Source organism: Fusarium poae, chromosome 2 (genome assembly GCF_019609905.1).
Source record: "Fusarium poae strain DAOMC 252244 chromosome 2, whole genome shotgun sequence".
Taxonomy (NCBI): domain Eukaryota; kingdom Fungi; phylum Ascomycota; class Sordariomycetes; order Hypocreales; family Nectriaceae; genus Fusarium; species Fusarium poae.
In genome coordinates this window covers 3,828,052-3,965,189 of record NC_058400.1, presented here as the reverse complement: position 1 = coordinate 3,965,189, position 137,138 = coordinate 3,828,052, and the positions used below count along the sequence as shown (strand labels likewise).

Below are 137,138 nucleotides of genomic sequence, written 5' to 3'. Positions count from 1 at the left end.
AAAAGTAATTTTATTTAAAATATTATACTTTTTAATATATTAAGGCTATATTTTTTTTAAATTTTATAAAAAGCTTTTAAAGCTTTTTTTTTTATATATAATAAAAATTTAAATTTTAATTTATTAATTTAATAATTAATTATATAGCTAAAGGCCTTATAATTAAAAAAAATAAAAATAATAATTTAATAATTATATATATTAATAATATTTTAATTTTAAATATTAATAAAAATAATATATTAAAGATTATAAAAAGTATTAAATTTTTTTAATTAATTTTTTTTTTTAAAAATAAAATTAATTATAAAGATTAAGCTTTTATAAATAATTCTTTAATGTGACGGTTGTGATTCCCAAGGGATAAACTAGTCCGTACTAGGTTTATGTTGGCAGATGCGTAGGGCGTTGTCACTGAGCGGTAGCGAAGTGTCACGTCTCTTAATAATGAATAGTGCGGGTAAGGCGTATTCAGGTAAAGAAGTTTTGTTGATAGCTAGTGAGCTAAGTTCTATCTAGTGCTAAGAGAATGTATATATACTTGGAGGTATGCAAATCGAACGAGGTCGGTTCGACAATATGCAAGTCGAATGGCGTGCATTCGACTTCTACAGGGTAGGTAGTTGATGATTGGAGCGAAAAGTGGGGTGCTTATTCCGCGTGCATAAGGACCTGTTGGTCGTAACATTTAATTTAATAAATAATTAAAATTAATAAAGACTTTAAAGTTTATTATTTTATATAATAATTATATAATTATATAATTTTATTAATATTAATATTAATAAAGAAATATTTAATAATTAATTTTTAAAAAAAATAAAAGCTTTTATAATAATTATTATAATTTTAATTTTATAAGTTATAATATATATCTTTAAATTAAATTTATATTAATATTTAAATTTAAAAATTATATTTTTTTATAAATTAATTTTATATATATACTTTAGGACTTATACCTTAAAAATCACCTAATAAAAAAGTTACATACATATCTTAAGACCCATTGCAACCGATATATCATAGTACTGAGTAGTGACCTTATCTTATGTCCAATATCTCCTCTTGAAGGGCCCCCTGCCCTATCATCTTCGTCAACTTGCCATCCATGTATCCTTCTATGTGCGACTCCCCTATAAATGACCACAAAGGGCCATTGTTGCGAAGAGCGTACGGGACATCACTACCCAGGATAACAGCAGCACAATCACCGACCCGGGCATCCGATGGACCGATCCCAATATTTCCTGTAGACATGATCATGAAACACCTATCAAAGCAATAGGTGTAGGCTAGAGTAATGTAGTCCTTGGCATTTCCTCCGACCGACAACTGTCGTAGCAGCTCCATGTTCCTTTCCCTGTCGCTCTCACCACAAGGCAAACTCATATCTATTCCTTCGATATCCAATTGTTGAACGAGATACGCCATGCCGTCTCGTATTGTCTGTTCGTATGACCGTCCGATAAGGTCGTAGCGCTCGGCAGTAGTAGCCTTGATGAAGCTAGTTGCCCAAGAAGACAAATCACCTGTATTCAGTACTGAAAGAGACATGTTCCATGCTGTTCGAAGGTCGTTGTCAATTGTGTCTTTGAAATCTTCTTTCGATACCTCGTTCTCACTAAAGTAGTAACAATGGGTCACTGTAGCCAATCTCGCAACACTGACACGTAGAACAGACATGTCGTTGACTTCATGTAATTTTAGCTCGAGCCCAGACGATGCGGCAAATGACTCGGCAAAACCCAACATGGGTGGCTTCTCTAGGTCAGAGAAGTGAACACGAGCAAGACTTGTCCGTATACCCTTATTAAATACTCTAAAGTCGCTCCAGTCTGGAGTCCAAGAGGGCAAGTCTGCAAGGTTGTGTACTCGTTGTTTTCTCATTGAGCAGCCATCTGCACCGTGTGCCCTGGTGAGTATGGCAAGTGAACTACCATTCTCTAGTAGGAAACGAGCCACTTTCAAATACGTCTCTGTCGAATCGACGCTGTAGTCTGGGCGTAAAGCGGGTGGAATTTGCGACGGGTCTTGACACTCTGCGGCTATACCGAGAAGACCAAATATCTTATCTCTTTGGTCTGTAGCATGGAATTTCGTCATTGTGAACGACAATAAGGCGTCAAGTGGCCACTTCGCCCTGCAGTATCGTAGATTACCCATGTTGCTCACGTTGAGTAGCTTTTCTGGAATTTGCGGTAGTCTCATATATCCCGTTCGACGTAACCACGAACTTGCCCATTGGAGTCTGTGCCATGGGTATAAATGACTTCCGCAGATGATGATGGGATCTTTGGGGGATAGAACGACTTCTTGTACAACCCAGATCCTAGAGAACCAGTCAAGGTGCATCATTTCTCTCAGATGTCCCCAACTCTCATCATCCCACGGGGGTAGGCCGGTGAGTTGATGCAATGAATCTGAGTATGTGCTGACAGGAATGTTGTTCTCACGCTGTGCCTCGGGGCAGGCAGACTTAAAGACGTGATATATCTGATCCAGTAGCCTCCATGCTGACGTGACCCAAGGCCGTTCAGGTCCGAGCCATACCAAAGTGGTCACTGATGTCGAATAAATTTGTCGCATAAGAGCCACTTGGGTTGAACGGTCTGAGATGCTTTGTTGGTTGACGCAGATACTATCGATCCATATATATCTTAGTGGAGGGTCGAAGTTGGAACCTGTGATGGCTATGTGTTGTAACACACGGAGTCCAGATGCCAGGTCCGATGTTAGGTTTAGTGGGTATCCATCGATTTGAACAATAGTGTCGTGAGCTCGAGTGCCCCAGCAATGACTGATGGCGTAGAATGGTGGTGCGTCGTCCAGTGATACTATCTCAAGAAAACCTGCATCCAAAATTGATGTATCCGTATTGAGTCGGAGAAGGCGAATGTGATTTTCTGATAGTTCAGCATGGTAGATGGACTCTGTATGTGACATTTTGACGGAGTTGTTTGATCAAACATGTTTTATTCAAGGTTGACAGTCTTGTTGAAATTAAGCGTTGCTGAGAAAATATGCCTTGCCTTTATGCAAATCAAAGCGGGGACATATTAATGGCTAGTTTATGCAAGCATAGCCCACATTGTTGGATTGATTCTTCTTACAGGGTAGATTCATTCTCTTAGCCAAGTCAGCTTCTCCATCAATATCATGCCACTTATTTACCTCTTACACGTGAGAGCCAGCTCAACTTGGATGGTCAGACGTTTTTTACTCATTGAAAGTACCAGAGTTGCTCTGTTAAGTCTGCCCAACATGTAATACCGGGGGCAACAGATATGAATCTTGTTGTGTTGTACAAGACATATCTCACACTATTTACAACTCATTATGCTGTGTGAAGCCAATCGGAAATGATTGCCCAAGTGAAATAACATGATCTCTAAAGCTGTTGTTTAATGAGCTTCACAGTATTATTGACGCCTATCCAATCCTGAGATACCGTTCCTCTAGTCATGTTGAAGAATAACCTCCATCCACAAAGATTGTCTGCCCTGTAACGGCAGCGCTTGCATCACTCGCTAGATACACAGCAACCCCCGCAAAATCTCTTGGCAGACCATTCCTTCCTATCATGGTCCTTGCTGCATGAGCCTCAGCCTTTGCAGGGTCATTGAAGGCAACGCGAGTCATGGGTGTATCGACGACACCTGGTGCGATGGCATTACAGAGAACACCATGACGAGACCATGCTTCTGCTTGAGATCGCGTTAGACCCAATAGACCAGCTTTGGAGGCACCGTATGCACCGCTATTGCCGTATGATCGGAATGCCTGTTGGCTAATGATGTTGATGATACGACCCCAGCCATTTTCTGCCATCTTTGGTCCAAATGCCTGGCCAAGAGTGAAGGGCGCAGTAACGTTGACGGCAATTGTTTCATCCCAGGCTCCTTGGGAGAGATCATTCATATGAGGTCTATAATTGACAGCTGCTGCGTTGACGAGGATATCAGGTGATCCAACAGTCGCTTTAATAGCTTGAATGGCATCTCTTACAGAAGCCTGGTCGCCAAGATCAGCGACAATAGCTTCGGCAGTAACGTGCAGATCAGCAAGATGATCGATGGTGTCTTGCAGCGGTTTGGGCCTTCGCGCAATGAGAACGATCCGACATCCAGAGCGACCCAACGCTATTGCCATCTCTCTTCCTATTCCGGAACTTCCTCCAGTGACGACAGCGACTTTACCAGCGAGGCTGAAGAGGCTGGAAAGATAGCTTGAGACGGCTTGTGAGCTTGGAGCCATGGCGTTTTGAGATGAGCCTAGCTCTGAGTAGAGTTTGCGCTATCGAAAGAATTGAGGAAGTAATCTTAGATATAGACAGATAAATAAAGTCAGGGAATAGTGGCATGTGCTGGTTGACTCAGCTTTTTTTTCGCGTCTTGTGAGCGAAATCGGCTGACGCGAGTTTAGTTCACGAGGTGTCGTTTTTGGCAGCACATGCGGGGTAAATAATCGTGACCCAATGGAATTTCATCAACAAAGGACTTTAACGAGATACAAAAAAATCTATCTAAATTGTTAAAAGGACTAAAAAAGCAAAGGGAATCATTAAATCATGACGCTGCTTCGATTTGAACCACAGTCAACCACCATGTCTCTGTTCCAATATCAACAACACCAGGTCCCTTCACCTCAAGATGAGCGATATGCTCACTCAAAGCACTCATAGGCCCCAAAGGCCCAGCGTTCTTATTTCCTTCGGCTGATGCTTCCAACAAGGCCTTGACAGAGACCCCAACCACCTCTGAAAGCTGTTCAGTGTTGACCAGAGTAGCATGAAGACCTCTCTTGTTCAACCAGTCATGGTTCGCAACAGCGACATAAGCGACAGCTCTTTCAGCGGGTGTCTTGGGCTTCTTTACAGCCGCTGCAATTGTTCGTCCAGGTAGTCCAACAATAGTCCCTACCGCACCAAAGGCGGCGCCCACAGGGATAGATATAGCACCACCGACAACTCCAAATGCTGCGCCAATGATGTTTCCCTTCTTTGCATTTGCAGCGATATTCTTTCCAACGCTTTTGGCATGGTTTCCGACTCCTTTCACATACGACACAGGTTGTTGACCCATAGTCTTGGCCACATCTCCAGCATGATTAATAGCCTTTTCACCGACTTTGGCAGTCATGAAAGCCGAGATGGTATCCAGAAATGATGACCATGCTTCTTGAGTAATACCATGACCAAGTAGCGCGGGCGCATAAGCTTTGAGAAATGGGGATGTTTGAGAAGGTGTTTCTTGTGGGATGGCGATGGGAGCTTCCTTGCTTGTTGAAACTTCGGAATATGTGGGAAGAGAAGGTTCAGGAAAGTCGAAGGGGTTCTCTGCAGTGGGAACTTTGTCGTTTGATTGAGGGCCAGCTTGTGATGAGGGACCAGCTTCGCTGTATGCAGGAGCTGGAGGTTGTTGAGGCTGAGCCTGGTTAACGGCATGCTCTGCTTCTTTGCTGGAAGACATTATGAATAGAATAAAGAAATGAGTTATTGATGAAAATAGTAATGGGCTGCTGAGAAAAGATTGAATGAACTGATGATCCCAAGTTGAGAGCAGAACTGTCATCTTATTATATATCAATCTCCAAAGGCCATTTAACTTCCGCTTCGATCGGCCACTTCGTCATCGGGTAGAGCGGCATTTGCACGGTAACGTCTCAGCCTTAGGAATGTCCGTATACAACCAATAGGAGGCCCCGATTATAGTTCCGAGTGGTTCTCAACTTCGAATGGGTTAACGAAAACAGTTAGAGCGTCTATAAGCGAGAGCGAGATGGATCCCAACGCCGACATCCTTGTATAACATAGGTCAACTGAGAGAGGCAGTGCTTGATACATGTTCCTTTTCTATTGATAGCCGCATGTTGAAACTTTATATCATATCAAATTACTATTGAATAAGAAAACAGCTATTCAATTCATCATGGTAATCCAGCATGAGCAAGCAAACGCATGCGAAATGTAGTTGGGTTGAGTATTTTTGCAATATTTCCCTCTTGTCTAAGTCATTATCTCATCTTCATCACTTTCCATTTGGACACCAAAACATATCCATGAAGATATAATCTCAAGCAAAGCACTCGACCTGTCTCTATGCCAGTGCATGTACGCGGACATACCCGTTCGCCCGAGATGCCGTCCTCCATTCTGTATGGTCTTCGAATCTTTTGTGTCCTTTGATCCGTACTCACTATTCTCCCAGATCTTCTGAGCATGCTCGCAAAACTCAAAGTGCTTCAGGAAACCGATGGTAGAAAATGATATATCGCGGCCGACGTAACTCGAGGGGATGTCAGGGATTGTCCAGCCCTGGCCATTAGCCTCGAAACGATTCGTGACGAATGCTTTCTCGCACCCCTTGCAACTTACTCCACGCTCGACTGTCATTGTGTATCGGTCCAGAGTAGGGTACATAATGCATGCTGCCGAACGATAGTGCAGCCAGCCTCGATGAAGGGCGGTTCCGAAATTTCCTTGGATAGAGCCAAGAAATCGAATCGCTTGGCATATGTCTACAGCCGGTATACCTATAGTCTTGTCCAGCATCATCGTGGGTTGAGCCCAGTTTTGGATTTTCAGATAGCGACAACCCGATGTGCTGAACATTTTTGCCCCAAGTATACCGAGCTGATAAACGTCATCGCCCCCCACAACAGCTAGCTCTGGCTTTTCACGAAGGCAACTGTAGCAGCAGCGAGTACAGGTCGGGAGGAATAAGAGGCCTCCGAACTCTCCACACATTGCGCACTCTCCATTAATTAGAGCATTGTGGAGGTCTTTGTACGTGATATCATCACTCAGACCTGTTCGGGCAAGTGCCTTGATGCCTTCGGCGCCGTACTGTACGACTTGTCGATATTGAGGGATCGCAGTCAACATGGTACGTGTTTGGCAGTTGGCATTGCGAAAAGAATGAAACGACTTGACGTCGAGCAGCATTGAGATCCTGGAAATAATCTCTGGGGGCAACTTGCAAATTGCTCCCGGATTGTTCGAATCTGCCCGGGCTAAAGACGATGTGGTTAACAAGCACTCGAACAATGTATCAGGAGCCTTGCTGGGGTTTGTTGTGAGTAGCGGGAAATAATATCGGCTTCGATGGTAAGAACAAGTTCGGAGAATGGTCTCCTGGGTATGTGATGTTGTGCACATGTTGACTGATCAGAGAGGTGTGCAACAGAGGAAGATTGTGAAGGTCAGAGTACAGTATTGGATGGGAAGAAGAAATAAATGTGACAGGATGTGAGAAGTATTGGTTTTTATATACCTAAGGAAGTAAAATTATGTCAACCTCTCTATACCTTGGAAATTCTAAACATAAATAAGTTCATATGCGCAGATATTAATTGTAGGTTCATGAAATTGCCCTCATGTTGATACATGGCGGTCATAAAATCAGGTAAGAAAGTCAATATATACAAAACTATATACATTAAACTTTCCTTTTTCATGAGTCTCAACGAGGCACCTTGAACTTTGGCTGCCTATAACCTTACTTCACACACAAACGGACAATCTCAAAGTTTGACTCATCAAACTTTCATATGATACATAACTTTATTAAAAGAAGTTTCCTCCAGAGTAGTTGCCCAAGAGAATGACAAGCACAGTCCAATCTTGGGTTCTACTCTATCCTCTTTTACTGGCTAGTTCTGATTGCTTCACACGCGCTACAAACACCTGGCCATTGACATACTCGTATTCAAGTTCCGTCCGGGTACCTCTATTTTCTTGAAACGAGAGTCGAATGATCCGTGTAACTACTCTCAAGATATCCGCTTGATCTGGAAACTTCTGCTTAACATCGAGGGTAACAATCTTGATATCGCTGTTAGTTTCAAGAGCACGGCGGGCAAAACATTGTACCACTCCCATGTCGCGAGGCTCAGCATCATCTGTCTTCATGCTGATCCATAAGATATTCTTGCCCTTGACGAGCTTTTCGTACTCCGTTAGAAAAGCAGAACCATCATCGATAACAGTGTATATAAAATGAGGCGAGATGTCATTAGGGAAAATTGGTGAGATGGTCGATGCTGTGTTGTTTTCTGCAAGAGCGGTTGATAGCTGGTTGGCGAAGCTGAAACTGCCACTATGAGCACAAGGTAGAATGTTGACCATTAAATTATGAATAGAAGCCAGAGCTGTTGAAACCAAACAGTAGGATGACTGCCCTATAAAATCAAATGTTTTTGTTGCCGGTTCGAGTGTGCTGAAATTGTTGTTCTGCAAAACCTTATTCCACTCGTTTACAGAAGGGCATTCCAATGGCTCAAATCGTTCGTCTGCAGTGCTGTTAGTGAATATTTCATTGAGATACCAAACGGGTACACATACCTGACCACATGTTCTCGTTCATACCAAATATCAGATTATAGGCTGGTGACATACTTGAAAATCCCGCAAGAATAAGGACGCCGCCAGGGGTGATAAGTCTGCGTAGATTCATGAGAGTCCCCACCAAAGAATTGGCTGTATATAAAATGTTGTTGACGATGACCAAGTCAAAAGACCCTGGGCTGAATCCTTGTTCAACTGGATCCTGGTTGATGTCGAGAGCTTTGAGCTTGAACGAACCCTTTAGTGAGGCTCTCATCTGCTCCAGGATTGGGAGCGATCGGTCTGTGAGGGTATAGGAAATTCTTTTCTCGCCAGACAAGGCACCTAAGAGAGTTCCCGTTACGTTGCTCGTGCTGGCTCCGACTTCGAGAACATTTTGAACAGATTTGTTCGTTGCAAAATGTGATAGATATTCTCCAAGGTGCGACTTCATTTTCAACGCCAGCTCCATACCGTCCTGCATGTGGTGTATCTTGTCGCCTTGAACCATTAATTCGATGGGATCAACCTTTCCCTGGAGAATACCACCTATATTGGGACCAATCTTATCAAGAATCTCGCCCTCGGCACCCAGTTTTGTCAATGAGGAAAGGATCTCAATCATGACGGTCATGGTAACATCGCTCAACACCAATTTCCCCGCTTGGGAACTGTTATAGGCTCTCATCCATCGATACAAGCTCTTTCTCGGGCCTGTAAGTGTAGTAGGATCAAAGTCCGGGATATCAATTGGGATGTTGTTGAGAGATGCGCGGATTATGAGCGCTGCAGCGCGTGCGATGATGATTTGATGGTCTGCTGTTGCTTTGTAAAGGGGCGATCTGGGTCTTGTGTTACTTCCCGTGAAGAAATTGGCGTCGATTTCCCATTCGATATGGTGTACTGTGTCCCAGACGTCATCATCTTGGAGGTATAGGTCGTCTCTAATGATGGGTTGCACAATGGACATGATTGAGGTGATTCAGAGAGTCAAGATAAGAAAGACAAAGATAGGATAGGATATGGAAAATTGGTTGTAATTGTGGTGAGAAAGAGTCCAAAGCTACGAGTGCCAAGGGAGTAGGTATTTATTTATATGCCTCGATAATCTCACCATTTCTGAATTTGGGGTTGACGTTTTGGGTAGTTCATGTCTCGGAGCCGCAAGCTAACTTGTCTTGTACAGTATAAATAAGCATGTGAGTGACGTTAACCAACCCCACGGGGCAAATCAAATCTCCAAGCCGAGCTTCCGATACGTGCCCGCGTTTTCTAAGAGTCAACAGTCACACCACATTTCCAGTCCCTTTTGACTTGTGACAATATGTCTCCTGATGATACAGATGCACCTTTACCGAATTGGAAGCGAAATTGTACTTACAAATAACATCTCTCATTTATACTAATATCCCGAAACACCGAGGTTTGCCGGCTACAACACTCCAGTTTTATAGAGGCGTATTCGAAGCAGGCTAAGTTAGGTATATCAATCCAACAATTTTAATTACACTTTTGTATACTGATACTATCATCATCTATGATATCTAAACTTTGAGTCTTTTTATCCGCCCGGCGTCCAGCCATTGGTGGTCCAACTCTCTGGACTTATATCAGGCCAATACAATCCTTGCGCACCATCATGGTACATCGATGCATCAATGAACTGCAAGTCTAGCACCGGTTGCGACAAGAGCTCTTGCAACGAAGGCTCCGACAGCGCCATCCCGGCCGTCGGATTGGAAAACCCTCCTACATCAATCCCTTCAAACTGTTGCATCACAGCGTCCGGCGCGAACTGTCCCTGTCGCGTCGCCATGCAAACCTTCATAGCGTCAATATGTCTACAAAATTCCTCTGCTGCAAAATTTCCGTTCTCTTTGAGTTGGGCAAGGAATTGTGCGGCTGACTCGAATTGCTCCTTGTCGCTACGTGACTCTTTACCATCGATGAGACTCGATATCGCAAGGACTGTTGCTGCTGCAAAGAGATATTGCGTGTAGAAATAGTCAAAGGTTGCAAAGGAACCATCGATCCAGCATTCGATTAGTAGCCGGCATGAGTGTCGTGCGCAGCGAACGCAGGCTTCCGAGAGCGTCATTGCCGAGATTGGAATTTGAGGTTCAGTACGTGGTTGCGTGTTCCATGCCGCTACGTGAGTTCGGAGGACATGAAGAAGAATAGGTCGAGTAGCTGTGATGGCAACCTGAATTGGTCAGCTATGTTCAGTCTTTTGGTGAATCACTAACTAACTTGGTTAAAGTATAGATGCAATGACAGAGGCTTGGGACTTGGTTCAGGAGCATCAGTAGGTTCAATGTGAAGATGTGCCGGTAAGTCTTCTACAAAAGCCCTTAAATCCTTCAACGCTTCTTGTACCCTTTGCGAAAGGCTCTTCTGCTGTGGTCTTCTAGTGTAGATCGAATTAATAACCTTGGCAGCTAGACTGGCAAGCCGAATACTGGCGATGAAATATGACGAGTCTGTAAAATCATCTGAACATATCTCAAGAACCGGATCGGTCGGCAAGTCAACTTCTATTTCATCCTCGCGTATAGCTACTGGATGGCCAAGTCTGGATGCCCACATGCGATCGAAGCTATAAGCTGTCCACCATACGCGATTCCTGTGTTCTCGGGCGCCAGCATCGCGGAGCTGTGATTCTGGCACGTTCAAATTTAGACCCATCACCACACTGAGTCGAACCGATGAGCCTGCCAGGGCGTAGGCCGTGTAACGGCGATTCAGAGCGAGCGAGTAAAATGACTGAATTGTCAGCTGAATCATTTCCGTACTTGTTGTCAAAACTTACCAGAAGCAAGCGAACTTCGATGGCATCAATTCGTGGCCTTTCACTAATGATTCGAAGAATCCTTGTAGCCCTGGCAAAATACGCCATACCAGGAAAGTTTTTATCTTTTGCCGCTGTTCTTGTCGAGTACATTTCTCCAATGGCAAACAGAACCCACAATTTGCTCTTTAGGAGTGAATCTGTAGAGTGGGGATTCATAATTGTCTGTTCAAGTCCTTCCAATATTTGACTCTTGCGTACAATGTAATAGCTCCTGCTAACGTACTTTAACGCTACATTTACGAGAAGTCGTGCCCGGGATGGTATGGGCCAGGGACAATCTTCGTCTGAAAGGGTAAGCAGTGTCTCGTCTGGCGCGTAGTTGACTCTCGGAATGTGACTAAGTCCCGGCTCGGAGATGGCTTGCCGAAAGCGAGTTGCAAAGGCAGCATCGGAAGCTTCGCCGATAAGCACAGGGGTATGAAGAACATTCATGTCAAAGAACCACGGCCTTTCTTCTAACAAGGTGCCTTGCAATGTTGAGGGTGCTTCTATTTGGTTGGTGGAAGGTATAGCCACGTCTGAGCTAGTGGTCTCGGGACGAGGTTTGGGGTCTGCATTTTGATTGCGAAGGCGTTCATTCTCGGCAACGAGATCATCAATATACCTATGCCGATTGATGAGAATCATGGAAGATTGAGAAGCGGGAAACAAAAACATACTGCTGGCTGACTTTTATCAGTCTGTTCTTGCGTGGATAAGAACACTCAGTGCCTTTACTTGCCTGTCGACAATTCTGACAGGGTTGGCCACCAGAGCATTTAACTTTACGAGCATGACACCTTCGACATCTGCAGTCGAGTTAGTCAACAGTACCGGGTCAGGAAGTATCTCACTTACGCCGTAGATTTTGTCTTTCTCTGACGTTTCTCCGTCGTACTCAAAGGTGTAAGGTTCGAAGAGCCGAGATCATCTCTACTTTCAAGCTCCGAATCGCGAGGACTCTCGTCGTTGGAAGTCATGGTGTAACCCGAAATTGTCAAGGTCAATAAAGTCGAAAGATCGGGCTTCGGTAACACGGGACCGCGACGGATCTTAACCAATCTGATGACTCAATTTGTTCCCCGCTAAGATCTGCAAACTTCCGTTTACAATCAGTGGTTGACTTGCTTTTGTTCAACGGTTGCTCGCGTGACGTGCTATAGAAAGATGGGAATAACGGTGCAAGAAGCCGATATTTTGCGGCGAGAAAATTGAATTTGGCCGTGATGAGTCAGCAATTTCATACTAACCTCGGGTTCATCGGCGGATCTGAGCTTCAGGCCGAAGAGATCATGGGAATTGAACGGGTTTTAGATGAACATGATGATGATCATACTTGAAGGACCCGACACCGCTTCATGAAGTCTTGGAAGATCCACATGTCGCCATTGAAATGAGTAAGAGGTCTCTTCTTAAAAAAGAAGGTGTGCTTTATGAAAACTCTTTTCAAATTCTTTTGGACATTAGGCTCAGCAACTAGAGTAGGATCCGACACTCTTTGGTATATATGGCATCATTCCTTGAAACTAATTTTTGCTGCTTTTTTTTGTTAATATTTATTATAAATTTCCCATACATATGCACTCCTGTCTCTTTATCATTTAAAGATATACGCTATGAGCGAACCCAAGACGGAAACGTTAGCAGCCCCCGAGGCATCACCTCAGACAGAAGCCAGCGCAATTGACGATGACGTTGCCTCGATACCCTCTTGGCGAAGATGGGTCATCCTCTTTGTCGTCTGCTGGATGCCTTTGCCTATGACATTCTGGAGCACGGCCATCATGCCTGCCACCATCGAAGTGGCCTCGGACCTGAACATAGCCGTGACTACCATCACAACAGTCAACGCTGGAGTCTTTGTTGCACAAGCTCTATCAGGACTGATCTGGTTGCCGATCAGCACCATTATCGGTCGGAAATCTGCATATCTTGCTGCCAATGCTGTGCTTTGTCTCTGTGCAATTGGATGCGCTGTGGTCCCGAATCCAGCTGGATTTGCATCCCTTTGGATTCTTGGTGGGACAGCAGGACCCTTCTTTTTGGTAGCGGGACAAACTATCCTTGCTGACATTTTTGATCCTGTAAGTAATAGGACATTTGCAGAAGGCCATACTAACCGTCAACAGACGGTCCGCGGAACAGCTGTGGGTTTCTTTCTAGGAAGTTGTGTTTCTGCCAACACAATTGGTCAGTCAACCCAGCATCACACTCAATGCTCCGACTAATCTCTTCAAGCGCCGCTCCTTGGTAGTGTCATTGCTACATATACTAGCTGGAGGGTCATATACGGCGTGGAGGCCGGCATGTCTCTCTTTGGTCTCATTCTTTCCTTGCTGTTCATCCCTCGAGCAAGTGAAGTTGAGAATCCAAAACTCGCCGAGCCACGTCCTAGGACAAGGAGAGAAATTGTCCAAACTTTCAACCCTATGCATGTCTTTTGTCAATACTCGTACCCCAAGGTTATCATCGCAGTGAGTAAGATACGATTTTCCCATGAAAACTAGCTGACATGGATAGAATATCGCATGCGGTCTCTTGGGTTTTAACCAATATGGTCTTCTAAGTTCTGTTCGACGCATCATCAACCCTCGCTTTAAGCTCGACTCTCCTCTTTCCAGCGGTTTGTTCTATCTTGCCCCAGGTGCAGGTTTCCTTGTTGGAAGCACAGTGGGGGGCAAGATCTCTGATGTTGTGGTCAAGAGATATATACGCAAGCGAAACGGAGAAAGGTGTCCTGAAGATCGACTGAACAGCAGTTTGCCCAGCATTCTGATCATTTTGCCTCTGGGTACTCTGCTTTACGGATGGAGTGTTCATAACAGAATAGGCGGAATGGCTTTACCGATTGTCAGTTCTTTCATTGAAGGGTTTGGACTCATGGCATCGTTCAGTGGATTGAATACATATGCTGCTGGTAAGTTGAGGCTTCTGTGCCTTGTTGTTCTCGCTGACACTATTACAGAAGTACGACCTGCACATAGAACTGCTGTTATCACGGGCAAATATGTCATTCAGTATGGCTTTGGTGCCATAAGTGTTGGTGGAGTAGTTCCCATGATTGATGGCGTCGGAGTAGGATGGGCGTTCACTGTCAGTAAGTAAACCCATTTCACCAAAACGTCGATACACTGCTAACTATGAAAAGCCACAAGTCTATCCCTTGTGGCGGGCGTTTTTGTCTTATTAATTGCGAAATTCAGCACAAGGTGGAAGCAGTAACGTATGTATTGTCATTTGAGACAATTAAGATTAAGGTCAACAGGATGAACAGAGGGGATGGCGTTTTGAACTAGAGGCGTAAAAGGTATTAAAGATGCAGATGTTGAATGGTTTACCATAGAAGGAATAGACAAAAGTTAGTCTTTGCCTAATGTCGGCTCCAACGCAAGATCCTAACGACAACGCCACGACAATTTTCATCTAGTAAACATGTCCTGTCTATGACTGAACGGTCAGGCTCATTTTCGAAGGTCCTAGAACCCGAAGTTATTCGGGTATACGGCATCATTCCTCTGCCAAGACATAACAACTGCATCTACAGCAAAACTTCAAGCCGTGGCTTTTCTCGCATTCGTTACGCCTCCAGATTCATCGCTACTACGGAGGCTAAATTAGGCATTGAGGCGGCTTACCCCAGATCCTCGCTATTCTCGTTGGCTGGATCTCGCCATTGAGTTTCGTGGAGTTTGTTAGTGGGAAAGTCTCGTTCAACCCCGCCGGCATCAGAGTACCGCTGGCTGGATTGATGGCAAAGGAGGCAATTCGCTGGTATGCTTCTCACGTGGGATGGTTACGGCTCAAGATATTAAACCCAGGGTGCCTACGACTACATGCCAAACCTTGCCCAGAGTCTCTCAGTCATAAACCGTTGAGATTCTGACCAAACCCACGCCTACAAGTCCCAAGATGCATCTCTCTTTGTCGCAACATTTATTCCTTCTTTCTGCATACTCTACATTTGTATTAGCTCAGGGGGGCGCTGAGGCTGACCCTTATGCCCCTGTCTATACACAATGCCCAAGAAACTTGGAGATTCGCGCTGCCAAAGATGTAGGCGTCAAGGAACTTGTCATATGACACATCCTAACCATCCCAGGGCCTGTCTGATGAAGAAAGTGCATGGAGAGAACTTCGAGGAAAGACAATGATGTCTAACTTGGAGGACTACTTGAAGCTAGCCAAAATCAACGATTTCGACATCAACGAGTACATGGACAAACTCAAAGAAGAGGACGTCCCGATTGTTGGTCTTTCTGTCTCCGGTGGTGGTACTCAGTCTGGTCTAGGCGGCCTTGGTGTCTGGAAAGCCTTTGATTCTCGTTCTGATGCAGCCATTTCTGCTCGCACTGGAGGCCTAGCTCAACTTTTGTCCTACATCACTGGTCTATCAGGCGGTGGTGCTGTCACTGTCGGCCTCCTGTAAGTTCATATTCCGATATTAGTATCCGCCATACTTACCATTTAGCGCGGCAAACAATTTCACTACAACAGACAACATCCAAAAGGCCACCAACTTCTCAACCTCTTACGCTGAAGGTCCCGACGGCAACCAGACAGAATTTCTGAACACCATCTTCGAAAACACTGGCGCCAAAGATGAAGCCGGCTTCCCGGTGTCTGTTGGTGATACCTTTGGCCAGTTCTGGGGAACATGGCTCCCTGAGGACCAACTCTTTAGTAACTACTCAGATATTGCCAGCAATGGTACAGCTTTTGCTATGGGCGATGCTCCCATGCCCATCATGTGCTTTGCAGAGGTCGTACCTGGCAAATCACCTGAGATCGGAAAGCTCATGTTTCCAACCCGCAACACTTCCAACCTCTTCAACTTGACCGCCTATGAAGTCACGCCTTATGAGTTTGGGTCTTGGGCCGGTGGCCGCGTACAAGCATTCATACCCACCAAGTATCTCGGCACATCCATGTCTGACGGCAAACCACAGAACAGGAGCGAGTGTGTAGAGGGCTTCGATAAACTTACTTTCATGCAAGGAACAACTACCAACGCTTTCACTGCATGGTTCATCGACTCCTTCTATGGAGTTCCGATATTTGCAAAGCGTTCATTGGATAAAAGACAACAGGTGAACCCGGATATCAACGACGTGCCTATCCCAAATGATGAGTACAATAATCCGTTGGTGCAACTGGTCAACCAGACGGCTTTATACTTTGACTTGACTTTCAACCAGTCACTTTGGGCGACTTATCCCAACCCTTTCGAGGGCTACAACGAGGACATGAAGGATGTTTCGGAGCTTCTACTCGTAGGTTCTAACCAATTCATGCAAAGAACTTCACTGACTTGTTTAGGTCGATGGCAGTCTTTCCCTAGACACGAATCCTCTCCGCCCTTTGATCATTCCTGAACGAAAACTCGATTTGATAATTGTGTATGAAGCAACATCTGACGCGCCAAACGGATGGGTCAATGGAACAAACCTGAGACGTATGTCGCCCAAACTTTTGGAAGATTGACACTAACAACATCATAGACACGGCCATCGCCGCTTCTCAAGGCAACATTCCGTTCCCTGAAATTCCCGATGTGAACACAATCGTTGCTCAGAACCTCTCTTTTCAGCCCACATTCTTCGGATGCAATGCCAGCAAAGAGACACCTCTTCTTCTCTGGCTTCCTAATGCACCGTGGACGGGCTACACCAACTACTCTTATATGCAAGCAGAGTTCACCACGAACCAACTGGACATTGCTTTCGATAACGCTTTCCAGGTTGCCACATACGGTAACGGAAGTGTAGATGAGAATTGGCCCGCATGTCTGGCATGTGCTGCTATCAAGGGTTCCTTGCGAAGGGTTGATATTGACCTGCCCAAGCAATGTGATGAGTGTTTCAATAAGCATTGCTGGAACGGAACCACAAGTTCACGAAAGGCTACCGCTGCTGACTTTGATTTGAAGCCGAGACTTGATCCTGGACTGACATTTGAGAAGTGGAATGAAAGTGATTGGTCTTCTGAGTCGAGGACTGGCGGTAGCGGGAATGGCAAGGAAGACGATTCTGCCGGAGTGAAGATTGGAAACAACGTTGTTGGCCTTGTTCTATCTGTGGCTGCGATGATTTATATGCTGTAGTTATTTGAGTCGGTTACTGTTTACCTCTTAGCTGAGCGAGATCTAGTATTTTGAGTCTAGTCAATTTATGTTATTATTCATTTTAATGCCTTGTCCGACACGGAAGGTCAATTGATTATGAGCTGTGCTAATCGCACACAAAAGGCCCACTGTTCACTTACATAATCGCACACGTGACGCTTATAAAAGCCGCACATGACTACACGTGACCGCATTAAGCCATCTTCGTCACATTAACGCGTGAAATTAAAGCTACAGAGGGTTAAGATAGAAGCTACAGAGGGTCAAGAAAGTGGCTACAGAGGGTCACGATTAAAGCTATAGAGGGTCAAGATAGAAGAGCTATAGAAAGGCTAGGCTTTTATTATAATTCCTCTTAATATTATTAAATTAATACTATTAAGTATATACTAATTTATATAAGAGAGAAAAGTTAGAATAATCTGCATTGTTGAGCAAAAAAATCCTTAGACTTACATGCAATTAGCAATGTTGTTGTATGCGACTAGCACAGCTCTTAATTATTAGTCAAGTTCTGGGACACTAGGCATACTAAACGAGTCAGGCCGTGTTCGGCGAGCCGTTTTGGGTAGTGGAAATGGATGAGCCATGATGAGAACACTCCAGTATGAGAGCAACGCTCAAATAAATATCAAGACAGATGCCCCAACCAGACACCACCTTGTATGACAACAATACTCACAATTGACCATGTCTACTCCTCAAAACCACGCTGTCGTTTTTGGCGCAACAGGCCTCATCGGCTGGGCCGCCGTCAATCAACTCCTCTCAAACTACCCTGCACCCACCACTTTTACAAGCGTCACAGCTGTGAGCAATCGACCCTTGGACGCAGAGAGAACATTCTGGCCCACAGAGTCTAGTGAAAGACCAGAGCTTCAACTCGTGTCAGGTGTAGATCTCAAAAGTGGTGAATTGAAGGAACAATTGAGGGATAACGTGGCTGGGATCGAGAAGATCACCCACGTCTTTTACTTTGGTGAGCATTGCACAGAAGCACAATGACCCCTGCTAACAGCGACAGTGTTTGCGCCGCATGATGAGGACCACCAAGAGGAATGCAAGATCAATTGCGACATGATGCGCAATGTCGCAACTGCACTCAACGCACTCTCTCCCAGTTTGAAGTCCTTCGTTTACTCTGGTGGCACAAGGGTAGGTCTACATATGCCTCACACTCACGTTCCGTACAACCACTGACTCCCGCAGGGATACGGCATTTACATTCCGGGTGGCATCTTCACACCTCCTCTTGACGAATCCATGGCCGATACTATACCAGAGGATTATGCAAAGACGGTTGCTTACCCGTGGTTTCGTAGCATTCTCACTGATGCTTCAGCCGGTCGCGAATGGACGTGGACAGAGGTCTGTCCCGACGTGGTCGTAGGCTTCAGTGCGATTGGCTCAAATTACTCTCTCGCCTTGCACTGGGCGCAGTATCTTTCCTTGTATGCAAAGAACAACGGCGAAGGCGCAGAGGTGATGTTTCCGGGGAACAAGGAAGCCTACCATGCGCGCTTCACGTCCGTATCGTCTTGTATCCTCGGTCGTGTCGCAATTCACGCAGCACTCAATCCATCGTCGTGTGGGGGCAAAATCATCAATATGCTTGATCGTGCGGAACCGACCACTTTCGCGGAAGCGTGGCCTCGCATCGCGTCGTTTTTTGGACTTGTCGGTGTCGCACCGGGGAATGCCGAGGGTCAACGACCGAGTGAATACATCGAGACCCATGGCCATCTCCTGGGAGAGTATGGTAAAACGGCGGGTGTCGGAGCAGGAAGGAAACAACTCGATAATGTAGGCTGGTGGTTAACGTTTGATCGACAATTGAGTGCGGAGAGGTTGCGAAACGCAGGCTTCAAGGAGGAACGAGATCCATCAGAGGGTTGGATTGAAGCATTTTCCAAACTTCGCGATGCCGAAATTATCTTGTAGGGTTAGTTTTTGCCTGCCCGTGAATATCGGGGATGCCGAGAATGAGTAAGCAATTCCGTATAGCAATGTCGTTTCGGGCCGGTGAGAGTAAAAAGAAGACAACTTAGGTGGAAAAGAAAAAAGAGGAGCTCTTTGCTGTTATGTCATTGTAAATCCACCATACCGAACAAACCCCGGCGCTCCATTTCTCCGGTTTCCGAAAGTGGAAATAATGGGGAACGTTCCACTGTTAGCCGTCATGGTTCCTGGTCTGATGCCAATAGAAGTCTCCCATTTTCTCTTGATCGGGTGAATCGGCTTTGCTTGTGGTGTTCCTTGGTGTCATGCTCTTTCAGATGGATTCGCATTAATGGATCATCTCCGCGGGCTAACGTACTTGGTATAAGGACTAGAGGCGCTGTCGTTTTATGTTTTATGGAAGCCTTGGTTTGTTCTGTTTGGAGTTTTGAAGCCATCGCCAGCCGAGATTAACTCCACGTTAGAAGAGGTTCCAGCTTAATTAAAAATTTCGTTGTGTCATCTAACGCCTTCTGACGCCATCTTTATTCATTGACTTTCCAGTTTCTCCAACCATCTCACATTTTGCATCCATCGACTCTGGCTGGTTGCATCGCTTGATCTCATCTGCATTTACTGTACCCCGGATTTTACAACCCCATCACATCAGGTCACCCCATTTTATCTCGATGCCGTCTCCGAACCCGAAGAAATGGGCCTTCGATATTGATAGGTTCATCAATCCCTTCATTCCACCGCCGCCATGGAAACACCTCCCATATCCCATCGCTTACATTTTTGGATACCGTCACCAACAACCCAGTAGCATTGGAACTATTCTTCCAGTGATATGGGCATTCATTGGCATTTTTATCGCATTGTCGGTTATTGAATTGGCTTCGGAGCGTATTCCTTCATTTGTTGAGAGAGGCGCTCCAATTATTGTCGGATCTTTTGTATGTTCTCCCAATGAAACAAGATCAAATCCTTGATATGATGTGCTAACAATTCCAGGGTGCGGGCGCTGTTCTTGAGTTCTACGCTATTGAGTCTCCCCTCGCGCAACCGCGCAATTTCTTCGGCGGTCAACTCATCGCCGCCGTCATCGGCGTCAGCATTGGAAAGCTCTTCCTTCTCAGTGACAGCTTCTCCTCCATTCAATGGCTAGGTGGCGCCATCTCCTGCGCGACGGTGACGTCCGTCATGGCTCTTACGAAAACGATACACCCGCCCGCCGGTGCAACGGGCCTTCTCGCCGTAGTTGATGACCGACTTCTTCAGCTGGGCTGGTTCTTCATCCCTGTGGTGCTCTTCAACTGTACAATCATGTTTGGAGTGGCACTCCTCGTGAACAATATCCAGCGCGCGTACCCTGTCTATTGGTGGACACCTGAGAACCTACGCGCTGAGAGGACCGAAGGAGAGAGGGAGAAAGCGACAGATGTTGAAAAGGGCAATTCAAGTGAAGTGGTGCCAGATGATGGAAGTGATTCCGATAGGCACGAGAGACATGACGGCAAGGAGATCATCCTCAAGCCCGGTGGTGTACTTGCTTTGCCTCATGGTCTCTTCCTTATGCAGGAGGAGCTTCAGCTGCTGGAGGAGATTGCCAACCGATTATAGAGGTTACAGGTTGGACGTCACGATGAGACTACATGCATTGTATTAAATGGTATACACAGAAAGAGAACTTATTAATATTGATGACTCGAGTATGTTATACTTCTGATTATTTTATGCCATCAAACACCTTTGAATGGCGAAATACCTTTTTCTTCATACATCAAATAATGCACTCTTATATTGAGAGTTGTTCTTGAATCGGCATCGCCCTTTGAACTCACCACAAATCCCTTTCACCATCGTTAGTTATATGTTGCAGAGAGTAGTGGTCCCTGTACAGTCGTAATATCGTTATCTCTTTCCCCTCAACGTTGAAGTTATAGCCTTGAGTTGTGCAAAACCTCATCCAGTGACAGCTAGTGGCGCAACACGTGTCTGATCCGCAGAGGTGGTTGAATGAACACAGGCTAGCGGATGTAACATGTAGGGTGCATTTGGCGTACAAAGACATGTGAAACTTTGTGCTTGGTGAAGGTGTTGCCATGTCTTGTAGTGTTGGTTTGCGATGATGGCTTTGCCTAGTTTGTGTTTCCCTTTGTGAGATTGTTAACGACCACTGCGGTGATAGACCCTGACTCCAAAAACAGAGTACAAGTATGTCAAGCTTGAAGTAAATGCGCAGAGTGGGTTCTGTCCTCGGTCTAGTAGCGAAAAGAGGTTCATCAGGTTGTTATACATATACACGGACGTCAATGTAGCGTTTGGCCAAAGACAGAACAAATCCGCTGTGATATAGAACATAGCAAGTAACTTAGTACTAAGCGATTTTGATGAGGACCCCGCACCAAGAATCATGTCAACAACAGGTCTGGGTGGGAAAATACAAGTGCCGACTCATTAGGTAGTATTACTACAGTGGGGAGGTATAACTGGGAATAGCTTCAAACAAAACCTTGATGGATTGGGCGATCGAAACTAAACAGTTGAATGAGACACTGTTCATTCCTAGCGCCCGATCGTTTGAAACAGCAAAAGAGCCATGGAACTAGGCGACCATGAAACTCGATGTTGAAATTAAGTTCAGGCTTTCAAGAAACATTACTCTTGGCTTACCATCAGCCGACAACCCCTGCTGATCAGGTATCGCGATGCCCAGAGATTGGCTGAAGGTGGTGCACGTTGACAAAGATTTGGAGTTGGAGTCAAGAGTAGCGGCAGTGTCAATGTGACCCTATGCGGGGCCTAGACAGTGACTCTCCACCTTTTGACTTGATAACTTTACAATTCAAGCTGTTGCAGTTGTGGCGATCCTTGGGCTGGGTATTGAATCATGCTTGGATTGAGGAGTTTGCCGTTGAACCGATGCATCGTAACGACTACCAGTGTAACGGTATTCGACGAGCTTGTAGCGGTCAATGAGTGTAACGTCTAGGCTTGAGTTGCCCATCACGGTGGTTGGTTACACAAAACTCACCGGGCACCAACAAACAAATCACTTGTGATATTGCATCTCGTGCGTCAAACGCCAGTCAGCAACAGAACTCAGCCTCAGTTAAATCCGATCTTGGTCGGAAACAAAACAGAAAGCAAAGACCACCCAACATGGCAGGTAACTTGTAAGCAAGTCAGATCTTGAAGGGCCTGGGCCTAGATGCAGGCGGTGAGACACAACGGCGCGTGAACGACAGGGATCTTTCGATTGAGGAGGATGGGGAGGATCATATGTGCGGGGAGTAGAGAGGGAGGAGTGATCAATAACATACATGTTCTGGCAGGGAGATGAGACAAAGGAGTGCATTCCCTGGCTTTGGATCGTCGTTGGATTGCTATTAAAAGGGCAACTCGGTTGGCAAATAAAGAAGAAAAAAACATGGTCAATATAGTCAAGTCAGGCTAGGCTGGCATTATTATTACTCTATAATCAACTATTAATTCTAAAGTTTAAAATAAAGCTAAGATTTATTAAAAATAAAATAAAATAAAATAAAATAAAATAAAATAAAATAAAATAAAATAAAATAAAATAAAATAAAATAAAATAAAAATAAAATAAAATAAAAATAAAATAAAAATAAAATAAAATAAAAATAAAATAAAAATAAAATAAAAATAAAATAAAATAAAATAAAATAAAATAAAATAAAATAAAATAAAATAAAATAAAATAAAATAAAATAAAATAAAATAAAATAAAATAAAAATAAAATAAAATAAAATAAAATAAAATAAAATAAAATAAAATAAAATAAAATAAAAATAAAAATAAAATAAAATAAAATAAAAATAAAATAAAATAAAATAAAATAAAATAAAATAAAAATAAAATAAAATAAAAATAAAATAAAATAAAATAAAATAAAATAAAATAAAATAAAATAAAATAAAATAAAATAAAATAAAATAAAATAAAATAAAATAAAATAAAATAAAATAAAATAAAATAAAATAAAATAAAATAAAATAAAATAAAATAAAATAAAATAAAATAAAATAAAAATAAAATAAAATAAAATAAAATAAAAATAAAATAAAATAAAATAAAATAAAAATAAAATAAAATAAAATAAAATAAAATAAAATAAAATAAAATAAAATAAAAATAAAATAAAATAAAATAAAATAAAATAAAATAAAATAAAATAAAATAAAATAAAATAAAATAAAAATAAAATAAAATAAAATAAAATAAAATAAAATAAAATAAAATAAAATAAAATAAAATAAAATAAAAACCTAGGTTCTAAATTAGCCGCCTATAGCAGATATTATATATATTAGAAACTACCTCCTTACCTACTAGGTATCACCTACCTAGAGTCCAACAATATATATTTATGCCCGCTTCAGTATAATCACAAGTCTCCTCTTCTGATCGGGCAGACTTGAGATTGCCAAGCCTTGGGGTTTCTCCACTGAATTGGCTCGCGCTAGGGGAGATGGTCGTACAGTCAGTGCAGTCGATACTGTGATAGGTACCTACCTACCTGTAAATCGAAACGGAACATGGACTCAACCTTTGCTGGGTTAGTACTACAAAAGATTGACAGCTTGGGAAATACATGTACTCGGTTACAATTGCTACTGCATTATCTTGTCTGTCAATCCTGGTCCGGGTAACACAGCAGACGGAAAAAAAAGACCCTTGACTCACATTGGATAAAGACAACACCAAAGGAAAGTGACAAGTCTAATGCATGGATCGCACCCTCCATTACGATGGACAGCCTAGACCCTTGGTCCTTGACCTACAGCTCCCCACTACTCTATTCTCCTCAGCGGATGACCCCCCCGCCTCTTTTCTCCCTTCAATCCCAACTTTTTGATCATTTTGTTTCTTGGTTGCCAATTGATTCATCCTCCGGGCGACAGACACAAAAAGGCTTCAGCGCCAGTCGCTGTTCCCTCGACCTGGCCCTTGTTTCTTGTATTTACTATCTTGTCCTTTGTTCCTCTCCTCCTCCTCCTCCTCCCCCTCCCTAAGAGGTATTCCTCTTGCGACGACGTCTCACGTCTGCGCCTCCTCCGCACGAAACGATCGAGACACGAAACAACAATCTTGTTAGATTATAATACTGTACAGTCGCACAGAGTTCACAGTCTCGCAATGTCGTCTTCACCGACGACGACGGCTGTGGCAGCCACGAGTGCCCATCCTCAAGGAGGAATTATCGAAGGCCTCAACCCAATCACGTACAACCCCAAAGACCCCATTACCCTCTTCATCGTCCAAGCATTCATTATCATCATCTTCTGTCGTCTTCTTCAATGGCCTCTCTCCAAGTTCGGTCAACCGCGCGTCATTGCCGAAGTCATCGGTGGCATCGTCCTCGGCCCTTCCGTCATGATGCGCATTCCCGGCTTCAAGGAGAACATTTTTCCTACAGAGTCAATGCCTGTTCTTGCCAATGTCGCTACCATTGGTCTGCTTCTTTTCTTGTTCCTTGTTGGACTCGAGGTTGACACACGAATGTTCAAGTCCAATTGGCGTGTCGCTGCCAGTGTTGGTCTTGCCAGCATGGTGCTTCCCTTTGGTCTCGGTGTCGCTGTTGCCTGGGGTTTGTATGAAGAATACGGAGATGAGGGAACTATGAAGGACCTGGAGTTTGGCACCTTTGCGCTCTTCATTGGAACTGCGCTCGCCATTACTGCTTTTCCTGTTCTTTGCCGTATTCTCTCCGAGCTTCAGCTTCTCAGCACTTCTGTCGGTGTGACAGTCCTCGCTGCAGGTATTGGAAACGATGTCGTCGGCTGGGTTCTGCTCGCTCTCAGTGTCGCTCTGGTCAACAACGCCAATGGCCTCACGGCTTTGTATGTGTTTTTGACTGCAGTCGCATGGGTCCTTTTCCTCGTTTACGCTGTGCGCCCCGTCTTTCTCTGGGTATTGCGCCGAACGGACAGTATCCAGAACGGCCCATCTCAAGGCATCACTACCTTGACTCTGCTTCTCGTCTTGGCTTCATCTTGGTTCACTGGTAAGTAATTGACCCCAAGTCGATTGACAACTAACCATAACACTTTGCGCAGCCGCTATTGGTGTTCACGCTATTTTTGGCGCCTTCCTCATCGGTCTTATATGCCCTCACGATGGTGGTTTCGCCATCAAGTTGACTGAAAAGATTGAGGATCTTGTAGGGTCTATTCTTTTACCTCTCTACTTTGCGCTATCTGGCCTCAACACCAACTTGGGTCTGCTTGATGATGGTACTACCTGGGGATACGTTGTTGCCATTATCGCATGCGCTTTCTTTGGCAAGATCATTGCCGGTACCCTCGCCGCGAGATTAACCAAATGTCTGTGGCGAGAGAGTTTCACCATTGGTGCCCTTATGAGTTGTAAGGGTCTTGTCGAGCTGATTGTCTTGGTAAGTTAACGCTGCCAGTCGCGCAACCTCCACTAATATCTGTGTAGAACATCGGTCTTCAGGCTGGCATTCTTTCGCCCCGAACCTTCACCATGTTTGTCGTCATGGCAGTTGTACGTATCTCGCATTATTTCACAATTCATCGCTAACCATGCCAGGTCACCACTGTCACAACATCACCACTCACCAGGTGGCTCTACCCTCTCTCGTACCGCCTCAAGGTCGAGAAGTGGCGTCGAGGAGAGATCGACTGGGATGGAAACCCTCTCCAAACCGAGGCTCAGAGTTCTGAACATAAGATGGAAGAGGCTCTTGATAAATCTCAGACCAACCGCCTCGTTCTTCACCTCCGCCTTGATGCTCTTCCTGGATTGTTCAACCTCGTTTCGCTTCTTGGTGGATCCCGAAAACAAACTCCTCCTGCTATCACTCCCGCAACCAACGGTGACAACACAGATGCTACTCCTGCTGAGGAAAAGACTCAAGTCATCCCCAGCCGCCCGTTCGAGGTTCGTGGTGTTCGGCTTATGGAGCTGACCGATCGTACTTCGTCCGTCATGCAATCTGCCGAACTCGACGAGTTCGCCTCCCGCGATGCCGTCTTCTCAGCTTTCCAGACTTTCTCTCGTCTCAATGGTGTCGCTGTTGCTGGCCAAGTATCCATCATCCCAACCAACGCTTACGCCGAGACTATCGTTAAGTATGCCGAAGAAGCCAGGTCTGACTTCATGATCATCCCTTGGAGCACATACGGTGGTATCGCCGAGGAAAGCTCTACAGCCGCCCTGACTGAGACTGGCAACATCAACGATCGTTTCTTTAGTAGAACTTACATCGATTATGTCCAGAACGCTATTGAGAGGTCAAGTTGCACCACTGGTATTTTCATTAACCGGATTCCCCACGATGCCCTAACCAGGAAACCTACACTTACACGCACTCGCACCGGCCTGTCTATTCACAGCGCTCATGACGGCGCAGTTGTTCAAAGACCTGTTGATCAGCGCCAAATTATCTTCGTGCCCTTCATTGGTGGCAAGGATGATCGCGCCGCCCTGCTCTTTGCTCTCCAGCTCGCTCACAACCCTCACGTCTCCATTCACGTTGTCCACCTACACTTCAGCGAAGATGATCATGAAACACTCAATGCGTCACCTGACAGCGATCCTTCCACGGGTAACGACCTCGGAAAGAACGCAGTAGGCTTCCCATCTGCGAGTGACATGGACCTTCTTAACACCGCGAAGAACAACGCTGCGGGTAAACTCGAGGGTCGCGTCACATTTGTCGAGATCCCTGTTGATTCGGTTCGAAACCTGCCTGATCTTGCTGTAGCTCACTCCCGTGAACTCGTTGGCAAGTCTCGCTTCAGCGTTGGCGATTTGATCATCGTTGGCCGTTCGCACCCACTGTTTGACAACCTTCTTGTGGAGGACTTTGGCGTGGAGAGAGACTTCCAGCGCACAGTTGGAGTGCTTGGAGATCGATTTGCTAGAGCAGGTGTCGATGCTGGCTTGTTGGTCATTGACGACAAGCAAGCCAAGGTCTAATTTGCGTCGAGGATTTCGGAATGATTTATACCAATTTGAAGCATGTCGGAACATACGCTTTGGTTGATTTCAGCACCATATATACCATATTGAGTTTGACATTTATGAGATATGAACATATGTTAAGTTTGCCATCCTTTTTGAAATCTTTTGAACTTGATGAGTGATGCCGAATGAATGGTGCCGTTGATGTTGAACTCTATCGAGAGGAAGTCAATAACCCCCATATTACCATATTTCACCCGTTGTGTAGGTCCCATTCAAGATCATGGTTAGACGTCAAATGAATCAGGGTAGTAAGGAACTGAAGACAGGCAAGCGAAGTTACATCCCAGCGGTCTTTGAGCTCCAAACTTTCCGCCCCTTGCTGTACGTATATGCTTCTTTCAGTGACTTTTTTCTTCCTTCTTTCCTTCTTTCCTTTCTAGGTGCCATACAAAATCCTCGGTTTTGCGATTCGTACTACACGTCTGCCGGTCATGTGTTCCTCAATGGGAAATTATATCCGAAACCCCTCAATCGTGCGGAGAAGCGATGTCTTATTAAAATCCACTTGAGTCTTGCAACTGAACTATCACCTAACATAGTAATCAAGATGTTTGCAGATATTACGCAACCTCCGGAGCCACTCCCTACACCTCAGCTCAAAGCTGTGCGGCCAGGTGTCTCTCTGTTGCCTCCACTCTCACGCCGAGGTCGTGGCCCAGGCCTTGTGGTTCTTACGCCAACTTCCGAGGACCCTCTCAAAATAGAAGACGGCGTACCGTCTGTGCTTATCAAATGGGCTGAGGAGGGATATACGGTAGTTCAGATCGATGCTTCCGCGTTTGAGGACGGCAACAGCGTAGATATCTTACGTGAGGCTTTGGGGACTATTCACCAGTGTGATAAGTATGACGAAGGCAAGATTGGCTTAGTCGGTAAGACAAGCATGATTCACATCTTCGTAAAGTCTGCTGATGATCCATAGCATATTCTTCAAGTCTCTGGAACACAGTTGCACCAAACCTGTCGGACGTCCATGGCGTTGTAGCAGCAGTCGTATATACCAATGCCGACAAACTATCGGAGCTATCTTGCGCGAACATTCCACTTGTGCGACATGTAGTTGGGCCTACCGGCAAGAGTAGTTCTGACAAGTCAGCTGGAACCGAGTATTACTATCCCAAAGCTCAAAGCTACGCTTTTGCAACACCATTCCACCAGCACTTTGATTACAACATGGAATCTGTTTCGCACACGAGAAACCTCCAGTTCCTCAAACCTAAGATTGGGGGGCCTTTCTTTGATCTTGAGTACATCTGGGAAGAGCATACACATTATGAGTTTGCCGATCGTTCAGTTGAGCATACTATGAGCACCATGGTACAGGAACCATACGTCAACCATACCCCTACTGTAGGTAGACATACAAATGCTCCTGATGATAGAGCTGACGAGGAATCGTAGTTGACGGGAGGGATTGGTCGAGACAAACTATCAGACTTTTATCGACATAACTTCATCTTTAACAACTCTTCAGACTCTGAACTGGACTTGATTAGTCGAACCATTGGCATAGATCGTGTTGTTGACGAGTTCCTCTTTAAGTTCACACACAATCAAGAGATCCCTTGGATGTCAGTATTCCTTAAACACTTCGGCTCGCTGTGCTAACCATGGTAGGTTACCTGGTGTCCCGCCCACCAATATCAAAGCTGAGGTCCCCTTCACGGCGGTGGTCAATATTCGAGGAGACCGCCTGTATCATGAGCATATCTCTTGGGATCAAGGAACTTTGCTCAGACAGTTGGGTCTCTTGCCTGAGTATCTGCCATTCCCTTATGCTCTACCAGATGGTCGAACCTCTGATGCAGGCTTTGAGTATCGTCTACCAGTTGCCGGCAAGGAAACAGCTATCAAGATGAAGGATAGACACGGAGTGGCGTCGAACCAGATGTTTGCATACGAGGTTCGCGAGAAGAAGGACTGATGAATAGCTGGAGAGGGGAGTTTCCAAAAACACTGGCATGTAAGCGCTTGTCCGGATATAAGACTCCGTTTAGACATAGAGAGTTTTGTTTCAGTGAGTCGAGACCATTGGCGAATCGACGCCACCGAGACAGAGACAGAGACAGAGACAGAGACAGAACAGTGCCAGCTTTTTTTTAGGAGACTACCCAAGGTATACCGGTAACGAATTGGGTTGTCAAAGAGCAAAGATTTGACATCAACATTCCCAATTATGCGTCTATGATCTGATATTTCTACACAAAGCCCTTCCAGGGTCATTCCTTGTTCCCAGTACAATTTCCACTTTAGGGTTCAAGGTTGCCAGCCACAAACTATTGTTGTCTCAATCGACGACGATCAAGCGCCCGCCACCTCATCAAAATTCCTATTGTCAAAAACGCCTCTTTAAACTAGCGAGCTATGTACAGGGCTGGATGCGTACGGGTCTTGTACGACTCTGCAACGCTCTTGGTTAAATAGACGTTGTGTTTTGCTGGGAAAATGACGGTCTTGGTAATTAATTACAAATGGGTAAAGTAAGTAGTCTTGATGCGCAAGTCAGTACGTCCATATGTGTATATCATTATATCATCCCGACGTCTTCCATCACAATCAATGGTATGTAGTTGGCGTCCCAAGGCAACCGAAGATCTGATCGACTCTCTACTAACCTGGTGTTTGTTTAATAGAAAGTCCCTGCCGCGCCCGCTGAGAGCATAGCTGCGCGTAGATAGTGTTCATGATCAAGTCTCTAGACTATCTAAGTGCTCGTGTTGTATTAAACTCAAAAAGGTAGCGCTCGTATCACTGACCCCTGTTATTCAGCTGGTCGAGAATCTCTTCAACAACTGCAGTCATTGACATTCTCACTGATCGGCAACTAGCCAAGAACAGTCTTTGGCCAAACACTCCAGTAAATATTTGGATTGAAGGCGGACACACAAAGATCATCTAACCGACCCCGTGGGCTAGGAATGTGGCTTGATTGTCTCAATAAAAGTTAGCAACGAGTGACCACTTCGCCTCCATCCGCATTTGGTATTCGTCCCGACGTACTGGTGTCGAGACGGTTCTTGTGTTACTATGGCTTGCTTGAAAACTGTTGGTTCCCCTTCTTCAGTACGACTGTCCATTCCTACTCTTTCCTCGACCAACATGCATACATAAGCAGCACTCTTTATCGAAACCTACTTGTGTTCTTTTTTTGTCACCAAGTCAATAGTTTCATATCAGCGCCAACTTCTCAACTCTAGACTGCCATGGCGGTTGGGGGCGATGGACATTGGGTCCTTGCTTCCATGTGGTCATTGATGGTTGTCAGCTTCATTTTTGTAGTGTTGCGGGCTTACACAAGAGTATATATCGTCAAATCTTTTGGTGTTGACGATCACATGTACAATCTCGCTTTTGTTGGTCCAGTATTCCTGTCACCGTTGATACATCTTACTGATATCTTCTATCATAGTTCTTCCTTCTCATCAACACCATCTTGATGACCATAGGGGTACACTATGGCTTGGGCCAGAATCTAACGGATATTTTGCGAGATGACCCCGACCATCTACCACTCTCACTACTCTACGAAGCTGCTAGCCAAACGTTTGCGATAATAGCCATGAGTATCGCAAAGTGGTCTTTGGGCCTCTTTCTATTACGACTCGTCAAGGAGAAATGGCACAAGATTGCTATCTGGTGCATGATGGCTTGTCTCATGTCAGCTTCCATTTCAGTGTGTTTTGTCTATTGGCTTCAGTGCACTCCACCGCAATACCTTTGGAACCGCAAGATACCAGGTCGTTGTCATATAGATACGGCTCCTGCATCTATGCTACTTTGTGGTGAGTAATTTCGGACCTCCTTCATATTGTTTTCATGACAAGCTAAATTTGATAGTCCTGTGTGTTGTGGCCGACTTCTTCTTTGCTGGTTTCCCTTGGCTGTTTATCCTCGGCTTACAGATGAAGATGAAAGAGAAGATGGTGATTCTCTTGAGTCTCAGCCTGGGCGTTATGTAAGAGTCATTCTTCAACACCAGTGATACCGACTAACCTATCTACAGTGCCGGAGCATTTGGAATTAAGCGCACACTCGAGGTTCCCAAGCTTAAAAGTCCAAACCACACGAGCAAGTCCCCCTTAATATGATAATTGAACATCAACTAACATCTGTCAAGAGGATCCGATGGGATTGATTGTCTGGTCAGCCGCTGAGCTCACTGTAACAATGATTTGCATTGCCATTCCTGTCTGCCGGCCTCTATACAAGAAATGTTTTACGAAATGGACTTCTCGAGGATCCAGCAACTACCCTAACTCCGGGGCGTCATATCCTCTGCAGACGATAGGCGGAGGTGTACATCCAGCTAAGAGGGTAGACAGGAACGGTAGCGGCAGTACGGCGGGTACTCACGAACATATCGAAGACCACGAGCGAAAGATTGGCATGAATGGTCCGTTCACAAGAACGAGGGTTTATCCTAAAAGCGATGCAAGACGTCTTGGAGACGACCAGAGTGAAGAGGAGATTCTTGGGCCAGAGTTTCGGAGAAGTCAGATTATGGATCTCGAGGCACAAAATGGCGAGACTAGGTTGACGCACCATACTACCAATTCTGAGAGAAGTATATAGGGTATGTTTATAGTCAGTGAAAAGACAACAATAACATTGAATCAAACTTCAAATTGTGTCTGGGGTAAAACTTGGCCTTGACAGGGCATATCCCATGGCCCCGTTTTGGTACCTGACGGTTAATGTCTGTTGCTCCGTGCTTCAACGACGTTGAGGAACGCCTCAGCCGTTCGGTAGTGGCCCCTTCTCTTTCTGACACTTTATATGAGTGGCGTGTTACCGGAGCTATTTTACATAATAAATTTTAGTCCCTGAACGATGTCCCAATAGCGTATCAACTATACTGAGAACTGAATATAGACAGAATGTTACTGCTGAGTTGCAAATGTAAATAACGGCTGTTGCTAGCCACATGAGCTATTGCTGCCGGGTTGGAGAAGTCTCGATCTCGATCTGGACTGGGGAAGAGTACTGTTGTCTCAGGTTACGTGCCTTTAAAGAGCTATGGCAACGGCGTAGTCAGACCTCGCCGGTTTTAGAGTAATTATTTTGCCTAGAGCTGTTTTAGGCCGGATTAAGTGACAGCTGAGACAGCAAGAAGTAAAAGCCGTAAAAAGGAGTCGAATTATTACTTACCTACTCTGCCGCGTTTCAATTACGAGTACCTATGTTTGTAAGAATGCACTTACCCTGCATACAGCCTGTAAGGGAGACAACTTTGTTCGGATCACATGTGAGACGAGCACTAGGCTAGATCTCTTCTTCATTTCTGTAGTCTGTATAAATAAATGCAAAGAGGCCCATGATGTTTGATGCTTTGGGAATTATATTCGTTGTCGAGGTATCCGTCAAAATGTGCATCATTATAGATGTCATATTTCGACTTGTTCCTTCATCTCCAGAGTGTTGTAAAAACATTCCATGAATATTATGAGAGTCATTCTGAAACTGTGCCCAATGTTTCACTACTAAAGTTGCTGATCTATTTTTCGAGTGAGCCTTGTCAAACCTGGGCTGTCAGCTTTTAATTACCTATCTAGTCTACCGGCTAGCTGGTTATTCTCTACCCGACCTCATCTAAAACATGGGATGAGAGAATTGTTGGTTGACAATAAATGATAGGGGTCCAGTAATTGACAGCCTAGAAGGTACGAAGAAGAAAAGAAGGAGAGATTCGCATCATGAGCCAAGAAAAAGGGTCCAGGTCAAAAAAGAAAGAAAGAAAGAAAAAAGGGTGGTCAAACTTCTAGACAGGTCTGAATCTCAGTCATACACCATCTTGTCGAGAAAAGGCCGTGCCAATTGAACCAAACCGCATTCCTACTCATTCCACCCATCGAGATTTAATTCATTCCCTGTTTATTGTCTTTGTCGGATACGAGAGTTACATACAACTAACTCTGTATCTCATGGAAAAGTCAATTCCCAGCAACAGCAACGTCATCATGTTTGTCCATTCCAGCGCCCAAAAAAAGAAGAATAAGCGAAATGCCCCCTTTGGGCTCCAATTGAACCGGGAGCTGGGATCACCCTGAAATTATTAAAATTGCGAATTCAGGTACAGCATGGTACCCCCCTGCTGATACCTGTTGGGCATTACATAGTACACCAAACTTCCAGGGCCCAAAGGCTCAAAGCGTAAGGTCCCTATGTTTACCTGTTGTACCTACTAACCTACGGGTTTCTAGGTATGCACCCCGCAGGTCCTTTTGTTGACAAGGCCCCCCCCCCCCTAGACATAAACAGACGCAGGGACCTTTCAAAAAATAAATTCACATATATCAAGGGGACTGCACTTACAACACAATGTAGCCATTAGTTAGGGATTTCCTACCATTCATTCATTCGACCAAAAGAACAGCCACTGGGCGAAGTGTTTAGTCGCTTTTTCTAAGGATCCAATACAGAAAAGCGCTGTCCACAATGACACAACGACTAAGCTTCGCCCAGCTCGAGCAGGCTGCTCTTCACATTATCCGTCTCATTGCAGACATTCCCGGCCTCGAGAACACTCGTCTCGCCATCGTCGGAGACTTGGCTGTCAGCAAATACTTGTCGCAAAAGACCCGAGTAACAGTGAGTCATCCTACACTATCTTTCTCACTCCCAAACTCCTTCTCTAACCCAATATCCACCAACAGAGCATCGACTTGGTCATCAGCAAGTCCTCTTCTCCTGGTCGCGTCAAGAAAGACATCGTCGGTCACCCCATCACTCCCCTCGTCGAAAAATCCGGCGTCGTTCTGTACCGCCACACAACAGGATGGGAGATTGAGGTCAAGCTTATCCCCGACTGGCTCAGCCCGTACCTCCCCGAGGCCGCCAAGCGCGTCCGCGACGTCAAGGGTGAAGCTACCCTACCTTACACATCCCTCGAGGACATTATCATCTTCAAGATGGACGCCTGCGGCCTCCACGAGAACGACAACAGCAAGCGACGCGATGCCTGCGACGCAGCCGCCCTGCTCGACTTGGCTTCTGAGCACGGTGCCTTGGTTCTCGACGAGGACAAGACGGAGCGAGCTGAGGAGGCTTTGGCCGACATGGTTGAGTTCTCGGATGAGAAGGACAAGGGCTGGTGGCAACGTTGCTTGGGAATGGTCAACAACAAGCCCCGTACGCCCCAAGAGATCCTCTCCGACATCGCCGAGCGACCACAGACCGCTTCTTCGCGATCGTCCGTCTACTCGTCCATCTCGCGCGCCTCATCCTACACCAGCAACGCATCCAGCCACTCCTCCGCCTCATCCATCTCCTCCACCAGCGCCGACGACAAGTCCCCCAAGTCGCCTATCCCCGAGAAGAACGGTCGCCCTCGTAAGATGAGCGTCACCAAGAAGCCCTCTCGCCATAAGCGCCACACTTCCATTGGCGCTTCTACTTCGATCAGCGCTCTCGACGCTCACATGCACCGCCTTGAGCTGGACCGTCCTGCCTCGCCTGGCATTTCTCTGACAAACCGGATTTAATTCTTCTTTTCTTATGTCATATTTTCTTACTTATATATCATGTCACTGGAGTTGGGAGAGAAGCAAAAGTATATGGGAAAGGCAATGGAATCGCTACTTTGTACAACATAGGATACCCCCGATACCCTCAGATTTCTTGTTTGTGGCTAGCGTGTATTTTGATGTGTGTGCGAATTGGCAATTAGGGCGGTAATTTTCACTCGCGATAAAAAAAAGTTCTTTGGATTGGGTTGCAAAAAAGTTGGAGTTTTATGAGAGCGGGAAAACATGGGGGGGGGACTCTTTTCTGATGTTGGTATTCTTCTTGGTTAGATATCTTGGATGTACTTAGACCTTCTCTTCTCTACTTTTCTTCTATATAGATTTTTTTTGTCAATCAATAGCAAGCGAATTGTTTTACAATGTTTTGTTCACTTGTTTGATGGATGTAAATGATAGTGCCACAACGATCGGGCTATTGGCTATTTGGATCGACGAATTGTTCATTCTAGATCATTCCATGTTACTGTTACATCAACCTTAATTCGACTTGCTACTCACTCTGGAATTAATTGGTTGTCGTGGTTAGGTTGTGTTATTGTTGGGCATCAAAACATGGCCGGACTATGATCTCCATGCAGGGTACAAACCAAGATTTGAGACATGTATCTGTAGCAGTTGCACAAATAACTTGTAAAAGCAGTTTTTAGCTTGCTCATGTCCTGCAACAAGGTTTGACTTGACCTCTTCCTAGCCAACAGGTAATGAATGTCAATTCTCGTGTCTACGATCCAAGGACCCTCGCGATAATTCATGCAATGCAATGCATTTGACTACCTAAACGGGCATGATAAAGGCCCACAATTAGCTAAAAGCTTATTCCTTCCAATTCTTGAATTCCTACGTCAATGTCAGGTCAGATCAGGATGGAACTTGGTTCTTATTTTAATTACGTTACCCTACTAAAACACTCGAGCATCCACTCTTCAACGCCCAAAGATATGGGATCCCCGTCCGGAAACAATAAAACCGACAAAACCCAACCAAAGCCGTTGGACTAAAACTGCTAGTCACAGTTGACAGCTCCGAAAGAATTGGTGAGACAGTAAACGAATGTTTATTCCCGATACTTTTTCGACCGTCACTGCGGCTGTAACTGGCGCTCGTTATCGCATGGATCTTGAATCCCAAGCACAAGCAAGAGACGAAATTAGTAGGATATTAGTTTATGTCACTCGGGCCGGACTTCTTAGGTTGTTTATTCTTGTATTCTAAAGCTTGAACGATCTCAATAGTCACAAAGAGCCCAAAGAAAAATAGACAATATCAATTTGTATTGTTCCTATTACATGAAAAAACTAGCTATGCCATCTGTCCCTAACCCCCTGAAACTCAAAAGTCAACCTTTTTGCTGCTCCGTCACCACCTAGAGCAAATTCTCAAGAGCAACCTGAAGCTCCTTGACACCATCTTCTCCTACCTTGTCCTCCAACCACCCTTCAGCCTTCTCCACCAGCATCTCCCAAACATCCTCTTCTTCCTTCAGCTTCAGCTTGAAGAACAAGATCGCACAAGCTGTTGCTAGTATGTCGTCCTTATAAGTAGATGGGAGACCAAGCTTGGTGACCTGTTCAAAGTTCACGCCAAGCACGCGTTCAAGGTCTGCATTCCACGACCAGCTACCTGAGAATGTCTGCAAACTTGTAAGAGCTTGCAACGGACCTTTATCCTTGACTGGCACAGAAGAAGAGGGGGCGGCGGAAGTAGGAGCAACAGGCCCAGCATAATCAAACGAGCAAAAGCCCATGTCTTCATCTGACTCTTCAGCTTCTTCCTTTGTTGCCTTGGCAGGAGCAGGTCCATCATCGAACAACCCAAAGCCCTCATCTTCACATTCATCTGACTCGTCTGCCAATGGCATGGCAGCAGCCTCGTCCATCTCGCTTCGGTACTGAGCTAACATGTTTTCGTCGACTTGTGCTGTTGGGGGTGCAAGTGCTGCGGATTGCACGACTGGCGGTTGACTGTTGCCGAAAAGGCTCTGGGCACCACCACCACCGACAATAGAATTACCCAAACCGAGCGACCCTCCAGAAGAGGCTCCAAAGAGAACAGCTTTGGCTTGTCCTCCTGGAGCCGAGCCAAAAAGACCGCCTGAGCCTGTGTTGGATAGGCCACTTGACGCTAAGGCAGATAACCTACCACCAGAACTGGGCTGTCCTCCTGGGGCCGAGCCAAAGGGGTTCACGCCGGTTTTAGAAGAAGCTCCGGATGCTGAGCCAAAGAGTCCACCGCCACTGCTGGGTTGTCCTCTTGAGGTTGAACCAAAGAGCCCACCGCCACTGCTGGGTTGTCCTCCTGAGGCTGAACCAAAGAGTCCACCGCCACTGCTGGGTTGTCCTCCTGAAGCTGAACCGAAAAGACCACCTCCAGTGTTATTAGTGTTGGGCCTGCTTCCAAGCCAGAAGTTTGGTGTGGGGAGACTAGCATTCATTGGAAAGGATGCCATCTGAGCCTGCATCGGGGCACGGCTCCTCTTCACCATAATATCATTACCGAAACCTACTGGCCTCAGGGACTCGTCTTCTCCTTCTTCAAAGTCGAATTTGCCATCATGTTCAACAGCAACGAATGAGCACCACTTGCCGCCAACTTGGAATTTGACTCCAAGGTGCACTGCTTCTCTTTCTACCATGTCTGAGAAATAACCGTCGTACCTTTCTTTGAGAGGCTTGCCGTAGTAGTCTTTTGCGTGAGTCAGCCAGCCTCTACTTTCTTCAAGTTCCTTGATTTCCTTGCGAGCTGCAAGGCAGTGAATTGTTGAATCCCTCTCGGCAAGTTCAGTAATGGGTATTTCAAGTTCGAGCGGCCCGCTGCGAGAAGTACCTTTGAGAACAACTGACTTTGGCCGCTTCTCGGGTGTTTCATCAGAGAGAAGGATGTAGACAGTAGTGCGGTTGAAGGGGAAGAGGGGAGGGATCTGACTAGGAGTTTGGAGATAACGAGGCACTGGTACAGTAGGAAGATGGTCAAATTTGTTGTCAACAGCGGGTGCGCCAAGCATGTCGCCACTGTCATCGTTGTCGATAGATGAATCAAAAAGCGACACTGATTTCTTCGATGCTTGAACCCCTTCAAAACTCTGACCAACAGCCTCGGCAGTGTTAATCTTGAGGCCGTCCATGACCTTTTCGACCAACTCGAAACCATCCTCAGCAAGGGTTTCCACTTTCTCATACTTGATAGTGAGAGAATAATCGGTAATATGAGGAAACAAAGCTCCTCTAAGCATACGTACCACCTTCTTGTCCATCTTTTCATAATCGGCAACCGTTTGGGAAAAGCCGTTACCTGCGCGAGCAACGCCCTCGATCAAAGAGGTGCTGGCGCCAGATCCAATGCCAAGGGAAAATACCCTCGCTGTGCCCTTGCTTTGAGCGACTTCGTCGTTGATGAGCTTGAAAAGTGCATCCTGGTCCCAAATTTCGCCATCCGTAAGAAGGAAGACCTCCAGATTCATGTCTCTATAGCGCTTTTTGAAGGTGGCTTCCACAGGCTTGTACATTTCAGTGCCGCCATAGTTGGCATGGAAGGTTCTCACGTGCTGGATCGCTTGGTCGAGAGTTTCTTGACTGTAGGTTTGAGAACGCTCCCAAAGGAAGCTAAAGTCTGACCCAAAGCTACAGATATTGAACTTGACACCGACAGGAATCGATTTGAGGAAGACCTCAAGGGCGGTTTGGAGATTGGAGATTTGATTGCTCATACTTGCACTACGATCGCAGATAAAGACAATCTCAGGCTTTTCAGCAGGAAGCTTAAACTTGGGGACCAATGTTGTCATGATTGCACGCTGGTTAGGCAGATCAGGATGGGTCTCAAGAATGGCTGATGGTTCACCAAGGTTTGTAGCGGCCACTTGTACAACAAAATCCTGCTCCAAATGGGTGGTTCCCTGTTGCAGCGTTGCAGAGGCTCTACGAAGGGTAGGCTCCTGTGATTTTGTAGTAGAAGTGGTGCCGATCTCAACAGACAAGGGGTGTGAAGGAGACTGAATGGATTTGATAGAAGAGCCGTTGGGCATTTCGGCATCAATAGTAAAAGAAAAGCCTTGTTGAGTCACGTTGGAACCGGTCAGCGACTCAGCAGATCCATACCGGGGCACAATTTTGGTCGGAATGGTAAAGCGAAGACCGTCGACTTGGGCATCATGTTTGAGCTCACCAAGATAGGTGATGTCGACAAGGACGTTTTCGCCGGCTGGAACATTGCCAATTGTTGTGGTGAAAGTGTCGGCGGCTTTGAGGGACTGTTTGAAAAGACCAGCGACTTGTCCGTTTTCTTTGGCTTTGTTGTAGTCCTGCTGTGCCTTTTGGCGTTCCTTGACTTGTCCCTTGATGACCTTGGACCCGACAGTGCAAGTAAAGGCCACGACAGAGACGCCGTCATAGAGAGGGAATACATAGCGAAGTTCTTGGATGGTGTTGGGGGTGGGATTGACAAAGGTTTGAGTGAGGTTGGTGCGAGATGTCGTGGCAAGGATTGTGGTGTGGGCCTTGACCTGGACTTGGGGGAGGTATTTGAGATTGCAGTCGATGTAGACGTAGCAGCCACAGAGGGTGGTCATGTTGGGGTTCCCCCAGCCGGAGTTGAATAGGCCGGAAACCATTGTGATGTTGTTTTGGAGGTTGTAGATAGATGAAATAAATGGTCGCCCGATACAGTAATCGTCGGCTAAACAGATCAAGGCAGTTGGTTAGACTGTCTATGAAGGAGTTGATAATGTTGTTGTTGATGGAGAATAAACTTGTGGAATCATCAGTCCAGAGACGGATTCTTATAGATGTAAGCAATTGCTCCTTCTTTGTTCTTTGTTCGCTGTGACTCAAGTTTAATGCTGAGTGACGTTGATCGACTTTAACTATTGCAATGGCTGCCTCCTCTGCCTATGAGTGGTTTCCGAGTATTTGATTAATGGATGTGTAAATTATCAACTCTGATTGGCCACTTTAGTCATCGCTCTGTTGCCTGCTGCGCCAAGCTCCAACCTTCAAAGTTTCAAACGGGAGCTTTAATTTATTCTACAGAATCATTGGTATATGCTTACGCAACTATTTCCCATTGTCCAATCATTTGCATATTTTCTTTTTTCTATGGTACTGCCTGCTCGGCGAGTGACTTGAGTGGCTTGCCGCGATAAAGTTTACATGCCACAAGCATTCGAGGAGCATCGCATATAATACACTTTTGAAAAAGGAATCATGCAAACAAAAACCTCCCTCCTCCTTGTTATTGACTGTGACAAGATCAATCCAATCATTCATCGAGTTGCGACACTGGTTATCTATTCACCGTTCATAATACCGAATGTCAGCATTACCATAACTCAGAGAATCTAGCAGTATTGTAGTCGAGACTGGCAACGTTATAGCTGACACTTTTGAATCAATGATCTGCAAGCCACGCAGTTGGGGAGTCTCTGCATTAAGTCCGGTCACTTATCCCCGAGGTTAACTCCAATGAACAAGAATCGATGTTTTAGAACTCCAGAAACTCCTTTGGGCCGATGTTCAACCAACTAACTATGTGACAGCCCTTCAAGTTTATATAGAACAGCCCCGACACAGAATATTCCAATGAAATATAAACAGACACACAAGAATCTATTCATTTTACGACAAACCACGTCTTACAATGGAGGCTCCAAGAGTCCTTCTCACTGGTGCTACTGGCTACATGTAAGCCTTACTTGATGTACCTATGTTTAGGGATCGAGACTAACGATACCAGAGGCGGAACCGTTTTGAGCACCATCTTGACCTCATCCCATCCTTCTCTCAAAAACATACACATCACAGTCCTCGTTCGTCGACAAGACCAAGCCGACATTCTCTCCAGTCTCGGTGTCACTCCCATTCTTTTCAAAAGCCTAGACGACACCGAGTTGCTCACTGAAGCAGCATCAACCCACGACATCGTCATCCATGCCGCAAACGGTTATCATATCCCTTCTGCAAAGGCCCTCCTAACAGGCCTAGTTCAACGCAAAGCAAAGACAGGAAATCCAGTGCACTACATTCACAACTCTGGTACTTCCAACTTTGGCAATCGGCCCGTCTCTGGAAAGTATCTTGAAGGACCAAGGGTGTTCTCGGACAAAGAAGACATTTACGCTTACGAAAAGTTTCGAGAGGAGAAGGAACAGTATAAGCAACGAACCGGAGACGTCATCGTTTTCGAAACAGGCGTTGAACTAGGTGTCGAGACGTACATCATCTGCTCACCTCTGATTTACGGTTGTGGAACGGGTCTCTTTAACAAATCATCCATTCAGATTCCTATCATGATCAGAGCTGCTCTTGAAAGGGGCGAAGCTATCTACGCAGGCGATGGTCTAGGAGTATGGGATCACACGCATGTTGAAGACATCGCCAGTCTGTACACCCTCATCGTGGCCAAGGTCCTCGGTGAGGAGAATATTCAGTCAGGAAAAGACGGTTTTTACTTTGCCAATCACGGGAGTCAGAGCTGGCTGGGTATAGCAAAAGGTATTGCAAAGGTAGGTCACCAAAGAGGAAAACTCGCTGCTGAACCAAAGAGTGTTTCTTTATATGAGGCGAGCCGGGTGTTTTTCAATGGTGATGAGGATATGACGGAACCTGCCATTTGTTCTCAGTAAGTCCCCCTACACTTGCCTCGAACCGTCCGCTGATGTCTTGACAGTTCTCAAACACGAGGAGACAAGAGCCGGGCGTTGGGGTGGAAGCCATTAAAGGACGATTCACGATGGGAAGAGACTATATCTGAAGAGTTTGATGTTGCTCTGAAAGCTATGGGTTGATGATTTATTCACGATTACGTAGCTCTATAACAGACAGCGAATTATCAAGAGTCACCAAATCATTGAGACACATCTTTGATTTCTCACTCTCGCCATGGTAGAAGAATTACTAGTTACATTCACTTGCATTTCCAGCCAGGACCTCGAAGAGTATCTTGGGTATGTTATTAATTCCAGGTTAGCCTTTTCACCGCCTCGGATCCAATGCAGCCAAACATTTCACTTTCGACAGTCCAATGCAATGTATCGACCCATCCCCATTCCCAACAGCTTCCTCATCCATCCATCTCATGGTCACACGTTCAGCACACGCTTATTATGTCCATCAGCCTTACATGGGACTATATACCGTCCACGCCACCGACCCATAGTGGTCTAATCTCCATCACCTGCCCCGTCCACCGGGTCACATTCTCACTGCCGTGGCCTGACATGGCACGAACCCCCCTGCTCATGTCGGCATCCTTCTAGAAGAGATGGGACGGAACGTTGGACCCTGCATCTGACTTGGGGATCCGCGATCTACAAGCAAGCGTTGAGGCTCAAGTTGCAAAAGACATCTCCATGGGGGTGGATCCTTGGTGTTTGATGCTCCTGGAAGTTAGTATCACGGTAGTAGAAGCTCTTCGGACCCAGGTAGATAGTGCAAAACATTAAATTTGTATTGGAGATTGTTTATACTATTCCGTTCGGAATCGTTCCCATATTTTTGTTCAAGCAGCTCATTACATAGAGCTCGCTTTTGTGACGCCATAGCATATCAACAAAATGCCTTTCCCGTATCCTCATAAACGCCGAGTTTGTAAAAATAATAAATGCCGGGGATATCATGATTCGTCAATCACACAAGCTCGAAGCGTTGCGTTGCGTTCCAAGTTTGTCGACCCAAAAGATAATATCACAAAAAAGAAAAGGAAAACAAATATTCTAAAAACCAGGTCTAGAACAAGTGCACAAGATAATCGAGCCAACACAGTCTATGCCCAGACGCCTGCTGGTGGTCCCTGCTCTCGAGACATGACCATCATCTCGAAACCTTCCATACGACTCCGGAGCTGGCTGTTCTCTTGAGCAAGACTCCTGTTCCTCTTTTCAAGATGGGCAATGTACTCAGTTGCCTTGCTGAGGATTGTGGCTTTGTTGAGCTTGTGGGCTGGTGCGAGACCACCGAGATCCTCATCGCCATCCTCCTCCATGCCTTCAACGCAGGGCTGCTCAAGGCGATGGACCATGACGCGAAGGGCTGGAACGGAGTCGCGGAGAGCGGCGATCTTATCGTTGAGATTGGTGCGGTAGCGCTTCTCGATCATGTTATGTGCGGTTTTCTTGGGAGGAGAGCAGTGGCGGCGGGTCGCAGGGGGAGGAGAGGTGGAAGAGCGAGAAGAAGAGCTTCCAGAGCCTGATGACTTGCGCTTGCGTGAAGGATATCGGCCGTTGGCATCCTTGGAGGTAATGCTGTCGAGAGAAGAAGACATCTGAGGTGGGTTGGGATGCATCATACTGGACTGCAGATGAGGAGGCTGAGAAGAGATGGTAGGAATGGGAGTTTGGAAAAGAGGTTGAGTGTCGATGTCGTTAAGACCGACTCGGCCAAAGGGGACGGCATCAGTGATGGTACCCGAGAGGTCGTGTGGGTTGATGGCGGGGCTGAGCTCCATGCTGTTTCTTGAGGGAATCGTAGAAAGGTTGATGCCTTCAAAGGGTTCCTGCTTGGGAAGAGCGTCAAGGTCAGGTGATAGCGCAGCTTTGTCGTCCCAATTTATCCAGTCGTTGGAGACAGGAAGCTGGTATGGGTTTGCAAAGACGGGAGAAAGTGGTGAGTCGGGAGAGTGAGCCGAATCACCACTGAAGTCTGCAGGGTCGTAGAAGCCGAGATGCTGTAGTAGAGTGTTAGAAGCGAGGCTTTGTAGATGGATGAGGTGGTTTGTGGTGTGGTACAAGTAAAGCCTAGTGGTGAGAGGATGTGCAGATATGATATAAAGATGAGATTGATAGCTATAACTTGTGCAAGCTGTAGGTTGTGGATTGCTCAAAGGAGATGAGTGGGCTGAGATGAGGTGAAGGTGAGGTGAGGTGAGGGGGATAGGAGGGGGAAATGGGCATGGCATGGCATGTGGCATATAAAGTGTAATGCCCCAGAGTGAGATACCAGGGGGTGTGGGCAATTACATTATATACCGTGGAGACAGAGGCATAGGCAGAGAGGGAAAGGACCGAGATGGAGAGTCGATAACGTACCTGTTTGTTCTGAGGATGGTCAAAGTAGTCGAATGATATGTCGGCCATTGTATGTGATTTGACTTTGTATATTGGCTGATTGATGAGTGATGATGTTGTGTGTATATTGATTTGGTGGCAGTCAAGTCGATGGTGTGTGGATATAAAAGGGTGTGTAGATGTTTATACCGAGTAGAGTAGATAAATTGTTAAACCGTCGATACTAGAATAGAATCGATATCAGACGGTAATGTCGTGATGTATATTGTGTTTGTATATTGCTGAATGTATGAGACAGGATGTGATGGGATGGTCAGACACTCTTTCTTCTTGGGATGGCGAGACGGGGCAAGCGATATATAGCTTCTTCCATGGTCGAATGCATTTTTTCTCCGGTAAGTATAACAGCGAAAAGTCCAGGAGCCAAGGATGTCTGGTCTGGCATGGACGGGAAAGCTTAGAGCGACAGCGCCCGACAAGTACGTTCCGCGTCATACGACCGCACCATAAGACTGGCGGGGGTTGCCGCCGACAGGGATCTTGCTAAGTAAGGTACGTATCTTTTACTTTTTTTTTATTCTTTTTGACAAGGTACAGGTACGACTCTGTTTCTTTCTTGAGACTGCACTGCACTGCAATTAAATTTAATCCTGGTGGAACAACAAGATACAGACAGTATCAGGCCCATGTCTATGCCATGCTATGCCATGCCATGGAATTGTCGTTCCAGTAATGGGTAACTTTGTAACTGACTTTCAACTCCCATGGGTCGTTTTCCCCCCATTATCATAGGCCAGGTCGTTGCACATTCTATCCTCCATCAAAGAGTAGCATAGGCCAAAATGTATATTCTGTTGGTTCAACCCCCAACTTCCTTGCAATCAAGATTTAACTACCTAGGTACTTCCTTCACCCTTTCAGTACTCACTCATCCTTGCAAAACACCTTTTCTTTTCTTCCGTCTTATCAATTTAATTTACTTGAGTCAAGTAAAGCTTTGTATCACAACGGCTATTGACAGGTGCATGTCGCCAGGGGTGGTTGAAAAAGCAATGGCTCCCGTTTCCCGTGATCGACGCTGCGTGGTCTTGGCCGTTTGAAACCAGACAGTGAACGCAAGGGGAACCCCGACGAGAAGAGAAGAGGGACGAGATGAGAATGATAATGGATCATCTGTGGGTTTCAATTGATGTATCCCTGTTCATCCCTCGCTTGTCAGGTCCATCATCTGCCCTGTGCTTGTGCTGTCTCTGATTCCCAGCTCGCAGCAGCTGCAATGCACGAAAATATCAAAAATTCCGATCTACAGTGCCAATCAATCGTTTGCCGATTGGGTGTTTGTTTGCTCTCAGCTGCCCGTGATGCGACATGTCTTGCTTTACGTTTGGTGAAATCGTCATCATCACCTTAGTTTAGTAGTTAGGTAGTTAGTAGGCAATCATGGGCTACCGCTTTACCTCGTCCATTCGTGCGCTGTAAGCGCTGTCAAAATGATCTCCCGCTGCACCTCGGGATCTCAAAAAGGCCTAGAACGCCGACTCAGCGACCGGGCATGAAAGGTACCTGTACCTTAGTACTTTTACACTATCTAGGTCCTGGCAGCTCAAGCGCTAAGTCTACACACCACCACAACACAGCCTTAAATCCTGCCCGGTTTCGAGGTACGAAGCAGCCTACAAAGAAAGGGGACTAATAACCTTAGTACCTAATCACCCAGCTGTCAGAGCGGCGGCAGGTCGTCGCCAATAATGACTCGCAGTACATACAAACAAAAGACTTTGTATATTTTTATCTTTCCTCTTGATCTTGATCCTCATCTCCATCTTGTGGCAAACAATTAATGCATTAGACTAAATTCTTCACGTCTAAGCGAACACACATGCATTGACTCTTTTGTTCATGAGTGCAACATTTCGATACAACCTACTCAGTTAAGCATCTCCATCAAAGGAATATTGCTCGTATCCATAACATCCATTTGTCCATCTTCCTCCACCATCACAACTAATTAATCAGCCTCAAATTGACTCGAGCGTTTTGTTAGTGTTGGGTCCAATACATCCCTTAGCTTGCCATCCCGCGTCTCATCAGCCATTTTCATCTCTATCTTCATCTTAATCGCCCGGCATTATTCCGCGTTGCATCGTGGCAAAAGGGACTATAGCATTTATCTGCCTCGTGGCAGTTCTAGTACAGCCTATTCATGGACGTTATCTGCCGTAGATTCCTCTTCGTTTACAAGTTCCCGAAAGGCCCGCGCGCCTAAAAGGCCAGGAACGTTCCAAAACGTTTGGCGAGGACCGAAGATGGAGTACAGTGGCGTTTAACGAGATGCCCAAATAGGAAATTCGACAAAGAAATGTGGATCGCTTCTACCGTTTTGATGTTGAATCACGGCGGCAGGGGGGGAAACGTGCAGATCATGACAGCGTGGGATCATAGAGACATTGTTCCCACCGAGATGGCCTAGATTGTTCTGTGTCAAGGCTTTCCCACAGCAGTCGATGAAATAAGTCGTAACTAGTAGATATGGCATTTCTAGAGATTGCTTGTGCAGTGCAACATCACCAATATCTGACAGATGGGCAACCACATCATGTCCACTCTTTGTAATGCCGTGCATAGAATCCATGTCAACGTCTGTTCTCAACGCCCAAAATGCCCGTTCAATACGATCGGAATAACCCACGTGTTGTGTAGAATTAATTCTCAATCCAAAAATACATACCCTATCGACTAGTCTACAGCCTCGGAGGATGATATGAGCATCTCGATCTCAAAACTTCCACCATGGAATATGACGTCGCGGTGCACTCACATCATACCGTTAATATGCAAGCTCCCGTCGGAAACCCATCTCTTGGAAATATCGGGAACAAGATGAGAAATATCCCATCAAACAGACATCTGTATCTGTGACAATCGTTGCGAGCCAGGTAGATTTGGCTGTGAAACTACCTAGGCACTAGACTGGGCAGGGAATGTCATGGTGGGAGGGAAAAAGTGGCCTGATTTCTTCAACAGCCCATAACTAAAGAGACCACCCAAGACCGCGTGAGCGGCGGGGGCCGGAACGGAGAATTCGGGATAGTGGGTGTTAGTTTCATTGTATATCCACACCCATTTTTCGCGCCCAGATACTTGAACTAGATCGCGAGAAATACTCGTAGAAACGTCCCCTTCGTCGTCCGTTGTACAGGGCTGATGGGATGTTTTGCGGGCATCACGAGATCCCCGTTTTCTTTTCCTTGGTCCTAACGGTGCTTCGGAGCCGGGAGTCGCCTTGGTCAATAAACGCGGACCTGATTATCGCGCATTTAAGAGATCATCATCAATACTTGACAGTAACTATCACCGTGTTTCACCGGGAATACCCCATTTTACCTACATACACCACCAGACCACTGACTCTCAAGTCTGCGGTAGAGCAAGCCCGTCATGGTTGCGGCGTCCCTGCGGTCTCGAGCGGCATCTTTGCGGCAAAATATTAGGTTTAGCCTAGTTTAGTGTGCCACGAGACTACCTAACGTGCCGCAGACTAACCTCTCTCTGTAGGCGTCTTTCAGAGTTTGGACTACAAACAAATAATCATGGGTGAGTGAGACATGGATCCATCATCACGATGGTGTTTGAGAAAACAAACTCTCTCTCTCTGTACAGATACTCTACGAAACAAGACAACAATGCGATCTGCACAGTATGATGACGTTGAATTGTTTTTTCTATTCATCGGTGTTGATCAGCCAGCCCTGTTCTACATAGCAAAAGCACTTATCCTAACCCCGGATCGGAACCGCTTCCGCATCTCTTTACTCATGTTCATAAAGACAAACCGAGGCATGTCTTTCATCTGATGCGGATACCTACCTACCTACATTTACTCCATGGATGATCTCTACTCTCGGAGTGTTTTCCCCGTACCTCCAAGCCACGCCGTTTTACAATAACAAACGCCGAACGGGAACCTGCAGCTGAGTCAAAGATATATTGTGTCGTAGCACAAGAAAACGTCAAAGCTGAAAACAAGAGACAAAGCAAAGAAGAAGCAAAAAGTCAAGTATTTTTTTTTTAGGTCGTTGACATGCGGCGCGGCGTAACGTCCCTGCAGCGGCCCGTCTCGGCTAACCATTTCCATCCATTAGAATTGCTTTTGTCAGTTTTGGTGTGGACAATCATTTAGTTACAGCACATTCATTCATAATACGTACTGAGACCCTTTACTGGGTTTATTGATCTCTCAAAGTACCAATGCCCATGCATCATCTTCCACTTCATTCATATCAATTTTGATCATCAGGACCAGCTGTAGTCTACATGTTCTCTCTAGTGACCTAGACTAAATCCTTGGGTAATCTCACATTGTTTAAATGCAGCATGATATCACACAAACTCTTAGCAGAGCAGATCTTATCCTTCTCACTGAAGCTACCTATTCAGGGTCTACATAATTATGTGTTCAGCGCTTGATGCCCACATGCATACAAGCTTCAACCCTGCAGCTCGGCCGGACGAGTGGAAGTCCAGTCCTTCGCTCCTCTGTTCTCAGCACAAACCGAACCAACTGTCAAAAATGTCATTTTGGTAAGCTCCTCCGTCTTGGCCAAAATGTCCCTTCCCGAAGTGGCGCATGCGCTGTAACTCGCAACCAAGAATGTCTGTCATTGAAGTGGAAATTCGTATTGTATGCTTGCTTGCTTACTTGTTCCCTGTAGAGATCAACTAGCCAACCAACGAACTGAGCCAGGCTTTATATCCGTCCGTTGCCTATCATTGTCATTTTGTCTCTGTTGGTCTTGAGGCCCGTTTGCTTCCCTCCCCTCCCCCTTCCCACAGTACGTACGTACATTGATGTGACACCTCAGTCGAGAAAAGATGATATCTCATAAAATGCTGCATCGCCGATGTCTTTGAGACGAACCATTGTCCATGCAAATAACCGTCCAATTTTGTCGCAAACCTGTGGCCAAAAAACGGACAATCGCCTCTCATCTCATATGCTCGTATCCATCCATGCTGATTGTTCTCTACCCTGCTTCATGTCTAGGTAATGCACACATAGTCTACACACTCTAAGCACCTCCTAATCCCAGTTGCCAAAGCACAACATGCAGATTTCCTGCTGTCCTGCAACCTTGCGCTGCCACACTGACACTTTCTACCTCCATATTGAACCGTTGGCATCAGACCTTGACCCTTTCATTCCCCAGCCAAGCCAAGTCTGCAGGATCTCTGTCGAGGCTTTGCCGAATCTCGCTCACTGGTCCAGAACCTGACCGTTGCAACCAACCTCTCTCCCCTTGTCTGTTCTCGGTACACGGCACCTTCGCCTCGCTAATTGATCTGCATGGAGACTTTCCCAATTCTGCCGTTGTACTCGTTGGAATCCCTCAGCTCGCCAATCTACACCTCAAAGCTAACGTGTATCTATCCAGCAAGGCAGTAGGCAAACTCCACTTGGAGACGTGACACAGCAGAAGCCAAGAGTAAATAAGCAGAGTCCCCTTGTTATAGCCTGGTCTAGACATGATATACTAAGAGCTGTGCTATTGAGAAGGCGATTTTTGCGATTCAGATGCCGTGGCCGGCAAGTCGCAATAGCACCAGAACCAGAACCAGAACCAGAACTACCGGCCATCCGGACTTCGGGACTCCCGGGAGGCACAGTCACAGTCCAAGGTGAAACCAGTGATCTGACAGACTTTAATTTCTTTGTTAACATCAAGTTGGCTTGATACATACATAGTCTGGTCCACAATTGACGGCTTGGCGGCTTGTCATTCACGGCCCACACCACAGCCGCCCAAGTTTGCCAGCCTTGGAGCTGATCAATAACTAGATAACAAAGATGCACATTTCACATAGCATAAACTTTATTTTGCCTTGAATCATGGCGAACCGCATGGTATATGGAGTCTACTGTATTCTTTCTATACCAGGGTTATAGGCAGAGCATATTGGTACATTAAACAATCTTCAAACGATTTGAAGCTTGGTTCATAGTTCCTAGTGGGCTCCGATACGATCCTTGGTCTTCAGCAAGACTATACTACGTTTATATTACACGTCCACGATTTGAGCTCACGATAAAGGAGCATGCGAAGACAGTCGAAGAATCACATTATTGGTTCGTTTCCTTGATCAATTATAAAACCTCTGGTTTCCGTTCAACTTCTCCGTATTGTATAAATCCTTGTCGCTGTTGTTATTTCCGAGTTCCGTCATCATGTCCTTTGAAGGGCATACCCTGCAGAGTGTTCGTTTGCTAACATTCGGGGAAACCAGCATAACCTTTGTTAGTATCTTACACAGCTAATTTACGATGATTCTTCCTCACTCGATCAACTCACAGAGAACAACTGAGACATTGAAAAACATGACAATGTCTACAATAACTTCATAATCCTCAGCTACGACACCCACTCCGTTTCCTCCTCACGCTTTCTTGACCACGCACGCACATTACATGACGCCTTGTTTATTTTGCCTTGCTATCCTTATTCCCTATCTACACTACAAACACCAAATCGTTTACTATCAACACAACGTCGACAACATGTCTGGCCAAAGGGATTTCGCAGCCTCAGTTTCTCGAGGATTGCGGCCGTCGCCCTTCTCGCTGCAGGGTCAGTAAGCACAAGCGTTTGTACTACGATTTCGAGGATTGGGTGACTGTCAACAATCCTCGCTCGATGCGGCGCCCACATTACCCAAGGCGACACCTGGGATGACTGGGCGATACTCTCACGCGAGAACTATATGGCTTCTCGGGTTGTTGCAGAAATAACCAGCTACCGTGATGTTATGGATTCCTTGGGTGAAGACCGCACTGCCTCCATTTTCAGTGAGCCGTTCGAGCACGCGCGCTTTCAAATTTAGCGCGCTCTGCAGCGTGACTCTGAGACTGATTGTAAGTGATTATGCTCCCGAGTACACACGGGAAGTCAAGGTGTGAAACGCTGACCGTGCGTACTTGCTCGTGATCGTGTTTCCTGGGCAATGAGACTTGTGCCCTTGATAGTGTAATCTCGTTGCAAGGTGTGGAATGTCTTGTAGTTTTCGACCCTGGAGACCGCTTGGACTAACTACTTCGTAGACAATTACCTATCGTACCTAGATAGACATCCTGGAGTCTTGGGTAGACTCAAATAGCACGAGGCATTTAGGTACAATATGATCGAATCCTGTATCGAAATATGCTGATGTTACACTGGTATTAATGGCGTCTGTAGATAATTGTTTAATATCTTGCCTTATTCAGCGGCCACCGAGGCCCTCTACCCCTAACATGTGTAGTGTCTAACATAACCTCTGCATCCTCCCCCTTGTAAGCAAGCGCCATCTAGCAGACAAGCTTTGTTCAAAGACTAGTCCAGGCTGCAAGCGGCCGCTCTGGACAAACGTTGACTCCTTCTCCGTTTAGCGCCTCTCTTTCCAACAGTGGTGGTTTCTCGCCTGGCGGATTCTGGACTGTCCTGCTTCTGGGAAGAAACAGTCCCAGATTGTTGTCCGCCTGGGTTGGGCCCACCAGTCACGGGTGAAGCGGAAGCAGACCTGCGCTCCTATTCTGCAGCCTTGTCCGCGCCTCCGCGCCAAAGGCCGTAAAACCCTTCACAATTCTTCCATAACTTGATGGTGCCGTCCTCGGATCCGGTTGCGTAAAGCTTACCATCAGGAGAAAATGCGATCGACCAGATGGGACCGTGGTGTCCCTTGTGTGTGTCAATCTCTGTTCCATCGTCATATCGAATCACCTTGGCCCAAGTACCAGGTTCTTCGCCGACGACAAGTTTGCGACCCTTAAGATCCAGCGAGACACTAGCGATAGTGTAGGGCAAGGAAATGCGTTTCAGCTCGTCCTGCGCCTGAACACCGCCCCAAAAGTACGCTGTCTTTCCAGCCGCAACAGCGAGTACAGGCTTTCCGCCACCAATATCGCTGGGCGAGGCGTACTGGGGGGCCAGTGACACCATTTCACAGGACTTGATGTCTCCATCAAGAACCTCGTGTCGGATGCAAGCTCGGCTGGGCAGGTCCAACCAGCGAAGTGTCTTATCGGAGGCAGTCACGACGATGTTGGGGTCCTGGGTCCAGCAAATGAACTTGATAGAGCCGGTGTGAACGCCTTCGCCTATCTCAAACCCAGTCGAAGCGTTGATGGTAGTTGGAGACCCGGCTACTGGGAGCTCTGACAAGTCAAAAATGCGTAGCTTTTTCTCCATACCGCCGGTCGCAATGAGATCCGAATTATCGGGAGGATACGCAATGGCACGCACAATATGGTCATGCTGCAGAGTGTGGAGCAGCTCGCCAGTATAGGTATCCCAAATCTTACTTTAAGAATGTAAGCGAAGCAACACCTTGTCTATCGAGCTAACTTACGCGGTGAAGTCGGCCGATGCAGTCGCAGCATGATGAGCATCAGGGCTGAGCCGAGCCTGCCAAACAGCACCTTTGTGACCGATGAGAGTGCCGATCCTAGACAAGTCAGAAGAGCCGGTGGATCATTGCCAAGGACACCTTACCAGTCACCAGTAATACCGTTGCGAAGCATCGGGTTTCCATCTAACAAACGTCAACATGCGCTCTACCAGAAGAAGCCCAATAACGCACCTTTGCAGGCCGAGATCATGTAGTAGACATCATTCTTGTCTTTGTCGGTGTCTTTCTCAATGGCTGAGAAAGCGATATGTGGGACGGGGCGAGAGTGACCGTGGCAGGTCAGAGGATGATACTGTCGAGGTTCAGAGGCCATTGCGACAGTTGTGAGAATCGATGGTAAAGTTGACTCTGGCCAATTGCGGTTGATCGAAATGTGAAGCTGTATGAGGCAGACAAGAATGTATTGCTCAATGGGAACCGAGCGTCAAGATTCTAAAGGAGAGTTGAAGTCGTAACGGTCGTAAGCGTCGTTAAGAGCGATCTTTATCGTGACTCGTGGCAGTGATTATCGCGTGTCGTCGCAGAAGTGTGGAGCGTCTTTCTCAAGCGATGACAAGGACGAGACTTGGATGAAAGGGATGGAGGATTAGGTATCGGAGAGAATCACAGGATAGAGAAGCGTAAGTGTGCCCCCAAATCAAACCCCCGTGCAAGAAAAGAGTAGGAAGAGGAGAAGACAAAAGGAGGGTGGGCGGTGATAAATTGCCAAATCTTTGCGAAAGACGGGGAAACAGCAGCGCGCATCCAAAACACAGGGTCACGCTTGCCCACTTCGTACAGCGGGGTTACAGGAATGAAGGCGGTGGACCTTTCTTTCGGAACACCTATGCACCGCCACAGAGCGGGGTGCTGGCAGGCAGGTTGCCTTGTACCTACGGCCGAGATTTGTATATAGGTACGGAGGCAGCCTTCAAAAGTTATTGCTCAAAGGGACTTACGCCACATTCAACTACCCCTGGCCAATACTTAAGAGTACAAAGAGTTTTATCTGCTATAGAGGGTACCATCTGAAGCCCCCTGTAGCTATAGGGGCTTTAGAGGTAGCTAAATCTGATAAGATTCGCTATAGCTCCTGAAGCGAAATGAATATTAGTGCTTTAGAAAAAACTGAAAGTATTCCTTGTACTTGTGGCTAGTGTATTCTCTTAGCCACAGTCTCTATGAGCAATAACTTTTGAAGGCTGCCTCCGTACATAGTAGTAGTTAATGTGTGACGACAAGTGAAAGGTCTATAAGCACAATTCTTTAAAAACAAGCATACTTCTACATCTCGATACCGAAACCTGGCTTCAGATGTCCATGTCGCTACCTCTACATTCTGGTTGTCTGTATATGTCCGGCCGAGTGGAGGTGGCTAGGTAGGTACTAAAGTTAGTAGTCCAGTTTCTTAGTAGGTAGTGACGCAGTGTGGCTTAAGCTGGACCGACAGGAAGGGGCAATCGGTCAGCTTCCATCACTGACCACTTTCGATCTGTCAACGACTTTGCAATTTGTCACGTTGCTCTTTGATGATTCCTTCTGCCGTAATTCTTTCTTGACATCGGTGATTTCTCTCTTGGAAAGATTACCACGTACCTAGCAAGCCCTTTTCTTTCTTCTTTTTCACTCTTGCATCATCGTTCCATCCAATCCCTTAAGCTCCCCACTACATTGGGCAGTGTCATACAACTCGTCTTATCTATCACCGTCATCAAAATGACTGACTTCAAGCTATCGGCACAGCTGGTTGGCCATGAATCTGATGTAGGTGTTGTCTAGTTCACATCTAAAAGGTGTTCCTGACTAACGGGTTGTCTAGGTTCGAGCAGCAAGCTTCCCCTCTCCCGATACCGTCTTGACTGCCTCTCGCGATTGCAGCGTCCGCGCATGGCGTCGCACCCAAGCATCTCCTACGAGTTTCGATGCCACTCTCGTGAGCCGTGGCTCCGAATATGTCAACTCGCTTTCCTTTTTTCCTCCATCAAACGAGCACCCTGATGGCTATGTTGTTTCTGGCGGAAAAGATACCATTATCGAAGTCAAGTCCCCCAATGCAACCAGCACTGATAACGCCGAGCGCCTTCTGATTGGTCACTCAAACAATGTCTGCACCATTGATGTTGCCCCCAGTGGCAAGTATCTGGTTTCCGGCGGTTGGGACGGTCAGGCGCGTATTTGGAGCCCCCAGGAGTGGGAGACAGAGCTCTCACTAAGTGGCCACAAAGGCAAGTCGGTCTGGAGCGTTGTTGCTCTCAACGACCATACAGTGGTGACTGGCTGTGCCGATAAAAAGATCCGCATCTTTGACTTGCGGCAGTCTACCGCTGGAGAGGTGGCACCGGATTCGACTATTCATACACCTGACGTTGTCCGCGCCCTTTGCCGGATTCCTCAAAATCACCCGAGCGGTGCCGATGTTGCGAGCGCGAGCAACGATGGTACTATCCGCCTGTGGAAATTGAACGGCCAGCAGGTTGCAGAGCTTCATGGTCATGAGAGCTTCGTTTACAGTATCACAAGTCTCCCGACAGGAGAACTGGTCAGTTCAGGAGAGGATCGCACTGTCAGAGTATGGAAAGGCAACGAGTGTGTGCAGACCATTACTCACCCTGCCATTTCTGTATGGACAGTGGCGGCGAACCCCGAGACTGGAGATATCGTTACAGGCGCCAGTGACTTCATTGCTCGCGTTTTCACAAGGAGCCCTGAACGTACTGGTGACGAGGAGATGCTTAAAAAGTTCGAAGAATCGGTCAAGTCGTCATCGATTCCCCAACAACAGGTCGGACGCATCAACAAGGAAGAGCTCCCCGGACCCGACTTCATAACTTCCAGGTCTGGTACCAAGGAGGGTCAAGTTCAGATGATAAAGGAGGACAATGGTGGCGTGACTGCTTACACATGGTCCATGAGCCAGCGGCATTGGGTCAATGTCGGAACAGTCGTCGATGCTGTCCCCAGCACCGGCAAGAGGGTCGAGCACAACGGGAAAATGTATGATTTCGTATTTGATGTTGACATTGAGGACGGAAAGCCTCCTCTCAAGCTTCCCTACAACCTCTCTGAAAACCCTTACGAACGAGCTACCAAGTTCTTGGAGGATAACGAGTTGCCATTCTCCTTCCTCGATAACGTAGCCAATTTCATTACGGAGAATACCAAGGGCGACACTCTAGGGCAGACTTCAGAGTCTGGTGGTCCCGACCCTCTTGGTACCGAATCGCGGTATCGCCCTGGTGAGAAGAGCCAACCCAAGGTGCTTCCTCAGAAGGAGTATATCGGCGTTACAGGAGCTAAATATGAAGGTAAGTGTCTCATTTCACCACTATTGCTCAAACTCCGCTGACTATTCAGCTATGTTCAATAAGATCTTGTCCATCAACAAGAACATGGTTTCGTCAGGCCGCAAAGATGCTGCTCTCAACCCATCTGACGAATCCACGCTATCTGAGCTACGCACTGCCCTTGAGTCCAAGAAGGCTGTTCCTCAACACGCCATGCCTCTTGTCGTCCGTATTCTTACCCAGTGGCGTTATTCAGACCGTCTGGCCGGCCTCGATGTTCTCCGCTGCGTCGCCAAATATCCTCTTGTTGCACAGTTCTCTGATCCAACCGCGGGCTCCCTTCTTGATCTTGCTTTCGCATCATCTCTACCCGAAGGTGAAACTCCCAATGAGAACGCAGTCATGCTGGGTCTTCGTGCTCTTGCAAACATCTTCTTCACCGCCAATGGGCGGTCGGTCGTGAGCGCTCAATCAGAGGAGGCACTTTCATTCCTGGAACGCGTCGTTGGTGTATCATCCGACCCCGTTGGACCCTTGAACCGTAACGTTCTCATTGCGGCCACTACAGCAGCAGTCAACCTCTCAGTTCTCGTACACCGCGAGCGCCTTCTTAGCCCCGATCAACGTCGTCGCCTAGCCATCCTTCTCGGTATAATCCTTTCTCGTGATGGTATGACGGACTCTGAAGTTCTGTACCGTGCCCTTGTGGCGCTCGGCACATTGCTCTCAGGATCAAAGGTTGAAGCAGCCAATCTCGACATCAAGGGGTGGATCCAGCGTGCTGCAGGACGCAGTTCAGAAGCACGTGTCAAGTCTGTCGCAGCAGAATGCACCAAGGTAGCTCCATAAATGTGATGGTGATGGCGGCAATGCAAGTGTGTTGCAGCGCCAAGTTAGGTTCCTCTTGACGTAGAAGAACGGAAGTACGGTATCGGAAGGGAATTACAGAGTACATGGATACTAGTTGTTTTTGTCCATAGCGAGTGGGCCTTCCGTTATATCTAGTCTTGATGCTTATTCGTGTGACCCTATTTCAGGTGAATTGGATTGGATATGCGTCATCGAGTGGAATTCACTTTCACCAGACTAATACCAAAAACATGTTGGAGTTGAATAATCGTAAAATTTGGTATTTGACGCAATGTCTCAAATGAAGGAAGCAATGTAGAAGCTCCTCCAACGCCTAGTCTAAACAAGACGTTCTGGCCCATTCCAGGGTCCGTCAGAAGTAATTAAAGAAATAACAAAACCCGGGGATATCCCAATTCCCACCATAAACGCCATTCATTATGCTTAAGGTATACGTTTTCTTCACTTTATCACGCTAGCAGAAAAGCCCAGAAACCAGCTGCCACCAAGGGCATCCAGCCCAATTGGCGGAAGGCCAGGGTGGCGCCGGATTCGCTCACGTATTCGTCTGAGCCGGATTCCTTGGTTGTGATGGTGTATATCTCGGCGAAGCCGATGTCGGTCGAATTGAAGCAGTTGGTCTCATTTACCTCTTTGAGGTTCTTGTCACCAGGTTCTGCGAAGATGATATCGACGCACTACGTTTGTGTTAGCTGGCTGTTGACAGGTAAACGCTTGGCTGATGTATTTCAACGTACAGAGTAGAGAGCTGCGCCGTGGACAGCGAGTTCAACAACTTGAATTGTCGCCTTGTCTCCGGCCTTGACTGTTGTGTTCTTTGGTAGAGGCACCTGAGGAAGGCAGATGGTTCCAGGGAATGGATTGTTGGTGGGACCGAGGATCTGGAACATGGGAACCATGGGGAGAGTCATGTTTGCAGGGCCACCGTCTGGACCGTCGTCGCCGAAACCCATGTTGATGTAGGCAAATGCTGTCTCGTGGCCACGGAACCAGCCGGGCTGGAAAGCAATGGCACCGCCTGTCGTGGGCCAGTATGTGCGGTTTGTCGTAACATTGTGACCGCCACCTTGTTACTTATTAGCTGATTGCTCCGCGTTTGTTTGATTAGACGAGGGACGTACATGGATATATCCATTGCATGCCATAGGGAAAGGTCTCGTTGGTGATGAGGTTGTTGCCACGCCAGCCCGGATAGGTGATTACACTGTGGGCGGATACAATTGTCGCAAGGACGATGGTGAGAAGAGCTGACGTCCGCATGTTTGTGATTGTGTACGGGTTATCGGTATATGGATGGGTAAGAGTTGAGTTGCTATGCTACTCTTTGGGCTGTCAAGCAAACAGATGTCGCTATGGTTCGCGTCCAAGTGATAAGGCTCAGCCTCGTGAAGCAATGAACATGTCACGAATCAATCAACAAACAGAATAGAATAGCAAGCAGTCAAGGAGTTATCGGAGAAAAAAAAGAAGAGAAGAGGGATTGAAGATGGAGAAAAGGGCTTATGAACTGGCCGCAGGGCCTCGAGGGGGGGCATGGACATGGTCTTAAGGAGCCGGGGAACCGAGTTGCCATCTTTTTTTTTTTGCCATGACCGGGTCCCAGAGCGGCGGCTGCAAGCACTTGATTTGATGTGATGGACATGGACATGGACATGGATATGGGCAAAGAAGTTCCTCAGCAGGTGAAGTGCAAAGAAGCAGTGCCCGCTGAGTGTGATTTGGGAAACTTGCCCAGTAGATGGTTGCTGGAGGGTGTGACCCCTGCTGCAGGACCCGTAGAGAGCGTGGAGAGCGGGCCAGTAGGAAGCTGAGGAAGTAGTGACAATCTGTGAGTTGACTTGTTTCTGGCTTTTGGTTGGGTTGCTTTAAGCGCTGACGCTAGGACGGGGCGGGGCGCAGGGCCAATGATCTACGGGGAGGTTATATCGTGGCGCTCGGCTTCTTTACTTCCTTCCTTCCATACCTGTAGGTACTACTAATCCAACCTCCAACTTGTTCTACCTCTCCCCGCTTGACGAGGGGATGATTTAAATGTCTTTTTTTAAACAGAAAAAGAAAAAGAATTACGGAGTATAACTATGCTATGAACTGACTTTGTTGGAATATCGGATCAGTTGAGCCGATTTTGGTGCCACTCTTGTATATCCGTTATCATCCGTCTGCTGACTTTTTAGACTAGATGCTGCCCGTGTTGTGCAGCACAGAGTACAGACACAACCGTAAGCTGATAAGTTGTCACAGTCACACACAGCACAGCACTCACTACCTACCTACGTTGTAACGTTGGCTTGTAGCAGTTTGGCCACTGTGATAAGTTAGTAACCACCTCTTCTTTCAACTCTCGTGAACCGCGATACCATGTGGTAGAACAACAAAAAGACGAGTCGTACAGAAGGAAACAAAATACAATCAGGACAATCTTTCATTCATAAAATACTATAAAGCCATGTTTATGTTTATATTCAAGTCTGGGCCAGTCGGGGAATTTTATTGTTGTTGTCAATTTAATTGTTCACCAAGTAAAGCCAACAAAGCCAAAGCCCCTCCCTCACCTTGACTTGACTTGACTTGACTTGACCTCACCGAGCTACACCGAAGCGGTGGAGTCCCGAAATCTCAATCTTCACGACAACCTCACTGAGACTCACTATAAAAGTGAACATCTCAGAAGAATATTCTTTACACTCAGTACCAATTAATTCCATACTTTACACTCACCATTATCTCATTCCCAATTATCCTGGCCTTGATCTTGTCTTGTTACAGATATCACTCTATTGACTCATCACAATGTCTTCCCCCAAAGATTCTCAAGAATGGACACAAGTTTCTCGCAAATCTCGCAAGAACAAGAACAGGTCCACCAATTCCAATCAAGTATCTTCGTCATCCAGCCCACATGTCGCTGCCCGTGTGAATGTTCCCAATACGGAAAACATTCGCACCCCGGCTGAGCTTGAAACATCTTACAGACGATACCGCGAGCGTTGGGAGTCTGAGCCATCATGTGCAAAAGTCCGCGAGCTCATCGCTAGCAAAGCTTCACATCTCAACAAGGTCAGTCGTGCTGTCAACTTTGGTGTTGGTACGTTTGATCCAAAGGGGGCATATGATCCCAAGGCGTCGTTTGTGCAACTCGCAGCATTTGATGTCATTGTACAAGAACTAGGTATGGCAACTTGACTCTTGTAAAAGTAGAGAGCTAACAGTCATGTCTAGAGAAAATCACAGGCGAAAAGATGGAGACTTATATTCAGGATCCAATGTTCAGTGCCTCCGACAAGACCTTCCTCGGCAACCTTGGTCATACTGTTGTTGAAGAACCAGCTGGAAACGACCTCGTCACGCCAACCACGTTCTTCTTTGGTGTTCATCTCTACAGAGGCGTTTACAAAGAAGCGTTCGAGAAGCACCTCCCTGCGCTCTTCATCGGAACAGGCTGGGATGCTTGGGACAAGTAAGTTGCCTTCCGATGCTTGATCGACTGATGTGGCTGACAGTGAACTTTCAGTATGCCGAGTCTGGATGGTCTCGAAGAAATACACGAAATACACAAGACATATGAGCATTGCGAGTTTCCGGAAGACAAGTATGACACAGCGTTTTTTACTACGAGTATTTACTGGAAGGTCGAAGGTGAGAAGGAGGATGAGAAGGATGAGTCGGTCGAGGACAAGGACAAGGGCAAAGTAAAGGAGAAGGAAAAGGATGAGGATGAGGATGAGGATGAATTATCCAAGAAACCCGAGTCGACTACTATCTCGTAACTAGTCCCTGGTTATCAACGAGTGTCGATTCACTTTTTGCGAGCATTTACTTTGACGGTGTCATCAGTGCTCGACAGTGATAGGGGTGCTCCACAGGTATTCCAGTTCTATCATTTTCATCTCTCTCTTCAATGTTTATTTTCCTTTCTTAATTCCCGCTAAACCTCCATCTTTCACCCGAGTTTTGCTGATACATTCCTCTCAGTGTACCAGAGAAGTTGATCGCCAAGAGCGTAAGAGACGAAATTAGTAGGCCAGCTTATGCTACTTAGACCACACTTCTTCGACTATTTATTTCTGTACTCCAAGATTCAGGTCAACTTTTCTGTTGCCCACAAGCTTAACCATTCAACATAAACAACTGAAGCCCTCGTCGGGGCCTTTCGCTTTTCCATATCCTCCCCTAATCCTTTCACATCTTCGTCATATAAGTTCCTTCCTTTCATCCCTTCCCTCCTAAGCTCTCCTAAATATTTCTCATCTTCTTCTTGATAAGATCCAAGCAACTAACACACTCATCATATTCTACAGTGATTCACAAAGGTCTCCCGGCAGCAGACTGACTATAAATTTCATCCTTCCAACACTTCTCTCATAAACTTTCCTTAGCCTTTCAACAATGTCTTCTTCACCCGAGACCAAGGGCTTCGACCCAAAAGCCAGAGAAGCAGAATATCAAGCCCTCTGGCAAACCTGCGATCGCGCCACACGAAGGAGCGACTACATATATGCCGATAGGGAGACAAAGCGTGACATCTTGCGCACCGCTTGCTGCGATCGTCTTCAGAGGAGGTAGATACATCCATTGATCAATCATCTCACTGCTAACCCTGGACAGACGTGCTCAAGGCAAAATTATGTGCAAGACCAGTGTGACCAGCATGGTCGATCTACATCTTCAACGCGAAGCCACTCGCCTCCGCTATCGTCCATCTCGCACGATGCAGGCTACTGATTCTACCCCGAACTTAGTTCCTTTCCTTGCCGACTCCCAGCATTACAATGCCAATCCTTTGGCCTTCAATCCCGTTCAGAATCAAGGTCAAAACCCCTATGTGGCTGTCCCACAGCATCTGCCTCAAGTTCCGATGGCCCCCACTGGTTCGAACATGCCGACGTATACCGAGAGCCATGCCATCCGCTCTTTGAGTGACCAAGTGATCGCTCAGGGAGAGCTCATTCACAAACTAGTCAATACCCTCCGCGACTACCACGGACGGATCGTAACACTCGAGGCTCAAATACAGCAGATGAGCCAGGAGCGCAGAACTGCAGCTTTCGCCCAGCCTGTCCATCCCATTCATCATGCCATGCAATATCCGATGGAAGGTCTCAACAGTGGTGGCCCGAACTTCGCCATGGAAGAACAGGCGATGCCTGCGGGTCAGATCCAGGAGGGCGATGGGGATGAAGATGGTCAAGAGGGAGGCGCGCCATTGTTAGAACCGTAAAGGACGCTGACATGTTGAGCAAGTGGGATGAGATTATGAGGAGCAAAAGGACCGGATTAGGAGCACGGGGTAAATCGAGAGGAACTGATTACAAATGTGGGGTGAAAAGAATATGAATACGTCTACCTAGCTTTGCTAAATAACTCATAATGAATGACGACAATGATAACGAAACTGTCTATACCTGATAGCGCCTTCGTCCGAACCAAATAACCTCCCTGTGCTTATCAGCATAGCGAACAACCAATGGCCCGATTTATCAAATGTACCTCCTAATTGTTACCTCATGCATCAACTATATACTTTCGCAAGCGCGAGTCGTCACAGGAAACCTTCCTTCCGGTCCATCTCTACAAAACAATCATGATCTTCAACATGAAATAAACAACAGGCATCGCAAGGTTTCCGCCCGTTTTCCTGGCACTCCTTAACTCCGGTTCCATGGGGGAAAAGAAAGAAAGACATTAAATACTGAGTGTCAGGGTCGCTATTGGCTATATCCAATGCATATCCTTATACTCGTAAGCTGGCATCGACTCAAAGATGCTTCGTCTGAGAATGTCGTAGAATTGCGTCTCTGGTCATTTAGGAAAAGGCGCTGTAGTCCTTGAGCGTCTTGCCATCGCAGTCAGGAATCTTGACTCCTTTTTTAAGATCGCGATCAATAGTCAAGAGACCCCACTTGTCCTCCCACTCCTTGCCCTTCTCGTTGTATCTCTCCTTCCAGGGCTCGTCGAATGCCTCAAACCAAAAGTAGTTGGTACCATTCTTGAGGGCCTGGCAAACCCAGTCCTCCATGAAGGTGTTCAGTTCATCAACGCCAGCCACTGAACCCTTTGTACAAGAAGTTGCAGTACCGCCGCAATGGGTTCCACCGCCAGTGGGCCAACCCGTCTCTGAAATGATGTTCTTTTCCTTGTCTGACTTCCAAAATTGTCCATTGTTGTTCTTCCAGAAGCTAGAAGTCCAATCAGCTGCCTCATCGGCCTCGACGCCTGCGAAGAAAGGATGAATGTTGGCCATAATGTAGTCACTATCGGCTGCTAGCTCAGAATCCCAATCATCGCCCAAATCAGAGGTGGCAACAGGCAGCTTCAGGCCCTTCTTCTTGAGCTTGGTGCGGGTATCGGCCAGAATCTCTGCCAAGGTGGTAATGTTCATCTCCTCTCGGAACAGGATCTCGTTGGCAATGATAATACCTTCAAAAGGGTCATCACCGTACTCGTCCAGAATATCCCACATTTGGCTCATCTGTCGCTCGTTGGTCGTCTCGTTCTTGTCCAGCCAAACACCCATCCAAACTTTCGTGTCGTCAAGCTCCAGACGCTGAATGGAGTGAATCAGCATCTGAGTCTGATTACAATCTGTACCGTAGAGTCGGATCCTGTTGGTCAGCTGACCCAATATGGCAACGTCGCGTGTGATGTTGTTCTGAGAAGGTGGGTTATGCATGCAGTCGGGATATTGAGAGTTGAGCGGGGTGTAGTCCATGCCAGGAAATACTCGGTGCAAATCGGGGTTGTTGAGAAGCTCCTTAATCTCGGCGCTGTTTTTGCCGAGATCGCCGTTCTTCTTCGTGTCGTCGTTAGCTGACTCTCCCTGATTGCTGCCACCCGCTCCTCCGCTTTCGTCCCTTCCATTGTTGACCATGCTACCCACGACGCCGCCCACAATGGCACCAACAATGATAAGGAATACCACAATGATGACGAGCCATTTGCACTTCTTGCTTCTTCCGGCATCATTAGCTGCCGAACCATAGTGCTTTTCACGTGCTGCATTCATTTCATAAGCTCCTCCTGTATCGCATTAGCAACTACACATTGTATTCATAAGGAAATACTGACCTCTGCCGCTCATGAGGCCGCCAGCAGCCGCACCACCTCCAACCGCAGCAGCAGAAGCAGAAGCACCCTTCTTTGCGCGGTCTGAATTGGAGAGACTTAGCATCGAGTTTCGCTGGCTCTTTCCATACACCAGTCCATCATCTCCGTCATCGACGATCTCATTAGGATTCACCACACCAAGATTGGCGCTACCGTTTCGTGAGTTGGTGTATCCATGGTAGGGGTTGTCGACGTAAGGGTCACTTCCGTTGTAATGGGATGTTGAAGATGAGCCTGGAGGTCCACGGGGCGAATCGTATCCGTATCCGCCGTTTCCTCCATACGGATTCTGCTGTGTCCGCGATGGGGGTGGAGGCAAACGAGAGTGTTCCATTGCGCCTGTGCCACTACTACAAGTATTACGGTTAGTAACGTTGTGTGCGATTCCTGCCTTTCTATCAGACGCCGACATTCCAGAATTGTCTGCGCCCGGTACAGTATGGGAGTTTAAATGATCTTACCCCAGATGTCCTCCTCCGCCACCCCCGTAGGTGTTGTAGCCCTGGTCGGCGTGGTAGTCACGGTCGCTGTGGTAGTTGCGGTCGCCTTGGTGAGGTGATGGGCGTCGAGGACTGTCGTAGGCAGCTGATCCTCCGTAAGGTGAAGCTGAGCGACCTTGAGAATGGTAGTCGTCGTAGCCGCCTTGCACACGGTTGTAAGAAGAATCGGGATGGGCGCTTGGGTGGTTTGATCTCGCGGAAGCGTCGTGGGGAGCGGTTTGCGAATAACTATGGGGTGGAGGAATGGGTCGCTGCGGCGAGGGATTGTAGTAGTTTTGAGAGTCGAGAGGTTCTCGCTCGTAAGGATCCCCGTGGTAATTCTGCATTGTGGATAAGGTATCCGTGGAAAGTTGGATCCCAGCGAAAGGAAGTGGTAGAGTATCCGTACGATACTGGGGATTGCGACTCGAGAGCAGCCAATGCAATGCCAAGAGTATGGATAATGCCAGCAGCGGCGAGCCGCCTCAAGGTGATGGGGCTATTATCAAGTGGATCAGATATGATGGTTTGTGGTGTTTTTAGCGATAGGAAGCGGAGCAGGACCAACAAATGCAAGGAACACAAGTGAGCGAGTGGAATAAAAAGACCGAGTCTTGAGCTATTGATTGACGAGTATGCGTACAGTAAATAAGATGAAAGGGAATGGAGGGGGGGGGGAAGATGGAGGAGATGCAAGAGTCTTGATTTCAGTGCAACTTTGGGGCCGTTGCAAAGTTGGAAAGAACGAATGAGAGGATCAAGCAGCTTCTAGGGAGCCACACCGGATGCGGACCGATAACCTGGAATTGCCCTTTTTAGCGGGAGTTCCGCCCTGGACTCCCCGGCAACCGGCCCCTACAGTACAGCAGGTCAATAACCCCGGTAAAAGGCGGGACCCGTGACGCAGATGTTTTGGTCTACTGTCACTACTACTAGGTACTCTGATTAAAAACGAATGCTCCATCATGTTGAAAACGGTCTTTAATTACGATGTGAATCTCGTTCTATTACAAAAACAAGTCAAGAGGTTTTACGAGCACAGCCTCCCTTTCCCCCAAGTCGGGTTCAACGGCAGAAAACGAGGTTGGCAATGATCTAAACCATCTTAGTCGTCAGATGGTGTAAGAGAATCACCAACAAGGGGTTGGTCAGGCAGGCAGGTTAGGTTGGCTTGCTGAGGCTATTTCTATCGTGGATGCGTTGCGCGTCCTTTTTTTTTTTTTACTTTACTGTCTCTCTCAAAACTTTGATCTATATTCGGAAACCATCTTTCTTTACCAACTTCTTTCTGTCTAGTCTAGTCTAGTCTTTGTCCCTTTGCTGACCACGGTTAATAAATGTCTTCTGCATTTAATCTCATATGGAAATTTATATTCACGACAATAGCGTCGTCGTATTAAGACCTCGTTCGTTACAAGAGGGTCATTCTGTAAGAGCATGGCACAGTGAAGTCTCGACTTTACCAACCCCGGTACCTCCCCTGGTCCATTGACGACTCCTCTGAACCAGGTACTTTCGCCTGTCGATTGACGATCGATAGACAGCGTGTACAGAGTTATCCATTCCAGCACGCACTGCAATCAACAAAGCAATGCATTTCACATTGATGAGGCGGGTCCAACATAATGGGCAAGTATTAATCAATGTAGTACAAACATCGGGGCCTTGCTCGTGGCGTTATATTAATTTATCGCCTTAATTATCACCGACGGCACAGCGACTAAAATAAGACCCAGCACCGTTGGTTAGTTATATCACGTCTTCCTAGGCACTATTTGCTCAAATTACCTGCTAAGGCAAATAATGCTCGACTGAATGGCCCATTGTCACTCACGTTTTTGTTATCTTGTTTGTTTATAACATCCAGCAGATTAAAGGATCCTTACTGACCCAGTCTTACTCCCTTTATTTTCCCCATCTTTACCTGGTGCGACGCTTTCATTTGATTGGTGGTCCTGACGTGTTTATATGTGACATTTTTGTCGATCAGAAAGATCTGTGCTTGGGCGATAAGACTTGTGATAACGATCGCTGCAACATTGTACATGTCATCGACGATGAGCCAGTCGTCCAATTACAGTCCAGCAGAGGTTTCATCCAAAGATGTCAACATAGTAAGAATCAGACAATCTCGACGCCAGGCTTTTCCAACAGACAAGCGCTACTTTAGGGCTGAAATAGTGCTATTCTCGTGACCAGATTAGTAGGCAGTCGCGGCTAGAATCATGTCTAGCTTCAGCTCAGTCAAATCAGCCATGGACCCTTGAGGCTAAACCAAAGAGATCACACAACAAATTAAAGAATGCTAAAGCTGAGACCCCTATTCTGAGATTTTGAGACTCATCAAAGTCACCACACATTGCCAATGGCAAGTGTCTAGTAACAGTGTGTTGTACATACGGCTTCAATTGTTAACAAACCAACACTTTGTCAAGAGGCTGTCGTGGAACGTTACACTGAGTATATATGCACATCATCATAACGCCGTTGATACGCAATCAATTTTGACACTCAGGAACTACACCGGCTACAGATGTACTATCGGGTGAATAAGTTGTAGATAACTATGTGGTTGTTGTTTACAACACTTGTTACATGGAACCACGCTCTAGGGTAGTCAGCGTCTACTATATAAGACATCTAAGGGTGAAGCAATTCAAGCTAAGACTCAATGAATCCGACTACTTTTACGCAATTGATCATAATATCCGGTCTCGATAATGGGTCTCCCATAACTTTGGTAGAACTTTGCTCCGTGCTTGCCATTCCGGAGACTCCGGCTCGTATGCTGTGTTTAATGGCTTAGGTACATACATGGCTGGACTCCAAGCCAAACCACGTGTGCTACGCCGAGTACGCAGGCCATAGAATCAACAAACCAATCGTTGCGTGCGACCATTGATGAAGTAATTAAGTTAATTGTTTAGCCGGGGGCATGGATCTTTGGTATTGTGCTTCTACAGACCGAGATACGTAGTGATTTTTACTTACCTAGGTGGGTAGTGAGCCCTATGATGATTTCTCATTGGTTGCCTGTTAGACAATACCATCTCCAATGGCTTTAACGTATAGACCACTAAGTAGAATGATAGCTTCTCTTCGCCGCAAGCTACAATTAGTAGACTAATCTTAGAACAAGGAAACATAGCATGAGCATGAGACCCTGATTGTATACATCGCCATGCTGGATCAACCCGCTCATGTGATCGGACCTTTGAACAAACACCAGCTTAGTAGTTCTGAAGAAAATTGGTTTGTTCTCAACCTCGAAGCCGGCATCGCAAGATCATACAAGCGCACATTCACCGAAATCTCACCATTAACCATGTTAGCCAAGCACGTAATGACGTTGTATACAAGGACTATCCTCCACAACCTCAACCAACGAGCTGGCGCGCGGAGCATAACTCCGACTTGCGCTCCACATATTATGCTCACCTGAATATCGTAGTCGATCGATTGCACATCGAAAAGTGGCATTCCACTGTTTGTTTCGACTGTGATTTCTTTAGACATGGTCAATATACTCTTACTAGGTACTCTACAGACGGTAAGGCAAAGATGAAGGAGCCACTCATAATGGAAGGGCCTGCTCCGGTCTGGTCACCGTGATGTCATGTCGATGACTTGGGTGTTGATGTCATACATGTGAAACGACGGCATCATGAGGATTTATATGTAGCTTCGCAGCATGAAAGAGATGACTTTGTTCTCATCACTCTCACAACACCATCTCCGCAACCATATACTCTAAAGGATCCCTCGCCACCAACAGACACACCCATTCAAGACCTTTATCTCAACTGCAATCATCATGTCTATGAACCCCGAGTCCGCTACTCCCCAGCAGGGTGAGTTCCGCAGCAAGGTCGCTCCCGCCGAGCCTCTCATGAAGGGTGGTGTAAGTTGATCGTCATAGATAATCATGTCGTCTCAAAGATTTGTACTCACAACTTGTTCAGCACGCTCCCGGAGTCCTCGTCGGCAACGAGGCTGCCCCCGAGTTCCATGCTGAGATGCATCCTCCCGGTACAGCCCCTCCTGAGAACACCTTCCAACCCAACCCCGAGTCCGAAATTCCAGCTCAAGCCTCCGGTAATGAGGGCGCCATTCCCGCTGCTGCAACTCTTGGAGGAGCTACCTCTGCCGACGTCCACACCGGTCTAGGCAAGCCCGCTGCCGGACAGACTAGCCAGGAGCTGCACGGCACAGAGAAGAAGAACCGTTCCGGTCTTGAGGGTGTTGGTGCCAACCCTTCAGATCCCATCCACGACAAGGGCGCTGACCGAGATCACCCTACCAACTATCGTGGAAAGGGTGGTGAGAATGCGCTGGATTACGCTGGTGCTGAAGACCGTGAGCCTGCCAAGGCTGAGGAGGTTGCAAGCGAGCGTCGTTAAAAATTATCTGCTATACGGAAAAGAATTGTAGTAGTAGCCACGGAGGCTTGATGAGTTAATGCCAATGATATGACCAACGATGACAATGTTGGAAACATTGTGCATGTGAACCACTGTGAATAAAGACTAGGTATAAATCAGCATATGGGGCGGCACTTGATCCTTTGTAGTTGGGCATCAAGTGCCGATAGTTGGTTCCCGGAACATGAACAATCTTCCCAACCATATAGGCTCACATGGTATAAAACGAGGCTGTACATGGTAAGTTATACAGCCTAATGTTAGTAGTTAGTCCTCGGCCCTGCGTCTTACAATATCAGCATCCATTCATAGTCCAAGAATGCCTCGTAGTCAGCCCTAAGATCGCAGGAGCATGAACCTTACAGTTGATATTACCTTGATCGTCGTCTCCCCCTTGACAAAAAAACTCAATTCTGTTTTCGGCATGTGCAGCGTTTGAGACAATCAATCCCTGTTGCGGCGCCTCCAACGGTCCCTGTATCTCCACCGCGGGGGGGAATCGGCGAGACTCGATTGGCAGTGATTGATGATCAAAGTCAGGGTGACTGAACTGAAATATTGTGAGAGCTTATGTCGGAGTTGAGAAAGTAAACTACTGGTAGGAATGAGCCCTGGTGGTCCAAGTTGTGGTGAATGTCATTGAGATGATTGTGTTCGATACCTTAGTACCTACCTAAGTAGGTACCTAGGTAGGTAGCCGCCAGCGTCTTATCAATATCTACAGATTTGAATACCTAGGAATAGGAAAGTATTGGGTTTTCTCTTTCCTCGTTCACAGTTGTACATCTCCTCACCTTGACCTCGGCTGCAACGGCAGTTCTCGTCCAATATGGACTACCTAGGTAGGTACCTAGGTACTAAGATAGCCATGCTGTATCCACAGCCACGCGCGCCATACTAAATATTAATCTTGATCTTAATCTGGTTCAGTGACGTACATGTATGTCTGAAGGATTCACCTAATTATCTCAAACCTAACTACACCACCTCAACTACCTACCTACCTAGATATCTAGTGGATAACCATACTCGACATTCTGTGTTCCTAGACAACATACCACATGTATGAATATTGAAGCACAAAGTGAAGCTCAAGACGTCAACTCTCTGCCTGAGTGTTCTGTTGTTTATTCCACCTCTTCAAAAACCACAATAACCGTCGTACCCTCAACCAATCAAGAATCTTCATCCCGCTCAAAGATCCTCTTCATGCCCCGGGAGCTACACAAGCTAGAACTAACTAGTCACGCCAAAAACGTCTCCCCGTTGATCCATAGACTATACCGCTCGTCTCGACTAAACGCGGAATTGTGATGCATTAATAATGAACTTCTTCATCTAGTTAGACTTGATGTGCCCAAGAGAGCAAGTCTCGTGGGAATAGTCTTATTCTGCCCGAAACACAACGAGGCGTCTTGTCTTGGACCTCAAGAATTGCTTCGTTCCCATTCTAGTGGGGAGGTCTTTTTTCTTTCAATCGTGCCGGTGCTTGACTAGTCCTTGGCACAAGGCATCCTATCCAGACACACCCACATTTGTCCTCTCCTTTTCAAGGTTCCTTGACTTTGAGGACTGTACGCTGTATGTGGACGCTAGGTACTAACCTTGCTGTACAATACCTGGAGGCAGGTATTTAATCTATCGTCAAATCATTTTATATAATGCCGCGTCTCAGCCCATACTAAACGCCGCTGACGTTGAACGATTCTGTACCCTGACTCTCCTAGGTAGTCAGGCACGCTACGGTAGGGGTTGCAAATTCCCTAGGCACTCCAAGTGCCGAGTTCCTCCTGGGGTTCGCAGTACCCGTTCCCTGCCTACATTACCAGAACGGCTTCTCGTCTCTGCACAAGCTTCTCCTCGCTCCCAACCAACTACCACTACGAGCTGAACCTCATACGACGAACCGTGTTTGTTTATCTGTCTACTCGTTTCTTACAGCAATCCGGTGGGACCCGGGCCAACCACAATCATGGAGATCCAATTCTCGATACCTATCAACGGTGGGCGCAACAGTTCAGCTGGGTAAGCTACGAAACCCTGTCGCACATAATCCCGTCCTTCGTTCAACAGTACAGTACAGTAAACTACAGTATAGTACAGTACAGCTGAACTGAGCTGAGCTTAGCTGACAATTCCTTTGTCTTTCTAGTTCTACATCGGCATCAGCCTCTTCCACTGAAAGATCTGCGAATGGCACCGCTGCTCGTGGCGGCGGTACTCATCGCTTTGCGCTTGAGACACGGGCCCGGCATACTCGGCGCAGCTCTAGCAGAGCTCGTACAGGATGTGCCACATGTGAGTTTGCTGTATATTCATTATTTACGTGTCGCTCACTATTTTATTAGGCAAGTAAGTACATATTTCTGTCGGCTTTTGCATTGCTCGCGAGTTGTGTGACAGTTTGGGGAGCTCATCTCTAATACATTATAGGAAGCGACATGTTAAATGTGACGAAACCAAACCATCATGTCTTAACTGCTTGAAATGGAGGGGCTCTTGCGATGGCTACGTCGATGCTTCGGCCCCTACATCTGAAGCCACGGCCACAGAACAACGACCACGCCCTGCTACATCAAGGTCAAAACCGTCTACGAACTCTTCAGCCAAGTCTCGTACGGCTCCGAAAATAAAAGTGAGCACAGGACCTACGGCCGTTACTGCGAGGGTGCCGACGATCCTGGAAGAACCTTCAATCAACACAATATGCTTTACAAGTAGTGAACAGCGATCTTACTTCGACGAATGGTCTTCCCTCAGTGTCACCTTCCTCAGTGGAGGTCTAGGCGATTCGCGCTTATGGACCACAACGATGCCTCAACTTACACTACAGGAACCTTCGTTGCGATATGCTGCCATGGCAGTTGGCGCATTGCGCAAGTCCTCAAATGTCGAGTTTGAAGCATCTTCCCCTGGGAATGAGCTCGCCGGCAACAACAAGCACTATCTCAACGCAATTGTCTACTACTGCGAGGCTCTGCAATTGCAGGCCAAAGCTAGGCCAACAAAGGAAGGCTTACGAACAGCTTTGTTAGCATCCCTCCTCTTCATCTGCTTCGAGACGCAACGAGGCAACATGCCAGCAGCTCTCAAGCACATCATCCACGGCTTCAGCATGCTCAATGAACTGGCAGCATGTTCGGACAAAGCCCCCAGTCTTGTCAGAATCGCACCAGCACCTCCTGCGCTGGTTCAGGAGATCCTGGACTGCTATAAGCCCCTGGAGTTGCAGTCGCGATCTTTCATGGGCTCCTATAAGAAGTTCTTCTTTCCACCTAAGCCACCTGGTGTTGTGTCCAATAGAGCTCCTCCGAACCAGGCTTCCAGCCCTCGGAACATGTCCAGTCCAGTGAGCCAACCTGGTACACCATGGGCTGGCGCGACTCCAGGTCAACAAAATTCTGTCGGTTTGCCAAGTCCTCAGAGTCAAGCAAGTCCACGGGCAATGCCAGACCAACAGACACCCCCACGAGCAGTACCACAGAGACCTCCAGGTATTGCACCGTTCACTAAACACTCACCCTACTTTCGACCCCGACAGACCAACATTACCGTTATCGATGATATGCCGGCAGCTTTCAGCTCGTTGGATGAGGCCCATGGCTACTGGACTTTACTGCAGAGGTTCATGGTTCAGTACATTCCTCTTCTGACTGCGACAACGGCACAGCTCGCGTTACCAAAGGTTAAAGACAGGAATGAACTTTTAGCCAAGTTGTCCAGTGTGAGACAGAACCCACGAATCGCTAAATTCTTGGAGGATTCGAGATCATGGCTCCATCGATGGTCAACCTCGTTCAGCCCTTTGCTTCAAACTGTTTCGGATGATCGACAGAGTGACTCACAATCTTACCTAAACGCCATCAATCTGCACATTGAGTTCCTCATTCTTTACGTGTATACATCCATGCCACGATACTCTGGTCTCGAAACAGCCAAGGATCTCACACCCCAGTATAGTCAGATCAATGTCATCGCCGAGACACTAATTGCATCTCGTCCCAACTGTGGCTTTGCAATGGACTCTGGCTGGACATGGCCGCTTTTTGTGTCGGCTTTCGGGTGTCGAGATAAAGTCGTCAAGGAAGACGCCATCCGTATCCTTGGGAAATATCCCATTCGAAATGCCCTGCGCGATAGCCGCGTGTTCCGCGCAATCGCGCTCAAGAATTGGGAGGTTGAGTCGATGAACGCCATGGAGGACGACGAAGACGAGCAGTGGCTACGGCTCAGAAGAAGAGAATTGGTATTCGAGGATCTTGGTATGAACATTATCTTTCGTTATGCAGAGAAGAATCCAATAACTGGGGAATGGGATCTTGTCGAGGAGGTGGCAGCCTTTATGGTTGGCGAGGATGGACAATTGGATTGGCACAGACAACCGATCTCCGAATCCATATCAATTCTATCGGGGGTATGCTAGTGAATGGAGTTTGGGCATAGTTCTATATCTATACAGAGCAGGAGACCAAACCTGCGTTGGTTTTTAGACAAGCGTAGGAGTTCTGGTGTGCGTGCTTTTAGGCTGCGATCAACCAGATATATTATTAGCAAGGCAACGAATGAATACGAATGGTTGCGATTACAGGTCCTGAGTGACATGACTCACTTGAAAATAGCCACCTTAAGAGCCTACGCGGGTGTAAAGTATTGAGGAGCGTAACATCTACCTGCCTGGGTAGGTAGTAGAGATGGGTGTTTTGTGGTCGGTATGCCCAAGAGGTGCTCGTGTGAAATTGTTAGGCAACCAAAACCAACATTATATCAATCTCTGGTAAACTGATTTGGTGAAGATAAAGAAAGACACATGAGTTATTCGCAAGTTATATAGCATCAAATAATTGACAACAACTTTATGAATATTCGTTGTTCACCTCTATCAACTGCCATGTGTAGGGTACCTCGGCGCATGTGCCGAGGTCGCCGGCCTTAGGCGCGCGCCACCTCCACATTCTCGACAACAGAAGGTGACGTGCCTCGGAGTGAATTGGGCGGGCAGCCCCAGGGACTGAGCTGGCTGACCAGCATCCCATCCATAATCAAAATCAACCTCAATACAACTACACTCAATACACAAACATCACCCACCGCCTTTCGACATCACCGCCATCACTAAAAACTGCGTCCTTAACTTCTATTGACGCGTCATGGCTGGTGACTGACCAAATTATTCGTTGCTTCAACATCACGCGCGCATCTCCTTTCTATAGAATACCCTATCCCTAACAACACTGACATCGACATGGATCCATCTTTGACGCGCGATTTGCCAAATTCAGCCCCTAATTCTACCAATATACCACCACCATCTCCCCCTATGGCTTCTAAACAGTCACCGCGACCAGGAATCGGTCGCATTCTATCATTACCTCCACAATGGCTCTCCATGTACGACGAGTTTATAACCAAGAACGCCGGCCAAGTCTCGCAGATTGAGAGTGCTCTACGGAGCTTGACATATATAATTCCAGGTGAGCCAATCTGGAAGGCACTCTTTCATTACAAGAGCATTATCTAATCACACTACTAGGCCGTTTCCGCGATGCCGAAATCGCATCCGAGTCGATCCATTCGGGTGTTCAACTCCTATCACTATACCATGACTCCCTACTTCAAAAGGCTATCGCACGTCTGCCGATGGCCAGCATGCCATCGGCGCATGCTCGATACACACGATACTGGACCCAGAGGAGTGGCGCGTATCGAAGAATAGCCATGTTTTTGCAGATGATCATATATACGGAGATGTTATGGGAAATGACAGCCAAGCGAAAGGGCGGCGAGAAGTCCCGGTGGAAGGTGGTCTTGCTCCTCGAAGCACTAAAGGCATTCTGTCGGCTTTTGCTCCTACGCATTACCAAGTCTCGGCCACTGGTCACGCCGGTGTTACCGGAGCGAGAGCCTATTCCAGAAGACGCAGCAGCTGCGGATGAGGATGAAGAGATTGCGTATCGAAGTGAGAGCGAGCTGATGGATGAGATATCGGCGGACGGGTCAGGATCTTCACAGTCGTCGAGACCTGCGCACGAGCGCGAGTGGAACATGCCCCGAACGGGTATGAGCCTGCCATCGCTGCCTACTGGCGGAGATATCAGCTCCTACTTGCTAGGCCGTGTATTGACCGCTGATGACATTAAGCCTGCGACTAAGCTGCTCAACCAGCTCCAGGGCAGCAGCCACGGTGCCGAGATTCTGCAGATCTTGTCGCCACTCATCTACGCTGCCGCCATGGCTCACAGCATCAGGCGCGGAGGGGACAAGAAAGCTTGGACCCCCTGGTTGATCGGATTTGCAGTCGAGTACGCGGCCCGACAATTGAGGGACCGCGGTCTGCGGACTACGTCCCTGGAGCGTGAAGAATGGAGCAAGCGTGGATGGGCCATGGGTTGGTGGGCTATGAGGGGTGCTGCCTACGAGAACATCACCAAGGGCGTTGTGGGAGGAGTTAGCAAGAGGATGCCCTCTTTTATTGGAGGTATCCTTGAAGACTACGAGTACCTGTGGGAGAATTACTACTTTAGCACCAGTGCATAAGAAGTACAGCAGCGCAGCAGATCGTTTGTCTCAAGTACAATGAACATTAATGTTCGCCGGGACTTGTCGGTTCACGAATCTGGCATAAGACAGGGATGGACGTTTTGGATCCCCTCTTGCTCAACCAGCAAAACACAATAGAGAACCAGATCGGAAGGTGGAACAGTATGGGCAAGCTAGCCTTGATCTTGTTGGCTATTCTGGACCCGTATGCCGATTTGGACAACCGCATTCGCGCCGGTGCTGCACGATCGCTTTTTCAGCTGCCCGTGCGGTACTCAAAATTGCTGGGAGGCCCTCTCCGACGAACGTCGGGCGATCGAACAGGGAATTCTGTTTGCCGGCAGTGGTAGTATCCTATTTACATTACTCAGCTACTCAGCTTTTCTTTTTACTTTTGTGGCGATGCGTATAATGTTATGCATTTATATAGTTGATCAAGTGTCATGGGCGTTTGGGTATGACATAACTGCTTACAATCACAAACCTTTCTAACAACAACTGCGAATTGGCTTTCACTTTTTTGCTTTTTCTTTTCATTAATCAATTCGAGATACGAAATGCAACCCTGAGTAGAACATCGCATCCATCTCCCGGACTAGGATCGAGACTAGACGTGAATGACGCTTTAGGCGAAAAAGGGGTGTGCATACAGTCCCACTGGGCTGTGCAACGCTCGGCCGAGAACGAACCTTTACCATGTATGTACTGTACGGTACACTATCAACGAGTGAGAAGAACGAGGAAAGCTCAAGAGAAAAAAGACCCCTGGTCTATTCGGGATTTCTGGAAAGAGCACGGAGCTTCGGGGTGTGTGTGGAGGAGAAGGATGTGGCGGCTTTTGAGCCGGTTGTTTGGAGGCGGGTTTCAAGTTGAAGTTGAAGGAGTGTCTAGTGGGCTGTTCTTTTCTACTGCATTCTGTCGTATTGACAAGAGAATTCTTTCATGGTATACGATGTGATGTACTCGTGTAAGGCAAGAATCGACAAAGAGACGGTGAAGAAATGTGTACAACATCATTTCGCAGAAAGAATTTGCAGTGTAACGCGGTACCTTGCATGCAATGATATTCGGCTGTACTATATATATATTCGAGGTCCCCAGCTGCCATTTTAAATCGCAGGGTTCGGCGCTATATTGCTCTTTTGGTATAGAAACGTTCTGTTCATCTGGCAGGGTTTCTTGCTAATGTTGCCCATGTCTTAGCAGAGCTGTCATCCCCTATTTCGTACATACATGTTGTTGTTTTCTCTCTTTTCCAAATGGATATGTTCTTATCTCCGCGGTATTGGAGCCTCTACTTTGGTATAGTACACCTTGAGACAACATGTTGGTAGTACCCGAGCCAAGAATGGTGAAACGTTGAACGTTGAGTTTTTCCCTTTTCTCGGTAAGGAACTAGGGCTGAAATGGGCAATTCGGGAAGACTAGTACGCCTAAAGTTGGGTTCGACGATAGACTTGACTTACCTCAAACGCAGTGCGTACCTGGCCAAGGTGCACAGAGTTTCGCGAACTTAAAAATAATAGAGGCTGTGGCTGAGCAGCAAGCTTTAACCATTAAGCATACCTACACCTAGGTACCATGGAAGGCAGAGACACAAACACGCCCACATGAAGCATCAAGGGAATGTACTTTGTAGATACAGGCTAGTAACCAGCAATCGGGTAGACCGTAAGATGCCGGTGCATATGATCTGCTTTTAAAAACGGCATGGGTCCGCGCTTTGGTGATGCTGAGCGTACCCTTGGACTGGGAGAGTGAGTTTGTGGTTGCACAACCGATCAAGTTCATAAGCAGTGACAAATCTCAATGGACAGTTACTTCATAAAAGTCCCTGATTATCCGTACTTACCCAAGAGATAGAATAATCTGGTTACTTTTATGTCACATCAGACCCGCCATTAGACTGTCTATTTTCTGTACCCTAAGCTTGGGTCATACGTTTTCTGCTGGGGTTGTCTTATGCGAATGGCCTCTGGGTAAAATTAGAGCACGGATGCTCAGGCTCGGCAACTATGCCTATAGCGATATAGCGCTGTTGATCGGGGTTCATGTGATGATGATGACATGTAACCTTTGGTCCCTGACTAGAACGGATAGGGACAGAGTTCAAGGACCAGTCACGATGCAGGTAGAACTGTATGTACGGTGTATCCGTCAGACGCCAACAATTGAAATGTCATAAATGAGTGGGCTAAATAGGGTAGGGTAATGAGATGAGATGTTTGCCTAGCCTCAATTTCCATCGGAACCAACAGAATCGCTGTCAGGCGGGATGCTACAGTTCCATTGTCCTTGTCATCATCCATAATCATCACCATCATCATCATCATCATCATCAGGGTTCTCGTGATCGTCCTGTCTTTGCTCCTTCATTGTGGAACTGACCCAAGTTCAAAGCCGTTAAAAGGGGCGAGACATGGGCTTCTTGATACGCGAAATGATGCAAGTAAGAACAAAAGCCGGCCAGGTCAGGTCAGGTCGGCTTCTCGAAGTCGGTCGGGCCCTCACCTCCACTGTTGGCTGTGTGCATTACTGGGTCTGATGGAGCATCGGTTGCAAATCTTCTTTGTTTTTTTTTATCTCAAATGATTGGCAGCGGAAGATTTCCTTGTTGTGCGGGAAGAAGCAGTGTGGAAAACTCAAGAGTCATTTAGGAAAAACCAAAAACCAAAAACCAAACTGAGGCTGATGAAGGGTATCGAGTTGGGTCTTGACAAGAGTCAGGCAATTTCCACATCTGCCGTGCCCAGAAGTTCACCCCTGAAGATTCAAACTTAGTCGTTCATTTATTGCCCGGGAAGTTGACTGATTTAATTCGTCTACAGAGCTGTTCCGCTTCGCGCGCTCGCTCTCTGTGGTTCGCTTGCAAAAGGGTTTCGCTCAGAAATTCTGTCCATCGTTGGTTGGTTGGTGGATTAGAGCCAAGACGGGTAGAGAGATAAATCAGCAATGACGATGATGACAGCGTAGGTAGGTCGGTTCAGGGGCATCCATCTAACTACAGTACCTACTAATGTACTAGACTTTCAACACAACGGCTTTCCGCCACTGTATCTCCCAATAACATTTCTGTACCTGTACGTACATAGTACAGTGGATGAGAAGCAAAAAAAAAGAGGCCCGGGCTGATGAAAGAGGCGTCAAAGGTGCGACGCGACGCAACGCAAAGTTGCAGAGTGCAGACACGATGGTGCCATAACTAATCGATGTCCAGCCTAACTTGATCAACCAACCCCAACCCCAGCTCCAACTTCAGCCCCAGAAGTAAGAACCCGGCCTCCCCAACCTTGATCATCCATCACGAAAGGGAGTCTGTAATAATACCGTACATACAGTACAGTCCGCAGGGGTTATAAATGTAAATTTCCACTTTTTTCTTTATACCTGCCTTACTGCAAGCTATCCCTTATTAGCTATTTTTTAATAAGGTATATATAGAATTTATAGAGGTCTTATAGGGTACTTATAGAGGCTATAGGCATTAGAAAGTAACTTTAAATAGAAAATTCTAGCTTAAAATAATATAGCCTTTAATATAATAAAGAAGTAATAGAATAACTATATAATAAGCTATAACTTTTATTACTAATAGCTTTCTTTAATAGCACTTTTATTACTTTTAATATTATAATTACCTTAATTTTATAGCTATTTTAACTATTTCTTTATATTAAAATAATATTTAATATTAATTTTTATATATATAAAGATAAAAATAGTTATATTTTATAATATAATATATTTATATCTCCTAGAATACTTAATTAAAGTTATAATTATAGTCTTCTTTAAGAGTTATTTTAGGTATAAAATTAATAATTAAAAAAGCTATTTTATAATTAAAGGCTTTATTATAAAGTATTATTTTAAGATATTTTTATAAAGCTAATTAATATTTTATAAGTTATAGGATATATATAGTATTAAGTTAATTATACTTTATAATACTTTTTTATTCTTAAGAAAGATATTTTATATCTTTAGAAAAAGAGATTTATTAATAAGTAGCTTAAGAGTCTATAATAGTTTCTCTTTAAAGACTAGTTTTATTAAAAAGTCTATTAATAAGACTTTTAATTCTTTATACTAGGTCTTAAAGATATTAATATTAATACTATTAATATAAGTATAAATACTTTTAGCTTTAGGCTTTAATATCTTAATAAAAAGCCTAAGATTAATCTATTAATTTATTTTAAATATATTAAAATATATTATAATACTTTTACTTATTAGCCTTATTCTAATAATTAGATTTATAGTTATATTACCTTTTTTAATAAAAAGACTTTTTATAATATTAAAAGTAGCTATTATTTTATTATAGTCTATATTAATAAAGAAGTTATTAATTTCTATAGTATAAAATATATTAAGTTTAATAGAAATACTTAAAGTATTATTACTAAGTATTAGAAAAGCTTAGTTTATATCTTTATAAATAATATTTTAAATAATAATCTATCTTATTATATTAGGCCTTTTAATTATATTAATTACTTTATTTAATAGGTTAAGTAGCTTAAATAGATAGAAAATATTATTTATTAATATAATAATAGTCCTTTATATATAGTATCTTATATATAAAAGTATTTATAATAGTATTTCCTTTATAAAGTTATAACTTAGGCTTAATATAGCCTTAATTTAAATATTATTAAGAATCTATAGGCTATTATAATAATATAGATAAATAATTATTATAATATTAACTATTTTAATAAAGATATATAAGAAGATATAATTATTATAGCTTAAGATATTATTAATAAAAGCCTATTAATTTAATTAGCTTTAAGTATAAAGGAGTAATTTATTTATTATATTAAAAATAGTAGCTAATTATTAGACTATTAGCTTAATATAAATATATTACTTTCTATATAAAAATTAATCTTTTTAAAGTATATATATTAACACTGATAGTATCTATACTAGGGCTCTACGGTGGCAATATACCCGGTTTATATTTGTAACCCCTGCGGACTGTATAGGATTGACTGACATGTGAATCGGCATATGTCATGATCCATGCTTGATTTACCAACGGTCGCCTTTTGCTTTTGACCAGCAGAAGCGAAGCGAGATCAAGCAAACACGACTCTGATTGAAGCAAACGACCACCAACCCTTGTTCGTAACATTCGAGCCAAGGATGGATGAGATGGAGCTCCTTTTTTCCCCCTCTTCCCTCTCTTGTCGGGGCACGGCTTCCACTTGGAACCAAGACCACTACGTTTAGCAGTGGCTGATTGGCGGAAAACCGTTTCGAAACGCTCGACAGGCGGCGTCAACGGGCATACCTAAAGGGTCGCCATCCAACAACAATATGTAGAAGCGGTAGACAGGTACGGAGTACTACAACAAAAGGTAGGTACAGTCCGCAGGGGTTACAAATGTAAATTTCCACTTTTATTTTATAACTATATATTTTATTATTAAAATAACTATCTTAATACTATTATAATAAAATAAAAATTACTATTATATAGTAATAGACCTAAGAGAGAGGAATAATATAGTATTTTTATTTTTATTAAATATAGTATAAAGAATTATTTACTTATAGAAGTATTCTCAGTGGCAATGTACTGACTTTACATTTGTAACCCCTGCGGACTGTACTAAGGTAGACAATAGACCCTGGGTATTCCTTGTTGAATGTTTGTCGCGTGTTTCAGGTAACCATTCTGTTACAATGTGTGTTCCGCCCTCCAAGACAGATAAGATCAGATCAGCTCAGCTCAGCTCAGCTCAGCTAAGCTCAGCGTGCTTGCTATTACATGTGGTACAGTATCCTCTATCCTTGGTGGTTCAAGAGTCGTGCGGGTAAACCCCCGATCTGATTGCTCGATGATCCCAGAAATTGCAAGAAAACGTGGTGATCTCCTATCGTTCCTTAGCTAGCGAACAGCTTTGATATGACGGGACGTGCGACGGAGTAGACTACCTTGATCGAGCCAAATCCCGCAGTGACGAGGAGGAATTGGGAATCGGACAGCCCAGGATCAGCAGTCGGGTGTCTCTTAGTACCGCCTAGCCAGTGGACGCTTGGAATCATTCATTTGTACATCAGAGTCCATCCGAAAGGATAATGGGGACGTTAAATGGATTTTCTTTGCTGTGGGTCAACTGATCGTGTCATGCTATTATTACTATTACACCCGGATGAGCACAGCTTCATCGTAATCTTGAGTGACAGTGCCGAACACGATCCATCCCATGGCGTTTTCCCTCTTGTCTGTTAGTGAACCTGGACCTGTAGCTAAGCTTATCTCTGCGCAAGACACGGGTTCTGGTTCTGGTTCTGGCTCTGGCTCTGGCTCTGGCTTTGGCTTTCAAGAAGAGAAGAGAAGAGAAGAAAAGAAAAGAGGCATTGTTGTTTGTCATCAAAAAGCAAAAGACCACACAAGACTCAAAGACAGATACTATCTTTAGAGTCAATAAGTGGTGAAACAGAGAGAGAATTGAAAATACTGGCGTAGTGTTGAAGAGTATGGCGTAATACATGTATCTTTGTGCACGAGCGCTCGCTCGCACTAATTATTGTTTCTTGTCTGTCACGAATGACTCTCAACTCACTCAGTCAATCTCTGAGACTAATTAATTTATTTTGGTTCGCGGCTGTCTGTGCAATCAATCATGCCCATCCCATCTGCTATCCTCTTTGGAGCCTTGTCTTGAGCACTGGGTATTGCCTTTGGTTGACTTGTCTTGGTTAGGCTAGATTGGTTTCTGCTGCAGAAGCCCCTGTCCTAGACTCCTGGCTCGTGGTTGACCCCTGATGCCGTTCCAAAGTGGGAACTGGTCCAAAGAAAGCAGGGATACTCCTGGTTGATACTATCAGGTCCCGCTTGTCGGTCGACGGCGCGAGAGAAGATCTTGTTGTCATGACGCTCCCAACCAAATGAAATCGTGATGAGGTACCTAGGTAGACAGGCAGGTAAGCTTAATCAGTGCAGAAAAAGCTATCTGCATACCAAGGTACCAAACATATGTACATGCTGAGTAGTCCACCCACAGGCCAGCGTTTAATCATGACAATAGCACAATTGAACCATAGAGAACGTCTGTCCCATCCACAAACACCAGGTAGTATCCGTAAACAGAACAGGGAAAGCTCACCACATCGTATCAGTTGCAATCATCCAGTCAATCCTTTCCTGCACGTCACGTCACTCTACCTGCCACGCTGTACCTGTCGATTCTATCTCAGACCTTGGATCTTACCGCGATCCCCCCGGATGCTTTTCTCCTCCACATACAGTTTTAATTCACCATCTTCTCTTCCTAGAAGTGAACCCGGCATTTTAGACTTCCCGTTGGCTGCCGACATCTTCGATTCCGTCTACGAAATCTTTCCAGTTAATTAATTCTTGTGAAACTCTGCCCAGAGACGGGCTGCACGGGGCTTGGGGGAAAGAACAAAAGAAAAAGAAGAAAGAACTCGTCACCTACTAGGAACAAGACAGGACAGGTACGGATATAGGTACAGGCCCCAAAAAAGACCGCAACGACAAGGTACCCGAGCCTACTAAATCAGAGCCCGGATACTCTGTACATACGCTGTACTCAGGCACGACCAGAAAAACAACCCAGCACAGACAGGGCCCATATTTGGCTTCCTTTAGCTTTCTTTCCCGTCTCTTTTCCTCCCCACCCGGGTCAATCCATCGTTCTACTGAGTCTGCTCCGCTCCTTTTTCTCTCTCTGTCTTTAGGTAGGTCACAGTCCTAGTTTCGTGGGCTTGGCTGTGTTTGCATGTCTGCCTGTGTCTGTGACCAAGGTCCATCGCCTTGAAGCACGGGACTCAGAACAAGCCTGCCCGCCCCTCCTTCAGCGCAGCAGGCCTCTCTCCTCTCAGCGGCAGTACCTACGGATACAGACAGAGGTAGGTACACGGGCTATTACTTGGGTACCTACCCCCAAAGGTTTACAGCACCTGCAGCCCGGGGCCTTGGATCCATCTCTATCCTCTCTCGTCTCTCAAATCATACCCCCCTGCGCACAACAGCCAAAAGATAAAAACACCACAGGCGATCATTAGGTGTCGGTACCCGCACATCCGGATGTGCGTATAAAATACGTGACTTTTGCATATCTAGATATGCATATAATAATATAACCTTCTATAAAGCTATATATATATCCCCTTCTTAATTTAGTTATTCTGCCTTATTTAAAGCTATTTAAAGCTTCTTTATTATATATAGTAACTTAATATTATAGTCTATTATCTATAAATAAGTTATAGCCTAATTACTTATTAATTTAGCTATATTTATAGTATTATAATTTTATTCTTTAAATTATAATACTATTAAATATATCTTTCTATATTAATATATAATTAAATTATAATATAGCTTTATATATATATATTTTAGCTTATAAGGTTATTAAATTATTTTAATTTAATATTAATTTATTATAAAAAATAGTCTTTAATAATATTTAATAATAATAATTTAAATAATAAGCTTAGCTTTAATATTTTTAAAGATAATATTATTATTTTAAATAATTAAATTCTTTTTAATTTTAATAATTAATTTATACTTTAGCTTTTTATAGTTAATAATAATACTTTTAATCTTCTTATAAAAAAAATAGCTTATTTTTTTTTTAATCTTTAAGGCTTTTATATATAAGTAAGAGAATAAATTAATTATATTATTTATTTTTAACTTTTTTAGCCTTTAAGATTAAATAAATTAATATTATCTTAATTACCTTTAATAGTTAAACTTACTTTTAATTATTTAAATTTAATTTATTAATATTATATATTATTATTTAAGTAATTAATTAATAATATAGACTATTATATTATATAAATATTAAGTTTAAGGTATTTAATATATTAAGTAATTTAATAATATTATAAATTAATATTAAATTTAATTTATTTTAAATATTATATTTGTTTTTATTATATAAAGCTTTATAAGGTATAATATAGTATATTAAGTAGATAGAATATTAATTCTTAAGTTAGCTTAATTTATACTAGCTATAGGAATAATAATATATATTTTAGTAATTTAAATAATATAAATAAATAGTATATATATTAACTAGGTATTTCCTTAAGGGTAAATTAACTAGGTATAGTAAAGAATATAGTAAATTAAAGTATTTATTATAATTATTTTAATATTATTATATTTTACTATTATCTTAATAAGTATATAAAATCTATAGCCTTATATAGCTTTATAAGTATATTTATATAAATTAAATTTAATTAATAATTACTATTTTTAAAAATAGCTATAAAGTAGAAAAGAAAATACTAAATAATATTATATTAATATAATTAATATATTATTTAATTGCTTTTTTTTTCTTTATTTAATAATATATAAATAATTATTATATAATAGCTAGAAAAAAACTAATAGTAGAGTATTTAAAGTAATATAACCTTTTATAAAGTAACTTTATTTTAACTATAAGGATTTATAATTATAATATTATATAGAAAAGATATATATTAATATATTAGATAATAAGTAAATTAATTAAATTAATTAATATAATTAATTAATAATCTATATACTTATTAATTTACTTTTTTAAGCTAATTCTAAATATATATATTAATTAACTCTTTACTTAAAAGACCTTTTTCTAGGTATAAGTAATTTAACCTTTATATACTAATTATTTTATAATTAAATTCTCTTCTTTATTTATTCTTAATATTATATTAAGAAGGCCTTCTTATTAATTACTATATAAAAGACTATATTTCTCTAGAAGCTACTCTTTAAGAGCTTTAGCTTTACTATTAAAGTAATTCTTATTATTAATCTAACTATTTAGCTTTTTAATTATTTAATCTCTTAATTTATTTACCCTTAAAGACTTTATAAAAAGCCTTATTTATATATTTAATTTATATTACTAATATAGTAATATATTATATTATAATAAAAGCCTAATTACCTTATAATATCCTTAATCTATAAGTATTAACCCCTTTAGTTAAATATTATATTAGGCTTTCTTATACTATAGATACTTAGTATATACTTTATATAACTCCTTTTAAAAGTAATATAAATTAAGTAAATAGCTATATAAAAGGTTATATAGTAATATTAATTTTTATATTTCTAAAGGTAATATAAGTATTAAAAGGTAATATATTTCTTTTTTAATAAAGCCTTTTTAATAAAGTAATTTATTATCCCTATAGAATTTAATATTATAGTATTTAATATATTATTATAAGTTCTTTATATAGCCTTAAATACTATAAGTAAAGTAAATTTAAGGCTTTCTTTTTAACTTTAAAAATAATCCCTTAATTATCTTAAAAGATAATAATTTATATTATATACTTAAGGCTAATAATTAGCTTAAAGCTATATAATAATTATATATATAATAAGGCTTAATAATAATCAGAGAATTACTATATTAATATAAATACTAGTATTTATTAAAATTATTAAGAGTAAAAGGCTTTTTTTATTATATTAATTCTAATAAGTAATATATATATAATAGCCTAAAGGATTAATTAAATCTCTTTATATAAAAAAAGAGAATAAAAAATATCCTTTTTTATTACTTTTTAATTTCCTTTAAAGACTTATATAATACTTAATTATATACTTAACTATATAAATAACTAAAGAAAGTAATTTAATATATAAGCTTTAATAAGGCTTAATACTCTTAAATGCCTTAGAGTTATATAAATTAGTAATTAATAACCTATTTAATATTATTAAAGGCCTTAAAGAGGTTAATTTACTTTATACCTAGGTATTTTATTTTAATTAATATATAAATACTTTTAATTTATAAAATAGCTTAATATTTAAAGTATATAATCTTATTAATAAATACTAAGATAAATATATATTTATAAAGGTAAAGTTAGATTTTAATTAAATAGTTTATTTCCTTTAAATATAACTTTAAATAGTTATTTATAAGCTTTTTTAATTATTTAAAGTAAATATTCTTTATTAAAGTAAATATAATTTTTTATTAAAGCTTAAAGAAATTACTTTATTTACTTTCTCCTTAAGTATTATTAAGATCTTTCTTAAAGCCTAGCTTATAAAAGGCTAAAATAGTATATTTAATATATTAAATATATATATATATTATAGCCTTAAGGAAATAGTTAATAGAAATAATAATATTAATATAAGTAAAGTATTTATTTATTAATATAATATTTAAAAGATTAATTATATTTATTTAATACAGCTAATAAAGGTTTAAGAGGACTTAAATAAAGTTAGCTTTTTCTTTATAATTAATAAATTTAAAGGTAATATAGAAAGTATTCTTAAGGCTATTAACTCTAATAATATTAAAAAGAGGTATTTTATATTTATTAGTTTTATATATATAATTAAAGATTATAACCTATAAATATAATCTAATATATTAAATTAACTTTAAATATAAAAATAATATAAATTTTATTTATTAATCTCTATTAATATTAACTTAATATTAAAAACCTTTATTAATTAAGTAATCTATTAAGGCTTTAATATAGTTTTAACCTTTAAATAAATCTTACTTAGCCTTATAAATATAATTATAAATATTTTAATTAAAAAGCTTAATTTTAATCTTCTTTATATTCTATTTAAGATAATTATAAACTATATATAATATATAGCTAGCTTTTATAAGCTTTATAACTTCTTCTTAATGCTCTTTTATAAGTTAATAATATATTAAATAAATAAGGCTTTCTTTATTACTTATAAGATAATTATATTTACTATACTTAAGGTCTTATTAATAAGATAATTCTTATTAACCTTTACCCTTTTTTTCCTTTATAAGTATAAAGAATTTATACTTAATCTAATATATTATAATTTCTCTCTTCTTTTTATTATTAAGGATAACCTTATTTATTCTATAACCTTAATTATAATTAAAAAAGACCTTTATTTTATTACTTAAGGTCTTAAAAGATCTTTTTATTAAAAAGATATAGCCTTTTTTTAATACTTATTTATTAATAGCTTTAATTAATTTATCTTAATTACTATATATACCCTTAAGTAAGAAGGTATTATTAAGGAAATTATTATATTTCTATATAAGTATATTAATAATATTTATACTAGGAGAATAAAAAATGCCTTAATTAATAAAATTAAAATTAATTAAAGTTATTATTATTAAAATAATAATAGATTAAGTAAAATTAATAATAATAATATATTTAATTTAATAAATTAAATATATATTAAAGAAAAAGGGTATATATAAAAGTAAAATTAGCTAATATAGCCTATATATATATCTAGATATATAAAAGTCACGTGTTTTATACGCACATCCGGATGTGCGGGTACTGGATCCCGCGATCATTAATTAATTACAATACTGTCGGAGAAATAACCTGACCACACACACGCCCACGCCCCTTCCCTAGGCCATCCTGTCTATGGAACCCAACTTTCACTCACTCACCCATTGATTGATTGTCCCGTCTATTATCTCTCTTTCCTCCACATAGAGTACCCGGCTCTTGTACTGTACCTGTGCCTGCCTGCCTCTTTCCCAGCAGACAGGACCCAGCACGGTATCTCCAGCAAGAGAGCAAGCACCCCTGGTCTAGCTTCCTTCCTGTCTCCTACCTTGCCTTGCCTTGTGCCTGGACCAGCCAACGTCTGCGCCTGCATTTACTCCTTCTTACACTACCCTCCCATCCCCCATCCCCTTCCCACCTCTTCCGTCGTCTCTTCACAACTCCAAACCAACCATCACCAAAATTTCTTTCTTTCGTTCTTGTTTCTTTTTGCTTCATATCCACTCTCGCTCAAAGGTCTTGGGACCTCCAACTTTCGCTCTTGTCACTCGCTGTTTGCTCGTTCTCGGAATCTGAAGGATCCAACTCTCGCTACCCCGTGCCATCAACTCGTCGTCCAAGGCCATCACGTTCGCTTCAACAACCACTGTATAATCAATCCACGACCTGAACCGTTTGGCAAAGAATCGAATCATCTTACAAGATTTTGTTTTTGGCTCATATCCTAATCGCCGACTCCTCCTCCATGTGAGCGGAGCCCATGGATCTAAGACAGAGCCAGCACCAGACCAACATTTCTCAACAACATTTCGAATTTCAGCAACACAACATGTCGCAGCAGCCAAGTCCTTCGGCTCAGCAGGCCCACGATGCCAACCCTCAAGACGTCCTCGCCGAGGCACGCAAGAATCTACAGTGCCTAATTGACTCAGGCCTCTCCAAGGAACTGCTGCATCAGCTGGTCGACGGGAGCCAGGCTCTCAATCTTAATCTCAGCGCGATGACTGCCATGCAAACCATGCCCGCGATTCCATCTCAATCTCAGACTCAGTTCAGCCAGCAAACCGGCAACCCGAATCAAAGCGCCAATACAGCCTCGCTTGCTCCTCCACCACCACCAATGCGATGCCCTCCCCCGCCCCCGGTTGCATCGAATGTGCCTAGTGTTCAGACCGTTACAGCAGCTCCTTCTCGCCGTTCATCGACTGCGACGACCCCAACACCGTCCGTTGAGATTAAGCATGAAGTCCTCCCCGAGGACGTGAACTGTGCGTTGTTCCTACCCGACATGTGGTGTCAAGTCTCTAGCCCCTTAGCTTTACTGACATGCTTACTAAGATCACGATACAGCCATGTTCCTGCCCCCTCAGGTAGCGTTCAGCCATCGTCCTCGTATCTCGGTCTCTTCAACAAGCTCTGGATCCTCAGGCCATGCGTCGATCTGGTCAACCAACTCGGGACAGTCAGCGATGTCGTGGCAATCTACTTCCACCTGTAACCGATCACAGGCGCCGCTTCCGATTCCCCCTTCCAGTTCCATGAACGGTCTTAGCCCTATGAGTGCCCCGGTAGGTACAGCTGGCAAGACAAACATCTATTGGTGCACCTCCTGTGAAACGAGCTTTAAGCGCAAGTACGACTGGAAGCGCCACGAGGACGAGTTTCACGAGCGCTGGCGCAAGTACCCTTGTCCCGAGCCTGGATGTAACCGCAGTTTTTGGGGATCCAACTCGTTCAATCAGCATCACAAGCAATGTCATGGCTGCAAGACTTGTCCCCACGCTGAGAAAGTAGTCAAATTCCTCCGAAAACGTAAGTACTGGGCTTGTGGCTTCTGCTCTGCTCTTCATCCAGCTCGCGAGCGCCATGTCGAACATGTTGCCCGCCACTTTGAGTCGGGCATGACCAAAGGCGACTGGATGCACTCGCGTGTTGTTTATGGTCTTCTGCACCAGCCTCTGATCCACGAGGCTTGGGACGCGCTTGTCGTTAGCAAGCAGCCCGAGTACAACGGACGACGGCCTCAGTTCAGTTGGCACCCAAGCAAAACTGGCCGTGCCCAAGGATTCCTCGAGAACGAGAATCCCGGCCAACTTCAGGATCTTCTTGAATTCTTCTCTGGCGATGAGGGTGAAGCGCAGTGGATTGTCAGCGTTGCTTATGACCTTGCCGATATCGTTCTCACCTCAGCGCCTATTCCCTCGCCGCAGTATTCTCATGCCTCTCTTGGACCCCAAGGTTTTGGACACGATCCTCGTATGTCGTTCATGCCACTGCCCACTCAAGGCCACCCAGGTCACCAGTCTTTGATGCCTTCACCCGATCCTCAACAGACACAATTTACCACACCTTTCCGAAACACGATAATGGTGCCTTCCCAACAATTCACCTCGCCTTCAAGGCCTTCGCCTGCATCGTCGGCTCACTCACCATTGGGACCATCAACGTCACCACTGATGCCTCCACCAGCACCGTCACCCTTGGAAAAGCGTGAGCTTCCGCTACCACCCCCACCTCAATCTCAAGGGCATGAACACGGTGAATCGATGATGGATTTCGAGTATTCGCCGGCCCCTGTAGTGTTTGACGATTGGGAGAGTCTAACAGGCGCTGTTATTGAACAGCCTGGTCAACAACATAACGGACCACCAGCCGATTGGGGCATGGTGCAGTATTTTAACGACCCGCGGGTCACCTCATGAGCTCAGGCTCAAGCCACTCTTTGACACTTTGGACTTTACCGAGCCAATTGCTTTATTGTCTACCCAAATTTGGGTTTACCACGTTTTTCCTTGAATCGAACATTACCGACATGGTGCGAAAGCTATCCCTGTGCAAGCATTTTCCTTTTTGTTTTGTTTTTTCTCTAGTAGATAATGATAATACCCCATCATCGAGAGACGGCAGGTGTGGGCATGTGGATTGCTTTTTTGTCTAGTCACGGCAGTCTGAAAGAAATGGATTGGCTTCTCATGTCCTTGGTTAAAAAAAGGTGGAGTTGGGGATGTTGCTGTCGTCCTTTGTTTCCTTGATGTGATTGATGGATAAGATCTTCCGGGAGTTACCCCATGGGCTGGATAGGCTTGGAATATAGGGGCCGAGGCTGGAGAGGCATGGACTGGCCATTTAAGGCGGTGCGCATGCAGCACGCATGACAACGTTGAAAACCTAGGTGTTGTAAGATAGGGTAGAGGAAGGAATAGAGACCCCGGAAGGGACGGATTTGAATGAACAAAGTGCGCACGAGGCTGTTTTTATGAGGTTATGTGAGGAATGTAACTGAAATGACATGCATGTGAGACAAGGCTTAACGTTAGTAGGTACCTAGGGAATGCCTCGGTATGGCATGACATGTATGCTGGACTCTAACTAGGGATCTATCTTGGAGCCTATTTGGCTTTGGCTTTGGCTTATATGGAGATGCAAAGTCACGAGTTATAACAACAAGGAGTTGTGCTGAACACTGAGAGGTCCCCATAGCCTTGAAAGACCTGTATGAGTGTGACTAGGTGTGCCTGACCAGTTATCCCGGAGTTGTGAAGTTCACTTGCAACTGTAGTTACTGTTGCTAAAAGACGGACATGTTCAGCATGCAAAAGTATCGCATCGAACTGTCAAAATGTGTTAATGTATAGGATGAAGGAAGAAGGAACACGACTACCGATTATCCTTTGTTTGGTAACAACCCTCCTAACAATGGCGATTCCTATGAACACTGCAAGGTTATTTATTCATTGTGTTCATCTTGGTTATTGTTCTTGTAAGTATATAACGACAAGAATCTTCGCATATACTGACTTACAAATTCTTCATCAAGAAATCTTTAGATCTTCTACAACAGAGGATCATCGCCAAACACCAGGTTTCTTTATTTTTTCATACCTCAACTGACCCAGCAACACCTTCGCGATGCCTCGTAAACATAATTCCCGTCGCCGCTCTGTCGGCTTCCTGGAAGCTCTTGGGCAGTGGACTATGGGCCCTGAGTCTTCTCGTCGCACTTCTCGTCACGGTGGCCGTCCACATGGTCATACGGAAGCATATAGACAGGCTCGCCTGGACAATGCACCGCCCGAACTGAACCTTACAGCTCGCCAGTGGCGGGAGTATGCCGATCACGTCCCCGCCGGATACTGCACAGATGGAGAAGATGATGATGGCGGCCGTGAGAATGTAAAACGATCTCCCCCCCCTGTGGTACAGCCTGAACCGGGTCCCTTTCGCTCTGCATGGTCGCACTCTTCGAGTTCAGCAGTGACCCGTGCGCATGGGACTGTAAGACGACGAGACTCACTTTTGGATCGTATCGTAGGTCGCACGCCCATGCAGGAACCTACTAGCCCGCTGTCGCGGGATGAGGTAAGTTTCAATGCCAACAACGATCAACTGTTCGCTAATGTTCCTCACTTTGAGGTAAGGCGAGATATAGACGACGTTTTCGTTCATCAGCAGCGAGCTAGTGACGATGGATCCATAGCTGCGACTTTTGGGCAGCGTATAGGCGAAGCAGGATCCCGAGAGAACGACCAAGGAGAGACCGAGGTGAACGCCCAGTCTCTGCGAGAGTCACAATTCTTCAGCAATCCTCGCCCTGCTCCCCGGATCCAACAAGCAAACTCAGATGCATGGCCCATAGCGCAAAACATCTCTCGCGAGCCTCTAGAGCGCTCGCGTAATCGTGTCGGTAGTAGGCGCAACACCGTCATCGAGGTTCCTGATGAGCGACACGGTGAAGACCAGGAACCATCTGTATTCGGAGGGAGGAGCCATGTGACCGTCTGGCCTGGTCTAGATCAAGGTCGCGATGATGGCAGTTTGGCTCCTGACGACAGCGCCACCCAGATTCCGATGCAGCGTCGTGGGCAGGATAGCAGAGTACCACATGGATCTCGTGCTAGAGACTCTCACAATGTGAGTTCACGAATTGAAAGATCGCGACAGGGTCGCGGCCGACATTAAGTCGGGCAAGACGAGATGGGACAAGGGACAACAAGGTAGTATGAGGCTGGCTGGTATTTACTACTGCTTTCGTTAGTAAAGTAGACGATGGATGGAACTAGCCCTCTGGCGAAGTAGAAGATGTCTCAGTGAGAGAGAGAGAGATAGAGAGAGACTACAGACAAGCTACGTACAGCAATCAATATATTTCTTTTGTTTGGATTTGTTGAAGTCAGACATTTGCAAAGTTCAATGTAGTAGTAAGTTGTAATTAAATTTGTGACAGTTATGTTATCTTGTATAAGTCAATTATCTTGTGTAAGTCAATGAAAGGGGGGGGGCCTCAGGGTGTCAGAAGCTTCAATTGGCCGCTAGAAGCATGAGTGACGAAATTAGTAGGTCAGCTTATGCTACTTAGGCCAGACCTCTTAGGCTGTTTATTTTTGTGTCCCAACTTGAACCAGGAGGGTTGAAAGTACCTAGGATAGCCCCACCCACCCAACTGTAGGTATGGTAGGTCAGTCTCTCTCTACTTCCATTTCCAACTCCAACTCCAACTCCACGCGACGCGAACAAGCTTCAACTTGGATCTTTTACCCATATATTAATTACGCCCCGCAGTACCAACAACGCAGCACAAAAGTGTCACCTTTTAGCTCACAGTCCACATCAATAATTATTCTGTTCAGGCTCCAGAACCTTCTCCAGTCATTTGCGATTCTACATAAAGCTTCAAATACGCCCTGTCGCCCCCGCGCACCGTTCCAGGTTCATTGCGACTCTTCCGATTGTGATTGACCGACAATCAGGTCTATTGCGAAAGATCTGTCCATGTATTCTTGATCGATGTTCTTGATTACTTAAGGAGCTATCTGGTTTTTTTTTAATGTATGTATGCTTCTTGAAACCCAAACACTGTTATTTTTACCTTCTCAATCATCTTCGTGTTGTATCCCACTCCAACAGGTCTTGGCTAATTCATTTGTCTAGTATTATTCATAATGAATGTCTTAGACGACGATCGGCTGTCCAACAGCTCAAACGACTCGGACAACGATAATGATAACGACAATGACAATGATAACGACCGCATTGATCGGGACAATGACGCCGATGAGGCAATGGAAGATGTAGACGATAATGGTGATCAAGACCAGGACGCAGAAGGCGACGACGATGATAATAACGACGATGACGACGACGACGATGAGAATGGTGACGCAAACGATGATGGAGATGCTGATGGCGACGGCGATGGAGACGAAAGCCAACCTCCTGCTACCGACTCTAATGACCAGACGAGTGCCCATATCAAGACAGAACCCAATGGTGGTGATACCGAGCGCGAATCTACCACGCCCTCCCCGGGCTCGCACAGAAAATGGCCTCAGCCTCGACCAGAGGTCATCAATGCCCGCCTTTACGACATCGTACCGACTATGGCAGCACCTCAGTCAACCAGTGTTAATGCTATGGCCATCACACCTGATTTGCGATATTGGATCACGGGAGGTTCTGACGGCTACATCCGCAAATACGACGGTCCCAATACCATCAACGGAAAGCTACCTTTAACCGTAGCTCAGAGACATCCTTTTGTGGACAGCGTTACAAAAGCTGGCATCCTCATGTCATACTGGGAGAACGAAGAGCCTGCACCCCCTGGTCGAGGCGACCAAGAACACATACTCTCTCCTGTTTACTCCCTTGCTGTCCACTCTGAGGCTCTGTGGCTTTTATCTGGTCTCGAGTCAGGCGGTATCAACTTGCAGAGCGTTCGACATGACGAAGGCAAGCGGATCCACTGTCTACAACAGCATACCAACGCCGTGTCCGTCTTAACGTTGGCACAGGATGAGAAGAGTGTTTTGAGTGGTGGTTGGGACAAGAACATATACGACTGGGACTTAAACACCGGGCAGACAATCCGTAGTTTTGACGGCAATGCTGGTCAGATTTCGGCCCTCGAGCTGCGGCCTGCTAACGGAGCCCCCATCCCTGAAGACGATGACGAGCCGCTGCCATCCACGACAATGGCCACCAACAACGGAGCTCCAGTTGCAAGCGGGAGCTTTACAGATGGACTAAATCAAGATGGTGTAGACGACATGAATGCCGATTTCAACCCCGACGCCAACACCGGCGATGGCCAAGCATCTCCTGCTCATGATAGTCTTTTTGGGGGAAGCGATGCAGGAAGTCTATTCGGCGAAACAAAGGAAGATCAGCCCTTTGGGCATGATGACGATGAGTTTGGTGCTGGATCCATGGACATGATGCCTGGTCACGGCCACGACAGTGCAATGGACCACTCTGCAGACATGGCTGCTCTCGATGCAGGGAAAGATACGGAAATACAACCTGCTCCCGCCGTTGAACCTCCTCCGCCAGACACATCGCAGGATGCAGCCGACGCTATGGACGTAGATCTCGTTCCTGCTCCAACACAAAACACGGAGCCTTCTCAACCAACACAGGATTCTCAACCTCCCGCATCTCAAGAAGGCCCTGCTTCACCATCTCTCATGCTCACATCACCCCACGCCCCAACGCAGCACGACCCCACACAAACATCTCCAACAACTTTCCTCTCGGCCGCAATGGATGGCTACCTTCGCATATGGGATAGGCGCCAGCCCGATCCTGTCGCGCGTATAGGCACTCGTAATGGTGTCCCGCCCTGGTGCATGGGGGCATGTTGGAGTCCCTCTGGCAATGCCATCTACGCAGGTCGTCGTAACGGCACAGTCGAAGAATTCGACATCCACAAGGCAAAGAGAAACTGGGAACCCCAGAGAACTTTCAAGTTCCCTGCTGGCAGTGGAGCTGTCAGCGCCGTAAGACCCATGGTAAACGGCCGTCATCTCGTCTGGTAGGTCTACTCCTTTCCGTTGTTCATCTTTCTCTTTCTTGTTAACACAATCAGTGCCTCACACGATATCCTTCGCCTCTACGACCTCCGTGACACCCGTGCATTCAAGCACTCCACTGTTCCCTTTCTGATCATCCCTGGCCCTCCCCGTGCAGGTGTCATCTCTAGTCTTTACATCGACCCGACCAGCCGCTTCATGCTGAGCGCAGCAGGTACTAGAGGCTGGGAAGGCACCAGTACTGAGGTCCTTATCGGCTACGAGATCAATGTCACTGATGGATGAACTTTGGCCGCGAAAGGGGAGCATGGCCATCCTTGAATTGAACTTACAACTACCCAAAATTTTGTCTTTTTGTTTGAGGCGTTAAAAAACAGCGATGCTAACTTAAGAGTTCTTCTGTACACCTGGTTAGGTACCACTTGTTGAATAACACAGATCACAATACAATAGCCATTTGCCACAGTTCATCACCAATCCTGTGCCAACAATGCAAATTCGCTGAATCATGATATCAACCATAGTTGTATTATGACATAAGTACTTGTACAGGTTCCAATACTCTCTCTGCTTTACTGTAGTTCCTTCCATGTGCTCTTGCCTCGCTTCTCAAGCAAGTTGGTGTTGATATGCCCCACCGCCTTCGCCTACTTCTTTGTACCTCATATCGCTTGACACTCTGCTAACCCACCAAAGCGAAAGCATACAAAAACGTCCCCAATCCACGGGATATCCATGAGTATGGCCTCGCAACGTACAGTATCGTGTCACCAACTGTGTTTTTGACTCTCTAGTCGAAACTAATCAAATCTTCTTCGACATCAGATCCTGCACTCACCGTCACTACTCGCTCTACATCCGCGCCTAGCTGCTCATCCTGTTGATGTTGATCAGCGATGTACTGTCCAGCAGCGACATCATGGAGCATCTGCTTCCTCGTAGGGGGAGACTTTGGGGCTGTGTGGCTTGAACGTGTTTGCATCCCGTACCGGCGGCTTCCGTCTGGCTCCATTGTAGTTGCGCGGTACGTGGTTCTGATGACAATTGAACAGGGACTTCTTTGTCGTGACGCCCGTTTGGCTTCCTCACCAAGCGCTCTATCCTTTTGCGAAATTTTCTCCGGACTCCATCTGTCCGAAAGAGAATTTGTGGGCGAGGATGCGGGTGCTAATTCGAAGTTGTCCTGGGTCTGGACAGTAAGCTGCCCATGTCGGCGAGTTGGCCCTGGGTAATAGCCCATTTCCATGAGTTGTTCACTGGTGGGTTCTTGCACACTGGACGCTCCGGCAATGGAATTGAGCTGCCCTGACCGCATCCCTATGTTGTCGCTATGAGCACGGATTTTGGAGGCGCCCCGGTGACTCTCTAAAGATTTTGTGGAGGTCGATGAACCCGTACCGGAGGCACCGTGTCGGACTGTTCCACCCCGTCCACGTCGCACACCAGTCGTCGATTTTCCACCTCTGGTAGCCTGGAAGCCTCTGGCTTCATAAGGTTGTGGTGCGCGCGTAGATCTGAGAGGTTGGATGAGCGCTTGAGGTTTCGGTGCACGAGAAGCGTGGGTATAGGCCTCATCGCATCGTTGGATGCAACGACAAAGATCGCCGCATGACGAGCTGCACCTGTGACCACAACTCAAGATCCGCTCACATTTCTGATCACATCTCAACTCCGAATGCTTGAGCGGGTGGCAGGTCTTCGTGCAAGGGTGGCCTTCGGAGCATTTCTCTGTGCACGGCTTGTCACAGCCGGCTGCAGCGATGGTTCCCCAGTCCTCAATGCGGGATATTTTGGTCTCTCGCCCATGATTCTCACAGGTGACAGGAAGGAAATCGTCGAAGCAGTTCTGCTCTTGAAAGACTTTATAGACACCCAACCAAGTTGTGAAGCTTTCTTCCTCTTTCAAGAGAGCCCCAGCATTGCCAAAGACGTACATGCCGCACTTCGCGCGGCTAAGAGCAACCACAGCTCGGTTCTTGTTCCGTACGAAGCCTGGGCGAGCACTTCGTACGATAGAGAGAATCACAATGTCGTTCTCTTCACCTTGGAAGCCATCTACTGTTTTGACCGACCATTCTTTTGTCGGGTTCTTGACCGACAAAGTTGGGTCTCGTCGCAGGATCTCGAGCAGGAGATTGACCTGACCCTTGTAAAAGGTCAGAATAGTTATGCCACTGGGAGAGACTCCATTCTGTACCAGGTACCGAACGAAGCAGACGATCATGCTCGCTTCGTTGAAGTTTGAGTAGGAAAAGCCATCATTATTCCGAGACTCCTCCCAACCATGGTGGAACCACCAAAGACTTTTATTCCCCATACCCAAAACGGGAGGTCGGTTTCTGGGATCATTGACAGAAGAGTGGTCGGTAAGCTCGTGATAGAATGCATTTACCACTTGACGGATCGGCGGCACCATACGGCGCTGCACTTGGAGCATGGTATACGGCAATTTTAGGTTGATCAACCGCTCAAACAGCGAGACATGCATGTTGTATGGTTCGCATTCGAGCTCACTGACATCCACATGTGGGACGAGCTGTTGGTGATCGCCGACCAGGACAATTTGGTCAAGACTGGGATATAAAGCTGACGTTATGTTCGCTTCTCGTGTCTCAGCTGCCTCCTCGATCATCAAGATACGGGGTTTCAAGGCTGCAATCAAGCCGCGATATTTCGACAGCCCTGTAGTTGTACAGCCCACAATTTCGACCTTCTCATTGACGAGGACTTTGACATCGTTACATGATCGAGCGATCTTGATCTCGTCACAAGTTTTCTGGTAAGCATTAAGGAGCTCCGGAAAGCGTTTGGCTCTCGCATCAATGAGTCTCTTTCTTAGTAAACGGTAGACTATGCCGCGTTGCGCTGGCTTGATACCGTATAGGTCGTGATGTTTCAGCAACAATCTGCTGGCTTGAGAGGATATGGCGTCCCCATCCGAGGGAACAGAACCAGTCATGTAGAATTTGGTGGGGAAGAAGTCTCCGTGGAGCCGTTCTCTGTCGTTTTCCTCCTTTGATTCATTGATGGTATTGTCTCTGTTTTCTGGAGGTTCTTTCTGATCTTCGGGGGGGCGATACACATATGTTTGGTCTTGCTCCACGCATGTGCCGAGCCACGACTTGATGGAATCAACTGATTCGTCGTCTTTCTGTCCGCTGCCTCCATGAATGGGTAGTGTTTCGTACTCTTCGTCGTCCAACGACTCATACTGTTCTTGACTTATTAATCCCTCGCTAAGAAATTCTTCCGCTGCGATGAACTGGGCAGGGAAGCATCCCTTCAAAAGATCTTCAATCTGGTTCTGGACTTGCTTTCGAGATCTTTCGCCTCGTGTAGGGCCACGTAAGATCCTAGAATCTTTCCTGATATTGTAGAGGGTTCGGGCCTCAATGTCTTCATTCTCTGTACGCCCACCTAGACGAGCGATGACAGCCTCGAAATCCAAGCATCGAGCGAGGAGTTGGTCCAATGCATGATTGGTTTGTGCAGCGACTATAACGGGCGCGATAGCCTTGCCTCCCTGCACAGCCTTAAGAGTACGTATGTGGCTTGTGAGGGCGACAACTGAAGTGAAAGTCTTGCCAGTGCCCGGAGGGCCTTGGACCACCGCGAGCTCTTGTGAAGTCATACGATGAAAGGCTTCCAGTTGAGACGGATCAAAGTGTTTGGCTCTTTCGGGGATCGCAGCACCTTCTTCAGTGAGATAGGCGGCAGTGTGTTCCTTGTTCGACCCATCAATGATGTATTTATCGAATTTGGACCTATTCTGGATATCAATATTGGATTGTAGAGGACAAGGGGGAGAGAAAGACTTACTCAAATTTAGCAGCATGTTGGAGCCCAACCATTGCATGACGAACAGTCTCAAAATAGCCGCCTTTAGCCTCGAGCATCACCAACTCGACCGAAGGATCGAACACGGCAGTCTCGGTGTTGGACCAGAATATTTCGATACGTGGTGGGGTGTTGATGTCCTCGCCATCATCAAAGTTTGGTTCTAGCCCACCAAGAAGATACCGGGCTGCAACTACAGCGACAAAGCACTGTTTGTTGAAGTTATCTGCCCGAGGAGATAGCACAACGAGGGTTCCCGTAGTGAGGCGGGTGGATTGATGCCAGACTACCTTTGTTGTCGAGCACTCAGTCGAGAAAGAGATTCGACAAGCAGGCCCTTGTTTGGCAAGCAGGTATCCCTGGACGTGTACCTTTTGTAGTTGAGCCAATGATACAAAAGGCAAGAAGAAGAAAACCAACCTGAGTGTAGACATGGAAGGTGTCTGAATCTTCATTCACAGGTCTTAATCTGAATTCCTGGATCGCCCGCCTCAGTAGCTCAGTGCCCTCGAAACGGTTCATGGCATATTGGAGCTCCAGGTAGTCGTCTTTGTCAGGCGGATTTTCTTCCGAATATCCTGCAGGAAGCTCAGCAGGGTATTCTGCCATCAGCTCTTCGGGCTGAGGAAGCTCGGGAGATGTAAGCCAGTGTCGGCTTTGTGTGTCGGTGCCGTGTCTATGCATAACATGTTGTTGAATAATCTCAGTCGGGGGCTGGTCTCTTGAGACCTGTATGATGTTGTTAGTATGTACAGGTCAACTTGTGACTTTTCTTACCTCATACTCGCGATTCATCTTTGAAGCAGAGCCCAGTATGCCTGGCCGAAGAACAGGCCGCGTCGTGCGATACAATAATCTTGCGGAGAGAGTGGTGGGCTGCAGGCGCAGCGGACACTTGAAGGTGGCAAGGGTCAATGATGAGCAGTGTGGTAAAATAGAAGGGAACTACTAAAACAGGAACAGAGTGGCTTGGGATGTGGGCAATCGAGAATAGATAAGTACCGAATGGTGATGGCAGAGAGATGTTTCAAGAATGTGTGAAAAATGCAGACGGCGTTGCCTTGTTGCAAAAGTCTGGACTTCGCAGCTCAGGTTCGCAAGTTGCAACTTATATGCGGCGGAAGGAAGGCAAGAAGAGAAGGGGAAGAGGAGGAGGGGAGTGGGGAGGAGGGGAAGGAGAGAGAAGGAAAAGAAAGATATGGCAGAGGAAGGAAGCAGGGGAACAGATTGCCCTCCCAAGGATGGAAGCATGGACCTTTCCTAACCACCCGAGATGGATTGATTTAGAAAACTGAGTTATTGCCAGCTGACTAGCAGTTGTCTGCAGGTCCGAGAGAGTATTCCCAGTGCCGGAGTTGCCTAGAGAAGAATACCCGTCTAGTGATGAGCAAATATTAATGGTGTCAGCTCATTGAGTGCACTGGTGCTTTCGGTTTGGTTCCTCTCTCTTTTGGTCGTGGAAGGAGCTCAACTTTGAGCAGCTGTGGCAGCTGTCAGAAGTGATGTATGCTTGCCCCTGATGAGGTAACGTATTGAGTCGCAAATGTCTTCTAGCCCAACACTAGTGATTTACATAATATTCTCGAACGACTCAAGGAAATTGTTCAATCCGATTGCGCGTGCCAGTCAGTTGTTGCGATCGATACGAGTGTTGTTGCGGTGTAGCTCGATGGCTGCCGTCGCCGAAAGTAAGAAGAATCTGTCGCAGCGTAAAGTAGCAAAATCCAGATTGTGCAGTATTATCTGAAGTTGGAGGTCACATCCTCTCCAGAGTATTTCTACTCAAGGGGGTTATTCTGTAGTATAAGAAGGATGTATATTGTGTGTTGAGTCGCTTGTTCATAAATAATCTCAAAGCAGGTGGCTATCTCAGGGGCATGATGTCGTAACTCGTCGATAAAAATACAGCTCCAAGCTCAATAAAGAACTTGATCTAACCACAGACCAAAGTCCTTTCTTGTGATGTTGAAAATAATGTATGGGAAACAAATGAAAGGAACGTGCTTCGAAAGATGCCACTGTCCTTTGGCGAAATCGCGGGAAGCCGCAGATATTGGCTCTCAGTTTGCCTTGCACATCCAGCACACCGGTCAGATGCACCCGAAATCCCTGTACACGCAATCTTTTTAATATGCAGATTGGCCACCTGTCTGCATGATGTCTATGCTTCTAAAGTACTTCCACAGATAACGTGTCGGTGCGAATGGGATGCCATTACGCAGGAACATGCGAGCCTCTATAACAGTCATACACGCCAATATCCCGGGAGAAACCCGAACACTTGCTATTGACTTCGGTAGGATCAATGATCAGTAGAAATAATGCTGAGCTGATTTATCTGGATATCATTTTATTGATTGATCTAGCAAGGACAAACCCTGGGCACTAGGTATCTGACAAGTCAATGACGAGGCCAGAAGCAGTTTTCTACTGCATATTACCAAGCTACCAGATACCAAAAACATCAGTTTTCTTAACCCATACGATCACAAGCACAGCTTCCCTTGGCCACAAAATAGGAGAGGAGTTAACGCTTTTATTATTCAGCATATAGGGTAAGTTCAATCGGCACTCGTGTAACATGCGGTGCGGACACACAGCATGGGGCGCTGACACTCGCCTTTGGATTTAGATGATGACTCAATACACCCGAGGCTCCAATTCGCCAAAAGATGCTAGTCACGTTTGCTTTGATTCCTGTTTCGCTCGGTAAGAGTACTGATCCTCATTCAATTTACTCCCCGTGAAGCCTGTATTTGTATATAAACCCGTGCACAAGCAGCAGAAAAGCTTTATGCGAAGAGCCAGCTATTTTGGGTACCTTAGAGCACAGAAAAGCCGGCATGTTCTAACTCAAGGCCATCGGGAAGTATAGGCCGACCTTGCATAGGAAAGGGCCAGAAGAGAGGGTTTTCCAAACTGTCCCCCACCTTTTGGACTGAAGGTGACTGTTTTGGTGTTCCTGGCATGAAGTTTCCTGTGCCCCACTGGCACGTTATATCTCCATGGCGCATGTTCGGTGAAAAAAAGTTCAAACTTCCAGTTTGTGGCAGGACAAGACGATCATACTCTTCCGCCGTGAGCTTATCGACATTGTTTTCAACGTCAATATTCCACTTCACAGCAAGATACCGTAGTATGTTGAGTGCCTGCTCGGCAAACTGGTGACAAGGTGCCATCTCAGTAAGATCCGAGATCCCTTGGGTAATAGACTCAGCCACGCGAGGATCAACCTTGACCGCCTTCTTCATGTCGGCTTCAGTGGCTTCCGGATTGACAGAAATCGCGCCGATTGCCAGGTGCATGATGGCTGATGTGAGGACGAAATATGGCACGAATGAGGGAGTTCTTCTCAGCGTGTAGAGGGAAGAGTAGGATCTCAGGAGACCTTGAATGGCGTCGGCTGCCTGGGAGCAGACGTCACGGGGAGAGACTTTGGACCCGATGATTCGTAGCTTGATCAAAGGTCGAAATAGGAGTAGGATGGCAAAATGGTAGTACATGCTATTCCCGGTTAGTACCTTAGCTCGAAAAGAGCATCTTCATGGTGAAACTCACTGTGCAAACAACACAGCTGGGGTGAAGTTGTGCCCCAACCGAAGAACCTCGGGAATTCTATCGTACCAGTTCAGGTACTGGGTATACATGCTCAAGAGCTCTCTCGCCGTGAGAGGTTTACCGGGAGAATGCAAAATGTACAAAGATTGGTGTACCAGCTCGCTCAGCTCACAGAAACACTTGTACACAGACCTAACATTTGACGGTTGCTGGCAGGATCGTTGTAATGGAGCTCCTGATATCATTAGTAACTCCTACAGAGCCATTCGACAACAAACTCACCATCATCAGTATATGGCACCCACAAGGAAGCCTCTATGTCTCCTATTATTGCCGGCTTTGGGGGTAAGTGCGGGAAGCAGGAACATTGTGGCAGTGAGCCTGTAGCAAGAGACCATGCACTACAGAGGCAGGTTAGACAAACATTTTCTCACAACACGGAGATAAACATACTGATCTAGTGCAAATGCTCCCCAGAAGGTTGCTGATTGCACAGCAAGTTCATCCTCATCCCCCTCGTCCATGATTCTGTGCAATCCCATCTCAATAGCTAGCCGGATACTCTGACCAGCGTAATACCAACTTTCCGAATCCCGTCCGCAACTAGCTTCCCGGATCGACATTATTCCCAGGGCTTGGATAGTGGTCAACGAGTGATGGTCTGTTTCTTGAGAGAAGAGCCGTAATGACTCTTTGAAGAAATGGTCTCCAGAAGTGTATGGGTCATTAGGATTCGCCCGGGACATGGGCTGAGTCGAGAAACGACAGCCCAATGCGAGGAGAGCGTTTACTAGTATCGGCGAACAGTACCGGTTTCGTCCTTCTTGAAAATCTTGTAAGAAATGCTCTTTGCTGAGGGATGCAAATGTCGGGTACTCCCAGCAGAAATACAGTGCCAAAAGATGCTGAACAAGAGTATTATCGCTAGTGAGAGCGGTCCATGTTGAAGTAGGTGATCGGAGTTCTGGTTCGTTCAGAGGGGACAAAATCTGCTCGACCCCTCGATATCGCGGCAGGCCATCTGACATCTGTTCTGGATGCATTCCTTCTGCCCAAGATCCGACACGGTTTTGTGGCGTCCAGTTCATAACATCTGGGTAGGAATTACTCCTCGTTGACCCTGTTTGACTGTGGAAAGACGAATGCCAGGGGCTTTGCTGGCCCATCTCCCTCATAGGAGGCTGCTGCGGTGGCCCCTGGTTCACACCTAGACTCATCGCCGCCAAAGTTCCCAGTCCACCTCCCGGGAAACCTGGTACGGGTCCCATCGTAGGTCCCTCGGGACGATTGGGAAAACTAGGCATCGGACCCCCTCCAGAGGGCGGCACGCTCGCCAGCCATTCTGAAATGCTCTCGATGGGTTGTCCACCTCGAAGTCGGGTGAGAACCCCTTCCCATAGCTCAGGTCGAACAAGTGCAGCGAAAATTTGATCACTGGATCGTTGCTTTTGACGCAGGGTCTCGATCTCGGTTCGCAAATTCTCCTTGGACTGGCGCACTGGTATTTCATATACACATTCGACATCTTTTTGTGCTCTGCAGCGCCCGCATGGTTTCTTCCCATCACACTATGCGCAGCAGTTGTTAGCCAAGAAGCAGCGCAAATACAAATATACATTGTGTAAACAAGATTCACGTATAAGACTCCGTCGCAAAACTGACAACACGATTTATCGCGAGACGGCGTCATGTGCAAGTCAACATGAGCATTTCACCACGATTGGGGATATAGGAGCAGAACGAGACGGGCCAATTTGCTACATACCTTTGCGCGTTTCTTACGGCACTCGGTGCAGGCATTGGGCGTCACGACACCCAACCCTCGGCGACGTTTCGAGTTCTGTGAATGGGCGACAATGGGTGCATTACCGGATGCGGTCGAGGGCGTGTTTGCAGACTGAACCGAGGTAGGAGTTGGATTTCCCGATGCCCCCCCAACTTGCGCAGAAGTTCCTTGAGGTGTGTGTTCGGCGCTCGGCGGCGGTTGACTGCCGCCATCTGAATGCTCGTTGTCTACGTCCATCTCTCGAACTGTAGCCTTGTCGATAGGCTATCACAGATATAATAAAATGGGAGAGAAGAAGGGCGGGCCCGAAATAGTCGTATGCGAATCGAGCCCGGTGTTTGCCGTTAAGCTTTAAAGTTCTCCCTTCAGCTCGACGAGCTTCTGGTGGGATAAGGTCTAGGAGGGGCGACAGTGGAGGATACGGTGCAATCGGACATGCTGCAGAGGAGATCGTGTTGGTATCATCCGAGTAAAAACTTGAGTTTGAAAATTCGTGCTCTCGTTTTCTCTGCTGGCGCCGGAGATGCAGTACTGGCTCTTGCGCCTGGTTCGGGGATATTTTGGGTTGCTGCTACTTGAATGGCTTCTGGATTCAATGTCGCGTCACGCCTCGTAGCGGGGAGAATGCGATGCGGAGACACAATGCTGAAGTGACTCGAGCTCTCACAATGAATTGGAGACCAGTCGCACTTGGTTATAGCTGATCGTTCGGTAAACAAGCCAACAACTGCGCACTTGTTGACCTAGCCAGGTAGTAGGCAGGTACGCATGTAGCTAGTAACGACGTAACTGGACTAGAGTAGAGGTGAGCTTCGAAGCTTGCAAGTTTGTGGATTGCGACTGGGGGCTGAAGGCGCTTGTGACTGGTCTCGCGAGTCAAGGGGAAAGAAACTTGGCGTGGGAATTTGAAAGATCAATGGCGCTTCGAAGCGCACAATAGGGTCTCCCTCTTCCTTTTTGTAAACTGTGTTTTGTGTTTTGTGTTTTGCAGGAGGAACGAACGAACGATGCTGTTAGCTACTACCAAGGTAGAGGTATAAATGGTGTCCACCCGATCGTCGATGGTGTCGGTACTAGAAACCAGAAGCTGCTGGCTGAAGTGGTCAATAGTGGTCAATGCACAGCATGAATTGACCAAACCATAACTGGCGGGCAGCTGGTAATGACGAAATGGATACTAAGGTAGTCTATAATCAGACTATTAAGAGCGGAAATTTTGCGCAGTTAACGCAAAGTCAACAGGCATCCAGAGAAAACCGGAAAGAGGATAAGAACAGAAGAAGAAAAATATATCCTGACTTCAGGGCAATTGCGATCACAATTACCGTTACGTTCAACCCCAGGTTCGGGTCGGTTTGAACACAGGTTTCCTGAGTGAATTGTTTTTGCAAATGAATGTTGTATGATTCGATTGGGCGGCTCCGTACTTGAGAAGCAGATCAGAGGTGACCGCTGAGACTTCAATCTCAGTCTCACACCATTTCAACTCGTAGAGCGGAAGAGTGAAGAGTGAAGGGACGATGGGAATGGTCTTTAGAACGGTCAAGAAAGAAGATAAGAGGTTTGAGATTAAAAAGCCAGAGGAAAAGGTTGCCAGTAAAGAATGAAGAGAGTGATCTGTAACCAGGCACGGAGGAAGCGCGATCGATCTTCTTTGCGGTGATTACTGGGTTTGTTCCGCTTTTGACGGTCTAAAAACTGGATAGGATGAACTTTGTGTTTTATCTGCAAGGGCAAACACACACACTTCAGACCAAGAATTGAATGCGTTAGTAAACGATTTACTTTACAGTCGATGGTCGTTGGTAAGCATTTCTATCACTTACCACTTATGATAGGTACCTAGGTAACTACCTAGTAGGTAGTAGTTTAGTAGTAGCCAATGCCAATGACAGATCCCGTCTTCTTTTCAGACGGTTGTATCGTCCTGGGGCCACAGACTCAATTTACCAGCATGTGTGTTCTCATCACCACCTCCTCTGTAGACGGATACCAACTGCCGTGTTTTCCTTCACTCCATCTCTTGCCTCTATCAAAAAATTTGACCATTACCAAGATACCTAGCAACAGAAGTATGCTACTATCGTCTGTTATATCAACCACCAAGAGCCTCCAAGCCTCATTGAAGCCCGATTTGGTGTCTTGATCACTCACGATCTCCCATTGGATCGGCACGAACCGTTTAGGTTGTGCATTCTTCCTTGCACGGCACCTGGTTTGAACCCACCAACAGTCCACATCATCTTGGCCTTTCTTAGGGATAAAACATATGGCCATTTTGACCCTGATGCTTCATCCAATTGGACCTGCCAGGCAAAAAAAGGTTTCCAGCTCCTGCGAGGATGATGTCAGAGATATTGGTGGTTTGAACTCATCTTACTACCCCAGACTATGATCTCTGGTAACAGTCCATGTATCATTTCATCGATGATCACCCGGTATCTATAATGAACCTTTTCCATCGTCGTCTTATCAGCTTGACCCTGGCCTCAGAACCCCACAGCATCTACGTCATTAGCATACATACATCACAGCCTTTATAACATCATCCCAAGTCAATTCAGCTTGAAAACTATTCAGCGAGTTCAACAAGCGCTAAGTCATAACATGTCCTACATGCCACCATGTTCGTCCACGGAGGATGAGACCTTTGGTTGAATAAAGTAGCAGCAGTAAGATAGACAGATCTCCTCCGGCAAACTAGACAGAGTACCTATCACTGCGCATATCGTTAACGATGATCCCCAACATCCATGATTTTTCCCATTATCCAATACAATAACCCGTTTGTCCAAACACCATCCATCCCACCGCCATATGTATGCGCCCAATTACTATGCATCAGTGTTATACAGTTCCTATCTCTCGGCAATCATAACAAAGGAAATAATTGTATATTCTTATTCATCACAGTTCGCTAAGCGAAAGGTTCCCGGCGCCCCTTGCTTGGGCTTCGATTCTTGACAGGGCTGCGACCTCGATCTCCTTTGCTTGGGCTTCGGCGGATTGAAGGTGCAAAAGAGGGTGGAAGTAGTGCCTTCATTTTTGGTGGTGTATTGTCCGTGTCCGTCCCCTCGTCGAGAATCATATGACGCTTCATTCTTGGTGTCTGTACGGGAACCCACATGAATCCAGGGCCATTCTCTGGAACCATTGATGCCTCGCGTGATGAAGAGGCAGGTTGTGATGGAACAGGCGCCGCCGGCTTGTTAACATATCCGCCCAAAAAGAAGTTGTTCGCAAAGGCACAGAAAATGAGTACAGCGAAGAAGAAACCCTAAACAAACGTTAGTTATAAGTTGATAGACAGTTTCAAGGAACAGCATACCCAAGCCTTGAGGTTCATGGCGTCAGAGAATTCGTTGATGATCTCCGCGATTTGTTTTGCTGTCACTTTGACCCTCATGATGGCTTCGGGGTTTTGCGTCATGCACTCGGACCACTCATCGCAGTGTTTCGCAATCACTGGAGGGCGGTCGTCCCTTACGCAACCGTTAATGGTGAATTGTGTCTGGCACTCGGTGATTCTGCCCATTATTTCGATGCGAGCCATCTCGTTGGCGTTCTCGATATCTGTCTTGATAGTGCTCACGATTGACCAGCCAATATATACGAAGACTGCGACAAGGAAAAAGTTGACAAGCAATTTCACCCAACGATACAGATTATCGGGGGCATTGGGATGTTCATCCAACATATGAAATAGGGAGCCCAGAAAGCCCTTGGGCTCTTCCTTTGTCTTTCTCTTGCCGCGCGACCGTCGTCGTGGTGCGATACTATCGCCCGAGTCGGAGTCGGAGTCTGTCCATCGATGTCGAGGGACGTTGCTGACGTCCTTGTCAAGATTGTGTCGTTTCCTTTTGCGAATAAACTCGGATACAGAGAGGTCTCGGTTTGCTCTGATCTCGCCTCGGCCTGGGGTGTGCTTCTTACTTGAGAAAGGAGTCTTGTTGTATCGGTGCGACTTGTCAATCTTGGAGGGACTTGCCATACCACCCATATTGATATCGCTGGTATGATCTACTTCAGGAGTATCGTTTGGGAAGTCAGACACCTCTGTCGGAGCAGGACTATCTTCTGCACCAGAAGCTTCAGACAATGCTAAATCCTCGAATGGTCGCCGCGGCGTTGTGAAAGCAGGGTTACGAAATGGAGGCGCGGCCGCCCTGGATGGCACTTGGGGAGTAAAGAAAGATGCCCGAGGTGGTTGTGATTTCGAAGGTGTCCCTAAATTTGCGAAAGGGTTGGGTTTCGAAGGTGTCCCTAAGCTTGCGAAAGGGTTGGGCTTTAAGCTCGATTTTGAGGGCGAAGGAAAGACTGCGATACGGAATATCAGTTGCTAGTACTTGAGAAGGGCCCGTTGACTTGGCTTGAGAACTTTAAAATTCCTACAAAGCCTCAACTCACCATTCTGCGAATTACTCTTGGCTGCATGTGTAAAGGGACTCGTGGGATCAAAAGGGCCGCTGTCCTGGTACTCCCAGTCCATAGGACTTTCGTAAGTTCGACGATCCATAATCGATTGACAGCTAATGAGTAGCTCGAAGTGTTACGGTATAAGGTCCCCCAAATGAACAGAGATCTTTTTGACGTTTGGCAACTTTTTGTGAACGAAAGCAGCTGCCACCGAATTCATCAATCAATCAATCCATGGCAACTAGAAAGACCAATGTAAACAAAGGTGCGGGTCACTTGCCTCAGGCTCCTAATTGGAGCTACGTGATTATGTCAGCAGACAAAGGTCGCGCCTCATGCCTGTGGCGGCTCCAGCCAGACAAAGAAAGTTGAAGGTTTGCGAATTGTTGTTTCTTTACCTGGTCTTTGATGATCAAAGCTCTTAACCAAACGTCACACAGAGCGCCCCTTTCAATATTGCCTGTCGCTGGAGAATCTGCCATCCGACCATCCCGAAATAATTGCCAACGCAGTCAAACGCGATCGACGACGCGACGATGTCCGAAAGGAATTCCCCGATCGGCGAGCACGCCAACGAGCCTGTCAACGATGGTCAGGAGCAGGAATACGAAGATGCTGTTGCTGCTGCCGACTCTGATCGCGATTCAGATGCGCTGTCCGAAGTAGATGAGGACCAATTCGAGGACTACGACCCTGAAACTGCCAATATTGAGGATCGTCCCGTCGACATTGATGAAGATGTTGCTCGCACGCTGAAGGCAACGAAGCGTAAGCGTGCAGAAGGTGAGGCACCAAAAAAGCCTCGCGAAGGCCGCCGAGATAAGAAGCGTCGAGATCGCGATGAAGATGTCGAGATGGATGATGCAGACGACGGGGGCAAAAAGTCCCGACGATCAAGGCGCGCAGCTGTTGATGGAGAACGACGCCAAAAGTCCAAAGCTGCCACACCAGAACCTGAGAACGAAGACCATCTTTCACCAGAGGAACGACGAAAGAGGGCTATTGACCGAGCTCTTGATGCAGCGATCAAGAAGCCTAGTGGTCAGAAGCGCAAGAAGAAGGACGAGATCGTAGGTACTTTAATGCATAGACAAGGCCAATAGCTAACTCTCGTTCCGCAGGATCTTGAGGCCGAGATTGATGACCTACTGGCGGATCTCAAGGTTCGAATGGAGGGGGCATGCCAGTCCGATAACCAGGCTCGTGAGGCTGGTCAACCAGCACTTCACAAATTGAAGCTGCTTCCCGAAGTCACCGCTATCATGAACCGCAATAATGTTCAGCATGAAGTTCTCGACCCAGACACCAATTTTTTGCAACATGTCAAGTTCTTTTTGGAACCGTTGAACGACGGGTCTCTCCCAGCCTACAACATCCAGCGAGATATTTTTAATGCTCTTGCCAAAATGAACATCGAAAAGGAATCCCTCCTCAGCAGTGGTATTGGAAAGGTAGTCGTCTTCTACACTCGGAGTAAGAAGCCCGAGCCTAGTATCAAGAGAATTGCACAGCGTCTTCTTGGCGAGTGGAGCAGACCTATCCTCAACCGAACCGACGATTACAAAAAGCGACAGATTGAGACACGGGATTATGATTATGAGTAAGTGCCTCATCGTTCTCGTTAATGTCACCTTTGCTAACTAAGTCATTAGCGCTGCCAAGATGGCACAACGCCAGAAAACCAACTCGCAGTTCAGTTTATCCCAGCGCCCTGCACCCAACAACAAGGAAACTGAGCGTGAGCGTCTTCTGGCTCCTTCACGTGGCAATAACTCTGCCCGTATGGTCAATCTTCCCTCAAGCTACACTGTCGCTCCTCAAAGCACTTTCATGGGAAGCCAGGGCTCCGGCCATCGTCCTCTAGGTGCTGGTGGTATGGAGGCATTCCGTAAGATGACGCAGAAGAGCAAGAAGCGTGCCAACTAAGACGGCTAATATGGAACTCCTCCATTGAGATTATTCAAATTGCATCTTTCACTGAGGAGCGTATTGATTGTGAGCTATTGGTTGATATCAAAGGCGGCGATGGTAGAGGCAGATATCGGGTTTGGCGTTTAGGGCGTACGCATACAAGGCTATTAAACTCATAAATTGGAAGCCCATCACAATGGGCTAATGTGAACTGCTTTCTCAAGATGTTGCTTATCCCATACGTCCCATTTCTGACTTTAGTAGGGCTGTTTGTCCCATGTCTTTGTACCATACGGGTGATCCACAACCCACGTGCCTCAAGATGCACGCGCTTGACAGTAGAAGAAGGAGCTGATCCAGGAGTGATCACCTACACAATTGTCAAATATTATTATTTGCCACGTTGCAAATAACAGTCAAGTTTTGTCATCTTATTAAAACATAGCGTCGCTGTGCTTCTGTAAAAATGCACGAGATCCAGATGTAAAAAGATGGTATAGATAATAGCAGCCCATCAATAAATTAGTACTACTAGGTACTAAGGCAAAGAAAATGTTGGACACGACCCTACATCCCAAATCCTGGACAAATGAGTGCTGTTCCAGGGTATTTATATCGCATAAACCAAGCGCTCATATAGTTGCATGGTATTCGTACCCAATATTGGTGTCGCGACTGAACTTTCGGGGACTACCTACCTATCTATGCCTTGGTAAGTTCTTGGAACGGTGACGTCAGGTTGGTATGAAGCCCAAAATCCGACGATTGGAGAGGCTACCGGATGTAACTACGACCAAAACGGTCAATGAGAGTTAGATTGTACATAAGTCGAAGAGCATGCCTTACGATAGATATATCTGCATCTGCATCTGCATCTGCTACACGCAAAGCCGAATCAGTTTTACATTGTTCTGGATCATTTTAATGCCTAATATCGGTATACAAACTTGCAACTTGCATCCTTGCATGCGCACAGGAGATAACCTGGAGTGCCCTGCTTGGTACCTGCAAGAATGGCGTCAGCGCCATGCTCGAATTGATAAATGTGCAAGGCAACTTTAGCGCCTGACATGAGAGTATCGCCGCGACTACCGACACCAGCCATTACCCCAAAACCAATGCCGCTACCTGGGGCCGTCCAAATGCATTGTTTCTAAGAATCCTTGCGTTGAGCCCGTCGCTCTTTGGGCGCAGCAGGGATTAACAGAACAAGAGATCGAGTTTCGATTGCGATACAAGCATCGTCATTGTCTTGTCAGTCCTTGCTGTAGGTCCTTGAGCTGCTCCAGGGCTGTGAACCGCTTTGCGACTTGACATACCTGTCCACACATGCATGTATCCTATGGAGCGTCGGCAATGGACTAACTCACTGTCTTTATTTTGATACCAATCATGTTTTGAGTCGTCTAGGACCGCCGTCATAGTCTGATGGAGCTGTTGTAATCCTGCTTGTGTTTATAACGCCTTATTGAAGGGTAGGGGGTAACCCGAGTCTCCAAACTTTATTCTTGTATTATTGCACGACATTTTCTAACAAGTTACATGCAAAACTAGACGCTTGGCTTGTTGACAGAAGTCGACGCAAAATTCTGTTGGCTGCTAACGTTAGGTTGGTAGTCTGTACACTGTAAGAATCTCTCTTGTCCCAGCCCAACCCATCAACCGGGACCCTGGCATCTGGGCCCCCTCCTTGTTTCCATCAGTTGGCAGCTGGCTATTTCTCTTCGTTCTTCTACATTCTTGGTCCAAAGATTTTATCCCTCTAAATAGTACACGGCTGTTTATCCTTTACCTTCCAGCACCTGTTGTGGCTCATCCGGATCACTATCTCTCCACGATAAGCCATTACTCAGTCAACCAAGTTACCTACCTACAACAGCTTGTTGGCTCGCACTGGAACATCACCCAGCACTGATACTTTTGTTTGATCCTGGTAAAATACTGGGCTGGGCCGCTACTACGCAACACGACCCTGCCGCACCAAAGATCGCAATCAGAGTACCTACCGCAATTATCTTCTGGTTACCTTGACCCTATTCCATCTGGAGCAATTCATCTGGGCGATTTCGGTATTAGTTATCATTGATACGAAAAGGGCGGAAAGCATAGGAAAACTCTCTTTGCGACACCCACCGACCGAACACTTACAAGCACCCCTCTTCCCCCACTTCAACTTCGATACCTACCTAGTAGGTATCTTACCAACACCCAAAGAAATTAGACGCTCGTCGCATCCTACAAACATACATTACGAAAGTTGAACGAGTGCACAACGCAGACCACTGACGACTTGGAGATACGAGCGCTGTCTTTAATCTGATCTCGCATTACCATATAGACTCTGTACAGTCGCGCGCAAGCAGACTGAACAAACCGAACGCAATGAACGGCACACAATCTCCCGACGCCCAGAAGGCTTTGAATGCCAACAGCAACGGATCGAACAGCAATAATAGCAGTCTGGCGGCTAAGAAGCGCAAGAAGGACCTGAAGCCTATCATCACCATGGAGGGTGCAAACCAGACAGATGGGTACGTATAAGGTATTTACTTGTTCGTCTTGTTATTTCCTGTTTGTCTTCAGTTCTACATCACCTTTATTACTTTTCATCCCTTCTTGGTTCTGGCAAACATCCGCTAGCCTTGAGAATTCCATGGTCGCGCATTGTTCTGCTCGTCGCATTGAAACCGCCCAAACGAAGTCTGCGTGGTATACTCAAGTAATTTGTGGCCGCTGGCCTTTTGCACGAGCTACTGCGTCACCAACAAGTTTTGGTGCACACTGGTACCTGCGATTGTCTATCCACACAGAATACGAGGACTTTGCTATGGACATGAACCTAGGCTCACAGCTTGCTTATGTCTGGCGAGTGGCAAAAATCAATGGCGGTTCCAACAATGGAAACATCATCCATCCTGTTTGGGTGTCTAAGAGACACTCAACAAAACATAACGTGGCATGCTGTATCACCTCAGAGAACAGCAGTGAAGCAAGTTGAAACATGTGTGGACATTGCTCACAGCGGCATTGTTCCCCTTGCTCTGGGGGACTGTGGGCTTGGGCCTTGATAGGACGGCACGACCCCATAAATCTTGGGCATTCACCAACCTTGAATCCCTCGATCGATCACTGGGTCCTCTGTACCTGATCTCAGCCTGGCCTGCCCTGGTAGAGGTGCACTTGGTCACTCGCCTACTGTACCTTTCGAGGTGCCTGGGCTGCCCTTGGCTACCTATGAAAACGGAGGACGATGAGAATGTGATGGTTATAGTGGTTGTCCCTACGGCTGTCTGATTTACAGCCACCTGACTTGGGTGTCTGCCATTCTGCCATCACTGCGCATTTAGCATTCACGTTCCCTGTCTTTCAGAAGGTTCTTGGCGAGCTGGACATTTGGACTTGAGCTCTCAAAGACCCTTTATTCGCCGGGCGGGACGCTCCGTGTTGCGCCGCGTGCCAGCCATCCCATGGCCTTTGGCAGGGCCCTAGAAAACCGAAAGCCAAGCGAGTGCAGATCCGCAAAGACGCTGAGCCCAGAGTCAAAGAATTAAAACCAAAGACAAGGAGGACGCCCCCGACCTCTGGTTAATCTCCAACAAATCTCCCTCGTCTTGGCCTGTCCTGTCTTTATATATATTATTTTCCCCTTCCTTTGTTCCCCTCTCCTGTTAGTCTTTGCCACATCTTGCAGACGTCCGCGACCGCTATCGTCACCCAACATACGCCTTGGTCATCATCGTCATTTTCACGAGATCCTTGTTCTTTCTCTCTTCTTTCCCTATTCCCCGCCCATCGCCCGCCACACCACTCACCAGCGTATCTGTTGCGTACTCTTGCCTCGATTATAACCACTTTCGCTGCCCAATTGACTCGGACGTGCTCCTGAAGTCAAGGAGTGCAAAGAAGAAGAACCAGCGCCCGACTTGTTTATTACCAGCGTAAGCTGCGTCATGTAAAGATACCATGAGCAGCTTTCTCAAATCAAGGTTGCACCTCCCTACCCCGTTGACACTCTTTCATTGTATGCTGGCGCCCAGCTTTGGGCTTTGGGCTGTTGGCAGTTCAGGCCCTGAGGTTCGACGCGCTGATTCCATGAATGCATTGCGCCAGCACGTCTTGACTCGTTGCTACCTTATCTTCCTGGATGATGTTTTGATGCTTCCCCGCCATTTCACCACTCCCAAGCCCAATCCGGAAAAGGTCCCCCACCACGCGCAAGGCCATCAGCGCTTTCGCCGCCGTCGCTCTCCCACCAAATCTTGCGACCGTGGTTGCTTGATCTGATTGCATTGGCTCCGCCATTATTTTCATTCATCATCAGAACCTTGCCTTTGTGCGCTGATTTTTGCCGCATATCAAGATATATCCTGGGCTATCGCTGACCTCCTTTCTCCTATTCTAGATCCCACCAACTCTCGGCCATGGCCCACTCCCCCTCATCCTCGTCCGTCGAAGACGCCGCCGAAAACACTGCAGACGAGGAAGATTCTGAAGACTACTGCAAAGGTGGTTACCACCCAGTGCAGGTTGGAGAGAAGTTCAAAGACGGAAAATACACAGTTGTTCGCAAGCTAGGATGGGGCCATTTCTCAACCGTCTGGCTTTCCCGAGATAACACCAACGGCAAACATGTTGCTCTCAAAGTCGTCCGCTCTGCCGCCCACTATACCGAGACCGCCATCGACGAGATCAAGCTTCTCAATAAGATTGTCCAGGCCAAGCCCGACCACCCAGGTCGCAAGCATGTTGTGAGTCTTTTGGACTCATTTGAGCACAAGGGACCTCACGGCACCCACGTATGTATGGTTTTTGAGGTCCTTGGAGAGAACTTGCTCGGTCTCATCAAGCGTTGGAACCATCGTGGTATTCCCATGCCTCTTGTAAAACAAATCACAAAGCAGGTGCTTCTCGGCCTCGATTACCTCCATCGCGAATGCGGTATCATCCACACCGATCTCAAACCAGAAAACGTTCTTATTGAGATTGGAGACGTCGAGCAGATTGTTAAGCGCGTCGTTAAGCCCGAAGCTGCTGAGAAAGAGAACAATCGTAACGGACGGCGACGTAGAAGGACTCTCATCACTGGCAGTCAACCACTCCCATCTCCTCTCAACACAAGCTTCAATCAATCCAACCTTTTCCCCTCACCGACCCCCCACTCGAGTCTTGCTGGTGTTTTGAATGACGGTAAGTCGCTCATGCATTCTCATTGCCTTGTCCTATTCAACAGAAACATAGCTAATGCATTTTGCTAATAGGCAAATCATCAAATGAGGCATCCCCTAAGCCGTCCGACGACGCTCAGAAGCAACGAGAAAAGTCAGCGTAAGTCAATTATCTTCACCAAATACAAGTTTGATCAGACACTGACAACGAACTTGAAGCGACATTCTCAGCCGTGAGGTTTCTGGCATTTCTCTCGACAAATCCAATTCCCCTTCAGCCGCAGCAGGCGATAAGCGCAAGGCTGAAGATGCACACGCCTTCGACGTTATCAGCGTCAAGATTGCAGACCTGGGTAATGCTTGCTGGGTCAACCACCACTTTACCAACGACATTCAGACAAGACAATATAGATCTCCTGAAGTAATTTTGGGTTCGAAATGGGGTGCTAGCACTGATGTTTGGAGTATGGCAGCTATGGTATGGACCCCACCTCTTGATGAGGCTGTCACTGCTCTTGCTAACATGACTGCGATTATTAGGTGTTTGAGTTGATTACAGGTGACTACTTGTTTGATCCCCAGTCAGGTACCAAGTATGGCAAGGACGACGATCATATCGCCCAAATCATTGAGCTTCTTGGACCGTTTCCCAAATCTTTATGTCTCAGTGGCAAGTGGAGTCAAGAGATCTTCAATCGAAAGGGAGAGTTGCGAAACATTCACCGACTTAGACACTGGGCTCTAACAGATGTCTTGCGCGAAAAATACCACTTCAAGGAAGACGAAGCAAAGCGTATTGCAGACTTCTTGACCCCAATGTTGGAGTTGGTTCCTGACAAGCGAGCCAACGCTGGTGGTATGGCAGGCCATAATTGGTTAGAAGACACGCCTGGCATGAAAGGTTTGAAAATTGAAGGTTTGGAGGTTGGTGGTCGTGGTGAGGGCATCGACGGGTGGTCAACGGAGGTGAGGAAGAGATAGAAGGACTATAGACGCTCCGGGCATGTCGAATACAGAGGAACAAACGAGCACAAGCCGACAGTCCAGCTCATCCATGACGTGGATGACTGGTCTTTTTTGTTGATGATCCACGCGGCTCCAGGTGCTACAGTTGTGCATCTATTCGGACCAAGGCAATCTCCTCAAAGCCGCATGATCTCTTGTCTTTTTGGACAGCGAAAAGGTTTCATACTTGTCCAATTGCTCAGCGTGCTTTGGTCTTGCCATGAACAAATATTGGGGTACACATGTTGGACTTGCACTGTTACATGAAAGTCTCAAGAGTTGCATTGTTGAAATTAGTCACAGGACTATGTAGGCGAAAATGATAGACTTGGCTTTTCACAGCGGCTGATGTAGAATCATTTGCGCACAATGCATAAGACTATGCAACACCCTGGTATCTCTGCTGTTGTAACAAAGAAACAGTGCTGGTTTACATGTATCGACGTGCAGTGGTAAGGGGTTTATCAACGTAAGAGGCTTTGGAAGCTTCTCCGTCGAACGATCAATCATTATAGTCAACTTCCTAGAGCCATAATCAAAGTTGAAATAATTAAGGGATAAGGAAGTTACTTCTTCGTAAGTGGAAAATCGAGCAAAGAAACAGTAGCATATACGTATTTCCTCAAAGGCTCATATAATGTAGCCATGTAGTTTTCAAAGCGTTCGATTAGTAATAGATGACATAAACCCCATCTCCGTAATTTGTCAATACTGTCGTGGTCGTGCAGGATTACATAGTTAGATACATCTCATTTCTTTCCATTACCCCCCTTGCGTTTTCTGGTGCTTGCAGCGGTACCATCATTGGGCGTGCTTACATCAACCATGGGAGGCTCACTATCTTCAGGAGCGAACTCCTCGTGAGCACTGTTGTCATCAGTCTCTGCATTTTTGGCGGCGTCCAGAACCTCGTTCATGATACGTCTCCCTTCGTCTAGCTCTCCGTTCGAGGCACCACATGACATACATCTCCATTGTCCAAGCTCGCTCAGCGTCTTGGTTCCAGGGGGGGCCTGGCCATTTACAACTCGGCACGATTGGCAGATGAGAACAATACGATTTTTGGGGGCGGTCTCATCCTCGCCAAGGAGGACATCAAAGATACGGTCGTACCAGTGAGTTTCAGGGGCAGCGGTCGAGTAGGAGGAGTAACTTCTCTGCGGCGGCGGAGGCGGAGGAGGAGGCTGAGGGGTACCGGGAGCTGAAGGAGGCGGCGGGGGTGTAGACCATTCGGCATTAGGAGCGAATTCGGCACCGGGCTCCATAGGGTTTGGGCCGGGCATAGGACTGTGAGCCCGCTGGATGTTGGCTGTTGGAGGAGGAGGCATGCGCGTTCGGCCTGGGGGCCCCTGGCCAGGAGCCGCATGTTGCTTGCCAGAAGTCTTGTCTGTATTCTGCTCGCCATCCTTCCTCTTGTTCTTATTATCAGCCCCGCCGTACTTCTCGATCAACTCCATAGTGGAGTCGTATTTGGTGGCCTCCTTGAGTTTCTGGATAGTCTTTGCGCGCTCTTGCTGATGCTCTCTGAGACGGGCGCTGAGGGTCTCGATGCGAAAGCTGTAGTACGTAGCGAGGGTCGTGCGCGTTACGTAGATGCTGTCACAATTTCGTCAGTTTGCAAGTCGCATTGCCTACGTTCGGTGAAGAGCTTACAGCACCGGGCCGCCTGTAAGACCGCCCCATTCGAAAGCACCGAGGTTGTCGTAGCCGACGACAAGAAGAAGAACGATCGCATAAACGAGATATCCGAAGCTGAGGTATAGTGTCCAAATGACGCGGGCGCGGCGAGAGCTTGCGCGGAAGTTGTCGAGGGAGGCCTGAGCATCATTGATCTTGGTCGAAAGCGTAGAAAGCGTTTTTTCGAAGGAAGCGGTGTCAGAGGATTCGCCCTACCAAGAATATGTTAGCAAATGCACCCCAGTTAAACAGAGACGAGGTATTACCCCCCAGGGCCAAAAGGCCACCATCTTAATCAAGTAGATTAGTAGTGTAGAAAGGGCCAAGTATACAAAGAGAAGACAACAGAAGGAAAGAACACAAGGAAGGGAGGGTGCCCAAGTTACGGGCGAAAAAGAAATATTGCGAAGCGAAGAAGAGACGAAGGTGAAAATAGAGAAAAGTGGCGATATAAAGGAATGGTAGAACGTGAAGTTGAGTTGAATACAATTGCAAGGTGTGACCTCATTCAGCTCAGCTCATGTGGGCGACCTGAGGACCCAGGGGGGGGATGGAAGGACGGACAGGGAGGGCAGTTAGCCTGTGATAGCTCCACTGGTGCTAAAAATGGGAGCTTGAGCTTCAACGGTCTGCCCAGGATAAATGACAGATAGCATCAACTGAAACATCATTCGCTAAATCAGGTGAGAATGTAGAAATGTATACGAACAAGACTTATGGACGCTTCTCCCTTCAACATGTTCCATTATTAATAACTTGACTTAGTTCTGAACATCACAATCAAGATACACGTGGTTTATTCCAGAATAAGTAACCAGAACTACTAACAGGTAGGTAGTAATAAATGCTTAAGGTAAGTTGTTATAGATCTATCGTCTTAGTCTTGGGACGCCTTCAAGTAGAACTTGTTTACAATGACCGGAACAATTCGCTTCCTTTTCGCATCATATTCTCTACTCTGGCTAAAAAAAAAAAAAAAAAAAAGCCCATACGCCCATTTAAAACGCCATTTTATGATATGTACATGTCACCTGCCCAGCTCTCTGTGTGATAGTTCCGGCTACACTCCTCTCTGACGCGCCTTCTATATACCGAAAATATGCTATTGAACCTTTCTATAGCAAGGTACATTTATAGGTACCTGTATAGTTATACTTGCGCACAGAGTAAGCCAGGAAGGATCTGGGAGGTATCTAGATGCTTAAATACCTGTCTAAGGAGAGAGATAGATATGTACATTAGATTTCAGTGTCTGAGCCACAGAAACCCATGAGCCACAATCCTTCCCCAGAAATTTCATTTCATGCCTAAGGTAGGTACCTACGTGGGTAGCAGAAAAAGTTGACGTTCAAGCTATAGGGTACAAAAATAAATAGTCTAAGAAGTCTTGTTTAAATATTATAAACTGGCCTACTAATTTCGTCTCTTATGCTTCCAGCAGCCAACGTTTCTGGTACCCTGATCATTGGAAACACTGTAACTCTGTCCACTAGCTACCTCTGCCGCCAAAGACCAAGACCCTGCAACTCCTTTCATCATCTCAACCGCCAACAATCTCTCATTTGCCATGAAGGCGTTTTATTGAACTTCTTAACATTCCCTTTTCTCATTTTCCGGACTCTCATTTGTACATTCCTATTCACTACCTCCAAGATTTACACCTTTACCTACGTTGCGCGCGTCCCTTGGTCCCCAAGACATTGGTCTTCGACTTGAGGGATACATCATGTTCCAAGTGAGTTCCGCCGTGACAGCTATCTGATCTTCGTTATACGTGCGGTCGCTTACACGTTAACAGCGGTTCAAAAGCGCCATCGATCGGACCATTGCCGAGGAACAAGCCCGCCAGCAGACAGCTACCCAGTCGAGAAGCCCCTCTAGAACAGGCTCGACGTCGTCGCGCAAAGGCGATGGCACACCGGGTCAGCGCGCGAAGTCCCGAAAGCAAGCTTCCGATGCAGGCGACGCGCCCAACCCAGATCCCGCTGTATTCGAGGCCGCTTTTGTGATTGATGATAGTGACGAACCGAGTCGAGCTGCTACCCCATTGCCTCCTGCCGTTGCCGATGAGGAGAAGTCCGATAATACCAACGGTCAAGAAAACGTTCCAGAAGGCAAGACTCCAGAAGGTCAAGGGGCCAAAGACGAGGCCAGTATGGACAAGGGTCAAGATGGTATCGTCGATGCTCCAGCAACTAAACCGCAGGCACCGAAGCCGCAGGAGTTGAGTCCCGAGATTCGACAAAAGTTGCGCAAGTTGGAAAAGCTCGAGGCAACATATCCTGGTAAGCTCAACACTGCGATCTGATAGATGTTACTGGGACTGACCTTCATATCTAGAGCTGCTCCGCTCCTACCGTGTTGCTCATAGACGTGCCACGGCAATCGAGCCGTTCGAGAAAGCCCTCCGCGAGAACACACCCTTGACTTCTATCAGTGATCCTGAAGCTCTTGTAGAATACCTCAACCAAGTGAACCTCCGGGGTGACATGGTGATGCAGGAACTGAAGAAGATATCAACAGATAAGGAGGAATTACAGAAAAAGTATAACGAAGTCCAAGAAAAAGTCAAAAGGCTGGAAGAAGAGCTAGTGACAACGAAATCTGCGAGTGGTGATCAGCCAAAGACCGGCGATTTGGAGACTACTCAGGATGCCCAGAACAATAAGAATGAAGGCACTTCCACAGAGGAGCCCGAGAAATCGAAATCCCCTGTGTCCTCTGTCATGGGCATGTTCTCACCCAAGCACAAGTCTCAAAAGCCACTCAGCGAGGTCGCTGAAACGAAGGAGTCTAACGAGGAGTTCTTTTCTTACGATGATGAGATCCCCCAGCTTCATGCTGATGTTGCGTCAAAATGCGAAGAGATTGAGAAACTTAAGTCTAAAGTTGAGGACCTCCAGAAGGAGCTCACTACAGCTAGAGAGACCAGTGCCGGTTTAGTTGAAAGCCTGGAGAGTGCTACTAGAGAGCTGAGCGAGACTCGCGACGCTGCTACGGTAAAGGAATCGTTGCAGGCCCAGCTTGATAACCGCAACAAGGAAATTACAAATCTCAATCAACGACTGGAGGAGGCACAGGTGCAACTCAAACAACTAGAAGAGGACAAAAATACGCATACAGTCAAGGTTGACGAACTTACGGTTTCACTCGCATCGTCAGATAAGCGCGCAAGCGAGCTTGACGCAGAGTTGGCCAAGGCTTCCAACGCAAAGAACATTTCCAAGAAGCTGATCGATGACCTCAAGAACCAAATTGACGCCCTGAAAAAGGAAAGATCTGATAGCGAGAACAAGATTACCGACTTGACCAAAAAATTGGAATCCAAGCCCACGCCTACACCTGCTGCAACACTAACGCCTGCAGTTTCGCAACCTACAGCGGCCTCTGCGACAGCTACCAGTGGCAGCGGTAAGAAGAAGAACAACAAGAAGAAGAAGGGCAAGGGCGGTGCCGGTGGCGCCGCAGCACCCTCTCAAGCTCCAGCAGCAGGAGGTTCCGTGGAAACTCTTGAGCCAGCAACTACTTCTGACACTGCGGGGAATGCCGAGCTAGAGGCTGAGATCGCTAAACTCAAGGAAGAGGTTGGTGAAAAGGACATGCAAATTGATCGTCTTAGCAAGAAGCGTAAGACCGAGGAGGATTTACGGGAGGAGATCGAATCGTTGCAAGAGAACCTTCTCATGATTGGCCAGGATCATGTTGAGGCCAAGGATAAGATTAAGGAACTCGAAGCTGAGAAGTTGGAGTTAAAGGCACAAATTACTGATCTAGAAAAGAAGATCAACTCATCTACATCAGACGCCGAGGCTAGCTCGAAGCTGCAGAGCGAGATGGACTCCATCAGGACGGAATACAACGATCTTAAGGAGAAGACGTCTACTCTGCAAGCCGATCTTGGTGCCGCGCAACAATTGGCTCAAAACCGGTTCAAGGACCTGACAGAATTGCGTGAGGTACTGCAAAAGGCGCAGCCAGAGTTGAAGAGCCTGCGGCAGGAATCCGCTACGTTAAAGACGACGAAAGAGGAGCTCGCCAGCAAGACTAAGGAGCTTAGAGATATTGAAAAACGAGAGAAAGACCTAAAGCGAGATGTGGAACGTGCTCAGAAGCTATCCTCCGATCGCGAGACTGAGATCAAGAGTCTACAGGAGAAGCTGACTGTCGAGACCAACACTAAGCTTCGCCTCGAGGATGCTCAGCGAGTTTCCGGACGAGATCTTCGCCGAAGCGAGGCCGAGAAGGCTGAAGTTAGTGCAAGGGCTGACAAGGCGGAGCAGGAGCTTCAGGCAGTGCAGGAGGAGCTCGGCAAACTGCGACCCAAGGTAAAGGAGCTAGAAGAGCAAATGCACCGACTAAAGCGAGAGAAGACAGCAGCACAGGAGGAGGTAGACTTCAAGACACAGCAATACAGCAATGCTCAAGGTTTATTGAGTAGCATGCGCGACCAGACGGCCGAGATGTCAGTACAGCTGAAGGAATCCAAATCCCAGGCCGAGTCACTGGAGGAGGAGCTGGCCGAAGTTCAACGCTTACTTCAAGAGCGGACACGCGAGGGCGAAACAATGCGACGGCTCTTGGCGGACGTTGACGAACGCGCCGACAACAAGGTACGAGATATGAGGGTACGAATGGAAGCAGCAGTCGAAGAACGAGATCGAATTGAGGATGAGTCGGCTACCCTGGCACGGCGCAAAACACGAGAGACGGAGGATTTGAAACAGAAGCTGAAAGACCTCGAACGTGAGGTTAAGACCTTGACTCATGAGCGAGATGAGCTTGAGCAACGCGAAAAGGAGTGGCGCAAGCGAAGGGAAGAACTCGAGTCAGTCGAGGAAAAGGCCGAGGCAGAAGCCGACGAGCTTCGAACAACGGCGTCACAGCTACGAACAGCCTTGGATGCTTCAGAGAAGCAAGTCCGCGATGTGGAGAAGCAGCGAGCAGAACTTCGACGCATGCTGGAAGAGTCAAGGCAACGTTATGAGAAGCTATCGAAAGATCTCAAGGCAGCGCAGACCAAACTCGTAGCCAGTTCAAGCCGTAGTTCGTTCGATTCGGTACGAAGCGGAAGCAATGGTTCACCAGCTGGGGCTCCGGATACTGTCTACCTCAAAACTATCCTGCTACAGTTCTTGGAGCAAAAGGACACCAAGCTAAGAGCGCAGCTTGTTCCAGTGCTTGGCAAGTTGTTGCGCTTTGACAAGTGAGTTACCTACTACCGACTGTATTCCAATCGACAGTGGCTAATCTAGCATTACTAGGACGGACGAGCAAAAGTGGCAGAAAGCTGTACAACATATTGAGGTTAAATAGATGATGCAGGATGGAGCCACAGGAGGATGTGCAGGATATCATGGAACGGCGTTGGTGGTTTGAGTTTCTCGTCGCTGAGGTCTGTAACGGCACAGTTACAGAGACGATTGTAGGAATATTGTGAAATAAATGGACGCCGCTGTTAGGAAGAAGCCTCAGTAATGTATGTAGTTCAGGGATCATCATGGTGTTGAAGTTGTTGAAGGTTGAGTGGGTCCCCAAGCTCCGGTTAGCCTCAATAGAAGTCATGACACTCAAAACAATGCACAGATTATCTATAGATTTATTATTGCACCGACAACCCACTTGGAGGCTTGGCTGACTTGAATTTTCCAACATTCGCCGTGTATTTTCTCCGTTGGCCTTCAATTGACTTGGGAGATCGCGATCATGGCCAGCAGAAGTAATGATCATTCATCATGCTGACCCCACGTCGACGTCATGATAAGACCTTCCATAGCACAAAAAGAATGTGCGACTCCAATTGTTTTCCCCTTGACGTGCTTTCCCTGAACCACCCCGGGCACTTTCCTCCGACAAGTTTCGTCATGGATAGATCTTCTACGGTAGGGAAGCTGCATTGACCTCATGCTGGAGCTATAAGCTCGTCATGGGCGTAAACAGAAGGACAAGGGGGGAGGTTCATTCGTGCTTATGACATGCCTCTTCCTAGGAAGATCAGATAGATATAGGTAGCTTCCTTTTTATTGTGTAACTACCCCTCTTTTTTTCTGCATTCAAAATCTGAAATCCATATAAGAATCATGTCTAAGCAACTCGCTCGTATTCTTGGAGTTTCCAACAGAAACACTCTTGCCCCTACCGTCCGATTCAAAACGCCTCTGCTTAAGGACTCTTGCGTCCCAGCTACAACCCAATTCAGAACCTTTCAAACAAGCATCCGGGGACATTTCCGATACACCACAAGCAAGATGGCAGGCACACAACCAGCTAGCGGAGGCGAGCAGCGAGACTTTGCTCGCGACAGTCTTTTTGATCTCAAGGGGAGGGTCGCTCTCGTAACAGGTATGTTTGGTATCTCGGCTCCTTTCCCGGAAACTATAGCTGATAATTCAATAGGTGGTGGCTCGGGCATTGGCCTAATGGCTACCCAGGCTCTTGCTGTCAACGGAGCAAAGGTCTACATCACTGGCCGCACGAAGGAGAAGCTCGACCGCGTTGTCGAGAACTACGGTAAAAATATTGCCGGAGAGATAGTTCCCATTCAGGCCGATGTCGGTAACAAGGAGGGTATCCAGAAACTCTTGGATGAGTACAAGGCCAAAGAGGACTGCCTATGTATCCTCGTCAACAACGCCGGCATCTCAAGCAACTCTTTTCAAGTCGAGGCCAATTCCGCACAGGAGATGAAGGAGAACCTCTTCGACAACAAGGATGCCACCTTTGAAGACTGGAACCAAACATACAACACAAATGTTACTGGAATGTACTTCACCACCGCCGCTTTTCTGCCTCTTCTCCAGAAGAGCAGTGAGAAGAACCAAGGCTGGAGCTCTACCGTCATCAATATCAGCTCCATCAGTGGTTTGATTCAGAAATCTCAGCACCACTTTGCCTACAACGCTTCCAAGGGTGCGGCTGTTCACCTGACCCGTATGCTCGCCGCGGAGGTTGTCAGCAACAAGCTCAAGATTCGAGTCAACAGCATCGCCCCTGGTGTATTCCCGTCTGAGATGACGACTGACGGAAGCGATGAGACCCAAAAGAGCTTCATCCCTAAAGAGAAGTATACCGAGAAGGTTCCCGCTGGACGGGCCGGCAAGGATCAGGACATGGCTGCCACTGTGCTGTTCTTTGCCACAAACCAGTACCTGGTTGGACAGACACTTGCTGTCGATGGAGGCTACACAATTGCCGCTGGCCAGTAAAGAATAAGAGGAAATACTCAAGTTGTAATATTAGAACGAGATGACATTATGATACAACAGGGCTTGATGGTGTTTTCCTGATGATTTACCTAACAAACAATAGACCATTGTCTATATACTTGGTTTCTGCCCTTCTTTTCTTTCCTAGCTTATCGAGTAACAGTCGTTGTATGGTAGGCGAACAAGGTACTGGCTCTCGAATCCATGTTGAAGCGTCGTGAATTGTTGGAACCGTTGTCAAAGTTACCCAAGTTATTCAAGTCGATCTCTTATAATCTGCATGCAGCCAAGCCAGCAAGTATATTTGCCTTTTAATGGAAGTCTTCTAGTGTTCGCCTTTTTCAGAAGGGTTGATTGCTTTATAAGAAACACCGTCACGGCATAAAACCCCGCAACAAAGACTTTACGCAGTCCAACTAGGTACCTACCTAGGTATGGATATGACCAAATGTACCTACCCATAAACCGAGGTACTCAATGCTTCTTGACTGTTGAAGCTTTGATCGTCAAGTATTAAGCCACGTCGCTACAGCCACATTTCAACACCTTTCTTTCTTTCTTTCTTTCTTTTTCGCCCTTCCTTCTCTCCTCTACTCCACTTGATAAGCTCCCGCTGTCTGACTCCACTTCACCAAGATCCTGGTGCTCTTGTCTCTTCCCAGCACACTCCCCCCTCACCAACCATGTACCAGGCCACTATGAGTAGCCGCAGAAGTACATACCGACTGACTTGCAAGCCCTCACTGGTCCCCGCTGCAATGGCGGCTTCACCCGCTGTATGTACGTACCGCACGCACATCAAGAGACTTCGATCCGTTCCCAGAAATATGGCTCACGCTTAACCTCTAGGGGAAGCGACCGGCCCCCAGAGTAGTGTAGGGCTGAAGGGATCTTTACCAAGAGTGCCATACATGCTTCCAGCTGGGTTGCGACATGGGCTACCAAACTATGGCTGGTGTCTGGGCATGTTTCTCCTCTTCGCGGTTGATTGATTGCGGCATTTGTTTCGGCTCATTCGGCTGTGCCTTTGCATTCACAGAGAACATTACATTTCAAAAGATGATTGAAGAAAAAAGTCTTAATTTCTCATATAAGTTAACCATGCCACAAACAGTGGCTCGCTCAATCTCTGCCACGTACCAGAAGATTATCCTTTCAAGGCCGGCTCAGCAAGACCAATGTGGAGTAGCCTCGATCCATCCTGCAATCTGTAACCTGCAAGCTTGACAGCTTCTGGTACCCTCCTCGACTCGATGTGAGCCTGCATCTCCGATTTCCAGATAAAATGGTTCCCTTGCCACAACAGTCTGCTGGTGGGAACCATATACAAAAACGCCGTACATGCAATGCCTCGATATTCACAAACCCTCGCCCCAACAGTATGGAGAGCAACAAGACTCGGTAGAGGCGAGGTGAACATAAGAAAACCGAAAGCAAATAGTAAGAAAAAGTGGAGTGGTGGACGTGATCGCGCGAGGGGGTCAGTGTATATCGCACTCCGGGTATCATGATGATGAGAATCCCTTCTGCTCTGTTGTATCGTTCAAATGTGCCGTGATGCCGAATGGTGCCTGTAATCACGCGTGGATCCAGGCACAGAAATGAAACGAAGAGACGAAACGAAAAGCAAGCATGCCAACAGAAGTGCTTCAAAATAAGCAAAGGTGTAGGCATTAAAAGAAAAGAAAAAGGGCCTATTCAAGGCCAGAGACACCTGGAAAGCGATGTCGCTTCAGCTATTCCAGGAGAAGAAAGGACCATCCAATAGGGCGGTAACAAGCAATCAACTCGCTGAATTTAATAATGCTCATTCCCATAATCCATAAAGTCGTATGTCTTAAATGAGATGTGCTGTAATGTCTGTCGTGCGATGAAAAGACATGGCAACAGGCCAACCTCACAGGTACTGTTCCATCCACTTCGGGTTGAGCCAGCCGACCTTTTCAAAAGCAGTCCACAGCTTGGATGCTTTGTTCACGTCAATCTTACAAGCCTGTTGGGCATCTGTCTTGCGGAACTCTTTCTTCCGACGGTAGCATTCAAGCCGTGACATGAAGATACGTCTCTTGCTGGTCAAGTAGGTGGCAGCATCTAAGCGCAGACTGCTTGCTAGGGACACTTCATCTGGATGAAGGTGTATCTTGTTAGGATCGTTGCTGAGATCAAGTGGCTGACCCTTCCACTCCACCTTGAGACTATTGGGTTTGTTTGGCAATGAATCAAGAGGTGGGCAGTAATTTTCCAGCGAGGCAAAGTCCTTATCCTCACGATTGGGAGGAACGACACGACGAGGCTCAGGAGTGACACTAACACGACGAGCTGGTCGCACGATGCCGGCGCCAGGGCTGGGGCCAGCGGGAAGGTGGGTACGGATCGGCCGCGGGGTGGAATGGGGCTTCTGGACCCGGTCGCCGCGCTGTCGAGGTGCCTTTGAGGTTTTGGCAGGCATGATCGTTGGGAAACGTTTGCCATGAGCATTGCGAGCGGCTTGGTCCTCTTGGAGGTAGCGCCGTTCCTGCCGGAGCCAGCCCAGGGGATCTTGTCGATAGTGTCTCATGACTTGGGATTTGAAGGAAAGAACCAGACGATAATGCTCACGATTCGGCGGTGCAGTCATGCCAAATGCTGCGGGGGACTGAGAGCGAGCACGAATATGTTGATCAATGATTTTATCATGGTCTTGCTCAAACTCAGTGTTGGCGAAGAGAGGCTGCTGAGCAGGGCTGGACGGTACTTCGTCGACAGGATAAAGAAGGGGGTCCTTGATTGCATTAGAGGGCCCAGTTGGAGCCTCTGCGGTCGAGACGGGACGGTTGTAAGGAGAAATTGGAGGAGACATTGGCATTGGTTGTTGCTTCTCGCGATCAGTCTGAGAGGATGTTGACTTTCCGGTATCGTATTGACTGTGATGGAAACTATCTTGAACGTGATCTGGAGGCGACATCAAGTGAGGATGGTTGTTGTAGACCTTTGAGGCAGGGTACTTGGGAGGGCCCATTGGGCTGCTCCTTTGTGCGTGGTCCATGGAATTGGACGCCATTGCTGCGCTGTTTGTGTTGGAATATTATGTGTTGATGAAGAGGGGAAGAAATCCAGATGAGTGTTTGAACTGGAACAATGCGTTTGGAATTGTTAGTTATGGTCGAACGTGGTGGAAGAAGATGCCTGGCAGTGCAAAGACGGAGTATGGTTTGTCAGCCACGAGTCGAGTTGCAGTCAGTCAGTCAGCGACAATGACTGTTGGTGTGGCAAAGCCGTTTATTTGAGATCTTTTTAGCAACTAAAAAGAGCGGCAGGCTCGCAATTAATAGGTTGGGAGAATGCCTGAATAAGCCGGAGTATGAGTCTTGTCGGCTTTGTTTGCGTATGCCCAAAGTGTATGTAAGTGCGCTGTCAGTGACTGGACGGGCGCCTAAAACCAGAGTACCTAGGCAGCAACAGGGCGGCGAAACTGGAGGAGGGGGGGCGAAGGAGGGGGGCGGAGTTAAGAGGGAGGGGGGTGAGATATAGGTCCGAAAGACCAAAGACCAAGACCAAGCAAAACCCGATCTGTGGGACGGGCACCGTACCAGACCGTATGACTCTGGAGAGCAATGGTTCTCAATACTGCCGACTGGACAATTAATTCGACCGTAACCTGATGACCTTTGTCGATTGATGATGTGATTAGGCCAATGGTAATCGATTGATGAGAATGCTGATGGCTGTTGCACGCAGAATAATGTTTGCTGAATGGAAGACTGTCGGATCGAATGATTGACGAATTGGTCAAGGTGCTGGCTGGCATGCAATTGAAAAGGAGGATGCAGGGGCAGTTTATATAGCAGTCAAAAAAACAAACAACTTTGCGCGCATAGAGCTACACACGAGAGTTCTGGGCAGAAAAACTAATAGCAGATCAAGGTTTTCAATTTGCGATTGGGGAAAGTATATGGTTCAATTTATTTGCGCAAAAGTTCAATGGAGATACGAACAAAGGTAAGGAGAAGAGCAAGAAGAGGAGAGGATAGCGAGTCCAAAGAAAGGAGGTCTTTGTCTCGGTAAAAAGCCAGCAACAGGAGCTCTTGTTCACCTTCCCCAACGAATGTCCAATTGGGAATAGATTAGGTCGTAGTCGAATACTCCTCCCCTGCGAATAGAGCAGTTGAGGGAGAGGAGAGAGAGGAGAGAGGCCTTTCGTTTCGAGACGGCGCCAGAGCAGGAACCGTCAGGATGACTGTGCGCTTTCTTGAGCAAGCAGACAGGCGTGTGGGGGTGCTAGACTAGTGGAACGAGATGTTGATTGATGCTCAGGCCAACGTAAAGGCAATAAACGTTGCGGCCGGCTGGGGTCAGGAGGAGAGATTAAGGGTCCATCAGTGATGCTCAAAGTCACAGTGCCGAGGAGAGCAGCAAAGGAAAGGGAATGGGAATGGGAGAAACGAAAAGAAACGAAAAGAAAGCAACCTAGCAAAGCAAGAGCACAGAAAGGGGCGTGTCATGGCTGATATTAACTGCCTGCCAGGTAGGTAACTAACTACCTAACAATCAGCACAATCTATACACTACAATACGGTCCATGTACTAGGTATGTAGGTAGTTAAACTACAATGCACTCAGAGTCTATTCTTGCGGTCAATGGCTCAGCTCATACACTGAGACTCCCATGCTCACACAGTGGCGTCTTGTGGAAACGGAGAAAGGAAAACAGGCGGACGGGAAAGATCAAAGAAGGAGACGGAGGGTGTCGGGACGAGGCAGAGTGTTGGAGATCAACTAGGCGTGTACATAATAAAGGAAACGTGGGTTTTGGCGCAGCCACAGTGAGATGTGCGACACAGTCAATGTTACTATTCACACACCCGCGCCTGGCCTCTTTTTATTTTTCTTGTTATTTTTCTGAGATACTGGACAGTACTAATAGTAGGCACTTCTTATCATTCAGCATCCAACAGACATCAATTGTCACCTTGACAACCTCCCTTTCCTTTCCTCCCCCTTCTCCTTCCCAGGTGATAAGTTTCCGAGGCTTGAATTGACTTAGTACTATTAAGCTAGACACCTGCAGCTCCCTGCACCGACCCTGATTGCTGTAGGCGAGATCCAAAGCTAACCTAGCAGGTAAGTGGGCCCTGAACAACTGTCCAGTGCCAATCCATAGAAGGTTCGATTACCCTTCGGTGAGGGAGAGTAAGTTAGTAGGTACTAATCCATTGGTAAGGTATTATAAAGTACCTGGCCTAATGTCTATCCTTAGACATTGAATCAAATTGACAGTTTGAGGATGCGTTGGTTCATGGTAAGAGTAAGAATTGACACAAAGTTTCACAATCAATTGATATTGTTAGTTGCGTGTATATTTGATCCCACATCATCTGCTTTTCAAGCCAAGTCATGTGTGGTCGCGCAAAGGTCATAAGGGACTTCTTGTCAACCACGGGAGGGGTGGATCTGTGGGTCCCGACCTGGTTTCTAATTGAGCGAGCGGGTGGTGACGGGCTGACCCTTCCTTCCTTCCTTTCCTTCCCAAAATATCCTAGCCTACTATAATCATCTGGAAACTGAATCACTGGGGTGTGTCTGCCTTTCCAGGCTGTTGTTGGTTGTTGCCATCAAGGAGGCAGGCGGGCAAGCAGATTGTCAATTACAACAGCCTTAGTATCGCAAATCGTAGTAGATTTTATTCTCCAACTCATATGGGTACTAAGGTACCCTAGTACCCAGACTCCAATTGTTCAGTCCTATTGATAGATTAGGTACCTTAGTAATTACAGTGCCTACCTACTCTCTAACGCTCAGCGAGGAATCGGGCTGTAAAGTCAATTCACACGAGGAATCTCGGGCTTGAGCTAGGTAGTGTGGGTGGAGAATGAATGAATTGTAAAGCAGATGAGAAGATGGAAAAAGCAACTCAGAATTGAACAATGACAATCAATCTGTAGCCTCAGCCAAAGCCTTCCTACCCATCGAGATGGACAGACCATGTCGCTCAGAACAGACATCAGGTCCCTTAGCTCCGCGGGTAAGATTGTCCAATATCTTGAGCGAGCATCTCATCTCGTGCCTCTAGGCTATCTCTATCTACCTATTCTGTGTACAGGGTACGGTAACAGTATTATTGTCAAGGGTATGTCACCATCAATGCCAGGGCAGCCTGAGGTGCATCAGCGGTCACTGAGATCATCGCCCAGGTAGTTCTGTGCAGGCTAACTTGTGTAGGCACCTGTTTGCCCGTCACAATTCGGTCTTGAGATCAAGACATGATGAACCGGGGTAGAAGCTGCTCGTCAAGCATTTTGGCCAAGTTAGTGAGAAGTTCGTACGCCATTGCGTCCGTCCTTGGAATGCGGTATGAATGTAGGTACACGTTCTACCTACTAAACCTACTAATTCAGCCTTCCATCATATACAGAGGCGCTATGTGGCTTGGTCAGAATTGGCAATGTCCACGAGGCAGGCGCCAAATCTCCCAAACTCAGCTAGTTCCCAACGTAGGTGCCATCTTCCTGTTCTGTACCTACAGAAGCCTTCGGACGCCTGCGTTTGTTCATCGGCAGATGCGCGTCTTTATATTAAACATGTTCCTACCAGTCAGTACCAAGGCGATCATGATGCCATCTGAACTTCAGAGCATCACACGGGTAGGCTTCACGACACCATCAACAACTGACTATCTTTAACTGCATTTGCTGCTTGATACTTATCTGCTTGTTGCGTTGTTGAGCCTCTCCGGCAGAAAGACTACTAAATCTCGTCTTGTCGCCCCTCCTTGCTTATTTCCCACCGCGACAAATCACGATCGCAACGATACATAATACATACCCAGTGTCTGAGGGGGCGTGTAGTATCCGTGTGTGATGGTTCATGTCTTGAATCAGCCCTCCTCTTTCTCGCTACCCGGTGCCCAATTGATCGAAGGACGTCATCTCGCCAGTTCCATGTCGTGACTTGCACATACCTCTACAATCACCTTGATCCCATTCACATACGTGGATTCGGAATAACACAGGCGACTAATTTGCCAGTACTCAGATGCTTCATCATCTTCAACTCCCATGGGACCCCGCTTGGCACTCTGCATCTCGTCAATCGTTCCCGCATCCGGATTTCCATTTCCAGACCCTTTGTTTCGGACCTGAAGGGTCCTGGAAGATCAACACTGCCCAAGTACCGTCATGACACGGCAATGTTCATTTATTCGACCGTTCATTGTGGTTCGTGTCGACTCATGATCGAATCCGATGCTAGGCGCATGAAGTGCATCGCATGACTGAATTATCGCAGTACATCAACATTGAATCGTTCATACATGTATGTATTGCGAATCATGTGTGGTCAATGTAACACCTTGAGCTATGAAGGGATATTTCGTCAAACCATATGTTTGCCGCCTTCGATTATTCCACTCAATTGAGTTCTCGTTCACCTTTTTATTCAGACATCTTACTTTCAGACAGAATGTCGTGGTGCGTCCCCCACACCCATATGATATGAGTCACAGGACAGAGAGAAACAGGCTTGGTCTATCACAAAGCAGACTCAAGAGACCGAAACAAGACCTGACGCCAAGTCATATCCGGTCTAGTATGTCAAGTCCCTTGACATATTTGGGGGCGTATGTTGAGATGGATGTGCATCATGACAGGGGGAGTGAGTGGCTGGCCTAATGATTGACGAACATCACCGTAGATTATCGATAACGACTCTGCCAAATTGGTACCTGGGAGGCTTCTGGAAAGATTGTTGATTGGTAACTAACTGGCTGCTAGGCGTTGACGATGAATTGAATTGTATGATTGCATTTACATACACCATGGCCAAATCCTAAACACTCTGTGTCTCGATGTCAATGCCATGAGTTCATTTGTTATCGATGGGTTCTGAAGATTGCATGAAGTATTTTGGTATGCATTCTCTCTATCGATTCCGTCTGTCAACAAAAGACAACCTATGCTGAAGGGCAATACAAGTCCGGTTCCTTTCTGTTTATACCGCTAAGTATTGGCTTTGTAATTCTGTATGGCTTGCTGTGCTATCCGTGTCCCGAGCTGATCAGTGATGAGTGTCCGGCTCAACCGAATGAAGAATCGGACTTAGGAAGTGCAGACTCTATAAGTATAGCAGCTATGCAAAAGTTATGCCTAAGATTATAATTCTTATTAAAAGTCAATACTTTTAAAGCTAAAGTAAAATATATCTAATAAAAATATAATCTTATAATATTTTTAATATAATAGTTAATTTTAATTTTTACTTTATAAATTAAGAATATAAACTTTTAATAAAAATTATAATCTGAAGTATAACTTTTATATAGAACTATGTTAACTTAAGTACTTATTTGTATATATAAGATAACTTATATAAGCAAAGTTAGGATAAATCTAAGCCGAGAAGTCAGCCTAACCACGTCCTTTCGTCAGATCGACTCGACTCGTAATTATCTTTTTTTTTCTTTCTTTTTTTTTTTGCACAGCTTGTTTCGTGGTTTATCGATCAAGTAGACCGTTCTCCAGATTTTGGGCTTACAGTAGTAGTAGAAGCGGTGGAGGAGGTGGTGGAGGTATTGCATTGCTAACAGGGTTCCCCACCATTCATTTCTTGATCATCAATCGACGTTGTGGCAGGTGAGTGATTGAAGGAGCGCATGACTATGATCGATTGTCGAATCTTTAGATAACGAGATGCTCAACTAATAATACAGGATGCCCTTTTCATTTCAAGGGGTCGTATCGAAGAACCCCTGGTAGCATCTAACCTCCACGAATTGGTGCCATAGTCGACTTCTCCAATACCATGGTTGTGAAACGGCCCGGTCGGCGCGTGAACCCTCCGTCCCATCCACTCCATGTGCTCATGGTTGTCATGGTGGCCGTCAAGGCTTGCTCCTAGAGGGCGGCCTTCAAACCTGAGAGGACCGCAGCTTGATAAGAGTGTGTGTCTCTGAGGCTCACGAGGCATGTTTCCGTGAAGCACCGCTGCTACTACCGTACATTCGGTCATTTGATTGCCTCGGCCTGAGACAAAACACTTCTTTGTGGGAGAATTTGAGACATTGTCTGAGCGCGTCAAGTTAAAGCGAAAAGTCCCAAGGTAAAACACGCACGAGACTAAGCAACTCCCGCACCGCATTGCATGGCATGGCAGCGCATGGCCTTACAGGATCGGAGATAATCAGTGCCAGACATGCCCTGGGTCCTAGGTCGCTTTCGGAAAGTCAGCGAAGGTAAGGGAGGGGAAGAAGTGTGTTGCGCATCAGCATTAGGAGGACATCCGACATCAAGCAAGTCATTGTTAACCATTGTCTCAGTGTCAACACAGGGAACCAAGAACAGTAACCTAACTACTACCTACCTAGCCAACTTTACACCAATGAGAGCTGATGCTAGTATTGACCGACGGGTGCGACGGCGGAAAGATTAGTTGATGGATTGATTCTTATCGAGAGCGGTCAGCATCCTCCGAGCTGTTCTTTCCCATTGATACCTATTCATTCATTTGACGATGTTAGAGATGGATGCAATAATCCAAGGCATTGCTGGATCTAACACGATCTAGACCCTCAGATTTAGAACTGCCCGCGCATGTGCATAGGTGTGCTAGCGAAAGACGTCATATCAAAGACCTTCCATGTCACAGGGGCTTAGATTTATTTGACGGGCGTATTGGGTCCATCCATCGTTCTAACGCGGGCAGTTACTAACCTAACTCTAGTGCTGTTTTCTAGCGGGTGCGAACCTGTGAATGCGCTGTTGGTTCGCTTCCATTCGTGGTACCCCGCGATGGAGAGGTCGAATTGAGTCAATTCACTCCGACAATTGAATGAGATATTATATCTCACTTTTGACCCACGTCATTCACAATGGAGCGGAGTGTATAGCGCTATTTTGAGGGATCAATTACATGTTTCATACGCTTACAGCGTCAACCAGAAGAATGCATCTGTTCTCTTCTAGGTAGGTAGGTATGTAGTAGAGGTATCTTTCAGCTGTGACCCCACTGCTCGTTATGACCATGAGTTCCTCCTACAGCGTTATTCTCAAAGAAACGGTGAGCGTAACTTGATCCACCGTCTCTGTCTAAGCTGTCTCGTAAATATCTACATACCTAATGATCGGTCCTCCGTTTTCCATGTGTCTACCCTACCGTCTTTCAGTTCAGCCAATCTCTGATGACAATTGGTGAGATATTGCCTTGTTGGGCGGTTAGGTTGTATCTATCTAGTACATAGATTCGGGCCGCGTGCACGGGTAACAACTCTTAAGCCAAATTCCATTTGAGTCGTCAGTTTCGACACTTGTTTTTTCAGTGTTTGCTGTGTATCAACGTCTTTGTTTTTATTACTGCTTCCTGGGCCCATGGTTGATCCTTTGTCACAGCTCCAAAACATATCTATTCTACGCAGTATTCTTGTGTCAATGGCATTCGATGACAAGTCAACTTCGCATATCCAAATCCGTGATAATCACACTCCCCAAACTACATATAACCGCCGCCTGCCTGTCCTGCCCTGTCCTTCCTCCGCCTACAGAAAAATCCCCACTATCATCCATGACCACAAGACAACTCAACTCTACTAGGTATAGGTATAAAGGACGGGCCCCACAACATCCGGTCAATCATCTGGGTCTTGTTCCTAGACTTGACTTGATTAGACAGAGAATAGGAAAATGGCTCCTCTGTTGCTACCATGTGAAAGTCCATACCCCTTGCTTGGTGGGGGTCTTTGTTCTCGACGGTTACGAACACCGGCAACGTGCACTTTCTAACGGTCTAATCCAGTGTTTACGTACCTTAGTAGGTAGGTATTTCACAGTACAAGTCTAACACATTGCCTCTTTACAAAGAAACATGCGGTCAAGGCCAAGAAAAAGCCTGGCGGCGTGGCGCATGTTGGCTCTGTGGGCGACACAGGATAAGGCTAAGGCTGTCAGGCAAACAATAGATGAATCCAAGCAGAACTCAATTGACGTAGCTGATACGCTGGCACAAGGCACTGTACTATTTCCATCCATGGTTGTTTCAGCACCTTGGCGTGTCAGCATCTGCTTGGGTAGAGGAAACCCAATGGCATAGCGCAGCTGATTCCCACGTCTACTGGAATGGTACAATGGGATTGAAAGTTACTCTCTCTTGTTTCTTCCCTTGTCTCCTCTCTGATGCGCTGTCAGTGTGACCTTCGTTCTCCGTTTCATGCTGTGGAGCTACACAATGCATGACATGATATGCAACGCCAATACGTCTGGTGCATCGTTGAGTCAATGGGTGTTGTTTCAGAAACACGGGGGCCTGAAGATCTCCCCTCTCAGGATCAGGTTTAATGTTTGCGTTGACGCATTGATCGCTCATTACCTAGGTATCTACAGTAAACAACCCAGCAAGTCGCCCCAGATTAGTGGCCTCAGGCTATTCAAGACATTTCAGCCCAGCGAGTCCATACAGCCACCCCTGATGAGATGTAGCTTTTGTACGACCTTGGTTTGGCTTGCGTTGCCTTTTTCCGAATTGGCTTTCCATGTCTCGATAAGCTTCAGCTAGCGAAACGGAAGTGCCTGGATTGATGCTCCGGCCTACGAGCCAGTAACTGTGTCGGACGATCCGTCGGTATGTCGCTCA

General features: G+C 46.1%; 41 protein-coding genes across 41 annotated transcripts; 25 read left to right on the top strand and 16 right to left on the bottom strand.

Moving 5' to 3' along the window:
• Window positions 1-1,044: 1,044 nt before the first annotated feature.
• Window positions 1,045-2,106, bottom strand: FPOAC1_005182 (uncharacterized protein; the record flags this gene model as incomplete). The annotated part of the gene is made up of 1 exon (XM_044849713.1): window positions 1,045-2,106. One exon carries the CDS (start codon window positions 2,104-2,106, stop codon window positions 1,045-1,047), a length of 1,062 nt encoding a protein of 353 aa, XP_044708423.1.
• Window positions 2,107-3,462: 1,356 nt separating this feature from the next.
• On the bottom strand, window positions 3,463-4,257 carry FPOAC1_005181 (uncharacterized protein; the record flags this gene model as incomplete). Its single annotated transcript, XM_044849712.1, has 1 exon — window positions 3,463-4,257. One exon carries the CDS (start codon window positions 4,255-4,257, stop codon window positions 3,463-3,465), a length of 795 nt encoding a protein of 264 aa, XP_044708422.1.
• A 311-nt stretch (window positions 4,258-4,568) lies between these two features.
• On the bottom strand, window positions 4,569-5,471 carry FPOAC1_005180 (uncharacterized protein; the record flags this gene model as incomplete). The annotated part of the gene is made up of 1 exon (XM_044849711.1): window positions 4,569-5,471. One exon carries the CDS (start codon window positions 5,469-5,471, stop codon window positions 4,569-4,571), a length of 903 nt encoding a protein of 300 aa, XP_044708421.1.
• A 536-nt stretch (window positions 5,472-6,007) lies between these two features.
• FPOAC1_005179 (uncharacterized protein) lies at window positions 6,008-7,159 on the bottom strand (the record flags this gene model as incomplete). Its single annotated transcript, XM_044849710.1, has 1 exon — window positions 6,008-7,159. One exon carries the CDS (start codon window positions 7,157-7,159, stop codon window positions 6,008-6,010), a length of 1,152 nt encoding a protein of 383 aa, XP_044708420.1.
• Window positions 7,160-7,636: 477 nt separating this feature from the next.
• Window positions 7,637-9,296, bottom strand: FPOAC1_005178 (uncharacterized protein; the record flags this gene model as incomplete). The annotated part of the gene is made up of 2 exons (XM_044849709.1): window positions 7,637-8,292; window positions 8,345-9,296. The coding sequence occupies 2 exons, from the start codon at window positions 9,294-9,296 to the stop codon at window positions 7,637-7,639; spliced, it is 1,608 nt and encodes a 535-aa protein (XP_044708419.1).
• Window positions 9,297-9,887: 591 nt separating this feature from the next.
• FPOAC1_005177 (uncharacterized protein) lies at window positions 9,888-12,136 on the bottom strand (the record flags this gene model as incomplete). Its single annotated transcript, XM_044849708.1, has 5 exons — window positions 9,888-10,529; window positions 10,577-11,089; window positions 11,136-11,781; window positions 11,837-11,965; window positions 12,015-12,136. The coding sequence occupies 5 exons, from the start codon at window positions 12,134-12,136 to the stop codon at window positions 9,888-9,890; spliced, it is 2,052 nt and encodes a 683-aa protein (XP_044708418.1).
• Window positions 12,137-12,772: 636 nt separating this feature from the next.
• On the top strand, window positions 12,773-17,256 carry FPOAC1_005176 (uncharacterized protein; the record flags this gene model as incomplete). Its single annotated transcript, XM_044849707.1, has 10 exons — window positions 12,773-13,240; window positions 13,286-13,346; window positions 13,395-13,630; window positions 13,677-14,073; window positions 14,122-14,253; window positions 14,305-14,321; window positions 15,256-15,578; window positions 15,625-16,426; window positions 16,473-16,608; window positions 16,655-17,256. The coding sequence occupies 10 exons, from the start codon at window positions 12,773-12,775 to the stop codon at window positions 17,254-17,256; spliced, it is 3,174 nt and encodes a 1,057-aa protein (XP_044708417.1).
• Window positions 17,257-17,967: 711 nt separating this feature from the next.
• FPOAC1_005175 (uncharacterized protein) lies at window positions 17,968-19,218 on the top strand (the record flags this gene model as incomplete). Its single annotated transcript, XM_044849706.1, has 3 exons — window positions 17,968-18,256; window positions 18,302-18,432; window positions 18,487-19,218. 3 exons carry the CDS (start codon window positions 17,968-17,970, stop codon window positions 19,216-19,218), a joined length of 1,152 nt encoding a protein of 383 aa, XP_044708416.1.
• Window positions 19,219-19,904: 686 nt separating this feature from the next.
• Window positions 19,905-20,838, top strand: FPOAC1_005174 (uncharacterized protein; the record flags this gene model as incomplete). Its single annotated transcript, XM_044849705.1, has 2 exons — window positions 19,905-20,171; window positions 20,230-20,838. 2 exons carry the CDS (start codon window positions 19,905-19,907, stop codon window positions 20,836-20,838), a joined length of 876 nt encoding a protein of 291 aa, XP_044708415.1.
• Window positions 20,839-24,382: 3,544 nt separating this feature from the next.
• On the top strand, window positions 24,383-27,190 carry FPOAC1_005173 (uncharacterized protein; the record flags this gene model as incomplete). The annotated part of the gene is made up of 4 exons (XM_044849704.1): window positions 24,383-25,250; window positions 25,303-25,640; window positions 25,688-25,753; window positions 25,799-27,190. 4 exons carry the CDS (start codon window positions 24,383-24,385, stop codon window positions 27,188-27,190), a joined length of 2,664 nt encoding a protein of 887 aa, XP_044708414.1.
• Window positions 27,191-27,785: 595 nt separating this feature from the next.
• Window positions 27,786-29,162, top strand: FPOAC1_005172 (uncharacterized protein; the record flags this gene model as incomplete). The annotated part of the gene is made up of 4 exons (XM_044849703.1): window positions 27,786-28,110; window positions 28,161-28,588; window positions 28,640-28,809; window positions 28,856-29,162. The coding sequence occupies 4 exons, from the start codon at window positions 27,786-27,788 to the stop codon at window positions 29,160-29,162; spliced, it is 1,230 nt and encodes a 409-aa protein (XP_044708413.1).
• A 635-nt stretch (window positions 29,163-29,797) lies between these two features.
• On the top strand, window positions 29,798-31,810 carry FPOAC1_005171 (uncharacterized protein; the record flags this gene model as incomplete). The annotated part of the gene is made up of 5 exons (XM_044849702.1): window positions 29,798-29,800; window positions 30,648-31,020; window positions 31,076-31,193; window positions 31,242-31,291; window positions 31,356-31,810. 5 exons carry the CDS (start codon window positions 29,798-29,800, stop codon window positions 31,808-31,810), a joined length of 999 nt encoding a protein of 332 aa, XP_044708412.1.
• A 1,863-nt stretch (window positions 31,811-33,673) lies between these two features.
• Window positions 33,674-34,719, top strand: FPOAC1_005170 (uncharacterized protein; the record flags this gene model as incomplete). Its single annotated transcript, XM_044849701.1, has 2 exons — window positions 33,674-33,826; window positions 33,892-34,719. The coding sequence occupies 2 exons, from the start codon at window positions 33,674-33,676 to the stop codon at window positions 34,717-34,719; spliced, it is 981 nt and encodes a 326-aa protein (XP_044708411.1).
• A 1,405-nt stretch (window positions 34,720-36,124) lies between these two features.
• On the bottom strand, window positions 36,125-39,367 carry FPOAC1_005169 (uncharacterized protein; the record flags this gene model as incomplete). Its single annotated transcript, XM_044849700.1, has 1 exon — window positions 36,125-39,367. The coding sequence occupies one exon, from the start codon at window positions 39,365-39,367 to the stop codon at window positions 36,125-36,127; it is 3,243 nt and encodes a 1,080-aa protein (XP_044708410.1).
• Window positions 39,368-40,392: 1,025 nt separating this feature from the next.
• On the top strand, window positions 40,393-41,539 carry FPOAC1_005168 (uncharacterized protein; the record flags this gene model as incomplete). The annotated part of the gene is made up of 3 exons (XM_044849699.1): window positions 40,393-40,436; window positions 40,489-41,373; window positions 41,422-41,539. 3 exons carry the CDS (start codon window positions 40,393-40,395, stop codon window positions 41,537-41,539), a joined length of 1,047 nt encoding a protein of 348 aa, XP_044708409.1.
• Window positions 41,540-42,516: 977 nt separating this feature from the next.
• FPOAC1_005167 (uncharacterized protein) lies at window positions 42,517-43,825 on the bottom strand (the record flags this gene model as incomplete). The annotated part of the gene is made up of 2 exons (XM_044849698.1): window positions 42,517-43,416; window positions 43,778-43,825. The coding sequence occupies 2 exons, from the start codon at window positions 43,823-43,825 to the stop codon at window positions 42,517-42,519; spliced, it is 948 nt and encodes a 315-aa protein (XP_044708408.1).
• A 4,925-nt stretch (window positions 43,826-48,750) lies between these two features.
• On the top strand, window positions 48,751-49,488 carry FPOAC1_005166 (uncharacterized protein; the record flags this gene model as incomplete). The annotated part of the gene is made up of 3 exons (XM_044849697.1): window positions 48,751-48,800; window positions 48,856-49,132; window positions 49,189-49,488. The coding sequence occupies 3 exons, from the start codon at window positions 48,751-48,753 to the stop codon at window positions 49,486-49,488; spliced, it is 627 nt and encodes a 208-aa protein (XP_044708407.1).
• Window positions 49,489-50,309: 821 nt separating this feature from the next.
• On the top strand, window positions 50,310-50,632 carry FPOAC1_005165 (uncharacterized protein; the record flags this gene model as incomplete). The annotated part of the gene is made up of 2 exons (XM_044849696.1): window positions 50,310-50,379; window positions 50,469-50,632. 2 exons carry the CDS (start codon window positions 50,310-50,312, stop codon window positions 50,630-50,632), a joined length of 234 nt encoding a protein of 77 aa, XP_044708406.1.
• A 683-nt stretch (window positions 50,633-51,315) lies between these two features.
• On the bottom strand, window positions 51,316-52,508 carry FPOAC1_005164 (uncharacterized protein; the record flags this gene model as incomplete). The annotated part of the gene is made up of 4 exons (XM_044849695.1): window positions 51,316-52,087; window positions 52,136-52,231; window positions 52,279-52,318; window positions 52,367-52,508. The coding sequence occupies 4 exons, from the start codon at window positions 52,506-52,508 to the stop codon at window positions 51,316-51,318; spliced, it is 1,050 nt and encodes a 349-aa protein (XP_044708405.1).
• Window positions 52,509-53,890: 1,382 nt separating this feature from the next.
• On the top strand, window positions 53,891-56,307 carry FPOAC1_005163 (uncharacterized protein; the record flags this gene model as incomplete). Its single annotated transcript, XM_044849694.1, has 3 exons — window positions 53,891-53,938; window positions 53,994-55,479; window positions 55,529-56,307. 3 exons carry the CDS (start codon window positions 53,891-53,893, stop codon window positions 56,305-56,307), a joined length of 2,313 nt encoding a protein of 770 aa, XP_044708404.1.
• A 470-nt stretch (window positions 56,308-56,777) lies between these two features.
• FPOAC1_005162 (uncharacterized protein) lies at window positions 56,778-57,588 on the bottom strand (the record flags this gene model as incomplete). Its single annotated transcript, XM_044849693.1, has 3 exons — window positions 56,778-57,005; window positions 57,066-57,394; window positions 57,450-57,588. 3 exons carry the CDS (start codon window positions 57,586-57,588, stop codon window positions 56,778-56,780), a joined length of 696 nt encoding a protein of 231 aa, XP_044708403.1.
• A 1,530-nt stretch (window positions 57,589-59,118) lies between these two features.
• On the top strand, window positions 59,119-60,367 carry FPOAC1_005161 (uncharacterized protein; the record flags this gene model as incomplete). The annotated part of the gene is made up of 4 exons (XM_044849692.1): window positions 59,119-59,497; window positions 59,548-59,785; window positions 59,840-60,091; window positions 60,301-60,367. The coding sequence occupies 4 exons, from the start codon at window positions 59,119-59,121 to the stop codon at window positions 60,365-60,367; spliced, it is 936 nt and encodes a 311-aa protein (XP_044708402.1).
• Window positions 60,368-60,714: 347 nt separating this feature from the next.
• On the top strand, window positions 60,715-61,546 carry FPOAC1_005160 (uncharacterized protein; the record flags this gene model as incomplete). Its single annotated transcript, XM_044849691.1, has 2 exons — window positions 60,715-60,887; window positions 60,934-61,546. The coding sequence occupies 2 exons, from the start codon at window positions 60,715-60,717 to the stop codon at window positions 61,544-61,546; spliced, it is 786 nt and encodes a 261-aa protein (XP_044708401.1).
• Window positions 61,547-62,131: 585 nt separating this feature from the next.
• Window positions 62,132-64,258, bottom strand: FPOAC1_005159 (uncharacterized protein; the record flags this gene model as incomplete). Its single annotated transcript, XM_044849690.1, has 3 exons — window positions 62,132-63,345; window positions 63,394-63,782; window positions 63,894-64,258. The coding sequence occupies 3 exons, from the start codon at window positions 64,256-64,258 to the stop codon at window positions 62,132-62,134; spliced, it is 1,968 nt and encodes a 655-aa protein (XP_044708400.1).
• A 3,467-nt stretch (window positions 64,259-67,725) lies between these two features.
• Window positions 67,726-68,311, top strand: FPOAC1_005158 (uncharacterized protein; the record flags this gene model as incomplete). Its single annotated transcript, XM_044849689.1, has 2 exons — window positions 67,726-67,812; window positions 67,874-68,311. 2 exons carry the CDS (start codon window positions 67,726-67,728, stop codon window positions 68,309-68,311), a joined length of 525 nt encoding a protein of 174 aa, XP_044708399.1.
• Window positions 68,312-70,304: 1,993 nt separating this feature from the next.
• FPOAC1_005157 (uncharacterized protein) lies at window positions 70,305-72,832 on the top strand (the record flags this gene model as incomplete). The annotated part of the gene is made up of 4 exons (XM_044849688.1): window positions 70,305-70,357; window positions 70,485-70,634; window positions 70,766-72,746; window positions 72,797-72,832. The coding sequence occupies 4 exons, from the start codon at window positions 70,305-70,307 to the stop codon at window positions 72,830-72,832; spliced, it is 2,220 nt and encodes a 739-aa protein (XP_044708398.1).
• A 742-nt stretch (window positions 72,833-73,574) lies between these two features.
• On the top strand, window positions 73,575-74,866 carry FPOAC1_005156 (uncharacterized protein; the record flags this gene model as incomplete). Its single annotated transcript, XM_044849687.1, has 2 exons — window positions 73,575-73,803; window positions 73,863-74,866. The coding sequence occupies 2 exons, from the start codon at window positions 73,575-73,577 to the stop codon at window positions 74,864-74,866; spliced, it is 1,233 nt and encodes a 410-aa protein (XP_044708397.1).
• A 6,230-nt stretch (window positions 74,867-81,096) lies between these two features.
• On the top strand, window positions 81,097-81,328 carry FPOAC1_005155 (uncharacterized protein; the record flags this gene model as incomplete). Its single annotated transcript, XM_044849686.1, has 2 exons — window positions 81,097-81,255; window positions 81,323-81,328. The coding sequence occupies 2 exons, from the start codon at window positions 81,097-81,099 to the stop codon at window positions 81,326-81,328; spliced, it is 165 nt and encodes a 54-aa protein (XP_044708396.1).
• A 6,679-nt stretch (window positions 81,329-88,007) lies between these two features.
• FPOAC1_005154 (uncharacterized protein) lies at window positions 88,008-89,880 on the top strand (the record flags this gene model as incomplete). Its single annotated transcript, XM_044849685.1, has 2 exons — window positions 88,008-88,446; window positions 88,517-89,880. The coding sequence occupies 2 exons, from the start codon at window positions 88,008-88,010 to the stop codon at window positions 89,878-89,880; spliced, it is 1,803 nt and encodes a 600-aa protein (XP_044708395.1).
• Window positions 89,881-91,087: 1,207 nt separating this feature from the next.
• On the top strand, window positions 91,088-92,137 carry FPOAC1_005153 (uncharacterized protein; the record flags this gene model as incomplete). The annotated part of the gene is made up of 1 exon (XM_044849684.1): window positions 91,088-92,137. One exon carries the CDS (start codon window positions 91,088-91,090, stop codon window positions 92,135-92,137), a length of 1,050 nt encoding a protein of 349 aa, XP_044708394.1.
• A 980-nt stretch (window positions 92,138-93,117) lies between these two features.
• Window positions 93,118-95,271, top strand: FPOAC1_005152 (uncharacterized protein; the record flags this gene model as incomplete). The annotated part of the gene is made up of 2 exons (XM_044849683.1): window positions 93,118-94,988; window positions 95,043-95,271. 2 exons carry the CDS (start codon window positions 93,118-93,120, stop codon window positions 95,269-95,271), a joined length of 2,100 nt encoding a protein of 699 aa, XP_044708393.1.
• Window positions 95,272-95,776: 505 nt separating this feature from the next.
• FPOAC1_005151 (uncharacterized protein) lies at window positions 95,777-99,618 on the bottom strand (the record flags this gene model as incomplete). The annotated part of the gene is made up of 4 exons (XM_044849682.1): window positions 95,777-98,750; window positions 98,806-99,194; window positions 99,244-99,552; window positions 99,601-99,618. The coding sequence occupies 4 exons, from the start codon at window positions 99,616-99,618 to the stop codon at window positions 95,777-95,779; spliced, it is 3,690 nt and encodes a 1,229-aa protein (XP_044708392.1).
• Window positions 99,619-101,645: 2,027 nt separating this feature from the next.
• On the bottom strand, window positions 101,646-104,404 carry FPOAC1_005150 (uncharacterized protein; the record flags this gene model as incomplete). Its single annotated transcript, XM_044849681.1, has 5 exons — window positions 101,646-102,327; window positions 102,382-102,616; window positions 102,664-102,782; window positions 102,835-103,949; window positions 104,147-104,404. 5 exons carry the CDS (start codon window positions 104,402-104,404, stop codon window positions 101,646-101,648), a joined length of 2,409 nt encoding a protein of 802 aa, XP_044708391.1.
• A 2,680-nt stretch (window positions 104,405-107,084) lies between these two features.
• Window positions 107,085-108,683, bottom strand: FPOAC1_005149 (uncharacterized protein; the record flags this gene model as incomplete). Its single annotated transcript, XM_044849680.1, has 3 exons — window positions 107,085-107,444; window positions 107,496-108,484; window positions 108,575-108,683. 3 exons carry the CDS (start codon window positions 108,681-108,683, stop codon window positions 107,085-107,087), a joined length of 1,458 nt encoding a protein of 485 aa, XP_044708390.1.
• Window positions 108,684-109,119: 436 nt separating this feature from the next.
• Window positions 109,120-110,509, top strand: IWS1 (Transcription factor iws1; the record flags this gene model as incomplete). Its single annotated transcript, XM_044849679.1, has 3 exons — window positions 109,120-109,653; window positions 109,705-110,183; window positions 110,236-110,509. 3 exons carry the CDS (start codon window positions 109,120-109,122, stop codon window positions 110,507-110,509), a joined length of 1,287 nt encoding a protein of 428 aa, XP_044708389.1.
• Window positions 110,510-112,876: 2,367 nt separating this feature from the next.
• On the top strand, window positions 112,877-116,640 carry FPOAC1_005147 (uncharacterized protein; the record flags this gene model as incomplete). Its single annotated transcript, XM_044849678.1, has 5 exons — window positions 112,877-113,025; window positions 114,897-115,681; window positions 115,753-115,819; window positions 115,879-116,137; window positions 116,200-116,640. The coding sequence occupies 5 exons, from the start codon at window positions 112,877-112,879 to the stop codon at window positions 116,638-116,640; spliced, it is 1,701 nt and encodes a 566-aa protein (XP_044708388.1).
• Window positions 116,641-117,413: 773 nt separating this feature from the next.
• On the bottom strand, window positions 117,414-118,631 carry FPOAC1_005146 (uncharacterized protein; the record flags this gene model as incomplete). The annotated part of the gene is made up of 3 exons (XM_044849677.1): window positions 117,414-118,260; window positions 118,318-118,553; window positions 118,608-118,631. The coding sequence occupies 3 exons, from the start codon at window positions 118,629-118,631 to the stop codon at window positions 117,414-117,416; spliced, it is 1,107 nt and encodes a 368-aa protein (XP_044708387.1).
• Window positions 118,632-120,067: 1,436 nt separating this feature from the next.
• On the top strand, window positions 120,068-123,654 carry ATG23 (Autophagy protein; the record flags this gene model as incomplete). The annotated part of the gene is made up of 4 exons (XM_044849676.1): window positions 120,068-120,076; window positions 120,140-120,626; window positions 120,682-123,544; window positions 123,603-123,654. 4 exons carry the CDS (start codon window positions 120,068-120,070, stop codon window positions 123,652-123,654), a joined length of 3,411 nt encoding a protein of 1,136 aa, XP_044708386.1.
• Window positions 123,655-124,418: 764 nt separating this feature from the next.
• FPOAC1_005144 (uncharacterized protein) lies at window positions 124,419-125,543 on the top strand (the record flags this gene model as incomplete). Its single annotated transcript, XM_044849675.1, has 2 exons — window positions 124,419-124,680; window positions 124,735-125,543. The coding sequence occupies 2 exons, from the start codon at window positions 124,419-124,421 to the stop codon at window positions 125,541-125,543; spliced, it is 1,071 nt and encodes a 356-aa protein (XP_044708385.1).
• Window positions 125,544-126,226: 683 nt separating this feature from the next.
• On the top strand, window positions 126,227-126,535 carry FPOAC1_005143 (uncharacterized protein; the record flags this gene model as incomplete). The annotated part of the gene is made up of 2 exons (XM_044849674.1): window positions 126,227-126,323; window positions 126,393-126,535. The coding sequence occupies 2 exons, from the start codon at window positions 126,227-126,229 to the stop codon at window positions 126,533-126,535; spliced, it is 240 nt and encodes a 79-aa protein (XP_044708384.1).
• A 905-nt stretch (window positions 126,536-127,440) lies between these two features.
• On the bottom strand, window positions 127,441-128,583 carry FPOAC1_005142 (uncharacterized protein; the record flags this gene model as incomplete). The annotated part of the gene is made up of 1 exon (XM_044849673.1): window positions 127,441-128,583. The coding sequence occupies one exon, from the start codon at window positions 128,581-128,583 to the stop codon at window positions 127,441-127,443; it is 1,143 nt and encodes a 380-aa protein (XP_044708383.1).
• Between the last annotated feature and the right edge of the window lie 8,555 nt (window positions 128,584-137,138).